General features: G+C 38.6%; 6 protein-coding genes, 1 long non-coding RNA gene and 1 pseudogene across 12 annotated transcripts in view; 6 read left to right on the top strand and 2 right to left on the bottom strand.

Annotated features, from left to right (window-relative positions):
• The first annotated feature begins 5,521 nt into the window (after nucleotides 1-5,521).
• LOC121751227 lies at nucleotides 5,522-7,436 on the top strand. Its single transcript, XR_006040032.1, has 2 exons — nucleotides 5,522-6,256; nucleotides 7,242-7,436. It is a non-coding gene; the product is annotated as an uncharacterized LOC121751227 (long non-coding RNA).
• Nucleotides 7,437-28,092: 20,656 nt separating this feature from the next.
• On the top strand, nucleotides 28,093-33,384 carry LOC121750656 (SKP1-like protein 21). Of its 2 annotated transcripts, XM_042145242.1 has the most exons (11): nucleotides 28,093-28,366; nucleotides 29,358-29,449; nucleotides 29,893-30,114; nucleotides 30,236-30,427; nucleotides 30,538-30,648; nucleotides 30,811-30,889; nucleotides 31,093-31,229; nucleotides 31,383-31,410; nucleotides 31,480-31,546; nucleotides 32,610-32,743; nucleotides 32,895-33,384. In XM_042145242.1, the coding sequence occupies exons 2-11, from the start codon at nucleotides 29,414-29,416 to the stop codon at nucleotides 32,915-32,917; spliced, it is 1,029 nt and encodes a 342-aa protein (XP_042001176.1). In that variant the 5' UTR covers nucleotides 28,093-28,366; nucleotides 29,358-29,413; the 3' UTR covers nucleotides 32,918-33,384. The 2 variants fall into 2 exon arrangements, with proteins under 2 accessions (XP_042001176.1, XP_042001167.1); XM_042145233.1 differs by having other exon boundaries at nucleotides 31,383-31,546.
• A 99-nt stretch (nucleotides 33,385-33,483) lies between these two features.
• Nucleotides 33,484-38,570, bottom strand: LOC121750391 (signal peptide peptidase-like 4). The gene is made up of 14 exons (XM_042144921.1): nucleotides 38,226-38,570; nucleotides 37,289-37,447; nucleotides 37,034-37,145; nucleotides 36,597-36,716; nucleotides 36,271-36,422; nucleotides 36,008-36,190; nucleotides 35,646-35,680; nucleotides 35,057-35,219; nucleotides 34,755-34,808; nucleotides 34,404-34,496; nucleotides 34,177-34,319; nucleotides 34,028-34,098; nucleotides 33,857-33,940; nucleotides 33,484-33,764 (listed from the first exon to the last, which is right to left on the bottom strand). The coding sequence occupies exons 1-14, from the start codon at nucleotides 38,373-38,375 to the stop codon at nucleotides 33,655-33,657; spliced, it is 1,629 nt and encodes a 542-aa protein (XP_042000855.1). The 5' UTR covers nucleotides 38,376-38,570; the 3' UTR covers nucleotides 33,484-33,654.
• Nucleotides 38,571-39,434: 864 nt separating this feature from the next.
• LOC121751025 (2Fe-2S ferredoxin-like) lies at nucleotides 39,435-42,241 on the top strand. 3 transcript variants are annotated; one of them, XM_042145735.1, is made up of 9 exons: nucleotides 39,463-39,569; nucleotides 39,795-39,934; nucleotides 40,019-40,087; nucleotides 40,434-40,498; nucleotides 41,092-41,135; nucleotides 41,269-41,375; nucleotides 41,525-41,574; nucleotides 41,745-41,827; nucleotides 41,904-42,241. In XM_042145735.1, the coding sequence occupies exons 3-9, from the start codon at nucleotides 40,030-40,032 to the stop codon at nucleotides 42,016-42,018; spliced, it is 522 nt and encodes a 173-aa protein (XP_042001669.1). In that variant the 5' UTR covers nucleotides 39,463-39,569; nucleotides 39,795-39,934; nucleotides 40,019-40,029; the 3' UTR covers nucleotides 42,019-42,241. The 3 variants fall into 3 exon arrangements, with proteins under 3 accessions (XP_042001661.1, XP_042001669.1, XP_042001678.1); XM_042145727.1 differs by lacking the exon at nucleotides 39,795-39,934 and having other exon boundaries at nucleotides 39,435-39,569; XM_042145744.1 differs by lacking the exons at nucleotides 39,463-39,569; nucleotides 39,795-39,934 and adding an exon at nucleotides 39,642-39,666.
• Nucleotides 42,242-42,388: 147 nt separating this feature from the next.
• Nucleotides 42,389-56,444, bottom strand: LOC121750214 (U-box domain-containing protein 33-like). Its single transcript, XM_042144710.1, has 9 exons — nucleotides 55,539-56,444; nucleotides 46,731-46,852; nucleotides 46,330-46,451; nucleotides 45,722-45,826; nucleotides 45,122-45,503; nucleotides 44,739-44,876; nucleotides 43,882-44,409; nucleotides 42,999-43,754; nucleotides 42,389-42,869 (listed from the first exon to the last, which is right to left on the bottom strand). Exons 1-9 carry the CDS (start codon nucleotides 55,936-55,938, stop codon nucleotides 42,687-42,689), a joined length of 2,736 nt encoding a protein of 911 aa, XP_042000644.1. The 5' UTR covers nucleotides 55,939-56,444; the 3' UTR covers nucleotides 42,389-42,686.
• A 17,587-nt stretch (nucleotides 56,445-74,031) lies between these two features.
• On the top strand, nucleotides 74,032-78,524 carry LOC121750571 (annotated as a pseudogene).
• A 10,908-nt stretch (nucleotides 78,525-89,432) lies between these two features.
• LOC121750200 lies at nucleotides 89,433-94,869 on the top strand. 2 transcript variants are annotated; one of them, XM_042144698.1, is made up of 7 exons: nucleotides 89,433-90,455; nucleotides 90,941-91,120; nucleotides 91,221-91,285; nucleotides 91,365-93,006; nucleotides 93,095-93,297; nucleotides 93,454-93,637; nucleotides 93,729-94,869. In XM_042144698.1, exons 2-7 carry the CDS (start codon nucleotides 90,970-90,972, stop codon nucleotides 94,367-94,369), a joined length of 2,886 nt encoding a protein of 961 aa, XP_042000632.1. In that variant the 5' UTR covers nucleotides 89,433-90,455; nucleotides 90,941-90,969; the 3' UTR covers nucleotides 94,370-94,869. The 2 variants fall into 2 exon arrangements, with proteins under 2 accessions (XP_042000632.1, XP_042000625.1); XM_042144691.1 differs by having other exon boundaries at nucleotides 89,434-90,455; nucleotides 90,930-91,120.
• A 3,423-nt stretch (nucleotides 94,870-98,292) lies between these two features.
• LOC121750132 (mediator of RNA polymerase II transcription subunit 12-like) overlaps nucleotides 98,293-108,084 on the top strand; it is an 11,477-nt gene continuing 1,685 nt past the window's right edge. Inside the window, exons 1-11 of one of the 2 annotated variants that reach the window (XM_042144602.1) lie at nucleotides 98,293-98,661; nucleotides 99,424-99,619; nucleotides 100,516-100,575; nucleotides 100,823-100,928; nucleotides 101,043-101,111; nucleotides 101,231-101,284; nucleotides 101,460-101,567; nucleotides 102,167-102,316; nucleotides 102,423-102,770; nucleotides 102,892-105,155; nucleotides 105,434-108,055. In XM_042144602.1, coding sequence (XP_042000536.1) covers nucleotides 99,492-99,619; nucleotides 100,516-100,575; nucleotides 100,823-100,928; nucleotides 101,043-101,111; nucleotides 101,231-101,284; nucleotides 101,460-101,567; nucleotides 102,167-102,316; nucleotides 102,423-102,770; nucleotides 102,892-105,155; nucleotides 105,434-108,055 — 5,909 coding nt within the window. In that variant the 5' untranslated portion in view covers nucleotides 98,293-98,661; nucleotides 99,424-99,491. Of the gene's footprint in view, nucleotides 98,662-99,410; nucleotides 99,620-100,515; nucleotides 100,576-100,822; nucleotides 100,929-101,042; nucleotides 101,112-101,230; nucleotides 101,285-101,459; nucleotides 101,568-102,166; nucleotides 102,317-102,422; nucleotides 102,771-102,891; nucleotides 105,156-105,433; nucleotides 108,056-108,084 lie in introns of both variants that reach the window. The other variant, XM_042144610.1, reaches the window with a different exon arrangement.

The raw sequence follows: 108,084 nt of genomic DNA, 5'->3' as shown, positions 1-108,084 counted from the left end.
TTTGATGCATTTCCCCAATTGACTTGTGATTGATGAATTTATAAGATTATTCATTTTATATAATTTGTAAATTTTACGGTCTATGTCACAATTTCTAAGGATTAATATTAGATGACAAATAAAAATTTCAAATCGACAACACATGAGTGATGTTCGCATAAGTGTTCAAAAACAATGTGAGGTATATTAATCATTATATATATATATAGGGATGTATTCATTTTTTTTCCTATATTTCCTCCTTTTTCCTTCTTAATATCAGCCATTAGATTAGAGAAATGGACGGTCAAGATTAACATTAGGTAATTAATCTCGTGTTGCATTATTTGTCCTATTTTGTGCATTATGAGGGTACAATAGTAATCTAATAATGGCTGGAAACCGCTACGAATAATGCACCACATGATCACGAGTAATGCATATAATTGACTATATAATGCACAATATGTGAACTGCAATGCATACGAATAAGATGTATCATGTTATGATGTTTGACACACGTTTCTTGTTTACCCTAAGGGTTTAATAAGCTTAGGGGCTAGGGTATAGTACGTAGACATTACTAAATGCACGTATGTAATCTTCAATCCGTTGATTAACCCATATACACAATACCTCTAATAATGCATAATATACTGAGATAATGACAATTAACAGCTACATAATGCACTACCTAAACCAAATAATGCACATACGTATATTCCAATAACAACAATTTGTTAGTAATGTCTACGTACTATACCCTAGCCTCTAAGCTTATTAAACCCTTAGGGGAAACAAGAAACGTGTGTCAAACATCATAACATGGTACATCTTATTCGTATGCATTGCAGTTCACATATTGTGCATTATATAGTTAATAACATCCATTACTCGTGACAATTTGGTGAATTATTCGTATCGTTTTATAATTTGTTATTAATGCGTACGTACTATACCCTAGCCCCTAAGCTTATTAAACCCTTAGGGGAAACAAGAAACGTGTGTCAAACATCATAACACAGCACATCTTGTTCGTATGCATTGCAGTTCACAAATTGTGCATTATATAGCCAATTATATCCATTACTCGTTACCATGTGAAGATTACATACGTGTCTACGTACTATACCCTAGCCCCTAAGCTTATTAAACCCTTAGGGGAAACAAGAAACGTGTGTCCAAACATCATAACATGGTACATCTTATTCGTATGTATTGCAGTTCACATATTGTGCATTATATAGTCAATTATATGCATTACTCGTGACCATGTGGTGCATTATTCGCAGATACCAAAATGTGGCAGTTACTTTATATATATATATAGGGGAGCGTTATTCTCCTTTTCACATCTTAGATCCTTTTTCCTTCTTAATATTACGCGTTAGATCTAAGGCATCAACGGATCAGATTGATTCTATAAAACTGGTTCCGTGTTGTATTATAGAAGGTGGTTGTATGCATTACAGGGTTATTATTGACATTTGACGGAAAAGTAACTGCCACATTTTGGTATCTGCGAATATGCACCACATGGTCACGAGTAATGCATATAATTGACTATATAATGCACAATATGTGAACTGCAATGCATACGAATAAGATGTACCATGTTATGATGTTTGGACACACGTTTCTTGTTTCCCCTAAGGGTTTAATAAGCTTAGGGGCTAGGGTATAGTACGTAGACACGTATGTAATCTTCACATGGTAACGAGTAATGGATATAATTGACTATATAATGCACAATTTGTGAAATGCAATGCATACGAACAAGATGTGCTGTGTTATGATGTTTGACACACGTTTCTTGTTTCCCCTAAGGGTTTAATAAGCTTAGGGGCTAGGGTATAGTACGTACGCATTAATAACAAATTATAAAACGATACGAATAATTCACCAAATTGTCACGAGTAATGGATGTTATTAACTATATAATGCACAATATGTGAACTGCAATGCATACGAATAAGATGTACCATGTTATGATGTTTGACACACGTTTCTTGTTTCCCCTAAGGGTTTAATAAGCTTAGGGGCTAGGGTATAGTACGTAGACATTACTAACAAATTGTTGTTATTGGAATATATGTATGTGCATTATTTGGTTTAGGTAGTGCATTATGTAGCTGTTAATTGTCATTATCTCAGTATATTATGCATTATTAGAGGTATTGTGTATATGGGTTAATCAACGGATTGAAGATTACATACGTGCATTTAGTAATGTCTACGTACTATACCCTAGCCCCTAAGTTTATTAAACCCTTAGGGTAAACAAGAAACGTGTGTCAAACATCATAACATGGTACATCTTATTCGTATGCATTGCAGTTCACATATTGTGCATTATATAGTTAATAACATCCATTACTCGTGACAATTTGGTGAATTATTCGTATCGTTTTATAATTTGTTATTAATGCGTACGTACTATACCCTAGCCCCTAAGCTTATTAAACCCTTAGGGGAAACAAGAAACGTGTGTCAAACATCATAACACAGCACATCTTGTTCGTATGCATTGCAGTTCACAAATTGTACATTATATAGTCAATTATATCCATTACTCGTTACCATGTGAAGATTACATACGTGTCTACGTACTATACCCTAGCCCCTAAGCTTATTAAACCCTTAGGGGAAACAAGAAACGTGTGTCCAAACATCATAACATGGTACATCTTATTCGTATGCATTGCAGTTCACATATTGTGCATTATATAGTCAATTATATGCATTACTCGTGACCATGTGGTGCATTATTCGTAGCGGTTTCCAGCCATTATTAGATTACTATTGTACCCTCATAATGCACAAAATAGGACAAATAATGCAACACGGGATTAATTACCCAATGTTGATCTTGACCGTCCATTTCTCTAATCTAATGGCTAATATTAAGAAGGAAAAAGGAGGAAATATAGGAAAAGGAAATAAATATATCCATATATATATATATATGCAGAGAGGTTCAAATATTATAAGCATTGGAAATTAATTTCAACTATTTGATCGTGAAGATTTACAGTGTTTCTTTGTTACATAAGTGTGTCACTTAGTTTTGAATCCTACGACAGATAAAATTTGTTAGTTTCATTTTTTCTAATTAATTTCACTTTAAATACTCCATTATGACGTCATAAATACAATTAATTTTATTTCATTGACATAGATATATAGTAATTTTTACCTTAGCTCTATCCTATATATACATATAATTGTGTGGTGTGTATGCATTTGTCTTGAGAAACCCCATACTGTATATATTTCTTGGAACACTTAAGCTGTATTCGATTATATACATAATACAAAAACAAAAAGTTCAGAAGTCCCAATATAGAATATAGTAGTAAAATGACAACTCATAGAAACATATGGTCCCATGTCATCTTTTGTATGTTTCAATTGGCCCTCATTTCAATCATGTGAATAATGTAAATAGAGAAAAAAAGGTTACCTTCTTTCTACTTTTCAAAAATGAAAATTGGATGTTTGGTCACCATTACCTACTCCACCACCCAACACAATAAATATAGTAATGTTTTATTCATACTAAAAAAATAAAATGAATGATTAGCTAAGTGCACTAAATAGTTGGCCATGTGAATAGCTCAAATCCTGCAAATTTTCTGTGTCATTTCGAATGTCTACTTTCCGCTCAATTTTTTGTGGTGCGTATCGATTCTTCAATATTATATAGCACATTGACATATGAGGTATGACAGATTTAATTGAAATAAGATATAACGTACTCCCTCCGTCCCGGACTACTTGCACGTATTTCCTTTCTGGACGTCCCAAGTTATTTGCACTCTTTCCATTTTTAGTAAAAATTATCACCTACAGCCGCAATTGTTGACTTTGCTATACACTCATTCCTTAATCTCCGTGCCGAAAAGGAAATGTGCGAGTAGTCCGGGACGGAGGGAGTATCAAAATATATTATATATAAACTAGAAATAATAAAATATTTATACAATATAATCTATTGTTTAGATGGATGTATTTTAATTATATACATAAAATTTCAATTCCTAAGATGTCCTTGTAAATAAATTTTTATATTTCAATATATTTACTTTTCATATGCATTTTTTTAGATCTGATGTAATGCGACACAATATAGGTTTTAAATCAAAATTTTTGTTGCATTTTATATTGCATGAAAAAAATGTGCACTACCAATGATTCCCAATAGCATAGTACTCAAAGTAGTTCAATACCTCAATAAAACTAAAGTGATTGTGTTTAACAGTAATCAAAGAATCAAATTACTAATCTAATCAATCAAATCCTAATAAACACTCTGACTGATCAAATTGAAACAATTACAAATCAAACATTATCTTCTTGAACCTGCCTCGGTTGATGGGAGTTCGAAAACGCATAACATGGCCTCTGATTCTAATGTTGTTGAGCACGTCGTTGGCAGAATTATTGGCTATTTAGTTCATATCAAAGCACTTCATTCTGATGATCTCTATAGTGTTTCCAAATCAATGGCGGATCCAGAAATTTATAACCGTGGGGTCGAACTAAAAACAATATAATATTTAAATAATTATTTCTAATAAAATATTAAAATATAAATAATCGCGCTTAAAAAAAAATTACCGAAAGCAATATCCAACATCTTTTTTCATACTATATTCAAGTCAAACATATTCTTTATACAAACATCCTAAAACTTCTTATATCTTTTGAGTTTCTAGTTAGTTATTTTGGAAATCATGGTCTTTTGATTGACAAGGACCTTTGACTACATATTCTCTACGAATATGATCTCGTATGTTCACATAAAAACTATCAATAGAATCTCGTAATCTTAGATCAACCTTAATTTTTCTTTTATCAATTTTAATCTCGTCAAGATTGTTATCAACTACTCCATGATTTTTCAATTGTTGTGGTTTTTGTTCAACATTAGAAGAATAGATAAAAACATGAGGTTTTTTTTATTTTTTTCCATTAACCTAGAAGTAAAGTGACGACAATCAGTACTTTAATAGATTTAAAACAAATCATTTAAGTCTGTAGTAAAATACAAGGATAATTATGATATCTAATATTTAAGTTAGGGTAAATAGAATCAGCTAATAAAAGAAATTTTTAAAAAAATAAAAAAAAAATGATTATTACTATAAAATCAGAAAAAAAATGATTAAAAAAATCATTTAAGTCTGTAGTAAAATACAAGGATAATTATGATATCTAATATTTAAGTTAGGGTAAATAGAATCAGCTAATAAAAGAAATTTAAAAAAAAAAAATGATTATTACTATAAAATCAGAAAAAAATAATTCTTTCTGCAAATGCTCAGCAAGAATTGGTTACTTCAAAATTACTGCCATCGCCTATCAGAAGTCAAAATTTTAATTCTGCTTGAATTTGTTAGGAATTGGAAAAATATTAAAAAAAGTATATTGGGCTGTAAAAACACAAGTTTTATAAACCTAATAAAAGGCCCACTTGTAAGACAACCTACTTATAATTAAAATTAGAGAATAAGCGGGCGGTGAGAGTTTTTTTTTCGGAGAATGGGCGGTGGGATTTTTTGTTAGATAATAAGCGCCACCGCTTCAGAGATCAGAAGTGAAGAATGACGACGAAGAGTAGGTGACGGGGCAGGGGTTTGAACGCCGTGGGGTCGGAGGTTGATGAAGGGTAATTTTATCCCAATGTCGACGGAGTCGGGGGTGTGGTCGGCTGACCCCACGCGACCCCACCTCCATCTGCCGCTGTTCCAAATTGTGGTTTGTTGTCAATACTTGGAGAACTGGAGACAATTAGATTATTGTGACCAAGGGATCCCCTGAGGAGTCAAAAGAAGCTCTTGCTATTGCTGAAACTGATGCAAGACTTTTCTGCACAGTTGGTGTACGCCCAACGAGATGTAAAGAATTTGATGGTAGTGGTGATCCAAAGAGACAATTTGAGGCTCTTTTGTCGTTGGCCAGAGAGGGAGTTGATAAGGGAACAGTGGTGAAAATTGTAGAATGTGGATTGGATTATGATAGGCTTCACTTTTTCCCCGTCGAAGTTCAACGAAAGTCCCTAGGGAAGCAATTTGAATTGGCATACGCTATGAAGTTACCAATGTTTCTCCACGCCCGAGCAGCCGCTGAGGATTTCTGCAATATTCTTGTGCGAAACAAACATAGGTTATTCTATGGGATTCGCATATTTGATCCAGGAGCTTTTGTGTCGGATGTTATTGAAGCTCTTAGTGGAGACGCTAATTGGAGCTTATGAGACTTCGGCGACAACTTGGTAATTTCTATGGACATAATATTGCAATTAGGATATCCCACCTTGAGGGCAAGGTGGTTTTCAATGGCGGTAGAATTGGTAGGGCCCTCGATCTTGTGAATCTCGTCAAGCATATCTCGCGCAAGATCTCCAACATATCTTCTTGATTTTATTTATTTAGCCTATCTTCTATTTTAGTTAATTATTTTTATGCAATCTTTATCTTTATTGATTATTCTATAAATTAGAGGTCTATGTACTCTTTTATTCATTGAGAAATAAAGTATAAACTTATTCTCATTCCCCGATTCTGGCGGAAATCGCCCCCTAGCACCCCAACTAGGGTTTATCTTCCTTTTATTCTCGTTTCAAACGTGCGTGCTCAATCCCGATAGAACAAGGTTCTATCAGTATGTTTTGGTGGAAAATTGTGTTAATAAGAATATTATGGAGGAGTTGAACCTGGTTATAGTTAACAGAAATATTACTATTGAAGATATAGGAAAATATTAATATGGGAAAGGGAGATGATTAATTTGAAGAACTTAAGGATTTTTTCTCCCCATTTGTTTCTGCTATGGCCAAAATGGGGTGCCTTTATTTCTGCTACAACATTAAATTTTGATGGCTAAAACTAGTCATCAAAAGTAATATTCCTGTTAACTATAACTATATCTCTTTTGTGTATGGTAGCCTTAATATGCTGAATTATATTTGAAATTAAAATGCATTTACCATAACTCTAGTAAGAATTCCATCCAGTAAACATGAGCAATATATATGTTTGATAAAACAAAATATGCATTTACAGATTTGTTTGATTGTTTGCATTCCTCTATGCTGTCTTCTTGTGGTGATTCTTCTAACCTCCAATGATTTTAATTATTTGTTCTCTACTTCATTGTAGTTCATAATCCACTATCAACACACTACAAAAGATTGTGCATTACTGATATACTTCAAGCTCACATTCTTTACTTGACCATGATGTTTCAAATATGTGTAGGGTGTGGAACTGACAATGGTCATGAACTCAAATATCTGGATATGTTGATGACAGGCAGCCGAATTGAAACTTGATGGGCCTGCTTTGATTTTGAGGCCGAACCCAATTTTTGTTTTTAATTTTGCATGCCATCCACAATTGTAATTTGACAGTAAAACATATCTAGATGTCCTTATATTAATATATTTTAGTTTATTTGGTTTCCCTACAAATTTATAAGAATATCATTTTAGTTGAAAAGAGAGTTGTGGAGAAATTTTATAAGAATACCATTTTAATTGAAAAGTTATTTATTAATGAAAACTACTAGTATATTTTTATTAATGGAGAGTAATATGAAAGGTCAAAAAATTATGAGATATTTAGAGCATCTGTAACGCTATGGGCCGGGCCGCAAATCGTGAGTCCCGGCCCGTCCCATGCATTACACGGAAGGGCGGCACGGCTCAGGCCCGTCCCGGAGCCGCGTTCCCGGCCTGGGGAGCGTCCCGCGTCCCGGCCCGGGACGGGGTTGCACGGTGACGGGCCGCATGTCCCGCGTCCCGGCCCAGCGTTACACGCTCTTCGGGCCGGGCCGCAAATCCATTTTTTTTTTAATTCGATGTCTATAAATACGAGCTTGCGTTCCATCCATTTCAATCCCGCGTTCCATTTCAATACTCTATTATACCCTTTGTTTCGGCGCCAATGGATTGGTTCAACGGCGATCAACGTGAGATGGAGGAGTTCGTTAACTCGAATAATTGGTACATACCGTCGTCGCAACCATCGCAGACACAACCTAGTCCGGGAGTCGGTAGCAACGTCGACATTACATCGCCGGTCAACACCGAAGAGTTCGAGCTCAGTGAGATGGAGCCCGCTCAAGAGCGGGGAAAGGAGAAGGTCGGGGAGGAGGATGGGCCGAAGAAGTACACTCCGCACGAGACATTGTGGCTTGCGAGGAACTACATCGATGTCGCCGAGGTTCCTATCATCGGCAACCAGCAGACCGGCAAGGCTTTTTGGGAGCGGATTGCGCAGAAATATAACGCTGGCCGTCCGGAAGGGTCGATCGAGCGTAGCTACGTGAAGCTGCGCAAGCATTGGAGCCGGGTCCAGGCGGATATGAGCAAGTGGAACGGAAAGTGGGCCAACGTAGTCCGTATGTGGCCGAGCGGGCACAGCGAGGCGGACCTCGTCGAGAAGGCGAAGGATGCGTTCTTCACTGACGGGAAGAAGACCTTCAAGTACTTTGAAGTTTGGAAGCTCGTCGAGAAGAGCCCGAAGTACACCAGCGGTGCCGAGCCGGCGGCAACACGTGCGGCGAAGAGAACCAAAGTTTCCGCCTCTGGAAACTACTCTTCGAGCGAAGGAGGTCCGGCGATCGACCTCAACGTGACGGACGACGATGTCTTCTGCTTCTCTCCTAGCATTCAGAGTCGCCCGATAGGAACAAAGGCGACCAAGAGGAAAGCAAAGGGGAAGGCAGCTGCGAGCAACTCCGCTATGGTGCCACCGCCGACCAATCCGTCTCTGGATAAGATGGCCGACACTTTGTCGGAGATGAATATTACATGGCGGATGAGCCAGCTGACGGAGTTGACATCGAGGGATACATCGAAGATGTCGGACGAGGAGATCGAGTTGCACCGTGAGATGATCGCCTACCTTCGCGCCCAAATGAAGAAGTAGTAGTCGTGGCCCGGGTTTCTTGTATTTCAAATTTGCTTCGTCTAGTAATGTAATGTTAATTTCTAATGAACAATGCATTTTCCCGGTTTCAATTGTTCAACGAATTGCGTTTACGAGTTAAATAGGTTGGAGTTGTGAATAGTGTCATTTATTAGTTGCGGCCCGGACCGCAACCTGCAGGGTTACAGCAGTTGGGGCCTGGACCGCAACTGTAGAGGAATGATGACGTGGAGGGGACTTGGGGCCGGAAATGTGGACGGGGTTAATGATGCCCTTAGCTCACCAAAAGTGTGCATGTCAGTTTATGAATATTTTAGTATTAATATGAAGATTGAATGCATCACTGTTTCTGAGTAGTGGTAGGAAAAAATATTAATCTTTACCCCTCACTCTTCCATAACGTATTAACGTTCATATATGTTTTTTTCAGTATAAAAATGGGCAAAACTAAGCAATAATTTTAAACCATTTTATTAATGGACCTCTAAGAGTAATATAAAAAGGTCAAAATAATTATGAGATATTAATCTCAATTAAAAATCACTCAATACCAAACACTACCAAATTTTCATAACGTTCGCATATGTTTTTTTCAGTATAAAAATAGGCAAAATTAAACAATAGTTTTAAACCATTTTGTTAGAGCATCTCTAAGGAGAGAGGTAAAGTCATATAATTATCATATTTACCTTTTTTCCATGAAAAAATCATTCTCCAAAGGGAGGGGTATTTGAAAAGGTATTATACATTTTCCCATTTTGAAGAGGTATCTTTACCTCTCCATCAATGAAGAGGTAAAATCTTATAACTACCATATTTGCCTTCTTTTCATGAAAAACCAATTCTCCAAGGGGAGGTATTTGAAAAGGTATTACACTTTATGTTTTTAATGCATTTAATACTATTATTTTACTGATTTACCTTTCTATATACTTTTTTCCTTTGGAATGTGTTATTTTTTAGAATGGTATATTTCACTTTATGAGAAGGTAAATAGATAATATACCTATTTCATTTACCTCTCCTTGTTGGAGATGCTTTTATTGGACCTCTAAAGTAATACTACCTCCGTCTCATGCTACTCGCATTTTTCATTTAAGGCCGTAAATTAAGGATTGAGTAATTAGTGTAATTAAATTAATATTTTAACTATTAAGTGTAATAAGGAAAATTAACTCTAAGAGCATCCCTATCCGTGCTCTTGCCAAATAGCATGGATGTGTGCCCGGACCCACTTTTATTACTTTTTTACTCCCTGCTCTTAGGCAAGAGCACAACACCCACATCCATGCTCTTCCGCAAGGACATGCTCAAGGGTCCCACCATTCTATTATTCAATTCAAATAAAAACATTTCCACAATATTAAAATGCATTAAAAATACCCAAAATGCATTAAAAATACCCAAAATACTATTACATATTCTTGTTCTTCGCGCTCCGCTTCCGCCATGATATCGGTGAAATCCATTTGAGAGGGTTTGAGTGAGAGAGGAAGATGTAGATGAGTTGTATGAAAAAAAAAATATGAATGAGAGATGAATGAGAGATGATTTGATGTGAAAAATGGATGATGAATGTGTGTATTTATAGATGATTTTGGGAATATAAAAATTATAAAAAAATAAAAAAAATTCAGAAAAACTGTAATAAAACGGCCATATTTTTTGGAATCTGGATTTTTTTTTATTTTTTGGTATTATTTTCATTTTTTTTAAAAAAATGAATTTCCAACGGATAATCCGTTGGCCAATAGAAACGCGCCACGTAGCCTGCTCAACGGCACGGACGTGCTCGATGCATCGAGCAGCGCCGTGCCAGCGGCACGGACGCCGTCCGTCCCAGCGAGAACCGTTGCGGATGCTCTAACATCTTAATAAACTACTCCAAATTTTTACTTAAAATAAAAATAATGATAGTAGTTCGAGGTGGGCCGAAACAGAAAAGTGCAAGTAGCATGAGACGGAAAGAGTATGAAAGATCAAAATAATTATGAGATATTAAGCTCACTTAAAATTCATTAAGCTGAAAAGAATACCAAACACCATCAAATCTACGATATCAATCCGAAAGTTGTTAGGAATTCTTGTATTCATCTAATGAGCGCAGCGGAAATTGCAGACAAGAATAACAGATCTAGATTCATAATCATATTGCAAGTTGAGCACGTAACACACAACGAAACTAAATCTTACTTGTTGTGTTGTTCTTCTTCGATTGAATCCTGCAAGTTGAATCCACTACTATCGAGGTCCACGTGCAATCCAATCCGATGCAGGAACTATTCCGGTACAATTGCTCCGTAGAAGAAAGCTAGGAATTCTCTCTACAGAGCTTTACGTATTTTCTCTCTAATGTTACGCTATTTCTCATCTCCCACAATGGAGAATAAATAACCATATATATAGACAAAGAGTCATTAGGGTTTCATGATTGTTGGGCTTATGGACTAATTATAATTGTAGCCCAACTATAATTATTTAATCCATATTCATCTAATGAGCGCAGCGGAAATTGGATACAAGAATAACAGATCTAGATTCATAATCATATTGCAAGTTGAGCACGTAATACACAACGGAACTAAATCTTACTTGTTGTGTTGTTTTCTTCTACGATTGTGTCCTGCAAGTTGAATCCACTACTATCGAGGTCCACGTGTATTCTGATCCGATGCAGGAACAATTCCTCGGTACAATCGCTCTATAGAGAAAGCTAGGAATTCTCTACAAAGCTTTACGTATTTTCTCTCTAATGTTACGATATTTCTCTTCTTCCACAATGGAGAATAAATAACCATTATATAGACAAAGAGTCATTAGGGTTTCATGATTGTTGGGCTTATGGACTAATTATAATTGTAGCCCAACTATAATTATTTAATCCATATTAATCTAATCTAGCTCATATCCTTTCAATCTCCCACTTGGACTAGCATTAGATATAATACGCAGTTCCAACTTTGTACCCTTGAGCGTATCAAAATACACTTATAGTGTGACCCTTTAGGCCCTCATTATCGACGACGATCTAATCGAAGTCTGCACAAAACTCCTAGATTGCGTTGGCAGCGTAGCTCGATATATGAAGGACGTTTACGTGAATTCGGTAAACAAGCCTTTACACAAAGTTTATAGTAATATCCTTTCATTCACGAACCACCCGATTGAGCCTAAGATTTGTCATGTGTCATCCAAATAGCTTAATCACTTTATCTCATCTTTATTAAATGACCCATTCGATCATATTCAATTACTTTAATTGAATATATCTTTGCATTGGCAAATGACTTAATGGTCAAGTAATATAGAGAATTTGAGTGTTCTCTCGAAATTCTAATCGAGGAATGAATCTCATTCTTGACTCAACTACCATTTCCATTTATCTTATGATGTACCCAACACAAGTCCGTGTCTTAATCCTCCGAGGAGAGGCAAAGCGTTGTACAAGGTCAAAGCACATCACTCAACAAACAAAATGTGTAATGACCTCAGATCCAAGGACTATTACATACTTCATGTACTAATAAACTGTAGACACTTCACAAAACAGTTTAATAGTAGGGTATACCAATACTCTCCAAAGTATACCATGTGTCCATCACGAGTATCTAATATCTCATAGTTGTGAGAACAACTACATTCTCGAAGAATGTGATGCAAACCCCATGCTAACCTATAACATATCACCAATATCCCATTCTTGATGATCATTGGTTAGGGCTATTTTAGAATTATATTATATCATTAATGTCTCACACCATTAACAACAGTCATAATTCAAGGGAACAAATATTTAGAATAAAATCAATCATTTAAAACAATTATTCCAATAAGTGCACAAAACCCATAGGAAATAAAATTTTCATATAATGTGATCAAGTAATATTGTCTCAACACAAAATGTTTCTAAGACATATAAAACTGTAACTCCCACTAATTCAAAGCCATCTACCAACATGCATAACACCTAAGCTCTCAAAGTGCTTGTTGTGTTTTGCTATACATAACGGTTTGGTGAAAGGATCAGCCAAGTTATCATCAGTGGGTACTCTTTCTAATTTTATGTCGCCTCTTTCAATTATTTCTCTGATCAGATGATATCTTCTGGAAACATGCTTGTTCATGTTCGTAGCTCTGGGTTCTTTTGCTTGCGCAACAGCACCAGTGTTGTCACAATACAAAGGTATTGCACTATTGGCACTCGGAATGACACCCAGTTCTTTAACGAACTCTAACAAAGCAACAGCTTCTTTGGCAGCTTCAGATGCAGCAATATACTCGGCTTCGGTGGTGGAATCGGCAGTTGTACCTTGTTTGGAACTATTCCAACTCACTGCTCCACCATTGAGGACAAAAACATATCCAGACTGAGACTTATAGTCGTCATGGTCTGTTTGGAAACTAGCATCAGTGTACCCAGTAACTGATAACTCTGGTTGTCCACCATAGACTAAGAAATATTCTTTAGTCCTTCTAAGGTACTTAAGAATAGTCTTAACAGTTTTCCAATGTTCCTCACCGGGATTTTGCTGTAATCTGCCTGTCATGCTAAGCGCACAGGCCACATCTGGCCTAGTAGAGATCATGGCATACATAATAGATCTTATAGCCGAAGCATACATGATCCTTTTCATGTTGTCTCTTTCTTTGTCATTAGAAGGACAATCCTTCTTTGACAATACAATGCCATGTCCCATTAAGAAGAAAAACTTTCTTAGAATTCTCCATTGAGAAGCGTCTTAGCAACTTGTCTATGTAAGTGGATTGTGATAATCCCAACATCCTATTCGGTCTATCTCGATAGATCTTGATTCCAAGGATGTAGGAAGCATCACCCAGATCCTTCATCATAAAGGAACTAGACAACCATTCTTTCACGGATTGCATCATGGAACGATCGCTTCCCATAATCAAGATGTCATCAACATATATGATAAGGAAGACAACGTTACCATTCTCGCGTTTACTATAAACACATGGGTCCTCTTTGCTTCTGACGAAACCAAACGATTTGATTGTTCTGTCAAAACAAATATTCCAACTCCTCGAAGCTTGCTTAAGTCCATAGATGGACTTCTTTAGCTTGCACACTGCATTCGGCCTTTCTTTCGATACAAAACCTTCTGGCTGTGTCATATAGACATCGCCTTCTAATTCTCCATTGAGAAATGCGGTTTTGACATCCATTTGCCAAATGTCGAAATTGTAGTATGCAGCAATTGCAAGTAATATCCTAATGGACTTGATCTTAGCAACTGGCGAAAAGGTTTCATCATAGTCAATGCCTTCGCGCTGACTATAACCCTTTGCCACTAACCTAGCCTTGTAGGTTTGTACTTTGCCATCTGCATCTCTCTTCTTTTTGAAGATCCATTTGCAACCTATGGGGTAAACCCCATCTCGCAAGTCAACTAGTTCCCAGACTAAGTTGAAGTACATCGAGTCCATTTCAGATATCAAGGCTTCAAGCCACTTCTCTCGATCGGTGTCCGACACCGCCTCGGTATAGGTCTTAGGCTCATCATCATCTAAATCAACTTCATCATCTTGGTTCTCAACCATTAGATTCAGTCTCTCAGGTGCACGACGAATCCTTCTAGGCCTATTGAGTTGGTTTTCTTCTAGCTCGGGCTGTTCATTCTGATTGTGAGTAGGCCCAGGAATATCACTATGATCTTCTTAAGGTAGAGGTGATGCAACTATTGTATCATCTTGTATTTGATGCATCTCATTGTCTTGAAGAGGTTCTTCGAGAGTCTCTCTAAGGTCTCCTCTAATAGTATTTTCCCCTCCCAATAGATCATCAAAAACTCCCACTGAGTTATTGTTCAAACCATTTGACAATACATCATCCTCATTGTTAACTTGTGGTTCTTGAATTTTTTCAAGATCTACTGTATTTTGACCTTGTTCCTTGCAGACATAACTGTCTTCAAGGAACGTCACATTCCTTGATGTTATCACTTTGTGATTTTCAGGACAGTAGAAATCGTATCCCCTAGTTTGTTTAGGATATCCCACAAAGTAACACTTCTCACTTTTAGATTCCAACTTATCAGTCATTTGTTTCTTAACAAAAGCTGGACAACCCCAGGTCCGCATATAGTTAAGACAAGGCTTTTTGCCATACCATAACTCATATGGTGTTTTCTCAACTGATTTAGATGGAACTCTATTCAGAATGTAAATAGCAGTCAATAAAGCATGACCCCAGAGAAATAAAGGAAGACTAGCTAAACGCATCATGGATCGAACCATATCTAATAATGTTCGGTTTCTCCTTTCAGATACTCCATTCATTTGTGGTGTACCAGGAGGTGTCCAGTCCGACTGAATTCCATGCGATTTCAAGTAATCAAGAAATTCTCGGCTCAAGTATTCCCCTCCTCAATCTGATCGAAGAGTTTTTATACTTTTCCCAAGTTGTTTCTCAACTTCACACTTAAACTCTATAAATTTCTCAAAGGCCTCACATTTGTGTTTCATAAGATACACATATCCATACCTTGTCAAATCATCAGTGAAAGTAATGAAGTACGAATTACCACCTTTTGCTTGAGTTGAAAACGGTCCGCACACATCTGTGTGGATCAACTCTAGCACATCATTAGCACGCACCCCTTTCCCAGAAAGTGGCTTATTAGTCATCTTTCCTTTGAGACAGAATTCACAAGCACCATATGATTCAAAATCAAATGAATTTAGATAGTCTAACTTTCTCAATCTCGCTATCCTTTTCTCATTGATATGACCAAGTCTACAATGCCAAATATAAGTAGCATTATCCGTATTACATAGCTTAAGTCTTTTATTTTGCACATTGAGAATATCCCGTTTGCCTTCAAGCATATATAATCCATTCTCTAAAGAGGCATTTCCATAAAACAATCCATTATTAGAAAACGAGCACCTGCTGTTTGCCAAATGGAAGGAAAAACCTTCAATGTCTAACATCGGAATGAAAATAATATTCTTTGAAATAACTGGAACGATATAACAATTATGTAAATCTAGTCTATGTCCTGAGGGAATATCTAATCTATAAGTTCTCACGCGTTCGGCAGCAACTCTTGCTCCATTTCCAACACGCAAATCAACTTCCCCAGGTCTCACTTTCTTGCAGTCACTTAGCCCCTGAGCTCCCACTTTCTGCACCTTGTGCCTTGAATTTTGGGCAGTCTCTCTTCCAGTGTCCCTTCTCATGACAGAAAAGACATTCATCCTTTGATAATTTCGACTTCTTATTGGCCCCTCCACTCTTAGGCTTTAGAACAGCATCCTTAGATGCTTTCTTCTTCTGTTGCTGCTTATTCTTTCATTTCGAATACTTCGCAGAAGAGCTCACCATGAGCACAAATTTTACCTTAGCAGTGGAAGACTCATAAGTCTTAAGCCTATTGTGCAGCTCTGGCAGCCCAACCTTCGTGTTGTTCATGTTGAAATTCACAATGAAATTCTCAAAACTACTAGGAAGAGACTGCAAAATTAGATTTGTTGAGACATTTGCGGGGAACACAGTTCCAATCGATGCTAACCTCTCAATCAAACCAATCATTTTCAGCACATGCTCAGAAACATTGCTTCCATCATGAAGCTTGCACTTGAAGAGATCGCGAAGTATCTCATACTCCATAGTTTGAGCTTGTGAAGCATACAAACTCTCCAAGTGCTTAAGCATTTCATATGGAAACATGTGTTCATGTTGTCTTTGCAGTTCCAAACTCATAGATGACAACATAACACACTGAGCATCAGAAGCATTATCAATGTGTTTCTGATGAGCTTCAACGTCAAACGTAGCAAACTCAAGAGATTCCTTATTGGGGATGACACCGATTGGTTTGTCCAGGACATACTCAACCTTGTCATGCCTTAGCACCAAGCGCAAACAACGGAGCCAATCCGTGAAATTTGACCCAGTCAACTTGTTTGTTTCCATCAAACATTTGTAAGCCAAGTTTGACATTTTATCTGAACAGAAATTAAAATGAAAGCAAATCAGAAAAGCATATAAAGATCACATTCGCATCACTAATCAAACAAGGGTTTATTGTATTGATTAGCTCCCACTAATTTTAACATATATTATGCCCCCAAACATAAAATACGAATTTATATCAAATATAAATTTTAGTGGTCCAAGATCCAAGTCTATATAGTTGTAGCCTCTGCGAGGGCTGATGACTACAATAATATCACCAGGTAGGCCTCCAAGCCAATTGTAACAACAATTTTACAATTCTAGGTTTATTAATCTAATTAATATACGTCCATAAATTATTTTGGTTGCGAGGGCTACTCAAAATAATTTAAGCAAGTCAACCTCATCACACGATGTCAACCATGCATCTATGAATGAGCCTAAACCTTGTAGATTTAGAGTAAACGCGAGGGCGTAAAACTCGTGGTCGAAAAGACTAGGAACATCAAACAATTGTGATGGACGACGCGTTTGTTTCAAAAAACAAGACTTATATTTTATGGGGAAAAGTGTGATACTAGTTTTGTGAATATAATATCCAATATTAAATTTCAAACAATTACTGGGCGCCGCCTACCCAGACATAGTATAACACGGACTACACATACTGGGCGCCGCCTACCCAGACATAATATAACACGGTCTCTAACTACTATAGTTAAATAAATAAGCATAAATCAAATAGCATGCTTATCACATATGATATCAAATAATGCTCAATGAATAAAATCAAATTTTATTCTCTAATTAAATGTGGACTTAAAAAATTATGTATTAATTCTAAATTAACATAATCACATATTTAATATTAATTCAAAATTAATATTAATAATATATTTATTATTATTAGTATTCAGTAATCGAATTAATGAATTTAAATAATAATCTATATTATAATAATTGTACATGATTAATTCAAAATTAATATTACACACAATATCATTATTTAAAATAATAACGATGAATCAAATCTATATTTGTCAAATCAATATTCGAATGAATCAAATCAATATTCGTCATTGCAACAACACTTATGCAACATCTTTATTATTTGCGCCAAATTTGATGGTTGGGTCCAGCGCATCTGAGCAACTCTTCACCTTACCTTTTAAAATCACAATCTATTAATCTAATTAATATATTATATCGTCAGTTCGAAACTAACGAGATACATATTCATTCAAAATTGAATAATTTTCACAGATCAATTAAAGGAATCAAATAAGAGTTTCGATTTCCAAAATCATCCACAAATTAATTAGGAAACAAAACTAATTATGAATCAAGCCCCGGGCTATGATACCACTGTAGCTCAGTGTGGGTTAGGGTACCACGCATTGTGTTTCTTGTTTCGATCATCTTGCCCACCGTCGTATGCACACCTCGGCGTGGGGGAGACATCGCGATTGAGCTTCCGGCTTCATTCTCGTCGTAAAAGTTAGCCGCCCTCTGTCCTTCGTCAGCTATAATCATGTTGTGCAAGATAATACACGTGTACATGATGTCGGCGATATTCTTAACGTACCACAGCCGAGATGGGGCCTTCACAATGTTGAATCTGCCTTGAAGGACCCCAAAAGCTCTTTCGACGTCTTTCCGAGCAGACTGTTGACAATGTGCAAAAAGAACCCGTCACAGGTTTTGCTGATTGCTGAACGTCTTCACGAAAGTCGACCACCTTGGGTAGATACCATCGGCGAGATAGTAACTCATGTGGTATGCATTTCCGTTGACGGTGAAGTCGATCGCCGGTGCTACACCATCAAAACATCATTGAAGAGTGGTGAAGAATAGAGCACGTTCAAGTCATTGTTGGATCCGGCAAAACCGAAATATGCATGCCAAATCCATTGGTGGTAGTCGGCGACCGCGTCAAGGATAAGTGTTGGGCCGCCGCCTTTGTGGCCGCTTAAGTGTTGCCCCCTCCAAGCAGTCGGGTAATTCTTCCACTTCCAATGCATGCAGCCAATGCTGCCAAGCATACCGGGAAAACCGTGGACTGTTTCGTGAAGACGAAGCAACCGTTGACAATCATCGGTGGTGGGTGCCCGAAGGAATTCCTCACCGAAAGTAGAACGAACGCCGTCACAAAAATTTTTAAGGCATAGGATTCCAGTTGACTCACCGACATGCAAATACTCGTCGAAGAGGTCAGCTGTTTGCCTAGTAGCAAGTTGTCAGATGGCACAAGTACACGTCTACAACGCCGAAAGACTTTACCGACCGGTTGCGTCTTTACTTGATTGAAAGTATTCAACACGGACGTACAATGTGTTGACAATACGCATAAACAACCGTTTTGACATGCGAAAACGGCACCTAAATTAATCTTCCGGAAACCGCAGTTGGTCAGAAAAATAGTCGACAACGAGCCTTTCGTTGGCTCCCTCCCGGTCACGAGGGATGTAGCGGCGAATTGATCTAGTTGGTCGAGGAGGAGGGGCGGGGGTAGTGGTGGCGACATATGCTTCATAGGCGGCACGATATTGTTCATAATATTCTTGTTCTTCGCACTCCGCTTCCGCCATGATATCGGTGAAATCCATTTGAGAGGGTTTGAGTGAGAGAGGAAGATGTAGATGAGTTGTATGAAAAAAAAATATGAATGAGAGATGAATGGGAGATGATTTGATGTGAAAAATGGATGATGAATGTGTGTATTTATAGATGATTTTGGGAATATAAAAATTATAAAAAAAATAAAAAAAATCAGAAAAACTGTAATAAAACAGCCATATTTTTTGGAATCTGAATTTTTTTTTAATTTTTGGTATTATTTTCATTTTTAAAAAAAAATGAATTTCCAACGGATAATCCGTTGGCCAATAGAAACGCGCCACGTAGCCTGCTCAACGGCACGGACGCCGTCCGTCCCAGCGAGCACCGTTGCGGATGCTCTAACATCTTAATAAACTACTCCAAATTTTTACTTAAAATAAAAATAATGATAGTAGTTCGAGGTGGGCCGAAACAGAAAAGTGCAAGTAGCATGAGACGGAAAGAGTACGAAAGATCAAAATAATTATGAGATATTAAGCTCACTTAAAATTCATTAAGCTGAAAAGAATACCAAACACCATCAAATCTACGATATCAATCCGAAAGTGTCATTACACTATTAGGTTGGACAATGAAGCTGTTAGTTTTCCAATCTGTTATGATTTCATTCTCTTGCAAAGTTGCAATGAAGTTTCGCTATTCATATTTTTGTCGATTTTGTTGAATTAAACATTTTTCATTTTTTTGGCATGCAAGCTTCGGCCAAAGAAGATCTTTTGAGGGAATAAAGCAAAAAGGATTCAGAGCTACAAGTACTTCGTTGTACGTTCTATCTGGGTACACCTTTGGAGATTGTTTAAGTGGGAACGATTTCGATCCTAATGGCCAAAGTAATACTCCCTCTATCCCCCATTAATTATCCACTTTGATTTCGACACGAGTTTTAAGAAATGTAAAGAAAAGTGAGTTGAAAAATTTAGTGGAATATGAGTCTCACTTTTGTATATTAGTAGTTTTATAATAGAGTGAATGTGTAAACAACTTATGATAAAAAGTGAACATGGACAATTAATGGGTTACGAATGAAAATGACAAAAGTGGACAATTAATAAGGGACGGGGGAGTACTGAAATCAAGAGATTTTACGAGTTTTATGAATTGTATCTATTTTCATCTTGGTGCTAACAAGGTAATAAGTATCATTCTCTACATTTGTTGTAACTTATTTTATACTCCCTCCATCGCTAAAAAGTAGACAACATTTGAAATAATGCGAATTTTAATGCGCAATTGGTAAAGTAAGAGAGAGATGAAAAATAAAAAGTGGTTGGAGTATTGTTAGTGGAGAATAACACATGCCTTATTACAAAGATTTTTTTTTATATAGAATTGATTTATTTTTAAGGGACATCCAAAAATCGCAAATATGATTTATTTTTAAGGTACATAGAAAGTAGTAGTATAATTTAGTTGTCTCTCGACTATACTTGACCTTGTTTAGGATCTTTCTACCGAGGATATGGGCATAGGCACTCGCGAGGTGGGTTTCTTATATGGACAATACAAACATATTACTCTGGGAATGGACCTAGCACCTAGAGTTAATTGGTTTGGCATTGACCTTAGAATTGAAGTCATGGCTTTTGGATCGGTGATTAATATCTATATATTTGGTTTGTGCTCTTATGTTTGCCTCTAAACTATATCCTTTTGCTATTTGCATGTAGGAATATTAGTGCAGCCTGCAACCCATGGGTTTATCCGAATAGCCCGCTAATTTCAAAGGATTGGGTTAAAAATTCCCAATATGATAAAAGTACAGATCGATTAGCTCGTAACTCAAGTGGGACAAAACCAAAATCTGATGGCTGGCCTGATAGATTGGACCAGGTACAACTATTGTCTATTATTTCTTCATGTTTGACATCCACTTCATGATTAATTATTTTTATAATATAACTAACTATACAAAAAAACGTACTCCCTCCGTTACACTATAAGTAACACATTTTTCTTTTTGGGATGTCCCACTCTAAATGACACATTTCTAAAAACGGAAACATGAATCTCTCAACTTTTTACCTTTCTTACTTTATTCTCTCCAGATAACTCACAAAATAAAACTATATAAAATCTCGTGGCGAAAAGGAAATGCTCCACTTAGAATGCACGGAGTGAGTATATATTAAATATTTATTATGCAGAGTAGTAGATAAATATATTAAAAATTCTAATTTAACTATAGGAAATATTCTAGTTTATAAAATATGCTTCAAACTTTCTTAATATATGTTTAATTTTATTATATTTTAATAAATTTTAAATTAATATATAATTATGTTTGAGTTTAAACATATATCTGAAAAATATCATAACTAAATGTTTTACCTTCTATAAATATAACTAATTTTCATTATTATGTAATGGATTGACCACATATTAATTTAATCGGTAGTAGCCCGCTGGGCTATCCTGAAACCCGAATATTTATGGTTATGATTGAATATTTATAACCTGAAATAGTCATAATCCGATTAGCATCACTCGATTAACCTGCAACTCGAGTAGGATTGGCCTGAAACCCGCTAACTTGACCTGATTGACATCCTTATTTACAAGCATTCTTTGTTTATTTAATATGCTTGTCCTTTGTTTTTTTTTTCCTTTGGATCCTAGTTACTTTTGTTTATTTATATATATACTCGCTGATATGGACAAAGATGTGAAAGGATTGTGGTCTAACTATTAGTGGTTTTGTTTATTTATATATATACTCGCTGATATGGACAAAGATGTGAAAGGATTGAGGTCTAACTATTAGTGGTTTTGTTACATTGTCATTTTTCTTAATATTTTCTCTTCACTTTTATCATTTCTGTTTTTCAGATGTGCAATTAGTGGTTTTGGAAAGTTATCGGTGCACATATGACATACTTGAAAAACTGAATAATAAAGGCTCTCTAACTACAATCTCACCACTTCCGGGCCTTCCAGCAGCAATAGATGAAGCCATTAACACCTTACGTCTCTTCAGGCGTACAACATGTTTGATCATGTACATATTTCGTTTGCATTCCATGACTTCAATGCATCAAAGTACTTTGAATGCACATATTATTTGAAATAGTCTCCGCAAATAATACTATAATAACTTATTTGTATTATTATATTTTAATTCATCATCATCATCATCATCATCATCATCATCATCATCATCATCATCATCATCATCATCATCATCATCATCATCATCATCATCATCATCATCATCATCATCATCCATATTCTCTTAAGTGTGCAAGATATAAACACCAGAAAAAAAAATGAATTGGGAGTTACTTGGTGGCTTTGTTGGGACTGGGAACTCAAACCTAGCCAACTCGGCTGAGGCGTGTCTGTTCAGGCGCTCATCTATGCGGGGGCATATGGCGCTGATGGATCCGAAATTTGTGGCTTATTATGAAAATAGGTCTCCCAATCAAAGTTGTTATCCCAATTCATATTTCCACTAGTTGCGGGCTGTGATGCTTTTGGAATATTCTAGGACATCATGTAATAATAGGAATAGCCATGTCCACTGGTTCAGACACTTCTCTGACCAATATATCGAGTACTCTTGGTGAAACCGTAAGACATATCGACTTCGGTATGCTATTGAGAAGGTAATATCGTATGTTCACCATCACCGCAATTGATAAGGAAATCACCAACAGGCTTTCTAAATACTATCACATAGTCTCAGTCAGCTCTCTCTCTCTCTCATCACTATCGCCCGTCATGTGATATACATGCCACAACGTATCAAACTATAACAAAGAACATTTGTAAATAATGAGATAAATAAAGGCAATGATAAAACGATTACTTTCTTCGTCCTTCATTGGGTGATACATTTCTTTTCGACACGAGATTTAAGAAAATGAGGTTTTATTAGTTGAGTGGAGAAAATAAAGTAAGATAGATTAAAAAGTAGAGAGGAAAAAGTAAGAGAGAGAATGCAAAAAAGGACTCGCTTAGCTTGGGATGTCCCAAAAAGGAATATGAATCACTTAAGAGCATCCACAATAGGGACGGATGTCCCGGCGGACACCTCCTGTCACGTCATAAGGACATCTCATTGCACTGACACGTCATAAAGACATCCCACTGCACAATAGCGGACAAGAACAACCTAAAAAATTCACAAATTCACTAAATTAAACAATTTACGGAATTAAAATTTCGACACGAATACTGACGAAGAAAGTGCAATAATAATTTCATTAAAAAAATAGTACGATTCAACAAAAAAATAAAAAAAATTTAAACAAATTACATTATAAATATCAACGTGCATCCCTCCGCGTCCATAGCTCTTCAATTATATCTTTCTGGAGTCGAATATGGGCTTCTTGTTGGCGCATGTTGGCAAATGCACGGACCCGATCGGCGTCTCCATGAGTATCCCCATACGTACATTGGAGGTGGCCACGCCGTGGCTTGGACCGACAACATCAATATCATCATTGGCCCAACCAGACATTGTTGGACCTTCATTCTCGATAATCATGTTGTGCACGATAATACATGCATACATGAAATCAGCGATGCTGTCAGGATACCACAACCGTGTTGGACCCTTCACTGCAGCCCATCGAGCCTGTAACACACCAAATGCCCGCTCCACATCCTTGCGCACTGCCGCCTGACGTTGCGCAAAGTAGATCTTCTTTTCTTCTATTGGGCATCTAATCGTCTTCACAAAGACGCGTCACATAGGGTATATCCCATCCGCCAAATAGTAGCTCATATCGTGCTGGTTGCCGTTGGCGACGAAACTGACAGTCGGACCAACGCCCATGCACTGCTCGTTGAAAAGGAGGGACGACTAGAGGACGTTGATGTCGTTGTTCGACCCGGCTACTCCAAAATACGCATGCCAAATCCATAGCCGGTAGTCAGCTACGACTTCGAGGATCATCGTGGGATTCTTGCCTTTGAAGCCGGTCGTGTACACCCCTTTCCAGACGGCGGGACAGTTCTTCCACTCCCAAAGCATACAATCTATGCTGTCCAATATTCCCGAAAACCCGTGCTGATTCCCGTGCATATCCATCAGAGCTTGGCAGTCTTCGGGGGTAGGCTTCCGAAGATACCTATCCCCGAATATCTCAATAACGTCCTCACAAAAATACTTCAGACAATCGCGGGCAGTCGTCTCGCCGATGTGGAGGTACTCGTCGAACATGTCGGCCGCGCCTCCGTATACCAGCTGCCTGATTGCGGCAGTGCACTTCTGTATGGGCATGTGACCAGGTCTACCACTCACATCCTCCCTGAACCTGAAATACAAGTATCGACGCTCTAAAGCATTCACGATACTCATAAATAGCGGTCGATGCATCCTAAAATGCCACCGGAAAAAATTATCCCCAAACTGCTGCTCCAGAGCGAAGTAGTCCTCAAACAACCGATGGTGTGCAGCGATGTGGTCCCGGGGTACTACGGCTCGGCGATGGATGGGCGAGGTACCACCGGCTGCATTTGCTGCTGCAAGTGCACTTGAATCAAACGATTTATCTCGGTGGACATATAAGCCCGCACCTGTTCATTAATTTGCCGCCTTGTGTCAGCAGTATCCCCACCACTACCACCCGCACCACTACCACTACCACTAGCCATTTTGGATCTACCGATAGAAACGTAGAGAGAGAGAAGAGAAACTCGTTAATATGACTGGTACGAATGAAATGAAGTTCAATGAGCCGTATATATAGAGTTTAAAAAAATCAAAAATTGGGACGTCCGCCGGACGGCCGTCGTGTCACCGCAATAGCGGGCGTCACGACGGATTTCGCGCACACCAGCTCGTCCGTCGTCGACGTCCGCATCCGCCGAAAACGTCGCAATAGCGGACGTCCGCCGGGACATCCGCTATTGCGGATGCTCTAACAAGGGACAAAATGATACTTACAACGTCGTTGTTGAGGATGCAATAGTGTTCAATCCCATATTTACACGTTTGCCCGACTTAGTGATGTAGGCAATTGTTATTTGGTTATACCGCTTCATATAGGCCAAAATTCTGGCCATGCTCCAACTGGCAGAGATGTTTCAAGTAATGATAAGTCACAAAGTCCAACCTTCTATCCCATTGTTGAATATATATTACATGCCCGACAACTCAATCCTTGTGATTTTTCCCTCGATGGTATGAACAAAGCGCTTCCAAACTGTCGCACAACTCGTTCTGCCTCACGTGGTTGACAATAGCCCCAACATATAATATATTTCCTCTGTTCCATAGTAGTGAAGTCATTTTGTCATTTTGGTACGTTGCATAACATTGTAGTAGAGTCATTTTCTTTTATATTAAAAGTCAATACACATCTTTTCACTTACTTTACTCTCTCTTTAGAGCATCCACAATGGGGCGGACGATAGCGTGCTCGATGCATCGGGTGCGCTATCGTCCGCCACTGTGGGTGCGCGGACGACGAACGATGCGTCTTCCGCGCCCTAAGCTTAGTCCGCGGACGAAGCGCTGACGATAGGGCATCGTCCGCCCACTGTGGGCGACGAGGACGATGCAACGCGTTTTAGTTTTTTTTTTTAATTTGAAAATTTTGTTTATATAAATACCTCATCCTCAGATTTCATTTGTAACTTTTCGATTCACTTTTCAACTCTCAAATTATGCTATAAAATGGATTCTGGTGGATACTCAAGTCCTGGTAGCCCAATATTTGGAGATGGCGTACGATGGCCGGGTACACAACCTGGCGAATATCGGTCGTTCGACGACAACACGCAGTACGACCCCGACTTCAGTACGGATTCGTACGGTCTCTCTGACATGTAGCCGTCTCTAACTCGCCCTGCTGCCCCCTCGGCCGCTGTCGCCCCCGCCAGAAAGAAGCGGGCCAAGCACCGCGCGTACAAGTTGCCACCTCCGACAACGAATGAAGAGTACGCCCTTGGCCGTACGAACTACCAGCCGGATGAAACCCTCGTCTTGGCGAGGTGTTAGGTAGATATATCGGAGGACCCAATATTCGCAAACAACCAAAAGCAGCTCGCGTACTGGGAGCGCATCGTCGAGCGCTACAATGAGGCGAAGCTGCCGAGCGCGTACAAGCGCCAAAGGGAGCAGCTCCGCAAGCACTGGGATCAGGTGAAGAAGCAAGTCAACCTGTTCGCGGCGGAGTACGAGAAGTGCTCGAGGGATCAGGGAAGCGGCGAGAGCTTGAGTGATGTGCGCGATAGAGCGCTGTTGTCGTACCAGTCCATATACGACAACTTCAAGCATTTCGGCATCTGGGCGCTCTTGAGGGACAAGCAGAAGTTCCAAGGCGGGATTCTGCACACCGGTGCGAGAAAGAGGACGAAGACCACAAACACTAGTGCTTACACGACCAGCGAAAGCTGAACTCGTCCGGTGGACCTCAACCGGACGTGCACGAAGAAAGAGAGTTCCAGCACACGATGTCCTCCCGGCGGCGTCCCATAGGCGTCAAGGCTGCGAAGAACAAGGGGAAGGCGAAGGCGACATCCTCCTCGGCCGCCGCCCCCCATCGCCGACCCCGACCCCGGCGACAATTGCCTACTCGGATTTGGCAACGGTCCCGATGGCGCGGACGTTGTTGGATGCGCACAATGCCCTTATGAAGTGTACGGATCCGACCGGAGCCGAATACCTCTAGGGGTTGATCGATGAGTTGCGCCGGAAGTTGAGACTTTTGTAGAATAGTCAATTTTTTTTATTTATAAACATTGTAACTTTTTTTAATCGTATTATTTGCCGTTTCTATTTAATCGTTGTGTTTTTAATTAGTTTGCATTTATATATTTGAAAACATTTAAATTAATTAACAAAACAATTGTAAAACATATAGGGCACCCCTTAGGGCGCCCCACTGCATGTGGAAGGGCAAGAGGATAAAATGCTGATGTGACGGTGCATAGGGCGGGCTTTAGGGCGCCCCTTAGGTCGCCCCACTGTGGATACCCTTATCTCTTTACCTACTTCATTTTCTACTTTATTATTCATTTACTTAACTCACTTAACATAATTTTTTCTTAAATCGCGTGCCGAAAAGAAACGTCTTCACTACCACAGAACGAAGAGAGTATATAGTATGTCACTGTTCTCCAACATTTGTTTATGTTATGGCTGGCAATGCTCGACCCATATACGACCAATTTTATAATTATAAATTTCAGTTATCTACATTTGATATGTAATTCAATTTCAAATCCAAATATTTTGTAGTAGACCCAATTCCATGATACTAACGAAATCTCACTTTAATTAGGTACCTAGGAATGAAAACATAGTACTCCATATGTCCGTGAATAAGAGTCTTATTTCTTTCCGGCACAAGTTGTAAGAAAGGTTAAAAAAATTAATTGAAAAAAAGTAAGTAGTACTCCTACAGTTCCCACTTGTATTTATTAGCTTTAAATAGAATATGAGTGGAATGAATTAGTGGAATAAGTAGCTTATTACCATTTATAGTATAAATGAATTGAGACTCTCATTCTCGGACGGACTAAAATGGAAAAGCGAGAATCATATTCGTGCGCAAGGAGGAGTTAATAACGAAGTTATGACGTCATATATCAGCAATATGACATCATAGATCAGCAATATGACGTAAGCCTCACCTGCATTTCAATTTTCACCTTAACACACATCTAATCACACAGACACACACGCAGAGCGACAGATATACCATCTGTTTGCGGCTAATATCCATAGATTTCATTCACTCTGAAACAATTAAACATCAGCCAAAACATAGTCCCGTTTACATCTATAACTCTCTGTACATCTACGTTTTGTATGTAATTATTGATCAATCTCTTGCCCACCGCCATTTCCACAATTCAAAGCTTCGGTTAGCACCAACTGTTGTTTCTTTTTTTCACCGCTTCACAATTTTCAGGTGCGGGTATAAATTATCCCCTCCGTGTCTGCGTGAATAACGAGGCAAGTTCTCTTCTTGCTTTCTTTCATTTTCTCCTATTTACATTTTGCACGTTCGAATTTGATTAGGGGCAGCGGCTGTTATTGCTTTGTCTTTTTCAAACATCAATTCTTTGTTACGGGTCATGGAATTGATTGTTTGTTATTGTTGTCGTTTCAGTGTTACTGATTAAGGGGCGGAAAATTGCTGGGGGTTAGGAATTTGAATGGGATGGGATTGGGAATTAGGGCTTTCGCGGACCAGCATTTATCTCTTCATGATAGGCTCTATTTTATCTCTTAATGTTTTGGGAGTTTAAATTGTTTAGGTGGGCCTAGAATTTCGTTTTAAGCTGTGCAGTTTGATAAATATGTAGTCTTGGTAGGGCAGTTATGCTCCCAGGGTTTTGTTAAATTTTGTAAGAGTTTTTGGGGGCTTTTGAAATTGGGATATTAGATAATACGAAGTGTACTTCAGCGTAACCATTGACTGTATATCGTTTTCGCTCTGTGAGGAATGCTCCGCGTATCCAAGTTTGCATATTTGAGTTTCCGAAACTCAGAATTGTAGTAGTAATTTTTAATCCAAGTTTGGTTGGTGATCTCAGTGCTTGGGATTTTGGTATATATGTACGTGTAGTAATTCAAGGAAAAATATTCCACATTCATTCTGTGGATGCCAACAATGAGAACTCACCAACTTTAAACCTATCACTTGGGAGATCATATTGTTTGAGATACCCTCTTATCATAAACTGCTTACATATTGGATACCTCAGATTCTCACTTTAGTTATATTTAATTGGCTAATTTGGCTTATATAACGAGTTTTGCACGAGTGAATAACAATTTCAATCCTGCACATTATTTCAACTTAGGCCAGTAATTTTGATGTGCGACAATGTATTTTTCCAAAGCACTGGTTTGGCTTCCAAAATCGATACAGGAGTGATATTATCATTCTTTGTGGTTGTGGTAAGGACATTGTCATAACTCTTTCCAACCTTTCCCGCAGGTTTATAGCTCTGAAGCTTATTATCTTGACTTCCTGTAGTTGCAATTTTGAGTGCAATGACGGAAGTTGATAGTGAAATTATAAAACCGGAGGTATGCTTGTTATTTTTGCGCCCAAGACATCTCAGTTATCTTATGTGTGCATTTAATCTTATACCTTAACATATACTTCCTCCGTTCCATAGTAGTGGAGTCATTTTGCCATTTTGGTACGTTCCATAGTAGTTGAGTCATTTCCCTTTTTAGTAAAAGTAAACACACTTCTTCTCACTTACTTTACTCTCTCTTACTTTATTCTCTCTTCATCTCTCTACTTTCTTAATCTCCGTGCCGAAAAGAAATGCCCCCACTACTATGGAACGGAGGGAGTATTACCCCACACTCTTTCCATATCATGTGCTATATGCTTTGCAATAGTTCTGCATATTCATTCAACTTAATGACAGTGCCTGTTCATGGTCATAGCTATCAATTTATGTTGGCTCTCTAATTGATGCTGATTTATATTACTTGCTTGCACGGTGTGTGCATTACAGATGCTAAAGGCATATGTTTGGCTTCAAACTTCTGATGGTTCTATCCAGCAAGTAGAGCAAGAAGTTGCCATGTATTGCCCATTTATATGTCAAGAAATACATGCTGGCATGGGATCTTCCAAGAATTATCCCATCTCTCTTCCTTCACGTGTCAATCCTTCCATGCTGAGCTTGATACTTGATTACTGCCGATTCCATCAAGTACTAGGACGTTCCAACAAGGTTGTATTGGTGATTGGTGAACTTTGCTTTTTCATGTGTCCTGATAACTTTTTAGTGAAGAACACACGTTATCTGATAATATGGAAAATAAGTTCTTGGTTTTTGTTATACTTGAATGCAGGAGAGGAAGTCATTTGATGAGAAGTTTGTTCGAATGGATACTAAAAGGCTTTGTGAACTGACATCTGCTGCTGACAGCCTGCAGCTGAAGCCATTGGTTGATCTCACTAGTAGGGCTCTTGCACGGGTAATTGAAGGAAAAACTCCAGAAGAGATCCGAGAGATATTTCATCTCCCTGATGATCTTACAGAGGTGTTCTGTCGTTGCCAGCAGCGTACATGCTTAATTTCCTTTTCATTCTTGGGAAGAATCCTATTATTCTCATCTTCCTTTTCTTATATGTTCCATTCCTATCGATACAGGAGGAAAAGTTGGAACCTATCAAAAACACCATGGATGATCCTAGGATTCGGCTTTTGAATAGATTGTACGCTAGGAAGAGGAAAGAATTAAAAGAAAGAGAGAGGTTGAAGGTGATCACGTCATTGTTTTTACAGTGTCATGTAATTCCACCTATATTACTTTAGGTTTCTATACCACAGTGAACAGAGATGTTCAGCTTTGATATACTGCTTGAAAGTGGTTATTCAGTATTCGATACTTGAGACTGTGACATTCTTTAATATGTTCTTTAGAATGTTGAGACTGAAGAGGATCGCGGGGACGAGCGTTCAGTTGATGACTTGTTATCATTTATTAATGGAGGCGGTGAAGGTAATTATACATGAATCATTGAGAAAAATAATATATTTAGATCTCTATTCTAGTATATAATGTGAAGGTAATTAGGGCGTGATGTAAATAGTGTTCCTAGCATTTTTGTATTGCTTGTAGCGCCTCAAGTTATGATGAAATCAAATGAGCTCCCATCCCTTTTATCATTCTAGGGTGGGCATTTAATATGTATCTTTTTGCAGATTCTAAAGGGACTAGAACTTCTAAGAGTAAAAAGAAGAGCCGTAAAAGGAAAGATCTCAAGACTGCTTATTCAAACTGCACAAGTACTTCAAACAATACCTCTTCTTCAAATCATGATGTAGATGTGAACAAGAAGGTGGGAGCCCTTTTAATTTGCATAGTTTTGCATATGGTACATGGATTCATGCTGCTTATGTGACCTCTTTCAGCCGTGACTGAGGGAAACGGCTGTAGGTATCAATACCTCATTTTTCTAACTTGTCTCAGCTGACTTTGTTATGTGCTGCAGGAAACAAATGAGCTTCACTCTGAGTCTGGTAATCCTTCATTACATAACAAGCTTCTTAATGATGTTTGTAATGCAACTAAGTTGCTCGACCTTGAAGATGACGGATTAGCAGCTGAAGATGAGTTTGATGGGATTGATCCTGCACTAAAAGAAAAACTTGATAGGTACAATTAGGGTCTTAAGTGCTTTTTATTGGTCACAGTGAACTCTACTCTAAAAGCTATGTGGTCACAATGTTAAAGAGTTGGAAGAATAAAATGGCGGGTGTTAAAGTATTTTGCATCATGCTTGGTCGCTCGTCTCTATCATGAATCGATATATCTGAGTGGTGCAGTTGCATGCGGCTGTTTATCTGTTTGCAATTTGCATATATTTAATTGTCGGACAAACAACTCATGCAAAGCTGGCCCATGCTTAAAATCTAGAAATAACTTATCCAACTACTTAGTTATAGGCTCTATCAAGGAGAAAGAGAACTTGCCCCAGTTCACTCCACCCTTACTCTAATGCAAGATTGGTACTTTTTCTGGAGTTATTTGAACCAAAGAGTGCACACATGTATAGGTTATCAAACTCCTTTAAAATCAAATTATTTTATCCTTCTTATGAGACATGCTTTACTGTCCCAGCGTTCTTACTCACTTAACCTTTGTTATATGTTTATTATCTTGGCAACTTATGTTTCTGCTTTGATTCTATCAATTGTTTCAACTTAAAAGGAAAGTACTAGTATTTATCTGTCGCATCTTGAATTCATTCACCAACATTTTCAATATTGCTGCCACAGACCTCCGTTTCATGAAAACTAGTAGCTTTTGTTAAAATGTCAATACTATAAATTCGACAACAGGTACAACTTCACATTTTTAATGTGTAGTACTTCTTAGTGGACTGCATTTTTATTGTCTCCCGGAAGATTTGGAATTCACTGAAACTAACTTTTTATTGTCAATTGTGGTAAATCAAACTTGCTCAATCTACTAGCGTCTTGGACTCTTGTGCAATGCATCTCTTGGAAGTTTATATTTTTTCACAGTAGATCAAATTGATTTGATAGCGTTTTTGTACTTCTCATGATACTATTTCAAATACTTCTTTCGAACACTTATTCTGTAGACTGCTGCAAATAATGAATGGGGCAAATAGCTGGCAAATATAAATTAGCACGGCTGTATATTCTCCATGCTCGTATAACTGTTTTTTGTTTTGTAATGTCTGACTGATCAGGGAAGTAGAAGACTTCGCGAGAAGGTTAAATTCAGATTGGCCAGAAATAATGCAAGAAATTCTCTCTCGAGGTCAGGAGAGAAGACCTTTACCGTTAACAGTCAATGGGAATGGTTCCTTGAGGAGATATACAAGTAGGTCTCTTTCGTGTTACTAACGTCTTCCACGTCAACCAAAATATGGTCTTCTTTCATGTCATTTATTTTAGTGATATGGAAATATTGCTGAAACTCTTGCTTGGTGCATGATGCATGATTGAGAACTCACATTTGTTTCATTCCCCAGGCTCGGATCAGCGCCACAAATGATACCCCGAAAACACCTATGAACTTCAAAACGGACAACTTGACCAGAAAAGTTAATGGCCAGCACCCGACTGACAGGTTGGTTATGGCATGCAAGCTTCGACCAGAGCATACATCAGAATGAGATTGGCATTCAATTTCACTGGGAATTTTTTGACATTGTTAGAGATTCAATTTTGACACTTGACCTCCACAGCAAACAATAAGGGAGAGAACACGCTTTCAAGATGCCGATACCAGCCAATTTTGCTTCTCTCTTCGTCTTTTTTTTCTTGTCTGTTCCCTTTTCTTCGCTTTCAAGTTGACGTACTGACTGTTGGTTGTTATAACCTTCTCACTTGTTGCACCAACCAATTTGGATTAGAGATCTTATTGCTGAAAGTCAACAGCCGAATGAGTTGAAGTGTTGTAAATATCAACAAGTTTGATGCTTTCTTCTATATTTAAAGTTGAATCCGGTTTGTATTCTTTGGTCAAAATTTGCAAAATTTTTCCGACTTCCATCTATTAATTCTTTAAGACTCATCTATCTAATCTGTCATTCAAAGTAAACTAGACTTATCTCTAGATTGATGAATAAATTCGTGAATTGCAAATAGCTCCTTTTTTCAAGTTAGAAAACAGAATCATACAATCTGCAGCACTTCATTCTCAGTTTGGCTTCTAATATGTATCTACATACAGCATATTCTCTGCGGAACTCCTTGGCGCCAGATGTGGCCTTACAAGGCATAGCTCAGTTATTGTTCGTCTGATCGGAGACGAACATGGGGGCACGGCCTATCAGGCTCACCCCGGGACCACAGATGCTTCAGATCACCTCTCTTCTTCCCTAATGAGATCAATGTGCCTGAAACAGAGATACAGAAACAATCACCCTGACTGAATGCAGAACCAAAAAGATCGATGCTTTTGTAGTCTAGGGTTCTTGTAGGTGCCTACCTAGCGTGAACGGCACAATGTAGAGCAGTGCAGGTTGGCCATGGCCATCCATCAAGTTGAGAGCCACATATGTTATCAGAAGCCCTGTAATGAATCAGAAAACATGTAAATCCCATCATGTGGAAGATGTCCATGAGAAAAACAATGATGTCGTGTGGAATTGAACCGTACCTAAGCCATAAGCCAGCATTGCCCACAGGAAATATCCAGCCTTCAGGCTTTTCTTGGACAGCCAGTCATACCTGCAGATACGATAGAATATAATGATGCACGACTGCATGCAGCACGATAATAGGCATTGCTAGTGCGTAGATCCAAACCTTAGGGAAAAGGTGACGAGTAATCCGGGCAAGATGATATCTCCAAATCCAATTATGCTGTATCCACCCCAAGGATCAAACATACGAGGGATTTTGAGAAGCATCGGAATACCATCTTCCCCACTTCCATCACCACGAGCCACCTGCAAGATTAGGAGCTAACATGTTCATATATGAAAATTTACTTGTCCAATCTCTAGGAACGAGGATGAGTGTGTCGTACTCACCACTATCATCACACTCTTATGGAACCACCACTTGGAGACAAACACCCAAAATATATCATACAGGAAGGCACAACCGAGGAGAACCGTTCCCACCTAGAAAGACGAAGATGTATTCAGGTGATGTCAAGAATATCCATTTCGAGAATTTAATACAAACTCAAGTGTCCTGTAATGTTACAGCAACAAACAATGGGGCTCGAGCTTAGTATCGAGGCTTCTTGTGTATAGCCAAAAGATCATGACAAGAAAATATTCTAAGTGAACATCAGCGAGCTTCTTCACTATCGAATGCCTGTTTATTGAAGCTATCATGAAACAGTAATCGAGTATAGCACACGTATTAGCAATTACCTTCAGATTTGGAACTCGTATTATCTGGAGAACGGTAATTATCAATGCAATACCCTGTCACACAGAGAACAAAGTCAGTGTTCGTGCATCTAACCAGAATCCATACAATTATCAAAGACTGGTCAAAATTTTCAATTTTACTCCAACCAGTATCTAAATAGAGATTTATAGGTAACTACAGTGTGACCAAATCCAGATAGCGGAAGACAGCAAATGTGAATCAGTATTTGTGGTAGAGTGGTGTTAGAACTGATGCAATTATGTCAATAATCGCAAAGAAACAAGAAACAGTTGATTCTTACGAGTATATCTTGACCAATCCAAGCATAGGAGGTTTTGCGGTATACAGCCCATAAGACTGCAAAGGCTACGCAGAATGGAGAAACACCAACAGTTAAATATGACACAGCCCCCACAAAAGGTACTTTGACGAAGGTCTCTGCAGCATGTTTAAACCATCTGAAACTATATAGAATTCTGCAAGTTAATGCTTTGACAGAAAATCATAACCATGGACTCATTAAGCAAAAGATGTATGAACCTAGATGGAAGTAAAGGCACCTGTAGACAGTTCATTACACTGCTCACCTTGCTTAAACATTATAAGCAGCCCCCCACCCCATTTCAAGAGAGGGGGGGGGAGGGGAATAAATTATAGTGGCATATGGCACTCTAAAGAATGAATGTAGAAACGAGATTGACGAATGATAATAGAACAAATGTATCATAAACTCTTTGAACCCCAGTACATTTTTAGCCAATACTTTGCATAAATAAACTGAAATTTGAAGATAAGTTTGATGGATATTTTTCCTTAACACCCCACGTCCTATTCTTCTATGAAAAAAAGGAAATACCGAGATATTGTAGTTTGAATAATAAGATAAATACCATGATAGTAGAGCCACCAGACATGTTTGCAAACCCTGCAGTACAAGACAAATGAATCAGCATTGTCTAGAATCTTCAAGAGATCCAACTAGTCAATTGATTTACATACATAATAGTAGCGACAAATACAACTTAAAACATGTTGAGCAGCCAAGTATGATACTATTCAAGCTCCGGAAACATATGAATTCAAGCATAAGAAACAGAATGCAACCACTCTCACTCAAGCTATTTGGTAAAATCAACTAAATCTTAAGACAAAATCGTAAATTGGATTAGATTGCAATGTATAAATACAAAGAACATCTCCATCAACATAAACCTAGCAGAAAAAAAATGAAAAGCATGGTGCGCTACCATACCTCTACACCACCTATGCAAAAGACAACCACAAGAACCTCAATGAATGCTGACGACATCAACTTGTAGAGCATAATCAAGAAACATGAGGCGATCACAACGAACAAAACAGCTGAAGTTGTGTTGATTTCCACAACACCACTTGAGTGGACGGTTTCATCAGTCAGGAATTCATCAGCACCGTCCTGCTAGGTTGACATTACACGCATGTGAGATGACCTGATCTCCCCCAAGACTCATTTACTGGAGTATGAATATGTGTTACCTTTACGAGCTTGTCGTGCTCTATAGCTGCTTCTCTGGCACTCCACGCAGACCAATAAGATGCACATAAAATGGTACCGACAGCCATTAGCCATAAGAACACTTCAGCCACATCAACCTCCGGTCTTTGTGGAGAGTACATCTGAATGGATACTGGAAATAAGGACGAGCCCATCAATAACAGTGCAAGGAAATGACATACAGGTAGGATGAGGAACATGACTAAACTATGAGAAAGTAACGCATTTAGCACCAGAATGGCATAAATCTAAAAGGTGAAGAAGCCAGTTTGATCTTCAAGAGATTTGAGGCACCTCACAAGCTTACCATGCGAACTGTTAGTCATACTTTCTTTCAAGCTTTGTCCAGCATCTTGTGGGAGCATGACAACAGGTATACCAACACGTACATCAGTTTCATTTGCTTCACAGACCATCTTGAATAGTTCTGAAAATCAAAAAGCCCGTTGAGGGGCGCCATATCAAACCAGTGATGATATCATGCTAAACAATTTGTTGTATCATGATAAAAACAGGGTCGATGATTGCATCCATCTGCATTGTTTTCAGTTGGGCAATAGGTCCAACCCTAGTGATTGCTTTTGAAAATGTTTTGCAATAATAACTGACAAAAACTACTAACCAGAAGAGTCAATAACTCCAGATAGAAAGTCACGTGGTTAAAAGAAGCCTACTGGACAGCAATAATACAATATAAGCTTTTCTAGAAAGAAGTGAGACTAATGATGACGAGAGAGAATTTACCTTTTTCATTGTTTATGATAAGTAAAGCAGAAGCCCCAGCGTCTTCAGCAACATTTCCTTTGGTGACAAAGCTACAATTGCCACGGTGTACCAAGATAACCTCACCTGCAAGCTAAAGCACACAAAAAGAAGGAAAGATCAGACGCAGTATGAATGATGACTCTTCACAAAATCCAGTGAGAAGCTGCGACACTTTTACATGAGACTCATTTTGGTGAAAGTAGAGTGAGAAATGAGAAGGGAGAGAGAAGAGACCTTATTCCTAGGTGTACTACAACAATCAGGAGGGTCTGCAAGAGCAAGTTTAGTCTGGCTGGCACGCTTCTCTTTTGATTCCAAGGACTTCCCAAATCGCGCTCCAACACCCACAAACTCAGCCACTTCTTTGCCATCTACCCAAACTGGTACTTTAACCTAACAAAGAAAACAATAGAATTCAATGCATGTGAAATAGAAACCGAAACATGGCATGATATATAAGTTCGCAAAGAGGAAATGATGGAGCTTGAAATAAGAGGGGATTCCACACAACAAGGAACTGCACCTCCAAGATGGATGCATGATACAAAGCATCAATGAGTTATTTGTAATATAACGAGTTAAATAATCCCAGATACAGCCAAGACACACTTATAGCACATCTACAATCGGCATAGAAATTCCATAATTACGCTTCTATGGAGAAGCTAGCATAAGAAGAAATATATGGAAGTAAAATTTTACTAAGAAACAGTAAAGCAGCAAATCAATTAGTGCAACAAAATCAAAATCCCTTTCCTAATGATATTTCAAGCCGCCAAAAAAAGGAGACGGTTATTCCAATTCAACGATAAGCCAATACAGCATAAAATCCATTGATATCTGACTTGTAATGCCAATTAATAGATCATACCCCTAAAGGTCAAAAAACAGTAATGACTCCAAAATAATCCTTTCAAATACACTTCACCAGAAAAGAGGATTTCTAGATGCAGAAAACTAGGAAACTCTAACAAAACCCTATCCCAAATAAAACCTTAGATAACACGAAACCAGTCAACCCAAATCAACCTGTGAAAAAACAGCAGACCACAAATAGCTATGTTCAACATATAGGAAAAACTTAAATTACAGAACCATGAATGAAAACAGGCCTGAAAGCAGAATATCTAACTTGAAAATAAGGTATAAAGAAAAAAGATAAGAATTTTACAAGCACGAAATTGTTTTCACAACCGGGCCTCTTCGGGGCAGTATCGTCATGGTGAACTATATCACCTGCGCAAACCACGGAGCTGCAAAGCAAAGCTGCAGCTGCAACTGCAAAGAGAGAACTGTAGAGACCACCGTTCCTCAACTCCATCACAAAATAAAATTATAGAAATAGTAATTTATTGAAGATCAAAGAAAAAGGGTTGGGGTCAATTATCAAATTCCCCCTTGCCAATTCAATTTGAGGGAACATTAAAATTTATCAGATGTGAACGGGTACACAGAAAGCTGAGGACATTACATATGTACGACAAAGGATGCAAGAAAAAGGAGGTATCGATGAAATGAGACTTGTTTGGCTTTCCCCTTTTCGTTTAATTTTACTTTTTACAACAAACAAGCAAGCCATGCTCTAGCCGTTCAACTGACTGTGAAACACACTCTTAACCGTAAACACGAGCTTCGCCAGCCTAACCATGTGCTGATGGATTTTTACTACAAGTCGGTGCAAAATTGTTTTAGTGTATTGTTAAAATTTATTCAATTTACTATAATTTTTTATCTCGACGGTGATGACTGAGGTCTGATGTTTAACTACCTATCAACATTGGTGTTAGTGTTATTAAGTTAATTACTATAAAATAAAGTTCATATTCTAACTCATCATCTAAAAATTGTACTATTCGTAATATCCATGAGTTCATAGTATTATGAGTTGGAGCTTTGGTTTGAAGAAACAAAACAAGAAAATAAGGTGTGAGCAAGTATTTCATAAATCGAGATTAATTTTATCAATAAAAATGGATTGATGTGTTTCAACAAATTTAATTGGAAACAATGTTTGTTATACGAGAAACTTTGTTAAACAGAAACATAATTTAATTTAGTTGCATTGGAACTACTAATACTACTAGAAAACTAAATTCTTCAATAGTAAAATACTTAAAAAATCATTAAAATTGGTAAACGAATATTTGTTGGTAGATAAAAAAAGTCGTTATACGAAACCTGAAACCGGTTAGGTCGGTCATCTACATCCGTACCGATGAGATGAGATGAGCTGGGATCCAATGCGGCATTTTCACATAGGCCCGCGAATGTTGCTTCGACGCCATTGGTTGCTGCCTAAATTAATTCAACTTATATTTTCGTGATTTTTTTCTTTTTTCCCAATATTGTGAGGGCCCAATTGTTTCATTTTGTAGGCCCATTAAGCACTCTAATCTATTCTATATTTCGAATCTGGTGTTTCTCTTCTTTTCAATTGACACATATTCCCATTCAATTTCGAAACTGCGTAAAAACGACGCCGGCGATCCTCAGCTATTCTTTATCTCTTTCTCGGGTAATTTTTCTTCTCTTGTTTTTCAGAAATTTTAGTTTTTTTTTTGCTACTGTCGAATTTCATGGGTGCAAGGAATATTCTCTTAGTTTCTGCAGTGGTATGATATTTGAAATTATGGTATCAGCTGAATTGGATATTTTGATTTTCATTTAGAGTTTTGTTGTTTTTGCAACTAAGCTTTGTCTTTAATTAGCATTCGGTTGACATTTATTTCCATATTCGTAGGTTTATTTCCACATTGAAGTTTATCTACGCCTGCAACTTCAATATGTGGAAGATGATGTGTTCAGTGGAATGATTTTTATGAGATTTTAGTGTAATATTGTTGATTGAATTAAGTTGTACCTGGCTTCAGAATATGTTGGGTTGAGTATTAGTAACTAATTGTATATAAGTGTGGTGGCTTTGTTTTTTATTTTACTGATTAATTCTAGTCGTTTGCTTCGCAGGTTGAAGGATTATGTTCTTTTCGAGGTTTTGTAAGCTAGGAGTTCATGCTATCGGGAACTTGGAAAAATGTATGCTTTCTTGACCATCAGTTTATGTGATTTTCTCATTGTAATGAAAATCAATGTACCCTATTAGGCATTGTTCTTAATATCCTTGACACGCAGTTCCAAACTCTTTATCCATCCATTAATTTCTGAAAATGTGCTTTTAGTATATAAGGAAACGTTGTTGTGTGTCTGAAACACATCTAATTTGATTGAAGTTGTTTGCATGTAGCTGTGAATATCTATTTATATGAAGGTCTTGTAGATTGTCCAGTGAGAAGTAAAACTCAAAATGACGTTGCTTGCAAAGTTGACCTTGAACCTCTTTTGCTTTGATGAGGATCTGTTGATTGTTTTTGTTGTTTTGCAGCTGCTACACTAACAGTGAGGACTTCATACACCCCCAAGGCTCATAATCAGTATTTAGGTTCATTGGTTCGTACATTTTACCTTTTCCATAAGCTTGAGCTTCTCTTTTTGCCACTTTTTCCCACTTATAAGTCAGATGCCTATATATGTATATGATTAGTGACGGCTACAATAAGTTAACGGACTTATGCATATCTTTGAATTAGTGAAATCTCAAGGTCGTGATGAAATATGCAGCCTCTTAAGTGGAAAGGAATTTGTAGCTTCATGAGGCCTTGCTCTTTGTTCTGTTAATGATTTTACTTAAAACAATAAATTATGTTAAGACCCGCAGCCGCAGGCCTAGAATCACTGACAAGGAGTTGCATTTAAATTGAGCAATGGAACGAAGGGGTGGCTAAAGTTTTGTGGTTAGTGCATTTAAGATCATAACATAAAACAATTTTTCTGAAAAAGACAGAAACTCATTGTTCAACTCTACAATATTTAGGATCAAAGTAGAGAACAAAATTTGTCAAGAATTTTTAAAGAAGTAAATACTACTACAACAGACTTCAACTGAGAAAACATAACATGTTTCCTTTTCATTTAGCTATCTGGATTTCACTATTGATCTGTCCATGTTATTAACCCTAATGCATATTCTATCTATGTTTCAGAGAAACAAATTTTTTTGCAGTACAGCACCTCAAGACAAGGAAAAGTAGGTTTTGCAAACCTAATATCATTCACCGCTTTTTTCATCTCCTTCAAATGGCTAAGCTGAGTCCCTCTGTGATGTTTGAAGGGTGTATTAATTTTTATGTATCCTCATGCTCTTTATTTCGAGTTTACAGAATAAATGTGATATTTTGCGACAAAGATGGAGAAGAGACGCATATAAAGGTCCCAGTTGGAATGTCAATGCTAGAAGCTGCACACGAGAATGACATAGAACTTGAAGGTAACCTTTGTTTTGTTTACAGCTACATCTGATTGTTAAAAAAGACACTAGTGATCGCTCCACAAGATTTAAGTTCTTCATTTATTTTAGCAATCTCATGAGCAAAATCAACTGAACTGTCTATATCATGTGAATTCAATTCATTACAGGCGCATGTGAAGGGTCTCTTGCTTGTTCCACCTGTCATGTAATTGTGATGGTGAGAAAATCAACCTACTTTCGTTTTTTCTTTATGATCGCCAGTCCGCTTCATCTTCCTATGTTTCTTGGTGAAATATCCTGCTGCTCACCCTCCCGATCTCTATTGACCTCTGGGAAATGGACCTGGAACACTCAAATTAATTGAACTCTATTATTTTATTTTGGCAGGATGTGGACCAATATAACAAACTATCTGAGCCAACCGATGAGGAAAATGACATGTTAGATCTGGCATTTGGCCTGTCAGAAACGTAAGTCTCTTGACTGGCATCAATCAGTGATATTTGGTCCATTTACCCATTTTAAATCCAATTATTTTTCCCACAGATCTCGTCTAGGTTGTCAAATCATAGCCAAACCCGAACTCGACGGACTTCGTTTAGCCATACCTGCAGCTACACGGAACTTTGCTGTTGATGGGTTTAAGCCAAAACCTCATTAGATCATGTTCTTGCAGATAGAAGATGGAAATAAGTCCCTTCGGTAGACTGGTAATGGCTGGTGAACTGTTTCCAAGTGGTTGATGTTTCGCCGCCTTTCTTTATGTTGTATCTCCAGAGTAGGCTAGGCTTCTGAGTAACTAGTGGTGTAATGAGCGTTATGTCACAGTAAACGAGATAATTCATTTTTGAAGGAGATCACAGTTTCATTTCTTGCGTCCTTAAGTTCATTGTAATAGTATTAAAATTACCTATTTATTGCTCCCAAATGTCGAGAGATTAGGTACTAACCAAAATTTTGGGGTTCCTGTATCAAAACAAGGTGTCGAGATTTGCGATTGCAATTTCAAGAGTGATTTACCAAGAAGCAGATATCACACAGCATATAATGATCTATTTCTATATCTGTAAAAAAATGTATAGGATCTTGAAGAATCAAGAGCTTAAACAAAATTTGAATTTTAAACTTTATCTAAAGAGCTAAACATATAACCATACTACGAAGTAAGAAGCTTTTCCACTGCCTGCTTCTGCGTCTAAGTATGGCGGTGCAGGAAAAACACGATACAAAGAGGAGACAAGTTTTACAACAAAATGTGTGTAATAAGCCTATAGAGTGACATTTGCATACTACTTATATTTTAAAGGAGATGACAAGGCTTTGGCAGCTTCACCGTCGGTGCAGCCACTCTTGTATTGCAGAGCGGAGAGTGTGGTTAGGCACCATATCGGAGTGTGGAAGCTTTAGGTCAGTCATAGGTGAAGTATCATGCCCATTCTCCAGCCATCCCTTCAATGCTTCCGATTCATACGTGTACCCATCAGCTGCAACAACAGGATCTTGCATTATTTCCTGCACACAATGATGGTAAAGTTAGGACAATAAATGCATAGATTGTGGTAGGAAAAAGACAGGTGGCTGATTTCAAGATTCTTGCCAAAATCTATGATCGATACTGTGTAAAAGCATATGTAAACAGACCTGGAAGATGGGACAAATGAAGTATGCCGGAATGCGGCTTTGCTCTTCAGAACCAAAGAGGAGGGAAGCCCCACAGAATCTTTTCATCGGTTCGAGCACCCTCCACACCTCAGAAGCAAGATCTGGTCGACGGCCACGGTTATTGTAGGCGCAACTGAGAGCGAGATGAGCTAACTGTTTTGCTTGCACGAATGGCCAGTCGCCAGCTGTAGGGTCGAGTAGATCTTTCAACTTACCATTATCCAATGCATATCGGACTTCCCTGGTTATACCCAGCGCAGGTCTTCCTGTTAACAACCGCAATAATATAATTCCAAAGGAATACACGTCGGACTTTGAAGTGAGCTCTCCTGTTGTGAGGAATTCCGGATCCATGTACCCAAGCGTCCCTTTTGGGTTAGTCTTCCAGCATCGCGTCGAATGTTCTGATAATTCATCATGAGGGAGATTGCGGCATATTCCAAAATCACTAAGCTTGGATACGAAGTTGGCATCAAGAAGTACATTAGCAGGCTTCAGATCACCATGGACAATTCCCTCAGGGTGGAAAGAGTGCAAAAAGATTAGCGCAGAGCAGAGCTCTGCCGCTATACGGATTCTAGTTTTCCACGGCAATGGTGGCGTATTGTTTTTGCAAGCTAGGCGGTCTTCAAGGCTTCCATGGGATTGATACTCATAAACGAGTACTGAAGCTTCCGGGCAGGCTCCTACCAAGGTGATTATGTTTGGATGCCTCAACTTACTCAGGATATTTACCTGAAACCAGAAGTGTAAAATTAAAATAGTATATTCGTTCACCAAATACTAGTTGAGGAGATTTTGGGGCGAGGGGGATGTCGGAACCGGAACCCTGGTATGAACGAGCAGCGCACTAACAACTTACCTCCTGTTGAAATTCCGAAGGTCCTTGCGAGCTATCTGGATGCAACATTTTTATAGCCACTTGAGTGTGTCGAAGGTTCCCTCGATATATACTTCCATAACCCCCTTCACCAATCTTCAAGGTTTGACTAAAGCGAGCTGTTGCCTCTTCAATTTCGAAGAAAGAGAATTCAGAACAGAACTGAGATACAGATGAACTTGACGCTTCCTCGGCTTGTCTTTTCCTCAGATCCTCCGCCACCTTGAGGATGTCATCTCTCTGAACCTGTAATTCATCTCTTTCTTTTTTGTACTTTTGCAAAAGTTCAACAGCAGCATACATTTTTTGTTCCAGCTCCACCATCTTATCGGAATCTGTAATTTGACGCTCTAGGGAAAGCTTCTGTTCCTCAGCAACTCTGAGTGCTTCCGTGACCTCACCGAGTTGCCATTTCATATTCTCAGCTTCTTCTCTGGCACTTGCATGTAATTCTTCAATTTCTCTTCTGTGTCTTTGCTCCTCAGCAAGCATTGCGTTAGATTCTTTGGCCTACAATGTAAAGTCAATACGTATTAGCTATCTCTCAAGTCATTCCTGATGAAGGCTTTGCTTAAAAGATTAGCAACCAGAAGTTAGAGCGCCAAGACTAGAACTGCATGAGCATTATTAGTATCGACATTTTATGCAATTCTTTTCAAAAATTTAACAGCTCCAACGAACTGATACAAAAGTTTGTACTAAGAAGCAAAAATAGCACTAACTATGAGACAGAACCAGTGCAATTTAAATCTATATAAGTAACACAATACATGTCTGAGTATGAAATTGATCCTTATAGTATGGAGCAAGAAAATAAGAAAGCCATGCTAATGACTTACTCGGCGAAAAGCATCAATGGCATCTTTTTCAGCTTTTTTACGCTTGACTGATTCCTCGTACGCTTCTTTCTTAGAAATTTGTGCTTCCACTGCAAATTGCTCAAGCTTAGTATAAAATTCATCATCCATACTGCTATCCTGTTGAAGATCATCAACTAGTCAGAAAAATATTTAAACAGCTTATGCTGAGAAGTGTCTGCAAGTTCAACACATTTTGGTTTACATATATCTACAATTAACTTATTGCATAAAACTTTCAGGAATTTTATAGATTTCATGGAAAAGCAATGTATATTGTGTTCAGATTATTACTGGACATGTAGAGTTAGTTGTCAATGCTGCTTATATAAGACAACTGTTTTATGCTTTAGTAATATACTTACCCTGGATGCCACTGAGGACGAACGATAGTTCTGAGAGCTTGAAAGGTGGTCTGCAGCTGAATTGTCAATTATTTCACCGGACGAACAAGAAGAAAAGCGTGAACCTACTGAAGGAGTTCTCCTTGTGTGGTTGTCCCGGTCAGAGTTACCTTCTTGATTCAAACTGCTACAAGGAGAACCTCTTCCGGGTCTGCTAAAATGCATGCCATTATTTTCAGACGTGAACCTCCTATGACTTATTGCTGATCTTTGAAGCTCCATTCGACCCCTTTCCCCTTCAGCAAGCGAATGCGATCTCCAGGTCTGCACAACTTCAGAATTTGGACTTGCTTGATCTGGTGGAGAGTATACCTCTATGTTAACCCCATCTAATTTACTTTCCCTTGATAAAAATGAATCATAGAACTAGTCAGCATAGAGAGGAAACTGTATGAGACTATTCACGGTGTTAAGGAATATTACAGAACAAATCACAAGAAGAATGAACTTGATTCTCAACCACAAATGATCATGTTTATGCTCTCTATCTAGTTCAAAAGTTAAACACATGGTTTCTATACTACGAGGCAGGAATTACATAATTCGACACTAAATCCATACCTTGTATAAATGAGGTTTCCTTTGCATATGAACCAAATTTGGCAGAAAGTAGGTGCTTCCAAGCGCACATGGATTGCTTTCTTAGATTTTGGCTCCTTCATTTTTCTGAAAAGTATACATAATAAATCACGACTCAAAAAATAAAGTCATGATAGAAAGTTAAGAAATTATGAAGCCAAGGGAAGGTACATCACTAGCTGCCATAATCTTCCAAATGATGAGGCAGACTAGCAAATGGTAAATAATCACTATTCAAATGATTAGGAATGGAATATGCAGACTAGGTGACTAGCAAAAATGATTAGGAAGATACATAAAAGCTTTCACCCCCAACTCCATTTGGCTAGAAGGCCATATACGAATAAACTATGCAGAGACATGTACAAGATAGTAAATTATAATCTTAATGGGTACATGATCTACATTGTTCAAGAAATTCCTGATTGTTGAATTGTATGGTGAAAATGGTTAAAATCACTCACTTTTGTCCCACATCGACTTGGTGAAGATCCCATCTAATCTATAAAATTGTAGACAACCCTTACCCCTTATGAGGCCTTTTAAGGGGGTGAGTGGCTCATTTCAAATTAAAACATTTCGCAATATACCTTGAGTAAGATTTATCAGCTGCTGCTCCCATGACAAGCCATTTTATCTCACGTTCGTGTATGAGCTGGACTATGCCTTTCTCAATAGAGTCCAGTTCTTTGCATAGTTTCTCAGCTTTCACCTAAATAAGCAAAAGAAGCAGAAGCATATGGATGGGAATTCTCTCGAGATGAATGTCAAACAAAAGACAAAATTTCAGTAAGTACATGAATATAGTAAGAGCACAAAACAGTCTGTGTCTATCATAGGCTACATTTGGTGCAACGTTGAACATCGCATGCTCAAATCATCAGTTGTCCTTTTAGTTATATTTTCAGGTTGGAAAGACATATAAATGAAATATCTAAATTAGAATTTAGGGAAAGAACAACGTTAAGAAAACAAAAGGAACAATTCATACCCCTGATTGCTCACAAATCTGGATATACTTGTCAATAATCTTAAGCATCTCTTGTCTCTCATATTCATGATATGCGTTTACTTGATTTTCTTCCAGCCTACTAATTGCAACCTTAGTACCCACTGCAAACCATTAAGAAAGCAAGATAAGTCTGGCATTCTATACTTTATATCTTTCCAAAACAAACAAAACAAAAACCAAAACAATGGCAGGAAGGCAGTAGAATAGGATGATAATGTTGGTTTCTGGGATTACAAGATAACAAAACCGGGCGTAATACAACCCAAAAGAAGGAATACAAAAAAGAACTGAAGTTACAACGAAAATGAAACAACTAAACCAGTATGCTATGACAGCCGAGTCGAGGAGGCCTCTTCCCGCAAGACGAGATACGCCCAGGTAGTGCTCTCGGTTTGGCGTGTCGTCCCCAAAGGTAAAACGGCTACGTCTCTTCTGATGCAGCACCGCAATCAGCAGAGCTCCGGCGAACGGGATGGAGGAGAGGGCAGAGCTTCGACAGAAAGACAATGCAGGGAGAGGGAGAGAGCTTATGCAGAGAATGCTTGTAGGTGTGTGTCCTAATGCAGTGGTATGGCTAGCCTATTTATAGGCCAACCACCATGCAGGGTCAACCAGCCATTGAAGGCTCATCATGGCAAAAACGTAACCGACGTCGGTTACAGGCGTGTGGCTGTAATGTGCCACCCGTGTGTGGAGCGTGTGGATTTCTCACGTGGCAACCGTGACTGTGCCTCGCTTGACGACGTGTCAAGCCACTTGGATTGCTGACTCGGCGGTGGTCCAAAAAGAATAGTTTGGGCCAAGCACCAAGCCCAAAGACCACCCAAAGACCAATTGCCAAGATCCAAGATCAAGATCAAGATCAAGATCGAGATCGAGATCGAGATCGAGATCGGGCTCGGGCCCGAGACCGCGAGCGCGAGCGCGAGCACGTGCACGGGCACGGGCACGGGCTCGGGCTCGGGCGGGCGGGCGGCGGCGGCGGCGCGCGCGTGTGCGCGTGTGTGGGCTCTTTCACCCATCTTGGTCCACTATAATTATTAAGTAACATAAAGTCACTTAATTTATACACATTAAAGATGTGTTAATCCTCCAATGTGGGATAATTAACACTAGTTAATTATTCCCTAAGCTCCATCTCCAAGCTTTAATTAAAAGCTAATTATGCCCAACTTTAATCCACTATTTCTCACTCACCGGAAATCGGATTTGAGAAAGTGAATATACTACATTTACCTACGTAAAATGTAGATCGACGCTATGTCATTTAATTTCACAAAATTAAATGTCTCGTCACATTTATTATTTGGTCAAAATCCATTGACCGGGCATATTTAATCCATGATTTTTTACAATCCCCCACATGAGTGGAAATAGCCGAATGCATATGCATGCAGACACAAGCTCAACCCTCGCGAGGTATATAAGCATAAGGATAGGTAGTTGTTGACTTTGAACCCTCCATAGTCGACACCATCGGATACACAGGCGGCTTAGTAGCGCGATGCTTTGAACTAATCCCCCACGGCGTGCACCGAGACAATGGTGTTAACACTTAAACACCTCAACCTCATCCGTTCTCACGTTTTGTGTCCATTGCGGTCTTGGACACCACTTTGGATTCATAAGTGCGTTTTTTATGAAGCGACCACACTTCGCACTTACGTAGGTGATTCTTAGTCAAGTACCTTGCCATACTTGGTCTCTTTGAGAATTCCATCTCTTTGAGATCCTTAAGAACCATTAAAAGTCATAGACTTAGCCTTTACCACGAGGCAAGTTCTCCAACACTCTATTGCTCTCTAGGGAATAGATATAGTTTGAGTGTTTTTCCATGAACTCTCATAGCTTAGTTGTCCCTTTGAACCAAGTTCTTGGGATCTCCAGTCATCATGGTTGGGTTACCACTATGACAATTCTTTAGTTTGTGGATTTCAAACCCATTCCCTCTAGCAACTTATTCATTTGATCACGGTTTAACCCTTTGGTTAGCGGATCCGCTAGATTATCTATTGACTTCACATAGTCAATTGTAATCACCCCTGTTGTGATCAAATGTCTCACGGTGTTATGTCGTCGACGTATATGTCGAGACTTACCGTTATAGAAACCATTGTTTGCCCTTCCAATAGCCGCTTGGCTATCGCAGTGAATCAGCACTGGTGGCACTGGCTTAGACCAACATGGAATGTCTTCAAGGAAGTTCTTAAGCCACTCGGCTTCCTCACCAGCCTTATCCAAGGCAATGAACTCCGATTCCATTGTTGATCGAGCTATACAGGTCTGTTTTGTGGATTTCCACGATACAGCACCACCCCCAATAGTAAAGACATATCCACTTGTTGAAAGTGAGTCTCTATTATCGGATATCCAATTGGCATCACAGTACCCTTCAAGCACCGGGGGGTATCTCGAGAAGTGTAGCCCAAGATTTTGAGTGTGTTTTAAATATCTCAAAACCCTCACAAGAGCTCTCCAATGCTCTTTGCTTGGATTGCTCGTGTAACGACTTAACTTGTTCACGGCACAAGCAATGTCAGGTCGAGTGCAATTAGTCAAGTACATAATGCACCCGATGACCCGTGCATACTCTTCTTGTGCAACGGGCTCGCCTTTGTTTTTGCTCAAGTGAACGTCGAGTTCAATTGGAGTCTTAACCGGCGCGCCATCATAGGCTTTGAATTTATTCAATATCTTCTCAACATAATGTGATTGTGTTAAGATGATTCCATCATTCGTTCTTAGAATCTTCATTCCAAGAATTACATCGGCTAGACCCATGTCTTTCATGTCAAAGTTTCTCTTTAACATGGCCTTTGTATCGTTAATTACTTGAGTGTTGCTACCCAAGATTAACATATCATCAACGTAGAGACACACTATAACATGACCGTTATTAGTGCTCTTGATGTAGACACATTTGTCGCACTCGTTGATTTTAAACCCATTTGATAACATCACATTATCAAACTTCAAGTGCCATTGCAATGGCGCTTGTTTCAATCCATATAGGGATTTCACGAGCTTGCATACCTTTTTCTCTTGTCCAGGTACTACAAACCCTTCGGGTTGTTCCATGTAGATTTCGTCTTCTAGTTCACCATTCAGAAACGCGGTCTTTACATCCATTTGATGAATCTCGAGATTGTGCAATGCAGCAATAGCGAGAAGCACCCGGATAGATGTAATCCTTGTTACAGGTGAATAGGTATCGAAGAAGTCATGTCCTTCTTTTTGTTTAAAACCCTTTACTACTAATCGGGCTTTATACTTATCAACTGTTCCATCGGCCTTAAACTTTCTTTTAAGAACCCATTTGCATCCTAAAGGTTTAGCACCTTCGGGCAAATCAACCAACACCCATGTGTGGTTTAGCAAAATTGAATCAATTTCGCTTTGAACAGCTTCTCTCCAATGCAGCCCGTCTGGGCCAGCAAAGGCTACTTTTATCGATGTTGGTTCTTCATCCAACATGAAAGCAATGTAGTCAGGACCAAAAGTTTTTGGTGTTCTGACTCTATTACCACGTCTTAGTACTGTATCTTTTGGATCGGGCCTTGCACGCTTGCGCGATTCAGGTTCCGCATCTGTTGATTTAGAACTAGTGGCTTCTTCTTCCACTTGTTTAGAACTAGTGGCTTCTTCAATTCTTGTCTCAGAATTGGTTGATACCTTTTCCTTATCTTTGCAAGGAAAGGTATTTTCGAGAAATACAGCATTCCTCGACTCAATTGTTGTTCCTACTGTGATAGTCGATATTTCAGACTTGTGAACAACAAATCGATATGCACTACTGTTAAGTGCATATCCAATGAAGATGCAATCAACCGTCTTAGGTCCGATTGTAACTTCTTTGGGCGGAGGAACCATCACCTTTGCCAAACACCCCCACACTTTGAGGTATTTGTAGGATGGCTTCCTTCCCTTCCACAACTCATAAGGAGTAACATCTTTTCCTTTGAGAGGGATTTTATTCAAGATATAGTTTGCTGTCAAAACAGCTTCCCCCCACATGTTATGTGGTAATCCTGAACTGAGTAGCAGTGCATTCATCATCTCTTTTAGAGTTTGATTCTTGCGTTCTGCAACACCATTAGATTGTGGTGAATATGGAGCAGTTGTTTGATGAATTATACCACTTGCGTTGCATAACTCCTCAAACGGGGCTACATATTCGCCTCCTCTATCGCTTCGAATCATTTTGATTTTACAACCAAGTTGATTCTCAACTTCGTTCTTATAATTTTTGAACGCCTCTATTGCTTCATCTTTGCTTCTTAAAAGATAAATGTAGCAATATCTTGTGCAATCATCTATGAAAGTGATAAAGTACTTTTTACCACCTCTAGTTTGCAACATCTTTAAATCACATACATCCGTGTGAATTAATTCAAGGGGTTTTGTGCTTCGTTCAACCGAGTGAAACGGCAACTTAGTCATTTTTGCTTCAAGACAAATTTCACATTTATCTTGGATATCCAATTCATTAGCCTTTAGTAAATCTAAATTTACTAATCTTTTAATGGCTTTTGAATTTACATGTCCCAATCTACAATGCCACAAATTTGAAGACTCAATCAAATAAGAGGAAGTAGATGCTTTATTCTTATTGGCCAATGGCTTCGCAACACTTCGAGTTGCTACACTAAGCTTGAAAAGCCCATCGGTTACATAACCTTTTCCGATGGATTTTCCAAACTTATACAAGACAAACCTATCGGACTCAAATACAAGTTTAAACCCTTTATTAACTAGTATTGATCCTGACACTAGGTTCTTGCGGATGTCCGGGACATGCAGCACATCCTTCAAAGTGATAGTTAGGCCAGACGTCATCATGAGAATCACGTTGCCAACGCCGAGGACTTCTGACGATGCTTGATTCCCCATGTTGATCTTCCTCCCTTCAACAGCAGTGTAGGAGGCAAACTTGCTCCTGTCGGAGCAAACATGAGCAGTAGCGCCGGTGTCGATGTACCAGCCTCCCTTGTTATCAACAAGGTTAACCTCTTCAGTGACCACTGCAATGAGGTCATTCTCATCCCAGTCCTTGAACTCCTTCTCAACGACGTGGGCTGCCGGCTTCTTCTTCTTGCTGCGGCAGTCTTTAGCAAAGTGGCCTGGTTTGCCACACTTGTAGCAGTCGCCTTCAAACTTCTTTGAAGGCTGCTTTCTCTTCCCTTTGTCGTTTGGACGGTTTGGGCGAGGGCGTTTGTTGGAGGGACCGCCCCGCTCCAACAGGTTGGCTTTGGCTTCATTTGGGGTGAAGCCCTTAGCCTTTTGATCACTTTTGCGCACGTCGGCCTCAATGCGCAACTTCACGATCAAGTCTTCAAGGGTCATCTGCTTTCGCTTGTGCTTGAGATAACTCTTGAAGTCCTTCCAACTTGGAGGGAGCTTGTCAATGATCGTGCACCTTAGGAACTTATCGGGCAAGGTCATCCCTTCAGCCACTAAGGAGTGGATGATCATTTGGAGCTCTTGGACTTGCTCCATGATGGGTCGAGAGTCGACCATCTTGTAGTCCATAAACTTGGATGCTACAACCTGTTCAGTCCCTGCAGCATTGTCTATGCTATATTTCTTCTCTAGGCTTTCCCACATTTGTTTAGATGTGGTTACATTGGAGTATACATTATAGAGGCTATCATCTAATGCACTTAAAGTAAAGTTTTTACATAGATAATCCCCTTTTCTCCAAGCTTCATAGTCCGCCATGACTTCGAGCCTAGTCTCTTGGTCGCTTGGCGCGGGCGGCTCGTTCTCCGTGAGGAAGTTGGCGACGCCCAATGTTGTCAAGTAGAACAAGTCCAAGTCCAAGTCCAAGATCGAGATCGAGATCGAGATCGAGATCGAGATCGAGATCGAGATCGGGATCGGGCTCGGGCCCGTGGCCCGCGACCGCGAGCACGGGCACGGGCACGGGCACGGGCTCGGGCGGGCGGGCGGCGGCGGCGGCGCGCGCGTGTGCGCGCGTGTGGGCTCTTTCACCCATCTTGGTCCACTATAATTATTAAGTAACATAAAGTCACTTAATTTATACACATTAAAGATGTGTTAATCCTCCAATGTGGGATAATTAACACTAGTTAATTATTCCCTAAGCTCCATCTCCAAGCTTTAATTAAAAGCTAATTATGCCCAACTTTAATCCACTATTTCTCACTCACCGGAAATCGGATTTGAGAAAGTGAATATACTACATTTACCTACGTAAAATGTAGATCGACGCTATGTCATTTAATTTCACAAAATTAAATGTCTCGTCACATTTATTATTTGGTCAAAATCCATTGACCGGGCATATTTAATCCATGATTTTTTACAGATAAGTTCAAAACAATTACTAGATCTGTTTGATCGTTAAGGAATCATATCTATCACAATGCTACATATTAAGGACTTACAAATTTATTCATGGAAGAAAAAACTATAATAAAAACAGGAAGAGAAAAAAATTCAACATAGAGATTAACACTGATTACCCCAGGAGAAAAGAAGAACAACCCCAATATGCCCATTCTCACTAACACCAAACCACTACAAATTTCACCAACTACATACACAAAAGATAATATACTGATCAATCCAATCAAGAATCCCAAAACAACTAACTCTGAAGCTATCCTGCAACAAACAGCTGACTAACAGAAACCACACGCACAACACAGAGAGAAGCCCAATCAATCACGTAATCAACAAACCAGGTATATAAGGCCATCTGCAACGCTGTCTCTTATTCGTCCCTTAACCGTCTCTTAAATTACTATTTTTGGACCACACTTGTACTTTTTACTCCATCTCTTAACTAAAGGACAAAACCTGCAACTCTATATCTTTTATCCGTCTCTTAACCATCTCTTAAATTACTATTCATTCATATTCATTTTTTATTTTTATTTCCAACAAATTCAATTAATAAAAACACATTTCATTAAATAAAATAAATTTAGAACATAAAATTCTTTAAAAAATAAAAAAATATAATAAAAAATCCTAAAAAATAAAAAATACATAATTTAATTTCTTCCGTTCACTCTCACTAAATTCAAAAATCTTTAAAGCTCAAAGAAGCAGAAGAACGGCGATGATGTGTGTCTACCGGTTGCCAAATTTTGCTCAAATGTGCTCAATTAGATCATCTTGGAGTTGGGCGTGGGCGGTAGAGTCACGTGTCCTTGCTCGAATATACAACCGTTCTTGTATAGACGGATGCACTCCCCTACGAGGCAGACTACTTGCGGTAAAGCTTCCGGGGGCTTCAGGATCGAACCAGTTTCCCGCCTCAGGTCCTTCGTTTTGGACAATCATGTTGTGCAAGATTATGCACGTATACATGATGTCGACCATACTCTCCATAAACCACGTACGAGCCGGGACTTTGATAATGTTGAAGCACGCTTGGAGAACCCCGAACGCCCTCTCCACATCCTTGCGAGCAGTCTCTTGCTTCTGCGCAAAAAAAGTCTGCTTTGCGTTCACAAGCATGCTGCACATCTTCACGAAGGTTGGCCACATCGGGTAGATGCCGTCGGCAAGATAGTACCCCATTTTATACCGCCGGTTGTTAGCAATGAAGTTGATGGTCGGCGCTTTACCATCCAAAACTTCGGCGAAGAGGTCGGATTAGTGGAACACGTTTATGTCGTTGTTCGATCCGGGGACCCCGAAGTACGCATGACAGATCCATAGCCGGTAGTCAGCAACGGCCTCGAGTATAACGGTGGGGTGGGTGCCTTTGTGGCCGCTCGTGTACGACCCCTCCACGCCATAGGGCAATTCTTCCATTGCCAGTGCATGCAATCGACGCTGCCGAGTATCTCGATGAATCCGTGCACTTCTTCGTGAAGGTGGACCAGAAACTGGCAATCTGTCGTGCTTAGCTTCCGCAGAAATTCGTCGGTGAAGGCTGCCTGGACGCCTTTGCAGAATTGGATCAAGCACATTCTCCCAATATTTTCTCCAATGTGGAGGTATTCGTCGAATACATCTGCCGTTTGTCCAGTCGCAAGCTGACGGATTGCTGTAGTACATTTCTGCAGCGTCGTGTGGCTGGGACGGCCAACGGCGTTAAACCTTTCTTGGAAGAACTCTTCCCGGACTGCCAATGTATTTGCGATGTGGAGAAATAGCGGTTTCCGCATGCAGAAACAGCGACGGAAGTAGTCGCGTACTAAACTTGCGGCAGCTTCCTCCCGGTTACGATGGATGTAAGTCCGGGAGCGTCTTTGGGGCGACGCGACTTCCTCCGCCTCCTGGTGTCGATCTTCTTCAAGTGATTCTTCCATTATTCGACACATTTGCTCATATGGATCCATTAGATAGATTAACTTTGGGGGGAGAATAAAAAAGTTGATTCGAGATGAAAATTGGAGTGGGAAGAGAGATGATTTGAGAAGAATAGATGTGTGTTTGTGTGTAAAATGAGGATGAAATATGATTATTTATAGAGTAAAAAAAATTGGGAAAACGGTCGAAAAACGGTAATATTACCGTTTTCGAATTTTTAATTTTTATTTATTAAATAAATTATTTAAAAAAATAATTTATTGTGTCAGCGTGACGAAACCCACTCGTGGGCAGGCGAGTGGCCATGTCACGCATCGCGCGTGGCGAGACGGCTCGCGGGCTGCCTCGGCGGGCTGGGGACGAGATGGGACGCTGCAACGCGTCCCGCGCCCGTCTCGTCACGGATGGACGGGATTTGAGCCACCCGCGTAACGCGTTGCGGGTGGCCTAATGCACCAAGAAAAAGGAATTAATCAACAATTGAATTTGAATACTAACACAATGGTATTTTCTGAGCAGGTTGATGAATATGAAGAACACAAATCTTCATCCCTCTAGAATTATGCAAAGCCCACATCAGCGTTGCCTCGCTCCCCTTCACATCTTTCCCCAAAGCCACGTACATAGTCTCCTCCCTGTGAGCCGGAGACGGCGCGGTTCTGGGCTCCAATTCCTCCACAATTTCCCGCTCGCGACTCATACTTCCTCTGCTCCTCGAACTGAAACGCGCCAAATTGATCTCCGGGTACAGGATTCTGTTAACGGCCATCGGGATTTCCACCAGAGCCATCACAAAGCTCAAGTAAATCCATCCAAAAAGTAAGCATTTTATATTGATGATGAAATGCCTGAACAAAAAAGGACGTTGGATTTTAGCTTGCAGAAATGGCGGTTGCATAAAGGGGTTACTTGTCTGGAATCATTTGACATATGCGCAAAAATAATGGAAAAAAATTGAAGATGGCATATTCTCAATGAATAAAACAAATTCTGATTTTTCGTTTATGAAAGTGTTGGGAAAATAGGAAGCTTGGGTTGACTGAGACTTGAGAGAAGTCGCGTCAACTTATTATTCTTGCTGCAACTCTTGTTAGAACATCCGCAAGCTGAGTTCTTCCACGAGCTGAGCTCTTCCGCGAGAGCAGGTGCCGTGCTAGCCAAAGAACATGCTCTTGCCGACGGCGCGAACATGCTCTTGCGAAAGAGCAGGCGACGTGGCGGCTTCTTGTTGGGCGGTGACGCTGTTAAGATGACAATTCCCTTAACGAAGAAATTCTGTCACGAATCAATCAACACACGAATCCGGCGTCCCGGGCTTTGGGATCGGCGGCGGCAAACTCGAAGGCTGGCGCGGAGATCGTTCTCCGTCGGCAGCGGCTAGGTTCAATTGTGTATTGCACAAGATATGTGGGTAAAATAATTCTTCATTAATTGATTGAAAGAATAATGGGAAGCCCTATTTATATTAATCTAGACCCTAGGGTTGGTTCGACCTAATCCTATACATCGGGAAAGAACCAACAAAGAAAACCCGACGAAGCTTATAAAGCGCTCGACTCATTAATTGTTCAAAAAGGAAATAAACAAAAACAATATAAAAATAAATAATTTAAAGAAAACGTAAGGCACAAGTAATAGACTCTGTCTCCTCTCCGGCGTTCCGTCGAACAGCTGGGGGTCGCTACTTGGACACGAAGTCTTGGTAGCGCTCCGGCTGTTTGATGTCCTTTCTCGGTCTCAGCTTCCTTGTCGTGATCTCCGTAGCTACTTCTCGCAGCGGATTCTCCAGCTGTGGGGTTGGAATCAGAGCTTCCTCATTGTGTGATGACGATGACGATGGCGTCGGAGATGTTCCAGCCAAGTTATCGTCGACCATTCCTTCCGGCTCATGTGTTTCGGTTGAAGGCGTAACAACTCCCCCCTCCTTGGAAGCTTCCTTGTCCTCAAGGGAGATTGTGGGATAACGTTTCCTCAATTCTTCAAACGGTTCCCAAGAAGGTGAGTCCGACCCATCCGACCATCGAACCAAAACGTGCTCAACCGCTGCTCCTTGATGCCACAATATCTTAGAGTCTAGGATCGCCACCGGTTGGGCAACCGGCCTGTTGCCCACGAAGTGCTCTGGCAGGGGGACGATCGGGTCGTCCTTAACGAATGCGCGTAGGAGACTCACATGAAATACGTCGTGAATACGACTCCCCTCAGGTAAGCGCAGTTTATAAGCCACTGGTCCAATACGTTTCAGCACCTCGAATGGACTGTAGAAGCGTCGCGCTAGTTTAGAAGAAATTGGTTTAGCCACGGAATGTTGGCGATATGGTTGCAACTTTAACCACACAAAATCGCCTACGTCGAATTCAACGTGCCGTCGGTGTTTATTTGCTGCGGCGGTCATCCTCTGCTGCGCGCGGGACAGATTCTCGTGCAATTCAGTGAGCAGTTCTCCGAGTTGCTTAATCAGCTCGGCGACGTTGGGGGGTGTTTTCGCCGATGGGGAAGACGCCACTAACAGTGGGGGGTCCCGCCCGTACAACGCCTTAAACGGGGATGTACCGAGGCCAGCATGATGAAAACAATTGAGCGCTAACTCCGCCCATGGCAGAAAATTATACCAAGTAGATGGTCTATCTGAAGTGAATGCTCGTAAATATTGCTCCAAGCCCTTGTTCCGAATCTCCGTCTGGCCATCCGATTGGGGGTGGTAGGCAGTGGTGAAATTTAATTTAGTCCCACTGAGTCGCAAAATCTCCTCCCAAACTGCATTAAGAAATACCGAGTCCCTGTCCGAAACCAAAGTTTTGGGGAACCCATGGTGGCGAACAACCGTATTCACGAACAAATGGGCTACCCGTAGAGCATCGAATTTAGTAGGCAGGGCCGCAAAGTGAGCATATTTAGAAAGTCTGTCGACCACCACCATAATCGTCGTGTACCCTCGCGAATGTGGAAGACCTGTGATAAAATCCATGGACACATCATCCCACACCTGCGATGGTACGGGTAACGGTTGCAGGAGTCCTGCGGGTTTCTGCGTCGAGTATTTGGTAGCCTGGCACACTGCACATGCATCGACAAAGGCCTTGACCTCCTTCCTCATCTTCGGCCAATAAAACCCAGCTGACAACAAACGGAAGGTGCGCTCGTGCCCCGGGTGACCTGCCATGGGCGTACAATGATGTTCTTCTAGAAGGACACGTTTCAATTTGGATGAGCGGCTGACCAACAAACGGCGATTAAAATAAATCAACCCGTCCACGATGGAGAACTGAGCAGGGGCCTTCCCGGCCTTAATCGCCGATGCGAGCTCCACCAAGTCGGGTTCGGACGTCGCCTTCTGCCGCAAGGTCTCCATCAGTTTCGGGACTGGGTGCGCTACTGCCGTCAAGCACTCTGCCTCCGCCACCGGGTCCCCACCGTCTTCGGTCACGCCTTCCCCCACAGACGGGGCCTGCAGCGGCTGGTCCGCGTCCTCTCGCCGAGACAGCGCATCCGCTGCTCGGTTTAACGCCCCCTTTTTATATTCGATGCGAAAACTGTACCCCATCAACTTCCGGACATATAACTGCTAATCCGGAGTTTGGACAACCTGCTGAAGCAGCTCCTTTAAGGACTTCTAATCGCTACGGATAACAAATTCATGGCCTAGCAAATATTGGCGCCACTTTTGAACTGCCTCCACGATCGCGTAGAGCTCTTTATGGTATGTCGACGCAACTCTGCGCCGGGGACCCAACTTTCGACTGAAATAGGCAATTGGGTGGCCTTCCTGAATTAACACTGCCCCAATCCCTGTGTCGGATGCATCTGTTTCGACATAGAAGGTTTTGGAGAAATCCGGAAGGCGTAGAACCGGGGTCGACGTCATAGCTGATTTTAAGGCCTGAAACGCGTCCGTCGCCGTCTGTGTCCACACAAACGCCTCCTTTTTCAGTAATTCAGTTAACGGGCTTGCAATGGTCGCGTAGTGAGCAACAAACCGTCTGTAATACCCCGTGAGGCCCAAAAATCCCCGGAGCTGTCTCACGTTTCGCGGCTGGGGCCAAGCTGTCATCGCCTCTGTTTTCTGGGAATCTGCGTTGAGCGTGCCATCTGTAATCACATGCTCTAGGTACTCAACAGTTGTGCAGCAGAAAGAACACTTCGACAACTTCACATAAAATTTGTGCTCATTAAGGAGCGATAGTACCTGTGATAAGTGCTCGTAGTGGTCGGCCAGCGTAGGACTGTACACCAAGATGTCGTCGAAACACACAATGACGCATCGTCGCAGGAGCGGCTGAAAAATGGTGTTCATTGCCGCTTGAAAGGTAGATAGTGCGTTCGTCAATCCGAATGGCATTACCAAGAACTCAAAATGCCCGTCGTGAGTTCTGAAAGCCGTCTTGAAAATATCAGACCCTTGCATTCTGATCTGATGGTAGCCCGAGCGTAAATCCAGCTTCGTGAAAAATTTCACACACCCCAATTCATCAAAGAGTTCATCCGCGGTCGGGATCGGAAACTGATCAGGGACCGTCGCCATGTTCAAGGCTAGAAAATCTATGCAAAAACGGAAAGTACCATCCTTCTTCCGAATCAACAACACTGGGGAGGAAAACGGGCTCTGGCTACGCTGGATTATGCCTTGGGATAACATATCCTTTACCTGTCGTTCGATCTCATTTTTCTGAAAGTAGGGGTAGCGGTACGGGCGAACGTTAACAGGTCTCGTGCCCGGCAGCAAGTGAATGCGGTGATCAAAATCTCTAGGAGGGGGCATACCCGTTGGCATCCCGAACACACCACTGTGAAGTTCAAGCACCCTACAGCACTCTTCAGGTATGTCCGGAGGAAATTCTGATTCGGCCGCTGCATTGGACGATGCGCTGTCCTCAGGATCCAGAGCTATGATTTCGTAGAACTCGTGTTCCGCAGAGACGGAGGCTAGTAACGCCAAAGAGTGTAGGGAGATCTGCAGCGGCCCTGGCACCCGACCCTGTAAAATTACGGACTTGTTATTCCGTTGAAACTCCAATGTTTTCCCAACAAAATCCACGGATATACGGCCAGGGATTCCAACCAATCCATCCCGAGAATCACGTCCCACCCGTGGACGTCCAGAATGTGCAAATCCGTCAAGAATTCAGTCCCCTGTATAAATAATTTTGTTCGCCTGGAGATGTGGGAACAAATAAGTGACGCTCCATTCCCCACATACACTCGGAATGGGTGAATTCGTGACAATTGCAGCTGCAGGTTCTCCGTGAAACGGGAATGTAGGAAGCTGTGCGTACTGCCGGTATCAATCAGAATGCGAACCCGAGTAGTCCCCAGATCTCTCATGACTTGAAACGGGACTGATCGCTTGCCCCCCGTGAGGGAATGGAGATGGGAGATGTCCTCTGTAATTAGTTCCTCATCAATCGGGGGACTCTCCTGTCCCATACCCGACTCTTCCCCAATCGTCATCCCCGGCATAACACAAAAACCGTGTTGCGCACACGTGACCCGGCGTGTATTTTTCCGGGCAATGCCAGCACAAGCCCTTGCACGACCGCTCTGATTTTTCAGCAAACACACGAATCGGGGTAAAACGGGGGCGCTCCAACTCCTGGGGTTGCTTGCCCGCTTTCACTCCCTGAGAAGCACTATTATCCGAGGCAGAGGACGACGGAGCCAGCTGTCGGACTTCCTTACTCGGCCACTGCCTCCGCTGTGCCGATGACGTCTGTTGGAAGCGATGTTCCTGATTAGCAGCCAAACGTAAGGCCAAAGCCATGGCCTCGGCCAATGATTGCGGTTGCTGCAGCTCTACCTTATCCTGAATAGGCATTTTAAGGCCCTCGATGAATACCGGGATCAAGATGTAATCCGGTACCCCCTCCACTCGATTCAGATACTTCTCAAACGTGTCGTGATACTCTGCCACGGTCCCCGTCTGCACCAATTTTGCCAAAGGACCAATATAATTCCGAAAACTTTGCGGGTCAAACCTGTGACGCACATCCTCCAAGAACTCGGCCCACGTGACGTAGCGATTGTTGTTTCTGTAATTGAATATCCATTCTGCAGCCGGAGGGTCAAACAACATAACCGCGTAGTGTAGCCGATCCTCGTCGGGCATCATGATATGATCGAAGTAGTACTCCACACGAGAAATCCAATTCGTGGCGTCCGAACCATCAAAGTGGGGGGCACGCATTTTTACCCCTTGATGTAAATCAGAGCTAAACTGGTATGTAGAACGCTCTCGCTGAATCGGTGGATCCCAACATGAGGTGCGGCGGCGGTGATCACGCCATCCCCTTTGGCGCATGGCCGATGGGTCCCAGTTCGATACCCGTCGAGGTTGATAGGGCACCATTCTATTATCTGAAACTCCCTCGTATTGCCAATCACCTCCCCTCCGTCCGTCTTCCCGGCGTGGAAAAGCCCCCCGACGGCCTCCCCTCGCCCCTCTCCTTTCACGAAAACCGAATCCCCTGTTTCGCGAGTTTGAATCTCGTTGCATCACTTCGGTTCCCCTATACTCCGCGTAATCGCGATCGTCCGAGTCGTAATCATCGTCAGGTGGTTCGATGTCACGGTTCTGCGGAAACTCCAGGCTATTCACACGGACCTCTAGTTGATCAAACCTCGCCATAATGCGATCGAAACCCTGGGTAAGGGGGTCGATCGACCCTGCTTCTGTGCGCTGGTGCGCGGCTGGGGACGGGTCCCCCCTCGGTGGCAGACGTGGTTGATCTCCTATATCCCGTCGATTCCCCACTGGCGGTCGACGTACCGCCCCGAGGACCAATTCCTGCGCATTCCCTCCTGTCAAAATAGGTTGTGAGCGTTGTATGTCGTCCATTCCATCCATGAGTTCGAGATGAAGCACCAGTTGTTAAGATGACAATTCCATTAACGAAGAAATTCTGTCACGAATCAATCAACACACGAATCCGGCGTCCCGGGCTTTGGGATCGGCGGCGGCAAACTCGAAGGCTGGCGCGGAGATCGTTCTCCGTCGGCAGCGGCTTGGTTCAATTGTGTATTGCACAAGATATGTGGGCAAAATAATTCTTCATTAATTGATTGAAAGAATAATGGGAAGCCCTATTTATATTAATCTAGACCCTAGGGTTGGTTTGACTTAATCCTATACATCGGGAAAGAACCAACAAATAAAACCCGACGGAGCTTATAAAGCGCTTGACTCATTAATTGGTCAAAAAGGAAATAAACAAAAACAATATAAAAATAAATAATTTAAAGAAAACGTAAGGCATAAGTAAAAGACTCTGTCTCCTCTCCGGCGTTCCGTCGAACAACTGGGGGTCGCTACTTGGACACGAAGTCTTGGTAGCGCTCCGGCTGTTTGATGTCCTTTCTCGGTCTCAGCTTCCTTGTCGTGATCTCCGTAGCTACTTCTCGCAGCGGATTCTCCAGCTGTGGGGTTGGAATCAGAGCTTCCTCATTGTGTGATGACGATGACGATGGCGTCGGAGATGTTCCAGCCAAGTTATCGTCGACCATTCCTTCCGGCTCATGTGTTTCGGTTGAAGGCGTAACAGACGCCCAATCGCCCCATGCGCGATTGGGCTAGTTTTTATTCCGTTAATTTTTTTAAAAAAAATCATAAAATATTGAAAATAATGCGAAAAATAAAAAATTTCTGATTCCCAAAATTATAGCCGTTTTAAACCGTTTTTCAAATTTTTTTTGTTTTTTTTTTATTTTTATCCCAAAATCATCTATAAATCCCACATTCATCATCCGTTTTTTACATCAAATTATCTCTCACTCATACTTCTCTCATATTTTTTCATACAATTCACCTTCATCTTCACCTCTCACTCAAACACTCTCTCTAAGTTCGGCCACGAGTAATGGGTTTTTTGAATTTTATGAATTTAATCATATGGTTTTTAACTTTTAGGATTTTAATTATGTAATTTTTAATTTTTTAGTAATTTGTAACAGTATTTCGGGTATTTTGATGCATTTTAATATTGTGAAAATGTTTTTAGTAGTTGAAGTATTTAAATTGAATAAAGAATGGTGGGACTCTTAGTGTAAGAGCATGCTCTTATGGAAGAACATGGACGTTGATGATGTGCTCTTGCGGAAGAGCAGATAATTAAAAATGAATAAAAGAGTGTCCGGGCCACATCCGTACTCTTGCGGAAGAACATGGATGTGGATGCTCTAAGCTTCATTGCCTTAATAATTAATTGAGAATTTAGATACTAGTCCTAGTCTCCTACCAATACCATAATATATTTGCCATAATATGGTTTAATTAATAATTTTATATTCTTTGTATGTTTAATTAATTGTAAAAGTTGCTAGTACTTTTTTACCTTATACTAGCAATTTTAGCTTAAAGTTACAGGATTTGATTTTTTTTAATTTGAAAAAAATTAATTTTAGCTTAAAGTTACAGGATTTGATTTTTTAATTTGAAAAAATAATTTTAATTTTTTTCAATTACCACCATGGGTTTATCAATCAAGTTGTCATGCCTTTGTATATGTATCTTCATTCGATTTAGGTTACAGTGTGACATATTACTCCTAATAAATAGTAGATTAAAGTCATTAAACTATAAATATTCATTGTTATCATTGTAAAAATAAAAGATAGTAATACTAATTAATTAAAATAAAAGGATGAAAAACACTCAATTAAAAAAATATAAAAAAATACTTTTCCTAGAATTTTATTTATTACATTCAAATATTGTGTTACTATGAAACTCTTAGGCTTGACTTGGTATTAAATTTTTTGGTCATGAATGCATATATTTTGCCAAGTGCCAACAATTAACAGTTACTATTCTCTTATTCCCTTTGTCTCATGGTACATAGATATCATTTCATTTTAGTCTATTGCATAAAAACTTAATATATAACATATATTTTCTTCCCCCACTTGATACAAAACAATATTTTCCTAAAATCTGGTATCTCGAGTGTGAGGTCATCTGCAATGCTGTCTCTTATCCGTCTCTTAACCGTCCCTTAAATTACTATTCATGGGCCCCACTGTACTTTTTCACTACATCTCTTAACTAAGGGACGGAACCTGCAACCCTCCATCTCTTATCCGTCCCTTAACCATCTCTTAAATTACTATTCATTCAATTTAATTTTTTATTTTTATTTCCAACCAAATTCAATTAATAAAAACACACTTCGTTAAATAAAATAAAATTACAACATAAAATAAAAATACAACTTAAAATTCAAAAAAATAAAAAATACATAATTAAAATCCTAAAAATATAAAAATTACATAATTTAAAATACAATTTTATAGAAAATAAAAAAAACTACTCCGCCGGTGAATCATCTCCCGAAGGCGGTGGAGGTGCACTGAAGCCACCTGGAGGCGGAATACCAAGTAGTCTTGCCATAAACTCAATTCTGGCAAGATAGGCTTGGTATTGGGGATGCGCCATGCAGGAAGTGTCCGCCATTGTGGCGGACATGTACATGGACATTAGGGAGTTCGAGGTTGCCCCCGAGCCCGAGCCGCCTGGCTTGATTCGGCTCGGCCCCTCCTCCCTCTAGCCGCCGCCAGAGTTTCTGTCGCCGGACATTTTGTGATGAGAGGTTAGATGAAAATTGGAGAGGAAATGAAGATGATTTGGGAAGAATAGATGTGTATTTGTGTGTGAAATGAGGATGAATTATGAGTATTTATAGAGCAAAAAAAATAAAAAATAAATAAAAAAAGAAAAAACGGTAATATTAATGGTAATATTATCGGTAATATTACCGTTTTTCATTTTTTAAAATTTTTTTAATTCGATTTTTTAAAAAAATGATTTATTGCGTCAGCGTGACGATGTCCACTCGCGGGCCGGCGAGTGGGCGTCACGCATGGCGCCAGAGCGCGCCACGTCACGCTGGCGTGTGGCGAGACGTCTCGCCATCCGTCTCGGCGGGACGGAACGCTCGGCGGGCTGGGGACGAGACGGGACGCTGCAACGCATCACCACGCCGTCTCGTCCCGGCGTGACGGATTACCGGCCATCCGCGTGATGCGTTGCGGGTGGCCTGATATTATTACCTCATGAAGGGAAGGAATACATAATTTTTTAATTAGCTATGAATCAAGAAAACTAATGCGAATTTTAAAGCAAATAATTAAGTGAGAAATAACAACAAAAAAAAATTGTTTTATCCCAGTACATATTTTTTTCAAAAAAATATTTTAATTATATAGTAGTTGTGATACTACTTCCGAATACGATGGATATTATTCTAGATTAACTCTTGATAGAAAATACACCCGCAAACTGTTTAAACAGATTTGATGCTAACCGAATATTCCTGCAAGTCAAACTTCCGAGCGGAAGACTTGGCCGTCGGTGGAGATGTGCAGTAGTAGGAGTACTTAATTATTTCTTCAAATCACACTACCCAGGATAGAGTAATTAATATACCAAACTAAATTTAAATGCATAACCAATACTCCATCCCATAATAATTATCGCTCTTTCAATTTCGATCTGTCCCACAATAATTGCCACACTTCATTTTTACCATAAATAGTAACTAGGTCTCATATTCCACTAGCATATTTCACTCACATTTTATTATAAAATCAATATAAAAAAGCGGGTCTCACGTTCCACTAACTTTTCTAACCAATTTTTCTTTACATTTCTTAAAACTCTCTTGCCCACAATAAGAGTGATAATTATTGTGGAACGGAGGGAGTACAAAATTTAAGTCACGGGATCTTATAATTTAATGGTCAATAACTTATCATGTGAGAGAGAATTTTTTTGAAAATTAATACTACTAATAATTTGTTGAGGGTTATATTAGACAATAAAGTATGTTATTAGTTATAATAAGTCCTATTATTATGACAATTTATGTATAATAATGCAAATTCAATGTTATAATATACTCCCTCCGTCCCATGTTACTCGCACTTTTCATTTTAGGCCGTAAATTTGTGATTGATTTTTTAGTGTAATTAAATTAGAATTTTAAGTGTAATGAGACATCACTTAATACATGAGCTCTTAACTTAAACTAACATATTAATTAAATGTATTAATTCTAACTCTTAAACTATAAATAGTGTAAGGAGTTTGTGACTAGCAGAAAAGCAACAGTGCAAGTAACATGGGACGGAGGAAGTACTATAAATGCAACCCCAACCAGTGGCGGACACACAACCAAGGGAGGAAGGGCTTAAGCCCTTCCCAAATTATATTTTTTTTATATTTTATACTTCAAAAAATTTTAAAATGTCTGAAAAAATATTTTTAGCTCTCACCAAACTACTGTATCTGAAGTCTAAAATGTAAAAGATTGAATAAGAAGGAGGGGCTAAAACTTGAAATTGTAGAAGAAAGTTTTTAAAAAATGGATATCGTTGCCGCTTGAAGAAGATGATGAGATAAGCAAGGCTAATTAAATTAATAATAATAGTATAATTTGCAAATGTCAAGTCCCCTACCTATAGGATACACCCATACCACGTGTTCTACATTTATTAGTACGTTTTAGTGTTTTACAATTGTTTCATTGTTGCACTGTATTTTAAAAATATTAGTCCATATGTCCTAACTAAGTTGAGACAAAACTTTTGGATACGGAGATTAAGAAATTGTGTTGAAAAGTATGAGATAAGGAATAAAGTAGGAAATATAAATGAAAAGTAAAGTAGATAATGGATTAAAGTAAGACTGATTGAATATTTTATTTTTTGTTAGAAAAAGAAATAACTCAACTTAGTTAGGACATCTGAGGAATACGACTCAACTTAGTTGGGACTAAAAGAGTACATGTTTTCACTACTCTTATTAAATACAGTTAAATATAGTAAGTTCAAATATTTATCTTTTGATTCATTAGTCATTTTAAAATTTTGATAACCTTTTTATCATATAGTATATTATTAATGGCGTGGATTCCATCCACTGCAACTAATACTATTTCAACTAGTTTATCAATTTATGTTTCATACTATATCAATTTCATTATAAAACCCGTGTCGCTGCAGAAATCTCTATTTTTAAATGACAGAAGAAGTATATACTCCCTCTGTCCCTAAAGAATATGTAATTTGGATTCGGCATGGATTTTAATGCAAAATTAGTAAAGTAAGAGAGATATAGAAAGAAAAAACAATTAAAGTATTGTTAGTGAAGAGCCCAACTCATTAGAGATAAAAGTGTTTCCAAAATTAGAAAATATATATTCTTGTGGGATTAGCTAAAAAGGAAATAGTACATATTCTTATGGGACGAAAGGAGTATTAATTAAAAAAAATACTGTACAGCCCCTCCCAGAAAATATTTCTGCGTCCGCCACTGACCCCAACCTTATATCAACCTTATCCATTACTTATGCAGTTGTTTTTTGTCGGTTATCTTGTCATACTCCATCTCCTCAAAATTTTCAAAAATCATTAAAGTCATAAACTTAATTTCACAATTGGACAACTTTTCAACACTCAATTGCTTATATAAAATAGACCAAAATGAGAGTTTCACACGAACTTTCTTATCCTTAGTTTTTCTATGGGACCAATTTATTAGGATTTTTCTTATCCTTAGTTTTTGAATGGGACCAATTTATTAGGATTTCCATTTATCATGATTGGATTACAACTCTATAACTAATCTGAAACTGTAGAGTTTAAATCTATTAGGTCTAGCAATTTATATATTTGAGATAACCTATGTTGTGAATTAAATGTCTTTTGTACTGTGTCGTCAACGAATATATTTGAGACTTACAATTGTATAAGTCATTCTTTCTCCATCCAATACTAGAGGCGCTGGCCGAAGGGAATGTATTTTCCCACTAGACCACTAAAGAATAATGACTTACGAAAATGGAAAGTGAACATATATTACTCCTCAATTTCCTCATAGTTGAGTCATTTTTTTCTATCTTGAGAATTTTCTTCATAGTTGAGTCATTTCCATATATATTAACATTTTTTCTCATCTTACTTTACTTTATCTTACTTTATTCACATTCTATTTTATTCTCTTTACTTTTTTATCTCTCTTTTTTTATCTATTTATTTAACACATTCAACATTCATTTATTGAACTCCATGCCAAAAAAATATGTCTCAATTATGAGGGAATGGAAGGAGTATATAGGATATACTCCCTTTATTCAACTATAGTGCATATTTTGTTAATGTCTTATTCTGATTATTACATTTTCTGAAATGGAAACATCTTTATTTCTACTTAATCATTTATCTTATTATATTCATTATCTACTCATTTTTTTTATTTTAATATATTTAACTGTTAATATATCTTTATTATTTGAAAATCTTTTATCCTGCACTATGCGCGGGTGATAACATAATGTATTATCTCAAAGAAATTTTATACTACTACTATTTATTAACTGCTTGATATTTAAAAAAAGTATATCAATCTACTATTAAAATTTTTTGACCTTTTGATAGTAGACAACATAAATTTTAATAAAAAAATTAGTAAAATATGAGAAAAAAATTATTGTAGGGGCATAAATAGAAGAGAGGGCGAGAAAAAAAATCATCCCCCATTTTTAGTCTAGTTTGTGTTGGGCACAAGTTTTAAGAAATGTATAAAAAATTGAGTTGAAAAAGTTAATGGAATATAAGTCTCATTTTTATATGTTAGTTGTATAATAAAATCTAAGTGAAATGAGTTAGTGGAATATGAGGTCTACTTACCATTTATGGTAAAAAAAGGGAAAGTAGACAATAAATAGGGGACGGAGGGACGAAAAAAACTAAAGTAAAACAAAATGGAGTATAGAGGGAGTAGATTACTTGTTGTGGATGAAGGTAGTAGAATTTTGCACTCACAATTTTAATTAAAAAGCCAATTATTTTTATAGACGGATCGAATGAAAAATAATTTCTGATTGTAGACAAAGATAGGAGTATAAATCTAGAGTCAATTGTCTAAAATAAAATGAATCAAGTGAGATTTTAAATTATAGAAGTCTCAAAACAGTAAATTGAAATATTATTTTGTTGACGAAGGAAATTATAATATAGAATAGGGGTCCTGTTAGGTTGTGATTTTTTAGCTTAATTGGGAATTGAGATGCATTTTCAGTCACTCATCGTTCGAAATGTCAGCTGCAAGTAGATTATGTCAACTCGAGGTATTATCGTCAATAGCCTGCACATCAAATGTCAATAGCCTGCACATCAAATGTAACAACTTATAGGTGATATTATATGTGTATAGTTGACATGAATTGTATAACTAATTGACAAAAAAATTTTAAAAAAAATTTAAAAATTAAAATAAAATTAAAATTAAAATAAAATAAAATTACATTAAAAAATATTTAAATTAAAAAAGTATTTATTGAATAAAATGTATCATAAAATTATCATTCTGCCCTTTCATAATTAATTAATCTAAAAATATTTCCATGTGGCAAATTTTGGACCACTCATTTTTATCCACTCATTTAATAAAAATGAGTGGCTGATAATGCATCTCAATTATCAATTATGCTACAAAATCTTAATTGATTACAACCCTATAGAATAGTTTAAAGTTTGTAATTATTGTTCAAATATAACTAACAAAATAGAACGGAGTAATTATGTAGCTAGGGTTCAAATATCACTCCTCAAGCCTCAGTTCAGATAAATATATGAAGTTAATTTAAAAAAAAAAAAAAGCCTCAGTTCAGACATTTCATTACTTTTCCCGACAACCAATAAATGATGTATGTTTAACAAAATTTATGACGTCATAATCAAGTCAAATTTGACTGATCAAATTAGAAAATATTTCAATATTTATGCATTTCTGGAGGTAAAATATTTAATTTGATTTTTAAAATATTAAATTAATTTTAAAAATATTTAATTTGATAAGCATAGACAATCAAATGTCCAAATGTCCAAATGTGGAGTCTCTGGCACTCTGTCACGTTTTTTTAATTTCTACATTAAAATAACGAGTAAGCGTATTTTTATTTAATTAAGAAAACTACTGCTTATAAACACATAATTAACACGGGTTCATGTTAGGTTGAGATTTTTAGACCTAATTGAGAACTAAGATGTATTTTCAGCCATTCATTCATAATTATTAAGCGATGTCAACTACGGAGACATTATGTCAACTAGGGGGCATAATTGTCATTTTCGCGCGATATCAACTATAGAGACATTATGTTAACTACGATGTCAACAACAAACGTTATTTATGTCAACTATTATGTCAACAACAACATTTTACAAATAATTAATGTCAACAACAAATATTTTCATGTCAACGACCTATATTATTTATGTCAACAACAACGTTTTACATATAATATATGTAGATATATGTAGTTGACATTATATGTATATAGATGACATGGATTATATATGTAATTGACATGGATTATACACATAGTTGACATTATATGTGTATAGTTGATATGGATTGTATATGTAGTTGACATAGATTATATATGTAATTGATATTATATGTGCGTAGTGGACATTAAAAAAGGGAGATAGCTAAATCTTGAATCTAACTTTTAGCAACTAATTCTCAATTGGGGAATATCACAAAACCCCTAGAGTTCATTATGATTAAGCTTGATTCCCCAATCCAACCCACGTATACTTGGGGTATTTGTAATTGGAAAGCTGTGAAAATTGAAAATAAAAATTGGGGAAAAGTAGGGCGGATCATTTGTGCTCTCCAACGCTGCTATTCATACTCGGATTCTCTTCGCTGGCGAATTTGAGCTCACGATCGGCGCCTCTCCACCGAGCGGATCCAATCATACAGAGCTTCCTCGATTTCTCCAACCAGAATCCGTTCATCGGAAAATTGATGGATTCTTCGGGGTAGGTGTAGGGAGATTTGATAGATGCCGGCGGAGGTAGTTAGGTAGTAATCGGGGAGAAGTCGAAGGCTAATGCATTTATGAGAGTAGTAACGAGTCGGTTGTGGATCTATGCTGCCGGTGAAGTAGGAAGTGGAAAGGAAAGGTAGAGGACCGTCGTTGTAACGGGGAAGTATGGATGAACAATGTTTGGTGTAGGAGTGCTGCTCATCAGTAAGCAAAAACGCATTATAGCAGCAGAACAAGGGTTGAAAGTTTACTACCTCTGCAAATAACGACACTATTTCAGTAGAAGAGAGAAATTGCTGCTCTTTACCAATGGCCAATCAAATATGAGATATTGCCGGCGACACAGCAGTGGAGAGAGAAATTGACGGAGGAAATGGGGAAAGTGAGAAAAGTTAGGGCGGCTATGAGTTATCGAGGCAGTAATCAACGGCGTTGGGGCAGCACAGACAAGGGGCTGGCGGCTCCGGCGGATTCGACGGCGGCGACGAATGGAATGGCAACTGAAATTACAATTATTCCCTTTCATAATTAATTAATCCTAAAATAAATTTCATAGGGCAAATTCTGAACCACTCATGGCTGATAATTCATCTTAATTCTCAATTAGGCGAAAAAATTTTACCTGATCACCACCATAATTTACACTTAACATATGTGGTAGTGTATACTATATGCATAATGGAGTTTGGTTCGTTGAGTTGTGTTGGAACATGTGGGCAACATCAGTGTTTGGTTGGATTAGTTGGAAGCATGTTTTATTGGTTTGCATGACATATTTATCCCTAACACATTACATTAATTTCCAATTTGCCCTTTATCAAAAGTAGCATTTATAATTTGGATCTACCCCAAATTTTTCACTACCGCCTTCTCTAAAATCTGCTTAGCAGTCCCGCCAAAAGAAGACGCCCAACACCTCTTGGCCGGCAAATAATCACCGTCGAGCACAAGCCGACGTCTTTGACTGGGCACACGACCAAGGTAAATTTGCTTACTAATTCTCGTTGCATTTTTATATTGCTTAATCAGTCATCGTCGGCTCCAGCGTATGTTCATAAATCGTCACGCCTTCCAAAGTCGTTTATGATTCATTGTCAACTGGTGCTAATTGAAATGTCATCGAAAACCGCATCAGGAATTGGATGGCAAAAGTCGAATGGGGTGGCCTGCACATCGGGAGATGTTTAGGAATCGAGGAACAGGTTGCCATGTTTTAGCTGCTTTTGTGGTAATGTATGACTATGATCTGAATTAGGACATTTGGATGGCTTAGTCCATTGATATTTTGGCGAAATGTATGAAACTTAATTGTATGTAATGTATGACTTGTCAAATCATTTTTAATCGAAGTTTAGGATGAAAAAAGCTATTTATCCGCTTAGATTATCATTTTATAAGGTAAAAGTATCATTTTATTAAACAAAAATGTCATTTTATACACCAAAAATACCTATCATTCTATCGGCTGAAAGTATCATTCTATCGGCTGAAAGTATCATTCTATAGGCTGAAAGTATCATTCTATTGGGCAAAAGTATCATTTTATCAGTTTTATGTCATTTTGTCACGTTAAAGTATCATTTTTCAGCTTATATGCAATTTCTTTCAGCTTATAATATTTTGTGTTGGTTGTAGTTTTAGTTTATTTTATTATTTGATTTGATTAGCCGTGAGTTTAGATATGAAAGCTGAAAAATTATTCATTTTATGTACAAATCACAAATAGACATCAAAAACGGGAATAACATAATAGAATTTAGTAACAATCCTAATTACAATTGAACTGTAGAACCTGCACCAAATAAAACACCATATAATTCAAATCTAATCTCATTTGCATGTCTAATCAAATTGGGGGTCATTCATAGATGTTGCAGACAACAACCATCTACCCACGACGGAGAGCGTCGAGCTCGAATGTCTACGCAACAACAAAAATGGTTGGATTTACTGACCTGTATGGAGTTTTCTTTGCAGCTATGATGTATTTGCTGCGTTTTTGCAGTGGCCTTCGAGCAACAATGAGGATGGAGAGAGAGGGTAAAAGGGGAAGAAGAGGGGGAGTCTTTTTCAAACAATGAAACTCTGTCTCACTAAACCTTCTTTTTTGGGGTTAGAGTTACCAATTGAATATGAGTAGCTAACATTAATTTCAAACGGGCCGTGTTTTTTCAAACGGGCTTGATAAAAAACAACAAATGCAAACAAACGATGGTTAGAAAGGTCCACGTCAGCATTTTCCATCCTTTTCCTATTCTACTCATCTAATCAAACGAGCCCTAAGATATACTCCTTCAATTTTAAATAAAAGCCACTCCTGTCATAAAATCGTGGTATAGTCAAAATTGGGTTTTAAAAAATTACATATTGTACACTCCATATAATTGATTCGAGAATTTATCAAGAATGACTTTTCAACGAAGACGCGTTCATTTAACGCATTCACAAAAAATCTACATTTGCAGATACACATTGATTCGTATGACTCATATTTTTTGGGGAGACCTTATTTTTTTCCTAAAATCATGGAACTATATGTAACGTGGAGAAACTACAGATTAACCTGGAGAAACTACTAGATGGATAGATTCTATGCGAACATAAATCCTGACTAAATAGATGATTACGATTAACGTTCATATTGAGCAATGCATCTTTGTTTATACTTTATAGGAGTATAATATAGTGCATATAATATATACGCAATTGCATTATGAAAGTACCTTTTAAATACCACAGTAACACATCATTTATGATACTACAACGACTTCCAGTAAATCCCAAAAAAGTTGTTGAATTATAGTGAAAAACTTCGCATAAAATTAGCACTGACAAATCAGTTTCATGAGTACATTTTAAGTTTTGTTAACAATCTTTTAAAATAAATTCGGATTAATTGCGGTATATATATATATATATCTTTGGAGATTTTTAATTTTAAGCTTTTAAAAAAAAATAGCCATTCATATTAGTTAAAGAAAAAGTTAAAATAAATAATCAGCCATTTTGGAAGTATTCGAGCGATTACAGAAAGGGCCAGCCCAGCTTAAAGCCCAAATCTATATTATGGGCCATGTTGTTTCAACCCAAATCCCGCCAACTTCTCTCAATATAAACCCCTCAAATGGAACTTTTTTTCCCTCCATCTCCCCCCACCTCACGCACACGCTCACGCAGTGTGTTGCAGAAACTCTCCGCAAAAGTTTTATTGATTGGAAATCGGTTTGATCTCGAAATTCTGTTTTCGAAGTTCAACGGATTTGAATCTGCGAGTTCGCGCCGAAGTTGGATTGCCGATCTAAAAAATGAAAATGAAGATCAACAAAGCTTGCGACCTCAGCTCCATCTCTGTTCTTCCTCCTCAATCTAGGTTTGTTTTCTTCTTCAGTTTGCTTGTGTTTGTGTACTTACTCTAATTTTTGGAATTAATGTTTAGATTTGGATGAGTATCTATGGAATGCACGTCGTAGTGATAAGGAAATGTGAAAGTCGAGTAAATCAATGCATAATTTGTGACAAAATTGGTGGAAATGCTAAAAACGTTACAATGAAATACTGCTTCGATGTTGATTTTTATCCCGTGGTGTTTTTCCTACATTGTACTATCAATTAGGAGATCGAGTGGAGTTTCCAGTGGATTAGAGTCTTCTTCTATCTTCGGGAGAAGTCAAACAGCATCACAGCTTCGACCACAACAACCTCAGCTGTCACTTTCACAGGGATTTTCTTCTCAGCATGGCCTATTTTCTCAGTTTTCACAGAATTCTCAAGATGAAGTCCTGACTAATGAGGTGATGATGCATACGATGTTTGCTATTTTTTTATATTTAGCCACATATATGCATGTTTGTATACTATACTTACACTTAGTTGTGTGGTTTAGATTAGAATGTCAGAGAGGATACTCTCTCTGAGATAGTTTAAAATCAGTGTATTCAAATATATTTGAATACACCTTTTTAGCTATTTTGGCTCTGTTATTTTTATTCACTTGCTAAGTTCCTTTGATTTTGAAATATAGAAAATAGGATCTCAAGATAGAGAGAGTTCAGCGCGGAGGACAAGCTGCTTGCCTCTAGTTGATTCTGCACGAGATGAGAATCAGATGATTGCATCTAGAACCAATCACTTGATGCGCAAGTGGTCTGGTCAAGAATACAAATGTAAGACTTGCACCTTGACTATTAATTGCTACCTGGAGGTAGAAATCATTTAGCTGGCTAAAGCATTCTTTAGTAGTTTAAAACATTTGATCAAGAAGTTGTCCTGGAGTTGCAAGTTAGATAGAGAAAGTAATAATAACTCCATGAAAATCTGAAATACTTTAATTTTGAATTTTAGGTGGAGCCTTTCTGGAAACAAAGTTAAACCATTTCTTAATTAGATTAGTAACGATGAACCAATAACAAAAACTTTAGTCCTTGACTCCTTGTCTTGTTAGAATTAGTTGCTGAACTTCCTATATAAACAGGTCATATTAACGAAGAGCTCGAACACAGAATTGGAACGATAGAAAATTCATTGAGCAGGCTTGGACTGATCTTGGACTCTCTTCAAGGTGACATCATGCAAGTAAACAAGGGCACAAAAGAAGTAGCATTAGAGAGTAAGTATACCAGATCTTCTCTTGTCGTTATAGAAACTAAATGCTTCCATGTTAAAGGTTTTATTTAGAGAAAAATCCATAAGCTTCCTTCTCTGAATTCCAGAAATTTGGCATGTGAAGTGATCGTCTTAAGTCTCTAAGAGCTACCTGATTGTTAGTTGAGTAAAATTTGTCATGGCTTCACTTTGTAGAATTTGATAAAGGATAAATTATGGAATTTAAAGAGTCAGCTTTGTTATTAATAATCAGCTCGTAATTCATATTCATTACCTGTTTGTCATGCCTGTTCAGCAAAAGACATGCGGCAGAAATTGAACTCCAATGATGACTCACTGTAGCTGCTGGTAAGAAGTTTTCAGCATACTCTCAGAAAAACTTGTACTTTCATAAAGGACATGCTATTGAACTTTAAGCATGTTGAATTATAATTACCAGAACAAAGGGCAAGAAGCCATCAAGAGTTGCCTGGACATGGGCTTAAAATCTCTGTATGATCAACTTAAGCAGTTAATGAACCAAGAAAATTCAGGGTTGACAAAGTCATCTCTGTCAGATCTATCTGAGAAAATTGACAGTCAAATGGTGAAATTACAAAACGATCTGCACAAGGATTTCTGCAAAGAAATACAGGCATGTTTATGTAAAGCACTCTATTGTATATCTTAAAAGGACTGGGGTTAACTTTTATATAGATGGGGTCAAGTGGTGCTGCCCTCTATATCAGATTTAATTGATCATATATATTGTTCATATCTTGTAGGCATTTTCTTGCAGCATGAAGATGATCACTCAAAAACAAGTAACTTCCTCAACAAACAGGTCAAAAGCACTTTTCTCTGCAACTGTAAGCCCTTCAAGTATTCATTAAGTGCTTGAGGTATCTTAAATTGCCATTAGAAAACTTCAACATTTTTATTATGCTTGCGTAGGCTGTCCCCTGTCGCCCTTCTCCTCAGGAAGTTCCTTTTCCAGACAAGTACGTATCAGGCTTCTTTTGACTGGAACTGGTGTATAATCTTGTATCTTCCTCTTCAATAATACATACATATTTGCTGAATTTTCTCCAAATGCTAGAGTTTTGATTTTACAGACAGATTAGAGTTTATACTTTGTGGTATTAAGTCTTCTGGACCATGCATTTTGTGTTTTCATCCCAACAGTGTCCTAGTAAAAGTGGTGCGATGACAACAGCAATTAAGTGTGATTATACTCATTCAAAGCTAAAAACAACATTTCAATGATAACATAAAGTCTGGCAGAATGCTTAAACAATAATTATGTACGTAGAAGCTGGCCATATTTTCTTATTGAGTCTTGACATGCCTGTATGACTATCACCCATCTGCATTTATGGCCTAGAATATATCAAAGTCTGAATCCCTGCCTTAGTTTCTAGATTATATGGAGTACCTGTTTTAAATCTTCTCTTTGATTCATTTCCTTATTCTTTTTCAAGCTTGCTTCCATATTTCGTACGGACTGTAATTTTCCTTGGTTGCAGTACAACAGGGCATTTAAAAACACAGCAAACAACTCTACCACCAAAGATCAAATTGGGAGGCTGGACATCAGTAAAGCCAGAACTTACATCCCCTAAAGCTGGAAAATATAATAAGAGAAGTGAACAAAAAAAGGTTGTAAGATTGGTAACTTTTAATGCCTTTACTTATTTTCTTTTCCGTGTGCTTGTAAGATTTACCTATACCTTTAGGAGGTGTTTGGTTTGCAAGATTGTATCCTGTATTAAATTTGTAGTGTGTTTGGTTCATGAGATTCGATCCCACAATTCAATCTTAGGTGGATAATTATGAGATAATTAGTATTACCTAACCCCCTATGACTAAAATAATCTCACAACTCAATCCTAGATTGTATATTAGTATTATTTTATCTAGGAAACCGAACACCACCTTAAGGTATATGTAAGCTTAATCGGCATAGGTTGCTAGTATTAGTCGACTATATGCTCTGCAGTAGTCTCAGATACACCTTATTCGCAGTCTGCATGTACATGTGCAAAATACTTGATGGGCAATAATTAATGAATACTGATATGGTAACAGGAATGCAATATTGTTATTGAATCGGATGAGGAAATTGATGTTGGTTTTTCCTGCTTGTTCAAGGAAAAGGGAATAGGTAATATTTCAGTGGATTCATCCAACTATAGTTTAAGAGATTCTGTTTGCTGCATAATTTTATCTACTCAGCACATTTATAATATACTCATTCTAAAGTCTTATGATATACACAGAGTAGCTTTTATAGCCGAAACGAAGACTTTTTGACAGTCAGTGCTATATGAGTAGTCTGCAAAAAATCCACAAAAATCATGTTAACATTCATCATAAATACATGATTTTATGAAGTTGTAATATAAATTCATTGATCGTCATTGTGCATTAACCATTTCAGTGGCGATCCCGATTCCAACTGTGACTTCTTTTTTCTTGTTTTAGAAATAGATAAATATTCAATAGATGAAGTCAAAAATGAAACTGCGCGTATCCTTAGGAAAGCCCGGAGGAGAAAGAGAAAACATTGCAACACCATTATCATAGACTGAAGGTATTCATTGCTACTACTATTAGACAGCTCTCATTTGTAGCTCATAAAATTATCCATTGCTTGACTAATATTCAGCTATTACTTGCAAAAGAAGCTTTGATATCTAGTTCATCATTTCTTTGTGTAGAGCCGTTAACCAAAATTTGCATCTGACTAATGTGCTAGTGTGGTTTTTTCAGTTAAGAATACTGAAGGAGCTCAAACAATGTCGGTGGAGTCTCAAGATATTTCTGACAAGGCAAATGGTTCTCGGTCAGAGCCCTAAAAATAAATAAAGATTATTTCTCAACAGCAGGTATGCTCGCCCCTCATATTCCATGATGGACATACCTTGTATCCCACTGCATCATCTCTCATTCAATATTTTGGTAGTTTGAAACTCTTGAGGAAATCATTTATGTATAATCGTGACCCTTAGTTTGATCTTTATTCCTTTGCCGTAAAGGTATAGTTTTCATCAAGAATTGATTCTTCCACCTCTGATTTAATGTTACCATAGCTGGATAGAATCCCATCCCTTGCTAAGATCACAAAGCAAATGTGCCCTTGGAAACAGTCTGACAACAACACACGCACACGTTTGTGAATTTTCTTTTTTCGTGGAGAAGCATAATTCAATTTTATCTCTTTGAATATAGGCAAGTCAAAAGAGGGAAAAAGTTGCAAATGCCACGTTCAGGTTAGGCTAGTGAAGACTTTAGTTCATCACATATAATTTGATGCATAGTCATTGTTAGCTGGAAAGTGTGGTAAATTAATTAAAGAGTATATGGATTATGGGGCTATATCGACAGATTCGACACCGAGAAAGAAGGAAGCACTTGAGATTGAAGACATAATTATATATTCCATCTTGGATTACACTAGATTTTGGTATCGTTCTTTTGGAGGATAATAAGTAGGTCAAATTTGTCTTAATATTGCTCAAGTGATTCGTTTGCAAATACGGTTGGGGACACCCCCAACTTTACTCTTCTCATTAGAACTTTATTTTCTTTCGTTTATTAGTTTTGGGCTTCGAATAAAACGTTTTGTTAAAAGACAAATGGTTTGGTGGTAAGTGGTAACTCATAAGTTAAAGTAACAAGTGTGGATCATTTTTATCCTCCGGGGAGACAACTTTGGATCATTAACGTCTCAATTAAACATCTACTTTTCACTTTGCAATTTTACTTTACAATTGTCAACTTTCAAATTTTGAATACTTTTATAATCATTTTTTTTGTATTACAGCTTACGTATTTTTAACTTGCTAGATAAATTAAATATTTCTAGTGGCTCAACTCGTGATTACTTGTGTTCTTATTTTCTGAAGTGCTTCAGTGTCTCAAGTCATGAGGAAATGATCTATATTGGAAGTGACCTAATTTGATAATCAAATCTCACCAAATTACACTCAAATTAATCAATTAGGAATTCTGTCGTTTCGAAAATATTCCTTTGTGCTCTAATCAACTTATTCTGAGAATATGGTCATGCTTTTTTACTGTTTATATATGGATCGTTCTTATTTCAATTACAAAGCCATCATTACCAAATTTTCATTACTAAAGAAATAAGCTGTGATTCTATAAATTTCCGATTAAAAATAAAAGTTAAAAAGAAATCAATACCGCCAAACAGCCCCCACCCACCATGAGTTCCTGCAAGCTCAAGCTAATAAATACTAGTCTCTAGGTGAGCTTTTTAAATAAGTTGTTCAACCAATTACGACATGTCAAAAGTAGTTAAAATGTTGGACTTATAAATTTCTTCTCTTTTTTCCCCTTTTCTTTTTTGGGACTGCGTAGTAATTTGAAAACATGTCAAGTCAAGCAATATTGGATCGCATGTGTGTGGGGATAAATAATTAGTTGGTGGTGGATATAATTTAAATTTCAGACATTAATGGGTGCTAGTGCTTGGTTGTGGTGCTTGGTTGTGTGCAAGGTTAAACTCTCTCTCTCTCTCTCCACACACCATATGATATGTTACTATCCTTTCCATTTTTTATTTTAGATTTTTCCAATATTCTACTTCTCTTCTTTGATACGCAAGTGAAAAAAAGGGGTACAGAGAGATTTTGGCTTCAAGTGAGGAATTTCATCATCTCCTTCGCTTTATCTTATCCCCCATTAGCATCAACAGTAGTATATACAATTACATTCTGATTTCTATCTATATATTAATAATATAAAAAAAATATTAATAATATATGTTCCCTCGTGTGAGAGGATCCATGAGACGGTGAAACAACACGAGACACCTAATATTGCATCACTTGCTCAATCTATCGCTGTCTTGAACAGAAGTACAGAACATGTCCCCTATCTGTAACGACGTCGTCTCGAACCAAATACTTCATTAATTTCATCACCCAAGTTGCAAGAGATGAGATGCTAATTAATTACACATTTATGAACCATAAGGACATATGTATACTGTAGTTTCTTCAGAAAATAACAATTTTGTGTACTCCATTGACTAGTTTTCTACCAGGTTCAGTTCAATCCTTAGTAATTTAGAATTTCTATTTATGTGTATAGACGTAAATTCCATGATAATTTGACTTTTTTTTCATCAAAAACTTAAAATAAATATGAATAAATCACTCTAATTAGAGAGTGGTAAAAGATGTCCATATAATTTCACATGATGAACTACGACTTAATTGATAGGACGTTTATGATTAATATTTATCTATGATTATTAACATGACTACACGAGTATTTTGAAAATTGTACTCCATTAACTAGTTTTCTATCAGGTTTAGTTCAATCCTTAGTAGTACTTCAAATATAAAAAAACTACGTATTTTTAAATTTTTTATTTTCATTTTCAAAGGTGTGTGAACAATTATGACATGGTTGTGTTGAGCTGGTGGATGCTTAATGAATATCACAAGAAATCATTGGCTGCAGCATCCGAGAAGTTCAAAGATTAAACGGCTATAGTTGATTGGTTTTTCATAGTTGTTAGACAACCGTATTGATATATATATATATATATATATATATAATGGGTTGATTCATTGTATAGAAAGCACAGAGGATACATGCGGTGAGATACACTATCTTTGCGAGGAACTCTTCCAAAATTGTAAACGCGAAGTTGTGCGTTTGTTGATAGTGTTCTTGAGTGTTGTTCATGTATGTGATCTTACTGGATTTGCGTATTGAATAAAGTATCATAGTCTTCTCTCATGGATGTAGGTTTTTATGGCCGAACCACGTAAACCATTCTCCTTTATCGCTTTCTTCGTTTGTTCAAGTAGTGATCAACATTTACATGTTTAGCATTGCTTAATAAATTCAAGAGTGTCTTATTTCTATCTATTTTGAATGTTTTAAGCTCGATAAAAAGTTACAACGAGCTAAAACTGTTATATTGTTGAACAGATTTTATTATATATATAAAGTAAGAAACGATAAAAAAAACGTAACTGTTTTAGCATAATTATAACGAAGCTGACCTCTATTTATTCTCCTTTTTAACTGTCCAACAAATAGAACAATGCACTAATGAATAATGATACGTAACTTAATAGTGTTAACTAATTCAATATGGAGTATAAAATATTAAACAATAATTTGACAAAATTCCATTAATTGGCGAAAATAATAAATTTAATGTCTGTAATTAGATAATATAACCGCTAAACAATTTAAACCAAGCCACATTATGATGTGGGAGGGCCGACCACTGAATTATTAATCATGTACAGTATTTTTAAGTCCTTTTTACTTATGGAGCCAAACCTTATTGAATTCAAATCTCAGTTTAAAGTTGATCAGTAACAACAATCATAACTTTCTTTATTTTACTATATATTTATTTGTTACTATAATGAAATGAAAAAAAAAAAAATTCCACTATTATGACTCAAACCTTTGACATAGTTATAGAGTAAATATTTTACTAACTAAATTATCGGTAAGAACAATGACATGGATCGATCGAAGGTGATGAATACTTGAAGATACATTGATGAACACTCTCAAAGTAACAAAGACAAGTTTATCGAAAGAGTGAACTGCACCAAATATCCCTAATTTTTGCACTTCTTGACCAGTGATCCCTAGCAAAAAAAAGCGTCAGAAGGGCCTAACAAAATATATAATCACAAATGAGATTTTTTCGGACGATAACACCCTCAGACCCTTAAAGGACATTCTTGTCAAATTACCCACAATGATGATGCCGCCCTGCATGCAACCTGCAGCATGCTCTGTGACTGACACATCAACAAATGATATGACTAAATATTGTACTCCCCCGTCTCATTGAAGATGACCCACCTTCCTTTTTGGTTTGTCCCAATCAAGATGACTAATTACTAAAAACGAAAATACCTTTTATCTCTATTTTTGTCCATATCTCTTACTTTACTCTCTCCACTTAACACACAGAATAGAACTGCATAAAATCCTATGCCGCCCAAGGAAGGGGCCATATTCCTTGGGACGGAGGGAGTACTATTATTTAATATATTGTATTATAATATTAAATATAAAATTACAGTTCATACTCAATAAAATAATTAATACTAATAATATATAGTATTAAATATAATTTCACAAATCATACAAAATACTCCCTCCGACCCACAAGAATATGCACTATTTCCTTTTTAGTCCGTCCCACAAGAATATACACTTTCCAATTTTGCAAACTATTTTCTTTATAATGAGGTGAGACTCATTCCCACTAACAATATTTTAATTAATTTTCTCTCTATCTCTCTCTTACTTTACCCATCTATACATATGTAAAAGGCGAGTTTTGGGTTAATTTTGAATAATTTATAAATTTTGGATGCCATTGCAATTATTCTAAATATATATAATAATTATAAATAAAAATTAGAAATTCTATACGGCAGTTTTCATACATATAAATGCACTATTAAATATCCCAATAATTATTTGTAACTGCCATGCAACATTCGCAACGATGGAGTGTGTCATTTGTCATGTACAAATTCAAATTTGGCGTTTAAATAGCAGTTACAAACCCATAAACCTAAAAATAAAGTCAGTTATTATTTTTTTCTTTCTTTCTTTATAATACAACATAATGATGATATTAATAGCTGTTGACGTTATAAATTCATAAGGACTAATGATAAATACAAGAACCTCAAAATCGGTTGAGGCTCAACTCCGTCACTACCGGACATGCAAAATCGAGGTAGAGTCTCAAACATGCAGCAACGAGGAAACGAGAAAAAGAATCGAGCCAACTACGCATCGCTTAGGAAGACATATATGAAGACGGTAATAGCAACCTTAAAAACCATACAGCTTGGTCTCCAGTTTCAGTTGGTGAGTTTGCTGCAATGAATAAGGATTTTCTCATGTCTTCTCTTCTTTGCCTACCTAAATTTCAAGAAAATAATCGTTGTCGGGAATATCAAACATGGGACTTTTTTCTATCTCAAAAATTTCAAGAATGCTCGTGTTCTTAATGGATATACAACTGCATGTTTCTCATCATTCTTTCCCTGCCCATAAACTGCTGGATTTTTTAGGTCAAAAGGCGAAGAGAAGTCGATACTAGAAGTAGGATATGAAACCAAAGTGAGTACAGAACAAGCTAGCTCTATTTTTATGAAATCATCGTCAATAACAAGGAGTTGCCGTTGCTGGAGTTATAGCAGACGCATCGATGGATGATCGATGGTGTTGCAGAATATCATCAACTATTTCTTTAAGTTTTGCAGAAGAAATACATCTCTAATTATAGATACCGTTTATTTTAATTAATAAATGGATTGTATAAATTTTCCAAGTAAAAATATTACGTATGGATAAATATAGTGATCTTTAGTGATCTTTTTAAAACGTGAAATGAAGTAGCTACAGTGCTACATCATCTTTGGTGTATCACTGTTCAAAACACGGAAAAGGGACGATTTGGGATGCGATTTGCAGCATTGTTGGAGGTGAATTCTACCCCAAAGATGGGTTTTGCGTCATCGTTGGAGATGCCCTAATAACGAAAGAGGACGGAATGAGAGATGAATTGAATAGAGAGAAATAAAGATTAATTCACAAAACTCATCATAACTCATCAACTGAATATCATAGGAAATCTGCAACAAATATAATCCTGTATGATTTGACAAAACTCTGCATGTCTGTGAAAATGCAAAGTAGGTGTGCAGGTTTGACGGTCATCAAACAAAATTGCCCTTCAAGCCATTTGGGCATTTTCGTCCGAAAAATGACTAAAAAAACCTTGTTTGTGATTTTATATTTTGTTAGGCCCCCCTAATGCTTTTTTTTTTGTTATGGGTCACTGTTGCAAGAAGTACAAAAATTAGGAATATTTGGTGCAGTTCAACATAAATAATATAGTCATTTGAGAACTCTCCAAAGCTATATTATACCTCACACACTAAGTCATTGAATCATACTCCCATGTCCCAAATTAAGGAGATGACCGTTCCTTGGGCGACACGGGATTTATGCAATCTTATTTTATGTGTTAGGCGGAGAAAATAAAATAAGAGAGAGAACAAAATAGAGATAAAGTGGTTTCTATATTTAGGGAGTAATAGTTTATTTTAAGTGGATAAACTAAAAAAGAAAGTATGTCATCGTCGATAGGACATATTGGATAGGACATATGGAGTACACGGGATGGCCTTACATTCTACAATTATCAGCAACATACTCTATTTAGCTCAGCCTCCTTAATTAGCTAGTGAGATGACATCCTCCTGCAAACTGGCGTGTAATCTCTTGAGTTGTTACTATAAAACTGTTAAGAGTTGCATGGCTAAGGGCATTAGCAGTGGGGCGCCCTAAGGCGCGCCACGTAATCAGTTTTATCCTCCTACCTCCCCACCTGCAGTGGAGCGCCCTAAGGCGCGCCGCATCATCATTTTTTTAATATTTACAAAATTCATACGAATTTAAAAAAACTTAATAAATTAAAATACGAATTTCAAAAACTTCATTTCATTTAATAAAAATTAATACATTACAATGCGAATTAAAAAAAACGCAAACTCAGCGACGGCGGTTACGAGCCCACACTTCTTCAATCATGTCGCTCATGAGCTGCGCATGATCCTGTTGGTTGCGCATTGAGGCCTGTCTAGATAGAACCTCATTGAAGCCTAATGGTAACCCACTATCGGGTGTCTCGGTCGATGTGCCGGACGAGCTAGATGCACGGTCATCTTCATTCCAATCGGTGATGCTTCCGCCTTCATTCTCGACTATCATGTTGTGCATGATTATGCACGCATATATGACATCGGCGATGACTTCCTTGTACCAGGAATGAGCCGGCCATTTCACAATTGCCCACCGTGATTGGAGCACACCAAATGCCCGCTCGACATCCTTCCGCACCGACTCCTGCTTTTGCGCAAATAAAACCCTCTTCTCACCAATTGGGCAGCTGATCGTCTTTAGGAAAACTGGCCACCGTGGGTAGATGCCATCGGCCAAGTAGTACCCCATATGGTATTGGCGTCTGTTGGCAGTGAACTCGATGGTCGGGCCGTTGCCGTTACATTGCTCGGTGAAGAGGGTGGATGAGTTGAGGACGTTAATGTCGTTGTTCGACCCGGCTACGCCGAAGTAAGCATGCCAGATCCAGAGTCGATGGTCAGCGATGGCTTTGAGGATCATCGTCGGGTGGCTGCCCTTGTATCCACTTGTGAATTGGCCTCTCCACGCCGTCGGACAATTCTTCTACTGCCAGTGCATACAGTCGATGCTCCCGAGCATCCCAGGAAACCCGTGCGCCATCTCGTGCATCTGCATCAGACCCTGACAGTCGGCTTGCGCAAATATGTGTCGCCATAGGCCTCTACTATCCCCCGACAAAAGCGCTTCAGACACTCGCGGCCTGTAGAATCCCCGCAGTGGAGATACTCGTCAAAAAGGTCTGTCGTGGTGCCGTATGCCAACTGACGAATAGCAGTCGTGCACTTTTGCAATGGTGTAAAGCCGGGTTTGCCGATGCCGTCCTCCCAAAACGTGAAGTATTCATCACGTGAAGACAATGTCCGAACAATGCTGAGAAAAAAGTGTCGCGACATTCTAAACCGGCGGCGGAAAACAGTCGGGCCCCATCGTGGTTGATCGGCAAAATAGTCTTCAACCAGACGTCTGTGAGCTTACGGGTGGTCGCGTCGGACATACGTCCTATGTCGAATAGGCCTATGGACTTGCTCAGCCGCCGCTGCCGCCGCCTCCTCCTCGCGCTGCATTGCCGCATAGCATGCCTCCATGGCCTCTTCAACGGCTGCATCTAATGCTTCTGACGTCGAACTACCGGACTCAGACGAACTAGAACTATTGGTGTCGTCGCCGAGATTCATTTTGGTTGGATGTTGAGAGAGAATATGTAAAGAGATAGTCGATATGTTCGTATGTACAAATGAATGAGAAACGAGATTTAAATAGAGAATCAAAAACGCGTGTCATCGTCCGCGACCATCGTCCGCGTAGCCCACAGTGGGGCGGACGATGGCGAGGCCGATGGCCTATCGTCCGCGGCCATCGTCCGCGTAGGCCGCAATGGGGCGGACTATGGCGCGGACGATGGACATCGTCCGCGCTGTACTCCACGCCCTTAGTATAGGGCGTGACGATCGTCCGCGGCCTATGTCACGCACCCGCAATGGGGCGGGCGCGGACGATGCCCGCCATCGGGCGTGCCATCGTCCGCCCCATTGCTAATGGCCAAAGTAGAAAAATAGTAAAATAATGTCAACAAATATACATTTACATGACTAAGTAGAAAAATAATATAATATGTAGATTCTAAGCATAAGAGAATTTTATACTATTACAGTAGTCAAACTATAAATCTAACCTTAACAAAACATACTACTCTATCCCATTAATACGCAACATTTGCTTTTGCGCACTTGTTTTAAAAAAATTATAATAACTAAAGTTATGAAAAAAAGTACAGTAAGAGAGAGAATAATGTAGAGGAGAGTCTCCTTTACATTATTATCTTTTTTACTTTATTTTTTCTTCACTTTAACTATTTATTATTATTTTTTCAAAATATATGTCAAAAAGTAAAGGTTTCATATTTAATGGGACAAAGGGAAGTACTATTTTTAGATAATTTTCAATATTATTGCTATACGAATGCATGATCTCAACTAGTACTTGAGAGCATCCGCAGCGGTGAGCAGTACGACGTCCGTCCGTCCGTGCCAGCGGCACGACACCGCTGTCCGCCGCTGCACTCTTGCCGCTGGCGCAGCGCTGCTCGATGCATCGAGCACGTCCGTGCCAGCGAGCAGCGTACGTGACAACCTTCCATTGGCCAACGGCATAGCCATTGGCAATTTGAATTTTTTTAAAAAATCAGCTTTTAATTAAAAAATCCGATTAAAAATAAAAAAAATATATATTTTCCCACTTCTCAAAAAATTATATCCTTTTTCTACTCACTTTTAATTTATTTTTAAATTTTTTCCCCAAAAATACACATTTTCATCTATAAATACCCCCACTTCCACACCCAAAAATTCACACCACAGTACACAATTCTCATCTAAATTCTCCCATTTCCATTCTCAATTCTCAATCTTTCTTTCACTCTTACAACAAAACAATGCCCGGCTCCGGCGATCACCCCTCCGGCTCCCACGGTTGGAACCCCGATTGGTTCGGTTCACAACCATTTCCTAGTCCGGAAACGGAATATTCGGCCCCTCCTCAAACCCAAGGTTCGCAAGTTCCGGGTGACTACCGGCCTTACCCGATCGACGACCAAGATGTCCCCGAAGGGAAATACGGGTGGACACCCTAGCCATCCGTGCCTAGAGCGGGAGGGAGCGGCCACTCTCAAACTCTTCCTCTTCCTACTCGCGGTATCCGCACCCCGCACACTCCGGGGGAGATAGAGCAATTATTCAAAGCGTTCTTGTCAATCTCCGAAGATCCGGAGGTTGGCACGAACCAATCCGGTGACCATTATTGGTGGCGCATATGTCGCCGGTACAATCAAAACCGGTCGGCTGGAACAATCGAGTGCAACGAGAGTATGGTGCGTAATGCCATATACAGAGCCAACGAAGAAATCCAAAAGTTCCAGGGGTATTACCTCCAGGATGAGCGGTCGGCGGGGAGCGGCCGAAGCGAGGTCGACATCATCAGTGCCGCGTTGGCGACCTACCAATCCATCAACTACAAGCCGTTCAAGTACCTCAACATTTGGTAGGAGACGCGGTCGCATCCGAAGTATAGGGGAGACGTATCATCATCCTCTAGCTCCTCCTCCAAACAGTCGAGGTCGGCATCCCTATCCGACGCAGGCTCCGAAGATGTGGCTAGCCAACTTGCTGGAGCTAACTTAGGTAGCCCCGACACCGGCCCAAGCGGTTCCCAACGCCGGCCGCAAGGAAGGAAGAAGGCGGCAACCAACCGCAGTCGCGCCGCGACTCCATCCGCCCCCGCTCCCGCTCCCTATGTGCCACCTCAACCCCCCACCAACTCGTTGTGGGAGATTTTGGTCCAACTCAATTTGGCCGATAGGTCAAATATAACCCCCGAGCAACTTCGATCGCATGTGGCAATGATACGGGGTCTCCAAAGAACATTGGGGGTAGAGTCGGATGAATAGTGTTCCACGGGGGTATTTTTAGGCTTAATTATGTAATTTTTATTTTTTAGGAGTTTAAATATGTAATTTTTAATTTTTAGGATTTTAATTATGTATTTTTTATGATTTTAATTATGTATTTTTTAAATAATTTGTAATATTATTTCTGGTAATTTTAATGTATTTTAATTTTATGGAAATGTTTTTATTTAAATTGAATAATAGAATGGTGGAGTCATTGTGCTTGTCCTTGTGAAAGAGCACGAATGTGGGTGTTGTGCTCTTGCCTAAGAGCATGGAGTAAAAGTGGGGCCGGGTCCACATCCATGCTCGTTAGCAAGAGCACGGATGTGCATGCTCTAAAACACAAACCAAGAAAAATGTGTGCCTTTTAGCTTGATGAGGATATTTTTAAGTTTTAACCAGTAAAATTAAATCAAGTGCACAACAAGTCTTTCAAATTTGCTTGATGAGGATATTTTTAAGTTTTAACCAGTAAAATTAAATCAAGTGCACAACAAGTCTTTCAAATTTCTTAAATAATTTTTACATATACAAATTAATATCCTCAAAACGACCAACGGAATCCCATTAAAAAGTTGAATACCAAAAAAAAAATACTCTGATACTATTACTAACGCATAGTGAGAATATGTATTAATGTACTCGAAACATCTATAATTTCATGAATCATTAAAATAAATAAAAATAAAAATTCAGACTCGGTAATTAAAAGTTAACCGCTGAATAATTACAACACTTATTTTTCTGTTTCTTAAGTAATCTCTGCACTAAATGCCTTTCTTAAATAATCTCCTCTGTTTCTTAATTAATCTCCTCTGTTTCTTAATTAATCGCTTCCTCTCCGTCTGCTTCTTAAATAATCACTGCTTTTCTCTTTCCTCTCCGTCTGTTTCCTCTCCCTCTCCCTCGAGAGAGCTGTCTCTCTCTCTCTCTCTTCTCCCACACTTTCCAACCTTTTCCTTTCTTTTATGTCCGTGTTTGCAGTCGTTAATGGCTGCCCCACACATAAGTTTTTGGTTCCAGTTTCTTAATAAGTGGGTGGGTGATTTTTCCTTCTGCCTTTCTCCCTTTTTGGTCGGTGTGGAATTTGATACTCTTCCACTCCAGCGAGCCTCCCTTCTGTTTTTATTCAATTCGATTCACTCTCAAACTTTTCTTTTTTGAATATCTGTAAATACCTGTCAAAGACAGGAATTTTGTTTCTGGGCTTTTGTGATTGTAAAAAAAATAAAAAGGCTTTCTGGTGGGGTTTTCTTGATTTTGTTCCCTTTGTAATCGAGTAATCGGATCTCATTTGGTGTTTCCGTCTGGGGCTAGTCCAGAATTAGTGTGAAATAATATTTTTTTTGAGAGACTTTGCTTTTGGTGTTGAGAACTGAGGCTGTTTGATAAATTGCCTCAACGAATTGATTTTTCCCAATTTCGTTTATAACGGCAAAATCTTTGCTTGATTGAGTGAGCAGTCGTGTGATATTGTCTTCATCTAACCTCGAAGGCAAGGTCAGATGACTTTGATCAAATCTTTGAAGATGCTGTAAGATTCCTGAATAAAAGGATTTGCATTTTCTATTTCTGGATCAGCAGCATTTCAGGCAATAATTGTTTCTTGAATGGGAAGACCACATTGCCATTATCATAACCAACTTCCGCTTTTTCCAATCTTGCTGGTAGAGAGAGAAGAAAACAAAGGTGAGAGAGAAAGTTGATTCCTTACCAACCAGAGAGGGCAACATTCATTTGGGGTTTTAGTCTTAACTCGGACAACAGCTGTTGGATAGATTCTTCCGAAACAACATCGGGCTGCATGTTTATATCATGTTATAGGTAATAATAAATCCTAACATTGTTTTGACTGGGCACTTTTATTTGTTTATCTACCCATTTTTTCCTTAATTTGCCTGTTTTACTTTTGACCTCCAAACTTATTGAATCTAGTTCCTCCTTATCTAAAGAATCAGTATGCTTGAAATGCATTTTCTGAGATTGCATGTGTCTCTCATTCTTCAAAGTTATGTTATATGGTAAAATCTGAACTAACCTGTGATTCAATCATGATGAAGCATGGTCATTTTTTATGCAATTGGATTATTGGATCCAAATTACTATTCAAAAGCCTTCTCATTTAAACATTACGTTTCAACTATTTAAGAGTCATTTTTACAGTTTTGAGGGCTTAGTTATAATCATTCTAGTTTCCTTCTCATCGTGTATTCAGGAATATGCTAGGTGCTATTCATTAGCAGCTAAGCATTTTTAGTTTTTGTTTCCAACTAATAAATTGGCTTCCTATCGGCTAAGCTTGCAATTAGAGGAGTGTGTGAACCAGAGGTAAATCATTATGGCAAAGAAATCACAGAAGCGCCTTTTGAGACAAGAAAGAGGCCAGGCAGGTTGTATATCCGGTTTTATTAACATATTTCACTTCCGCCATGGGCGATCCACCAAACGTTTGCTTTCAGATAGAAGTCTTGCAAACAAGCAAGTAGTCGGTAAGACTGTTCACAGAATTGTAATACATGCCAGCTTGATGTTTCATAGACCAATATTTTTAGATTTAAGGTAGTTTATAACTTTTTAATGGGTTTCTAGGTGGTGAATATTCAGGCAACCAAACTGTTTTACTTGATCCGACTGAAAAATGCGAAAGCATCGAGGTATGTGGCTCAGTCTGATGGTGGCTTGCAATTTAGTTGTTTGTTTTCTTTATGATAGTAATAGTCTGTAATGTATCAGGTTGCCGAAGAAAGTAATGTGCGTATGCTTGATGCTGCTAAAACGAGCATGAAGGAACTCATGGAAGAAGAGATGTGTAATGAGTCCGGAAACCCTAAAGATTCTGCTACTGGTTTTGAACATAGTAACTCATATGATGGAAATCATCTCAAAAAACGTCAAAAGAAAAGAAGCAGAAGCCCCATCAAGTCTAGTGATCTGGATGTCACTGAGCTGGGCACATCTGAAGAGTTGAGGCCCGAGAATGGTAACCAGGTTCAAGAGCAAAGATCTTTAGATAATCTTGATCTGGAAATGATAATGGAGGAGTTGGCGCAGATCAACCAGAAAAACGTGAATGGCTCAGAGAATGATCTTCATGGTGATCTTGATGAACCCTCTGGTCAGACTGTTAATGTGGTTGAAGAAAAGTTGGTTGCAGCTGTAATACTGCTTGCACAGCAGCGGCTGAACAGCAGTAAACATTTTGGGGATGACGGGAATAATTGTTGCTCAAAAGAGTTCATGGATGCTTTGCAAACATTGAGTTTAAATAAGGGCATGCTGTTGAAGCTACTAAAGGATCCAGACTCGAAACTGGTTAAACACGTGCAGAGTTTAGAGGATGCTCGGTTAGGCAGAGATACAATAACCAATTCACTGCCAGCATCCACTTTGTCCGAGGATAAGCTGGGAAAATTAAAATGTGATGAATCCAGTAGCCACAAACAGAGAAACTTCTTCCGGAGACGGACCAAGTCGCAGGAGAGCGACCTTGTGGCAGGGGATAGAGATTTTCAGAATCATAAGAAAACCGTCATACTGAAAACCGGGCAAGCAGGGGCACAGAGCCCTCAAATCGATACCAGAGTTAGCAGCCTTCGTGTGCAGTCTCCCGGACTGGACGATAAGTTGCAGAATGATAAAAATACATCTCAGTTCTCTTTCACGGAAATAAAAAGGAAGCTCAGGCATGCAATTGGGAAGGAACGACATGGCGTCTCTCCCGATAGACTTAATCTAAAATTTAGTCAAAAGCACCAAAATAACAATACTGGTGACAAAGGCGGTAATGGAGAAAATCTTTGCTGGAGCTCTCCAAATAGGAACCATTTCTATACTGAAAGATTTTTAACAACTTCTCCTAGTTTGAAGAAGGGAGAACAGGTTGGACAGTTGAAGGATGGGGGTTCAATGGCCGTGAGTGAAACCAGCCAATATTCAAGACTAAGGGGATCTAGCATCTATGTTGAGGCTAAAAAACATCTCTCTGAGATGCTGAATAATGGAAGTGAAACCCCGGAGTTAGTAACTCGGCAGTTGCCAAAGTCCCTTGGTCGAATCCTCTCTCTTCCTGAGTATAAAAATGGTACGCCTTGCTGCAGCCCTAGAAAATACGGTGATGATATCTTTATGACGACCCAGATCAAATTGTCTCCACGTGGCATAGTTAGGAGTGACTTGAGTGGTCTATTGCAAGAAAATCTCAGCAATCAACCGATTCCGAGAAAGCAACATCTGGAGAGTCAACCTGGCATCTCTAGTAGCAATTGCGAAGCCAAAATACAGTCTCTGGCTACTAATGATAAAATCACACTCATAGATGAGCAAGAACATTTCATTGAAATTCAACCTGTCACCGAAGATATTTTAGATCCTGAAGGTAATTATATACTTCTGTTTTGTGAAACATAGTCTTGAAGGTGTTACTATTTGATCACACTGAAAATATTCTACTTTTTAAACGACAGCTCGAAGCTCGCCTGGAATAGTTGCAGATACTGTAGAAATGGCTGAATCGAAACCTCGGGAAGAGGAAAAAACAGTTACCAATTTCTCTGAATCATCTAATAATTTGATCGGTGGAGATATCGACACCGAAGACGATAGAGAAGTAGACAATACACAAGTTCCTTCTCAGTTATCAGTAGACTCTTCTCCTAGCTATAAATTGGTGAGTCTCCATTCTTTCATTCTTTTTTAACTCAGAAGACAACTCTAAGCCTGAGCGGTACGAGGTCGAGTCCTCAATCCATGCGTGCTATTCTTCTCTTGCGTTCCTTAAATTGGAATTATCTTATCATGTTTTCATTCTTTTATTTTTTTTCAGTCGTTTTCTGGTGAAGATCAATTACTGCAATCTTCAGAGTCCCCTCCACACTGTTCAGTAAGCACTGAAATTGAAGATTCTGACTTCGCAATGGAAAAATTGGAGCGACCCAGTCCGATATCTGTTCTTGAGCCATTATTCACAGATGATGACATCAGTCCTGCAAGCACCACTTCGCAACCAGGTTAGATTGTTGATAAAGCACTGAAACAGTCTCATGTTAGGACTTCTTTGTTTATCTCTAATACTGAAATATAATCCTTTGTTATTTTTAGTTGAAAAAGAAATCCAGCCATGTCATATCCATTTTGAAGAACAATCTTCTGCTAGCGACCAAGGAATTTGTACAAGAATTTCTCTTGAGGATGAGGAATCTGCATTCGAGTATGTGGAAGCCGTGTTGCTAGGCTCAGGTTTAATCTGGGATGAATTTCTCTTGAGATGGATTTCTATGTATGAAATCCTTGACTCGGAGTTATTTGATGAAGTGAAGTTATTCTCTAGCCGACCCCAACATGATCAGAAGCTCCTCTTCGAGTGTGCGAATGAAGCTTTAAAAGAGGTGTGTGCAAAGTACTTTGGATGCTTTTCTGGGATATCACATTTCAAAATGAATATACAGCCGGCTCCTAGAGGGATGGATCTGATCCTAGAGATATGGCGACTTGTTGAATGGCATCTGCTTCAGCTTCCACAGCCTCATTCTCTTGACAAGCTTGTCAAAGCAGACTTGGCAGGATCTGGAAAATGGACGGACCTCCAATTAGACTTCGAGTGTATTGTTTCAGAGATGGGGGAGACCATTTTCACAGAACTGGTAGAGGAAACAGTACTGAACTTTTCCGATGGAACATTGGAGTGTGAGTTTGCAGTGCTCCAAACTGAATCCAACGCCATTGAGGCAACAAACTTGTAGAGTGAGGATAAGCATGGGCTAAATCGGTTTCCAGCTGATATCCTCTTCACATGATTGCTGGAAGACGAGGGGCGTCTCCAAACCAGGCATGATGAAGGTCTAAAACATCTACATTCAGCCTATCTCAATAAAGCTCACAGATGGTTTGGATCTCTCAGTATAGTAGAGTCGTGTGTAGTTATTTCGAGTTAGGAATCACAAAGAATGGACACTTTTACCGCACAAAGGCGTCCACAGGTACTTGTAGGAAGTCATTTAGTTCGTTTGATTCCATGCTCTTTTTTATTGCAGGTTCAGCGGGGTCTAACCTCATAATAGAAGATCAGGGTGTATGATCATAAAATAATACAGCAAGGGTTCTGCATATTTGGTGTGTGCAGAAAATCCTCCGCATGTTTGTAGTATTTGTTTGTTTCTTGATTGCACATAGGTGCTTTGATTTGTAAAGAAACATGGTTGTGTTGAGTTCTCATCTAATGTTTTCATCCACACATCTGAAATTTGACCTGTCAGTAGACGTATTTGTCTATATGCCATCACCCAAGTTGCATCAACTGTGTTCACTGTGCTGCTGTCATTTTTAAGAATCGTCTATGAGCTTAAACTCGGTCGTGCAACATGAGAGTATCTGCAGTTTGTTTTTTTAGCAGTTTCTGTGGTCAAGTGTTTGGGCCGCTTTTACACAACAAATTTTTAGTGCTCTTGGCACGTACCTGCAAAATGGAACACGAAGATCCTTCTTCGCGAAAGCTTTGGTTCTTGCTTCCCGATTCCTCTTCTTCCTCGGAGTCTTCTTCAGCATTTCCATTTCCTGCAAATGGAGTCCTCTGTGTTTCCATTGGAGTTTTCATCAGAGTATAAAATAAGGTTACCAATGTGAAATAGTGATCCAAATTCAGCACCTACATTGGGACTTGTTTTTTAATGATATTTGATGACTTAACATGGACCTGCCCAAGGTTTACCGAACCGGCGATTAAAACTAAAACCGTGAGAATTTATCCGAACCGAAATTGTCGATTTTTGAACCGTGGTTCGGTTCAGGTTCGAAAATTTTCGAACCGAAACCGTGTCGGAACCGTCGGTTCTGGGCGGTTCCAAACCGAAACCGCGAAAAACCGCTGGAAAACCGTGAAACCAAGCCGGAACCGCAAAAAACTGGCGGTTCAGAACCGTGAAAACCGTAAAAAATCTCTGGAAAACCGCCGGTTCGGAACCGAAACCGGCGGTTTTGGAACCGGAACCGCGAAACACCCTCGCTGTTCAGTTTCGGTTCGGCAATTTCCAAAACCGGAACCGTGGGCACCTCTAACTTTAACATGACACAAGAAAATATTAAATCAAGCTACAAATTTCGAATATCATAGAGCTAAAGTAATCTTTTTACTTGACCATACAATGATACAGAGATTGAACCATCAAACTGCATGATTTCCGGTGGACTTACATCAAACATCATGTAGTCTATTTGTAACAAAAAATTTCAAATGTATAAATATAAATATATCATCTTTATGTAACAAAAATTCACTCTGTATTTTACATTAAACTCGTAGAGTTATATTGACTGAATTTTTGCACGAACACTTTACTCACAAAAAGGTAGTATTACTAATATTGGGTATAACCTTAAAAATATTATAATTAAAGTTGACAATGATGAATTCATAGTAGCGGTATGCTTCCACTAAAATAAATAGATTGGAGATTCGAGTAGCCGTGAAAAAAAATGATAAATAATCATTGATCATTTTTTTCTAAAAACAGAAGGAAATAAAAAAAAATCTAATTTCCAATTCAATAAACATATAGTGATATTTTTCGTGCGTCATATGAAGGACAAATATAGTAAACAGTAGTACAAAATATCAAGAACTATTGTAAATGTAGAGAAATAAATTAAAGGTCACATGTATTAATAATTTAGAAAATAGATATAAGAAAAATGGAGCTAACTTCTAATTAAATCCAAATTTTAATTTATTGTAGCTTATATTTAACTATAGAATATTTTCATAAATGCCAATTTTAGATGTCTTTTCTAATTCATTGTGTAATTTGGAACAGAGGTGTAAATGTCCATCCAATGCCGAAATTTCAAATTGATGGAGGACTTTTAATGTCCTTTATCCAATGTTGATTTTATTGTCGTACATCCATAAGTGCAACTCAAGTTGTGGCGAAGCACTAACTCCATTGCGCAAAATCAGGAATAGAATTACTTAGCCTCCTTTGTCCCACGTATTAAATTGACAACACATACCGACAATTCAATCACTGAGCTTCAAACGACTTCAATTAATTTTTGAGTTTTAGCATTAGACGAATGATCGAACGCCAAATCCACAAATCTAGTACAATTTGAAATGTTTTAGAAATTGAACCAAATTTGCAACAATTATTTGAAAAAAAATTAATTGGTAATTAATTTGAAAAAAAAAACCAAACTCTTGAAAATATTATTTGTGATACAACTGGGAATGAGATAAAATTATATTGCAATGTTAACAAGAATTATAATGTTTAAATAGAGCAATTACAAAGCAATAATTTTTTTTCTTAGATTTTGAAAGGAGATATAATATTATACCCCTTGCCTAAGAAACCCTATTATAGTAACATTAACACAAATTAAATTTCTCATGTCAGCATAAAAGTCAACCCCACATACAAACACAATTACAAAACCAATCCGAATACCTTTTAATTTATTTTCACTTCATACCCCTATAAAAACACAGATATATGTTTCACACCCCTAAAAATATTACGAGTAGTGATTATTTTCAAGACGTTAACGCAATATTCTGCACTGAAAGTATAATTTGTTTAGCTTCATATCGAACTTTAATAACAAGAAATATACGATAATAACTGTGTATAATATATTCATGACATCTTTAAAGCACATTTTTTATATAAAAATAACTTATTAAATATATGTGAGTTTACATATACGACCTTCTAAATGAGATACATATTATATAGGAGTACTATATTAATAGACGAAACTATCATAAATCATAATTGTAGCATCCAAGTAAAATAAATCAACAAACTGACTATCATGATTTTAAATGCATACCACAATTTAGAGGGAAATATCCCAAAATAAATCTCAAACAATGTCTAACCTTTTCAATTTTTAGAATAAAAGACAATTAAGCACACAATGCATTATTATAACACGTTTATATTTGCAAGAATAATAAATTTCATAAGTTATTTGCATAAATCACATCCTACTATATAGTATTAAGCAAGATAAGTCCGAAAATATATTTTACATCGAAGTTAACTTGCATGTCAAAATTTCATTTGTTAATTGATTTTAGCTTTCCATCCGCCTATCAAAACTACTCCTCATTATAGGCTGATCTTCTCCAAAACAAATTGGCAAAAACAAAAGACCTAATGACCAATAAATCCACGTTCCAAATGCAAAAAAAAGGAGAGTTTATATTGGAATTAAATTTCCACTTCTTAAAAATAGTGATAAAAATGAGTAGTTAATGACTTATTTGGTAATTTTCCTGGTTTATGGAGTACATGTTTGTAAATAATTCATTGTGAAAAATATAATGTTGGTATTATTATATTATAATGCAAAACATGTCAAGCATAGGAACCTCAATTTAATCTTATCCATTATTGTCAGTTAAATTTTATCCAATACTAGGATGCATTATAAATTTCAATATAAATAGGGTAAAATATATCAATGTGGATTTAGTATAGAGGTTTTCAGGGATTAGTTATAGTTATTTGTATTATGAAAACGAATAAAAAAAATTTAAGCTGAGGCGATTCGTTAGTAGTTTTGTGGCATGAAATGTAAATTATTATTTATTAGGGGTTGAAAAGGCGAATATAGGATAATGCTTATGGGTGCAAAATTTACTTCCGTTGCTTGTCTAAAAACTCAGTTCCTTTCTCTCTCTAAAATTTCACTTTCTGTATCTTGCAACCTATAGATACACCGATACATACAGATACAATAAAACAACTACGTAATCTAGAATTCCCCTGAATTTGATTCCACCAACACGATTTCAAATCCCTAATCTGGTAGTAAACTTCCTGTTATCGATACTTGAAATCTCCCATCGTCCCCTCTATTTCCGCAATTTCTCTCTCCTCACTTCGTGATTTAAGTTATATGTGAAAACCCTAGCTTTTGCCATTTTCTCCTTTGAACCCTAGTTTAATCCTGAACTCCCAATACTTGGCAATCGTTACTCGCGGGATTTTGGGATTCGATTAGTTTTAGGATTTCTGACTCTGTTTATCAGGTATGCTTTGATTTTGATCTCGTTTTGGGAACGTTAAAAAATGCAACTTTTTTCATTTTGTGCTTCTGGGTTTGTAGCATCATTGCCTATTGATGAGCTCATTTTGAGTTATTTGCTAGTTTAGATAAGTGTTGATTCAGTAAAAATATATGGTGTATGAGCTTCTGGTGTAATTGAGTTTCATGTGCTGAAGCTGCTAATGACAAGTTCTTGGATTGTTATTAGATAGCGATTATTAGGAATTTGAATAATTAAGGTGAAGGGTTGATTGTTTGCATTTTATTCTGGGCGAGGTGGGGGTTAAATCTAAAATGAGGGATGTATTGCACTAACTTGGATTAATGGATATTTTATGTTATCTTGTTAACGCTAGTTGGAGATTTATTACATAAGCAAAATTGAAGTTAACAGAAAGAATTGAATTGACATCTTTGTTCTGCCTTATATCTTTTCTTACAGTTTATCTGAATGGTATACTACTTTTGTGTCAAAAGTTAATGGTGGCACGAGCCATATTCACTGTTCTGCTATACCTTTTAATGGTCTAGGACCTGTCAAGCTCTCTTGGGTATAACATTCGTGCTTTGTAAAACTACTAAATTGGTTTTCTACACAAAAATGTATTTTTTCATAACTATTATACCCTTAGTTGTTATTTTCAGATGGAACTTCTCTTATTTATTTGATCTATTATGTCTTGTACGATTAAACTTGCCACTTTTCATGGATTATGGCAATTTTCTGAATAGATTGTTCTGGTAGATTGTCAAGCATACAATTCCTTTTGCTGCTCAATGCTGGCGGCAGCATGCAGATGATTGTTAGAAGATATGCAAAGGTATCATGCTGGCAGCTGCACTAGTGCAGTCAATAACGGTGCAATTTCTGGATTACAGTCAAGGGATGCATCCCGTGCCGACCCATCAACTCTGCCTACTAACTTCTCACTAAATGCAAGGTAGCTATCCACTTGCACGTAATGTGCCAGAAATTCTATTTTATGAATACTGGGCTAGAGCAGGTCAATTTTCTGTCACCTTAATGAAAAGAATTCTAATGCTCTCATTGATATCTTTACCCTTTAAGAAATAAGTTTACTTTGTAATATATTAACGGTATTCTAGTTTTCACATCAGACTTAGTAAATTTTAGTTTCCCTTTAAAAGGTTCCTGTAATGAAGGAGGTACTCTTTTGCTCCATGATCATCAATTTGTAAAAGATCCTTGATCTGCTTTGACATAATTCTTGATAAAATGTTTGGATGAAACTTTAGCATGGAAAACGGATTGAAATGAAACGTTCTGAAATAGAACACAATGGTATTAATGTAACCACAATTAAGATTTACTGGACGTGAATTGATGTTAGATTATCGCGTTCATGAAATATTAGTAGTTTAAACATACAATTTCATAAATTCTCATTCAGCATAAAATAGTTCACGGGGAAGGGTTTAAGCTGCCATTTTTCTCAGTTATGGGTTCAATGCAGATGTTACTGATTTGAGATGGGCTTTATGGAATCATACATGTAATACTCTCTTGTTGTATCATGTATTTTCTTAAATCTGTTTGGAAGAGGTATTCTGGCAATTGAATGATTCTGTTACTCTTATCACCCTATAGATATTGTTTCTTTAAATTTTTTGCAGATGCTCCTTGCTATTTCACCCTTAGGCATATTGTTTATTGTTTATATTGTTCATTTTTAGTCACTGTACATAAGCTATGCAATTAAAATCTAACTTCGAGTGTCCAATATCTTCCACCAAAACGCAGTATGTTTATCTTGGTTTATCAAACTTTTGAAGCTATTTCCCTTAACTGGTCTATTTACCTTGTTTTCACACCCAGACGCACTGCACAGCCAAACCAATACAAATTGAGGTGTGACAAGGAATCATTGAACTCCAGGTAATTTGAGTATCTCCTCTTTATTTTATAGTACCTGGCCTACTTCATTCTTCACTTGATGGACCTTGGAGGTCCTCGGAACAAGAGGTTCTTTTGATTCTTCCCCTCTCGTCCCATTACTTACTGAATATAGTGTCAGAATCTCAGGCCATATGAATATCTTGATTTCCAGATTGATCCTGATTTTCCATTTTACAACTTTTTTTTGTCACCCTTTCCTTGATTTGGCTGTACTTTATGGTTACAGAGTTGGGCCACCTGACTTTCACCCACAGACTCCTATTTGCCCCGAGGAGACACTTACCAGGGTGTATGTGCAATCTGGTTACAGAGAAACTGTTGAAGGACTTGAGGTTGTCTTTAGACCTTTTATGTATCTTCCTGTATATACTTGGCATATGACTCTCTTATCACACTTCTTTTGCATTTGTTACTTACATTTCATTATATGATCAAATTGAACTCAGGAATCCAGAGAGATCCTTTTATCTCAGGTTCAGTATTTCAACAGTTCAACTATTGCCAAGTCCAAAGAGGTGTGCAGTAAAATTTAACCAGGAACCTTCTCTTGTTTTTGAAGAATTTAGAGAATTGCTCATGTTTGCTTTGTGGTATAAATGAAGCTTGTAACTTAAAATTTGAAATCCATTTGCAGGCAATCCGAAAATGTCATAGAGCAATTAATGAGTCTCGCGCCCAAAAGCGAAAGGTGCTTTGTTCTTCTTTCTCATCCTGAATAGGGGAGAAAAAATACACAATCTTTTTACTTGAAAATGGATCAATTTTATGATTCTTGTTTTTACTGAAGACAAATGTTAGTTATGGTTATGCCTTGTGGGTACTGATGACAAGCTTTGACAATAATAAATATCGTTTATATGCAGGCGGGTCAAGTTTATGGCGTGCCACTTTCTGGTACACTACTGACCAAGTCTGGTATCTTCCCTGAGCAAAGACCATGTGGAGAAGACTTCAAGAGGAAGTGGATTGAGGCATGTCCTCTTACTTTAATGCAAATTTCATGAAGTTGATACTTGACTTCTAATACTTATCCTTCGTATAATGGATTGCCTTCAAAAGTTCTTGTGAATTGAGACAGGATTGATTTCGGATATTAGGTTGTGTATGCTCTATATTCTTCATCTATGTAACTTTCTTTTTCTTTCATTTGTTGATTTGTCATTGGACTATATTATACATTACTATATGTTGGATTAGTACTGTACAACCATAATGAAAACAAAATTATGCTGAATGTCCCTGCATTTCCATTCCGGGCTTGTCTTTCAGCTAGGAGATCCATCTATGATAATGAAATATTCCTAACTTTTCGAAGTAGGCAGCCGAGATGCTCAGCATTATTAGTTTGACAAGTGAAGACTTTTTTGACACTTAGTTCCTTCTAGCTTCTATAAAGTTGTCCATGCAGCTGTGTTAGTGTAAATAGTAAGACTATGTTGCAATTTGAAGGAAATGTCGCAATGAAGGTGAAAAATTTTGTGATATGGCATTTGATGTTCATTAGTGTAGATATTCTTTTCATAATGGCTAAAGCAACTAAATTGCTGAAGTGTTTTGAGCTTTTCTCCAGGGTTTATCACAACCACATAAAAGATTGCGGTCATTGGCTGACCATGTCCCTCATGGTAACCGGAGGAAATCTCCATTCGAAGTTCTTATTGCAAACAATGTTCCTTTGTTGAGAGCAACGTGGTTCGTCAAAGTAACATATCTTAATCAGGTATGGATATCCAGCTTAGAGAATAAGTGGCTGAAGTCTTTTTAAAAGATACACTGATTTTTTCTGTCCTCAACTTTGGGATTAGTGATCTTATATTCTATTTCAGGTTCGCGCGACCTCTTCTAATTCATCTTCTGGGTATCATGATAAAGCTCAAGTTTCACGTTCAGAACAATGGACAAAAGATATTATAGAGTACTTGCAATGTCTATTGGATGAATTTCTTACAAGAAACAATACTCATTCAGCATTGTATGCACGGGGTCGGTCTTCGCAAACGATCTTTGCTGGCACAGTGCAACAAAAGGGTGATTCGTATTCATCTCTTGTTGATGGTGAGGAACCTTCCCTGTATAATAAGTGGTGGTATGTGGTGAGGATTGTTCATTGGCACCATGCTGAAGGGCTGGTCATTCCTTCTCTCATTATTGATTGGGTTCTGAATCAGCTACAGGTACTAATCTTCTTTTGTTTACCTCTTCATCTTCTTGAGGCAAGAGATTATCCATCTACAATTTTTGCTGATGAATGTGTCATCCTTTTATGTTACAACCCACAAAATCATGTCACTGCAGGAAAAAGAATTGCTCAATGTTCTCCAGTTGCTATTGCCCATTATATATGGTGTCATTGAAACTGTTGTTTCTTCTCAAACTTATGTGCGTACACTGGTGAGGATTGCTGTTCGATTCATACAAGAGCCTTCTCCTGGTGGTTCTGATCTTGTCGATAATTCTCGGCGTGCATATACTACTGCTGCTGTTGTTGAGATGCTTCGGTATTTGGTACTAGCTGTGCCTGATACTTTTGTGGCTTTGGATTGTTTTCCCTTGCCAGTGTGTGTGATAAGTAATGTAGTAAATGATGGAAGTTTCTTATCCAAAATGGCTGAGGATGCTAAGAAGGTGAAGGGTGGTCAAATCGATGCATCCAGTCTACTCAGGGATAAAAACCATGATGTTCAAGCTGACTCCTTTTCATTCCAAAGTGTTGTTTCATCAATTCAAAAACGTTCAGAGACTCTTGCAAGAGTAGCCAAACCCAATCATCCTGGTTACAATGTAGCAAAATTCTTGCAGGTGTTGGACCAAACTCTCATGCATGGGGATGTTGGAGTTTCTTGCAACTTGCTCTTAGAAAATACTTGGGATGAGATTTATACTGAACATTGGAGTGCTGAAGTGTGTCCCTGTTTACTTACATCACTTAAGCATATTAGTAAGGCTACACCGTCATTACTTTGCTCCATTTTCCTCATTTGTGAGTGGACAACTTGTGAGTTTAGGGATTTTCGTGCTGCGTCTCCTCTTGGTCTGAAGTTTACTGGCAGAAGAGATTTCTCTCATATATTTATAGCAATACGACTTCTAAAACTGAAGATGGCAGCCTTATACAGTTCAAAGCCGAGAAACAAAGATCTTGTAGATATCTTTGAAAGTCCAAGCCTTTTGCATGATGTTATTGTATGTTGGATCGATCAACATGAGGTGCATAACAGGGAAGGTTTTACAAGAGTGCAACTTCTAGTAAGAGAGTTGATGCGATCTGGCATTTTCAATCCTTTGGCTTATGGCAGACAGCTGATTGTAAGTGGAATCATGGATGGCATTGGACCTTTAGTTACCCTGGAAAAGCGTAAGAGACATTACAAACTCTTGAAGCAGTTGCCTTCTCCCTACATACTTGATGCTTTGGAGGAAGCCAAGTTTGCCGAAACTCCAATTCTTTTGGAAGCAGTGAATGTTTACTCAAATGAACGCAGGTTGCTACTTGATGGGTTGTTAAGAGTCAGTAAATTTACTTCCGGTGCAAGAAGTGTGGCTAAGAAGAAAAAGTATCTCCACATGTCTGAAAATGGAGGTGGCTCTCCATCTTCTGTTGATCAGTGGTATTTTCAAGCAACATCCAAATTATCAACAGATATTGACGTGGATATTAAGATTGGGGAATTAAAAGCTTCAATTTCGGCACTGTTGCAATTTCCCAATCCTTCTTCATCTGCCGATACTGCAGTTGATGAATCTCAAGTGAGCACTAAGAGGCCTGGTGGGGTCTATAATAGAACTGATGGCATCGAAGAAACATCTGGCTGTGAAGAATGCAGAAGAGCGAAGAGACAAAAATTAAGTGAAGAAATGAGCTCAACCCTGCAGTCAAATCCAGCAGAGGATGAAGCAGTATGGTGGATAAAAAAGGGGCTCCAGTATATGGAGTCATATAAAGCAGAACCACCTCCTAAGCTTGCCAAGCAGACCTCAAGGAGCAGGCAGAAATCTGTCCGAAAAACTCAAAGTCTTGCACAATTAGATGCTGCTCGAATTGAAGGTAGTCAGGGAGCATCTACAAGCCATGTATGTGAAAATAGGATAGGATGCTCGCATCATAGAAGTGTTTCTGATGACATCACAAAACCAGTAGATGTGGTCAGAAAACCGCCCTTGGGAGATATTGTTTCAGTTGGAAAGCTGCTGAAGCAGATGCGATTTGTAGAAAAGAGGAAACTCTCTGTATGGTTGATATCTGCTGTTAAGAACCTAATCGAAGAGGCTGAAAGGACTGTGCCTATGGTTGGTCAATATGGTAGGACATTTCCTGCTAATGATGGTCGAAGCTCCATATACTGGAGGCTTGGCGAAGATGAACTGTCAAAAATTTTATATTTAATGGATGTTTGTCATGAATACACTTCAGCAATGAGGTTTCTTCTTTGGTTGTTGCCGAAAATACCTAATAATCCTGGTTCTGCCATCCCCAGTAGAAGTATTATGATGCTTCCTAGAAATGCGGACAACGATGTCTATAACATTGGGGAAGCATTTCTTCTGTCATCTATTCGCAGGTATGCTCTTAATTTCGGTCTTAGTGTTTTATCATCTCATTTGTTGATATTGTTTTGGGGCATACCTGTCCGTCACTAGAATCTTGTCTATCATTCTTTCATTATTTTGCACTTAAACTGTGGTGTATATTGATACACCTGATTAGTTGATTCTGAAAAACTTGTTCTTGTACTCCCCTGAGAAAAGCACTGCGTATATATACATTTCAGACTCATAAAATTACTGAATTGTGTTGATTTTTAATATTGTCTCACGCGCCTAATTTTCTCTGTTGCAGTTACGAAAATACAATTGTCGCAGCTGACCTTATTCCTGAGACTTTGTCTGCCACAATGAATCGTGCTGCCACGTTTTTGGCATCTAAAGGCAGGGTGGTTTCCGCTTCACCTGCCTTAGCTTATGCCCGCCAAATCCTAAAGAAATTTAGTAATTTAACCAGTGTTGTTGAATGGGAAAAGACTTTCAAATCCACATGTGATAAGCGGCAAATTTCGGAAATAGACTCTGCAAAGTCCTCAGAAGGGGACTTTGGCTTTACCCTTGGTGTCCCAAATGGAGTGGAAGATCTTGATGATTATTTCCGTCAAAAGATAACTGGTGCAGCACGGGTTTCTAGAGTGGGTTTGAACATGAAGGAAATAGTTAACAAGCATGTGGATGAAGCTTTTCAGTACTTCTACAGCAAAGATAGAAAACCTTATGGCGCTGGAACAAATAAAATCCCAAGTTTGGAGAAGTGGGAAGATGGATATCCCTTGGCTCAGAAAATAGTGCAGGGATTGATCGACTGCATGAGACAAACTGGTGGGGCTGCTCAGGAAGGCGATCCTTCACTGGTATCTTCTGCAATTGCTGCTATTGTGAATAATGTTGGACAAGTAATTGGCAGAATTCCTGATTTATCTTCCAGCAATAATCAATCAGAAAGGACAAATGTCACTTCCTCTTCTGGATCCTTAAATTTTGCAAGGCGCATTTTACGTGTTCATATCACCTGCCTATGTATATTAAAGGAAGCACTTGGAGAACGTCAGAGCCGAGTCTTTGAGGTCGCTCTTGCAACAGAATCTTCTTCCGCTCTCATGCAAACTTTTGCACCTGGAAAGGCTCCTCGCAGTCAGTTTCAAATGTCTCCTGAATCCATCGACTTCAATGCCAATTTACCTAATGAAAGTTTAAATCACTCCAATAAAACAGCTCTTGGGAGAGCAGCAAGAATAACAGCTGTTTCTTCACTTGTCGTTGGGGCAATTCTTCAGGGAGTTTCTAGCCTGGATAGAATGGTTACCCTATTTAGGATTAAAGAAGGACTGGATCTAATGCAGTTTGCAAGGAGTTTGAAAACTAACATGAATGGAAATTCACGCTCCATGGGAGTTTCGAAGATTGACAACTTGATTGAAGTTTCAGTGATCTGGTTCAGGGTTCTTGTAGGGAACTGCAGGACAGTCTGTGATGGACTTATTGTGGAACTCCTGGGTGAAGCCTCAGTTGTAGCTCTCTCGAGAATGCAGCGAATGCTGTCTCTGAACTTGGTCTTCCCTCCAGCCTATTCTATGTTTGCCTTTGTGATATGGAAACCTATGCTTGATGCTAGTGTTGGAGTACGAGAAGATTCACATCAGTTGTCTCAGTCACTGGGTGCAGCTATAGGCGATGCCATAAAGCACTTGCCATTCCGTGAGATATGTTTCCGTAATGCTCATGGCCTCTATGATCTCATAGCTGCAGATACCCTTGATTCGGAATTTGTATCAATGCTACAATCTAGTGCTACGGACAGCAACTTGAAGGCAGCTGCCTTGGCCCCTCTTCGCTCTAGGCTTTTTCTAGATGCACTCATAGATTGCAAAATGCCAGAACCTGTAATAAAATTGGATGGTGGGAATTGGATCTCTGGTCAAGGTGAGTTGAAAAAACAATGTGCAGAAAATGGGAAAAAGCTTATGGGCAGGCTTGTACATGTTTTGGATACCCTGCAACCTGCCAAGTTCCATTGGCAGTGGGTTGAGCTTAGGTTCCTTCTAAATGAACAGGCTGTTAACGAGAAGATTATGGAAAACGAGATCTCCTTGACTGATGCAATAAGATCTCTCTCACCCCATCCTGATAAAAATACTGCTTCTGAGAATGAGAGCAACTTTGTCCAAATTATTCTCACCAGGTTACTCGTCAGGCCGGATGCTGCTCCCTTATTCTCTGAAGCTGTGCATCTATTGGGGAAGTCACTCGAGGATTCAATGCTGTCTCAAGCAAAATGGTTGCTCAGAGGTGCAGAAGTCCTGTATGGCAAGAAAACAATTTGGCAGAAAGTTATGAATATTGCTGCCGACATCAAAGAACTGTCTGTTAAGCCTCAGTTCTGGAAGCCATGGGGATGGTTTCATGCTGATACTAATTCAGTGAGTAGTAAAGGTGAGAGGTTGAAATCCGAAGCTGGTGCCCTTGAGGAAGGAGAAGTTGTTGATGAAGGGTCTGATGCTAGCCATTCTGGAAAAGAACATGGCCTCTCGGCAATTGAAGGGTCGGTTGTGAGTCAGCAGCATCTGACAGAGCGAGCTCTGATTGAGTTGATCCTTCCATGTGTGGATCAAGGCTCCGATGACTTACGTTATAGTTTTGCAAGTGAAATGATCAAGCAGATGAGCAACATTGAGCAACAAATAAATACAGTTACTCGTGGAGGTGGCAAGTCTGCGGCAACCCCTTCTCCTGCAATTGGAAGTCCTGCCAATAAAAGTGGCAGCCGCAAGAGTGCAAAAAGCAGCAGTCCAGGGATACCCAGACAACCTAATGTATCTGCTGACACTGTTCCACCTTCTCCTGCAGCACTGCGAGCCTCCATGACTTTGCGGTTGCAGTTCCTGCTGAGATTACTCCCTGTTATTTGTGGAGATAGGTAATTTTGTTTTTTTTCCTGATTGTTTT

Source organism: Salvia splendens, chromosome 1 (assembly GCF_004379255.2).
Source record: "Salvia splendens isolate huo1 chromosome 1, SspV2, whole genome shotgun sequence".
Taxonomy (NCBI): domain Eukaryota; kingdom Viridiplantae; phylum Streptophyta; class Magnoliopsida; order Lamiales; family Lamiaceae; genus Salvia; species Salvia splendens.
This window is presented reverse-complemented; position numbering and strand designations above follow the sequence as displayed.

Bases quoted from the DNA above. Each gene is read 5' to 3' on its own strand.
- LOC121750391 (XM_042144921.1), bottom strand. From the start codon at position 38,375: ATGGAGTTGAGGAACGGTGGTCTCTACAGTTCTCTCTTTGCAGTTGCA. The intron at 36,191-36,270 runs GTAACACATATT...TCAACCTAGCAG, and splicing joins AGCACGACAAGCTCGTAAAG to GACGGTGCTGATGAATTCCT. The intron at 34,099-34,176 runs GTTTGGATCTAC...TCGTATCTGCAG, and splicing joins CTCGTCACCTTTTCCCTAAG to GTATGACTGGCTGTCCAAGA.
- LOC121750656 (XM_042145233.1), top strand. From the start codon at position 29,414: ATGACGGAAGTTGATAGTGAAATTATAAAACCGGAG. The intron at 29,450-29,892 runs GTATGCTTGTTA...TGTGCATTACAG, and splicing joins GTGAAATTATAAAACCGGAG to ATGCTAAAGGCATATGTTTG. The intron at 31,547-32,609 runs GTACAATTAGGG...CTGACTGATCAG, and splicing joins CTAAAAGAAAAACTTGATAG to GGAAGTAGAAGACTTCGCGA.
- LOC121751025 (XM_042145727.1), top strand. From the start codon at position 40,030: ATGTTCTTTTCGAGGTTTTGTAAGCTAGGAGTTCATGCTATCGGGAAC. The intron at 40,088-40,433 runs GTATGCTTTCTT...GTTGTTTTGCAG, and splicing joins TATCGGGAACTTGGAAAAAT to CTGCTACACTAACAGTGAGG. The intron at 41,136-41,268 runs GTAGGTTTTGCA...TCGAGTTTACAG, and splicing joins GCACCTCAAGACAAGGAAAA to AATAAATGTGATATTTTGCG.
- LOC121750214 (XM_042144710.1), bottom strand. From the start codon at position 55,938: ATGCAACCGCCATTTCTGCAAGCTAAAATCCAACGTCCTTTTTTGTTC. The intron at 45,827-46,329 runs GTATATTGCGAA...TATACTTTTCAG, and splicing joins GCTGATAAATCTTACTCAAG to AAAAATGAAGGAGCCAAAAT. The intron at 42,870-42,998 runs GTCTGTTTACAT...CATTGTGTGCAG, and splicing joins TCATTTGTCCCATCTTCCAG to GAAATAATGCAAGATCCTGT.
- LOC121750200 (XM_042144698.1), top strand. From the start codon at position 90,970: ATGGCAAAGAAATCACAGAAGCGCCTTTTGAGACAAGAAAGAGGCCAG. The intron at 91,286-91,364 runs GTATGTGGCTCA...GTAATGTATCAG, and splicing joins AAAAATGCGAAAGCATCGAG to GTTGCCGAAGAAAGTAATGT. The intron at 93,298-93,453 runs GTGAGTCTCCAT...ATTTTTTTTCAG, and splicing joins CTTCTCCTAGCTATAAATTG to TCGTTTTCTGGTGAAGATCA.